This window comes from Aulostomus chinensis, chromosome 19 (assembly GCF_037954235.1).
Source record: "Aulostomus chinensis isolate RoL2024-O1b breed Wild chromosome 19, RoL_Achi_v1.0, whole genome shotgun sequence".
Taxonomy (NCBI): domain Eukaryota; kingdom Metazoa; phylum Chordata; class Actinopteri; order Syngnathiformes; family Aulostomidae; genus Aulostomus; species Aulostomus chinensis.
The window spans coordinates 22391015-22535193 of NC_141338.1; positions in this window are offsets into that span (position 1 = coordinate 22391015).

Consider the following 144179-nt stretch of genomic DNA (forward strand, 5'->3'; position numbering starts at 1 on the left):
AAACACTATTTGTGACCTGTGACACAAAAATGCCATAACTTTTGTTCAAAGTGATTTTTCAGTCAAATTTCAACCTGAAAGCATAGAAAGATGCATAAACTTGAAGTTACAGGTTGATTTCAGTGAGTTTTCATCAAAATACAGGAGTTATGCATGAAGTGTTCATTTTGGCCTTCTCTCGCTGAGAAAACGCTATTTGTGACTTGTGACACAAAAAAGCCATAACTTTTGTTGAAAATGAGTTTTCCGTCAATTTTCAACCTGAAAGCATAGAAAGATGCATAAACTTGAAGTTAAAGGTGGATTTCAGTGAGTTTTCATCAAAATACAGGAGTTCTGCATGAAGTGTTCATTTTGGCCTTCTCTCGCTGAGAAAACACTATTTGTGACCTGTGACACAAAACAGCCATAACTTTTGTTGAAAGTGAGTTTTCAGTCAAGTTTCTACCTGAAAGCATAGAAAGATGCATAAACTTGAAGTTATAGCTTGATTTCAGTGAGTTTTCCTCAAAATACAGGAATTCTGCATGAAGTGTTCATTTTGGCCTTCTCTCGCTGAGAAAACACAATTTGTGACCTGTGACACAAAACAGCCATAACTTTTGTTCAAAGTGAGTTTTCAGTCAAGTTTCAACCTGAAAGCATAGAAAGATGCATAAACTTGAAGTTACAGGTGGATTTCAGTGAGTTTTCATCAAAATACAGGAGTTATGCATGAAGTGTTCATTTTGGCCTTCTCTCGCTGAGAAAACACTATTTGTGACCTGTGACAAAAAAATGCCATAACTTTTGTTGAAAGTGAGTTTTCCGTCAAGTTTCAACCTGAAAGCATAGAAAGATGCATAAACATGAAGTTACAGCTTGATTTCAGTGAGTTTTCATCAAAATACAGGAGTTCTGCATGAAGTGTTCATTTTGGCCTTCTCTTGCTGAGAAAACGATATTTGTGACATGTGACACAAAAATGACATAACTTTTGTTCAAAGTGAGTTTTCAGTCAAGTTTCAACCTGAAAGCATAGAAAGATGCATAAAATTGAAGTTACAGCTTTATTTCAGTGAGTTTTCATCAAAATACAGGAGCTCTGCATGAAGTGTTCATTTTGGCCTTCTCCCGCTGAGAAACCGCTATTTGTGACCTGTGACACAAAAAAGCCATAACTTTTGTTCAAAGTGAGTTTTCAGTCAAGTTTCAACCTGAAAGCATAAAAAGATGCATAAACTTGAAGTTACAGCTTGATTTCAGTGAGTTTTCATCAAAATACAGGAGTTCTGCATGAAGTGTTCATTTTGGCCTTCTCTCGCTGAGAAAACACTATTTGTGACCTGTGACACAAAAATGCCATAACTTTTGTTCAAAGTGATTTTTCAGTCAAATTTCAACCTGAAAGCATAGAAAGATGCATAAACTTGAAGTTACAGGTTGATTTCAGTGAGTTTTCATCAAAATACAGGAGTTCTGCATGAAGTGTTCATTTTGGCCTTCTCTCGCTGAGAAAACGCTATTTGTGACTTGTGACACAAAAAAGCCATAACTTTTGTTGAAAATGAGTTTTCCGTCAATTTTCAACCTGAAAGCATAGAAAGATGCATAAACTTGAAGTTAAAGGTGGATTTCAGTGAGTTTTCATCAAAATACAGGAGTTCTGCATGAAGTGTTCATTTTGGCCTTCTCTCGCTGAGAAAACACTATTTGTGACCTGTGACACAAAACAGCCATAACTTTTGTTGAAAGTGAGTTTTCAGTCAAGTTTCTACCTGAAAGCATAGAAAGATGCATAAACTTGAAGTTATAGCTTGATTTCAGTGAGTTTTCCTCAAAATACAGGAATTCTGCATGAAGTGTTCATTTTGGCCTTCTCTCGCTGAGAAAACACAATTTGTGACCTGTGACACAAAACAGCCATAACTTTTGTTCAAAGTGAGTTTTCAGTCAAGTTTCAACCTGAAAGCATAGAAAGATGCATAAACTTGAAGTTACAGGTGGATTTCAGTGAGTTTTCATCAAAATACAGGAGTTATGCATGAAGTGTTCATTTTGGCCTTCTCTCGCTGAGAAAACACTATTTGTGACCTGTGACAAAAAAATGCCATAACTTTTGTTGAAAGTGAGTTTTCCGTCAAGTTTCAACCTGAAAGCATAGAAAGATGCATAAACATGAAGTTACAGCTTGATTTCAGTGAGTTTTCATCAAAATACAGGAGTTCTGCATGAAGTGTTCATTTTGGCCTTCTCTTGCTGAGAAAACGATATTTGTGACATGTGACACAAAAATGACATAACTTTTGTTCAAAGTGAGTTTTCAGTCAAGTTTCAACCTGAAAGCATAGAAAGATGCATAAAATTGAAGTTACAGCTTGATTTCAGTGAGTTTTCATCAAAATACAGGAGTTCTGCATGAAGTGTTCATTTTGGCCTTCTCTCGCTGAGAAAACGCTATTTGTGACCTGTGACACAAAAATGCCATAACTTTTGTTCAAAGTGAGTTTTCAGTCACGTTTCAACCTGAAAGCATAGAAAGATGCATAAACTTGAAGTTACAGGTGGATTTCAATGAATTTTCATCAAAATACAGGAGTTATGCATGAAGTGTTCATTTTGGCCTTCTCTCGCTGAGAAAACGATATTTGTGACCTGTGACACAAAAATGACATAACTTTTGTTCAAAGTGAGTTTTCAGTCAAGTTTCAACCTGAAAGCATAGAAAGATGCATAAACTTGAAGTTATAGGTGGATTTCAGTGAGTTTTCATCAAAATACAAGAGTTATACATGAAGTGTTCATTTTGGCCTTCTCTCGCTGAGAAAACGCTATTTGTGACCTGTGACACAAAAATGCCATAACTTTTGTTCAAAGTGAGTTTTCAGTCAAGTTTCAACCTGAAAGCATAGAAAGATGCATAAACTTGAAGTTACAGGTGGATTTCAATGAGTTTTCATCAAAATACAGGAGTTCTGCATGAAGTGTTCATTTTGGCCTTCTCTCGCTGAGAAAACACTATTTGTGACCTGTGACATAAAAATGCCATAACTTTTGTTCAAAGTGAGTTTTCAGTCAAATTTCAACCTGAAAGCATAGAAAGATGCATAAACTTGAAGTTACAGCTTGATTTCAGTGAGTTTTCATCAAAATACAGGAGTTCTGCATGAAGTGTTCATTATGGCCTTCTCTCGCTGAGAAAACGCTATTTGTGACCTGTGACACAAAACAGCCATAACTTTTGTTCAAAGTGAGTTTTCAGTCACGTTTCAACCTGAAAGCATAGAAAGATGCATAAACTTGAAGTTACAGCTTGATTTCAGTGAGTTTTCATCAAAATACAGGAGTTCTGCATGAAGTGTTCATTTTGGCCTTCTCTCGCTGAGAAAACGCTATTTGTGACCTGTGACACAAAAATGCCATAACTTTTGTTGAAAGTGATTTTTAAGTCAAGTTTCAACCTGAAAGCATAGAAAGATGCATAAACTTGAAGTTACAGGTGGATTTCAGTGAGTTTTCATCAAAATACAGGAGTTCTGCATGAAGTGTTTATTTTGGCCTTCTCTCGCTGAGAAAACACTTTTTGTGACATGTGACACAAAAATGCCATAACTTTTGTTCAAAGTGAGTTTTCAGTCAAGTTTCAACATGAAAGCATAGAAAGATGCATAAACTTGAAGTTACAGGTGGATTTCAGTGAGTTTTCATCAAAATACAGGAGTTCTGCATGAAGTGTTCATTTTGGCCTTCTCTCGCTGAGAAAACACAATTTGTGACCTGTGACACAAAACAGCCATAACTTTTGTTCAAAGTGAGTTTTCAGTCAAGTTTCAACCTGAAAGCATAGAAAGATGCATAAACTTGAAGTTACAGGTGGATTTCAGTGAGTTTTCATCAAAATACAGGAGTTCTGCATGAAGTGTTCATTTTGGCCTTCTCTCGCTGAGAAAACACTATTTGTGACCTGTGACAAAAAAATGCCATAACTTTTGTTGAAAGTGAGTTTTCCGTCAAGTTTCAACCTGAAAGCATAGAAAGATGCATAAACATGAAGTTACAGCTTGATTTCAGTGAGTTTTCATCAAAATACAGGAGTTCTGCATGAAGTGTTCATTTTGGCCTTCTCTTGCTGAGAAAACGATATTTGTGACATGTGACACAAAAATGACATAACTTTTGTTCAAAGTGAGTTTTCAGTCAAGTTTCAACCTGAAAGCATAGAAAGATGCATAAAATTGAAGTTACAGCTTTATTTCAGTGAGTTTTCATCAAAATACAGGAGCTCTGCATGAAGTGTTCATTTTGGCCTTCTCCCGCTGAGAAACCGCTATTTGTGACCTGTGACACAAAAAAGCCATAACTTTTGTTCAAAGTGAGTTTTCAGTCAAGTTTCAACCTGAAAGCATAAAAAGATGCATAAACTTGAAGTTACAGCTTGATTTCAGTGAGTTTTCATCAAAATACAGGAGTTCTGCATGAAGTGTTCATTTTGGCCTTCTCTCGCTGAGAAAACACTATTTGTGACCTGTGACACAAAAATGCCATAACTTTTGTTCAAAGTGATTTTTCAGTCAAATTTCAACCTGAAAGCATAGAAAGATGCATAAACTTGAAGTTACAGGTTGATTTCAGTGAGTTTTCATCAAAATACGGGAGTTCTGCATGAAGTGTTCATTTTGGCCTTCTCTCGCTGAGAAAACGCTATTTGTGACTTGTGACACAAAAAAGCCATAACTTTTGTTGAAAATGAGTTTTCCGTCAATTTTCAACCTGAAAGCATAGAAAGATGCATAAACTTGAAGTTAAAGGTGGATTTAAGTGAGTTTTCATCAAAATACAGGAGTTCTGCATGAAGTGTTCATTTTGGCCTTCTCTCGCTGAGAAAACACTATTTGTGACCTGTGACACAAAACAGCCATAACTTTTGTTGAAAGTGAGTTTTCAGTCAAGTTTCTACCTGAAAGCATAAAAGATGCATAAACTTGAAGTTATAGCTTGATTTCAGTGAGTTTTCCTCAAAATACAGGAATTCTGCATGAAGTGTTCATTTTGGCCTTCTCTCGCTGAGAAAACACAATTTGTGACCTGTGACACAAAACAGCCATAACTTTTGTTCAAAGTGAGTTTTCAGTCAAGTTTCAACCTGAAAGCATAGAAAGATGCATAAACTTGAAGTTACAGGTGGATTTCAGTGAGTTTTCATCAAAATACAGGAGTTATGCATGAAGTGTTCATTTTGGCCTTCTCTCGCTGAGAAAACACTATTTGTGACCTGTGACAAAAAAATGCCATAACTTTTGTTGAAAGTGAGTTTTCCGTCAAGTTTCAACCTGAAAGCATAGAAAGATGCATAAACATGAAGTTACAGCTTGATTTCAGTGAGTTTTCATCAAAATACAGGAGTTCTGCATGAAGTGTTCATTTTGGCCTTCTCTTGCTGAGAAAACGATATTTGTGACATGTGACACAAAAATGACATAACTTTTGTTCAAAGTGAGTTTTCAGTCAAGTTTCAACCTGAAAGCATAGAAAGATGCATAAAATTGAAGTTACAGCTTGATTTCAGTGAGTTTTCATCAAAATACAGGAGTTCTGCATGAAGTGTTCATTTTGGCCTTCTCTCGCTGAGAAAACGCTATTTGTGACCTGTGACACAAAAATGCCATAACTTTTGTTCAAAGTGAGTTTTCAGTCACGTTTCAACCTGAAAGCATAGAAAGATGCATAAACTTGAAGTTACAGGTGGATTTCAATGAATTTTCATCAAAATACAGGAGTTATGCATGAAGTGTTCATTTTGGCCTTCTCTCGCTGAGAAAACGATATTTGTGACCTGTGACACAAAAATGACATAACTTTTTTTCAAAGTGAGTTTTCAGTCAAGTTTCAACCTGAAAGCATAGAAAGATGCATAAACTTGAAGTTATAGGTGGATTTCAGTGAGTTTTCATCAAAATACAAGAGTTATACATGAAGTGTTCATTTTGGCCTTCTCTCGCTGAGAAAACGCTATTTGTGACCTGTGACACAAAAATGCCATAACTTTTGTTCAAAGTGAGTTTTCAGTCAAGTTTCAACCTGAAAGCATAGAAAGATGCATAAACTTGAAGTTACAGGTGGATTTCAATGAGTTTTCATCAAAATACAGGAGTTCTGCATGAAGTGTTCATTTTGGCCTTCTCTCGCTGAGAAAACACTATTTGTGACCTGTGACATAAAAATGCCATAACTTTTGTTCAAAGTGAGTTTTCAGTCAAATTTCAACCTGAAAGCATAGAAAGATGCATAAACTTGAAGTTACAGCTTGATTTCAGTGAGTTTTCATCAAAATACAGGAGTTCTGCATGAAGTGTTCATTATGGCCTTCTCTCGCTGAGAAAACGCTATTTGTGACCTGTGACACAAAACAGCCATAACTTTTGTTCAAAGTGAGTTTTCAGTCACGTTTCAACCTGAAAGCATAGAAAGATGCATAAACTTGAAGTTACAGCTTGATTTCAGTGAGTTTTCATCAAAATACAGGAGTTCTGCATGAAGTGTTCATTTTGGCCTTCTCTTGCTGAGAAAACGATATTTGTGACATGTGACACAAAAATGACATAACTTTTGTTCAAAGTGAGTTTTCAGTCAAGTTTCAACCTGAAAGCATAGAAAGATGCATAAAATTGAAGTTACAGCTTGATTTCAGTGAGTTTTCATCAAAATACAGGAGTTCTGCATGAAGTGTTCATTTTGGCCTTCTCTTGCTGAGAAAACGATATTTGTGACATGTGACACAAAAATGACATAACTTTTGTTCAAAGTGAGTTTTCAGTCAAGTTTCAACCTGAAAGCATAGAAAGATGCATAAAATTGAAGTTACAGCTTTATTTCAGTGAGTTTTCATCAAAATACAGGAGCTCTGCATGAAGTGTTCATTTTGGCCTTCTCCCGCTGAGAAACCGCTATTTGTGACCTGTGACACAAAAAAGCCATAACTTTTGTTCAAAGTGAGTTTTCAGTCAAGTTTCAACCTGAAAGCATAAAAAGATGCATAAACTTGAAGTTACAGCTTGATTTCAGTGAGTTTTCATCAAAATACAGGAGTTCTGCATGAAGTGTTCATTTTGGCCTTCTCTCGCTGAGAAAACACTATTTGTGACCTGTGACACAAAAATGCCATAACTTTTGTTCAAAGTGATTTTTCAGTCAAATTTCAACCTGAAAGCATAGAAAGATGCATAAACTTGAAGTTACAGGTTGATTTCAGTGAGTTTTCATCAAAATACGGGAGTTCTGCATGAAGTGTTCATTTTGGCCTTCTCTCGCTGAGAAAACGCTATTTGTGACTTGTGACACAAAAAAGCCATAACTTTTGTTGAAAATGAGTTTTCCGTCAATTTTCAACCTGAAAGCATAGAAAGATGCATAAACTTGAAGTTAAAGGTGGATTTAAGTGAGTTTTCATCAAAATACAGGAGTTCTGCATGAAGTGTTCATTTTGGCCTTCTCTCGCTGAGAAAACACTATTTGTGACCTGTGACACAAAACAGCCATAACTTTTGTTGAAAGTGAGTTTTCAGTCAAGTTTCTACCTGAAAGCATAAAAGATGCATAAACTTGAAGTTATAGCTTGATTTCAGTGAGTTTTCCTCAAAATACAGGAATTCTGCATGAAGTGTTCATTTTGGCCTTCTCTCGCTGAGAAAACACAATTTGTGACCTGTGACACAAAACAGCCATAACTTTTGTTCAAAGTGAGTTTTCAGTCAAGTTTCAACCTGAAAGCATAGAAAGATGCATAAACTTGAAGTTACAGGTGGATTTCAGTGAGTTTTCATCAAAATACAGGAGTTATGCATGAAGTGTTCATTTTGGCCTTCTCTCGCTGAGAAAACACTATTTGTGACCTGTGACAAAAAAATGCCATAACTTTTGTTGAAAGTGAGTTTTCCGTCAAGTTTCAACCTGAAAGCATAGAAAGATGCATAAACATGAAGTTACAGCTTGATTTCAGTGAGTTTTCATCAAAATACAGGAGTTCTGCATGAAGTGTTCATTTTGGCCTTCTCTTGCTGAGAAAACGATATTTGTGACTTGTGACACAAAAATGACATAACTTTTGTTCAAAGTGAGTTTTCAGTCAAGTTTCAACCTGAAAGCATAGAAAGATGCATAAAATTGAAGTTACAGCTTGATTTCAGTGAGTTTTCATCAAAATACAGGAGTTCTGCATGAAGTGTTCATTTTGGCCTTCTCTCGCTGAGAAAACGCTATTTGTGACCTGTGACACAAAAATGCCATAACTTTTGTTCAAAGTGAGTTTTCAGTCACGTTTCAACCTGAAAGCATAGAAAGATGCATAAACTTGAAGTTACAGGTGGATTTCAATGAATTTTCATCAAAATACAGGAGTTATGCATGAAGTGTTCATTTTGGCCTTCTCTCGCTGAGAAAACGATATTTGTGACCTGTGACACAAAAATGACATAACTTTTTTTCAAAGTGAGTTTTCAGTCAAGTTTCAACCTGAAAGCATAGAAAGATGCATAAACTTGAAGTTATAGGTGGATTTCAGTGAGTTTTCATCAAAATACAAGAGTTATACATGAAGTGTTCATTTTGGCCTTCTCTCGCTGAGAAAACGCTATTTGTGACCTGTGACACAAAAATGCCATAACTTTTGTTCAAAGTGAGTTTTCAGTCAAGTTTCAACCTGAAAGCATAGAAAGATGCATAAACTTGAAGTTACAGGTGGATTTCAATGAGTTTTCATCAAAATACAGGAGTTCTGCATGAAGTGTTCATTTTGGCCTTCTCTCGCTGAGAAAACACTATTTGTGACCTGTGACATAAAAATGCCATAACTTTTGTTCAAAGTGAGTTTTCAGTCAAATTTCAACCTGAAAGCATAGAAAGATGCATAAACTTGAAGTTACAGCTTGATTTCAGTGAGTTTTCATCAAAATACAGGAGTTCTGCATGAAGTGTTCATTATGGCCTTCTCTCGCTGAGAAAACGCTATTTGTGACCTGTGACACAAAACAGCCATAACTTTTGTTCAAAGTGAGTTTTCAGTCACGTTTCAACCTGAAAGCATAGAAAGATGCATAAACTTGAAGTTACAGCTTGATTTCAGTGAGTTTTCATCAAAATACAGGAGTTCTGCATGAAGTGTTCATTTTGGCCTTCTCTCGCTGAGAAAACGCTATTTGTGACCTGTGACACAAAAATGCCATAACTTTTGTTGAAAGTGATTTTTAAGTCAAGTTTCAACCTGAAAGCATAGAAAGATGCATAAACTTGAAGTTACAGGTGGATTTCAGTGAGTTTTCATCAAAATACAGGAGTTCTGCATGAAGTGTTCATTTTGGCCTTCTCTCGCTGAGAAAACACTTTTTGTGACATGTGACACAAAAATGCCATAACTTTTGTTCAAAGTGAGTTTTCAGTCAAGTTTCAACCTGAAAGCATAGAAAGATGCATAAACTTGAAGTTACAGGTGGATTTCAGTGAGTTTTCATCAAAATACAGGAGTTCTGCATGAAGTGTTCATTTTGGCCTTCTCTCGCTGAGAAAACACTTTTTGTGACCTGTGACGCAAAAATGCCATAACTTTTGTTCAAAGTGAGTTTTCAGTCAAGTTTCAACCTGAAAGCATAGAAAGATGCATAAACTTGAAGTAACAGGTGGATTTCAGTGAGTTTTCATCAAAATACAAGAGTTATGCATTAAGTGTTCATTTTGGCCTTCTCTCGCTGAGAAAACGCTATTTGTGACCTGTGACACAAAAATGCCATAACTTTTGTTCAAAGTGAGTTTTCAGTCACGTTTCAACCTGAAAGCATAGAAAGATGCATAAACTTGAAGTTACAGGTGGATTTCAATGAGTTTTCATCAAAAACAGGAGTTATGCATGAAGTGTTCATTTTGGCCTTCTCTCGCTGAGAAAACACTATTTGTGACCTGTGACACAAAAATGCCATAACTTTTGTTCAAAGTGAGTTTTCAGTCAAGTTTCAACCTGAAAGCATAGAAAGATGCATAAACTTGAAGTTACAGGTGGATTTCAGTGAGTTTTCATCAAAATACAAGAGTTATGCATGAAGTTTTCATTTTGGCCTTCTCTCGCTGAGAAAACGCTATTTGTGACCTGTGACACAAAAATGCCATAACTTTTGTTAAAAGTGAGTTTTCAGTCAAGTTTCAACCTGAAAGCATAGAAAGATGCATAAACTTGAAGTTACAGCTTGATTTCAGTGAGTTTTCATCAAAATAGAGGAGTTCTGCATGAAGTGTTCATTTTGGCCTTCTCTCGCTGAGAAAACACTATTTGTGACCTGTGACACAAAAATGCCATAACTTTTGTTGAAAGTGAGTTTTCAGTCAAGTTTCAACCTGAAAGCATAGAAAGATGCAGAAACTTGAAGTTACAGCTTGATTTCAGTGAGTTTTCATCAAAATACAGGAGTTCTGCATGAAGTGTTCATTTTGGCCTTCTCTTGCTGAGAAAACACTATTTGTGACCTGTGATACAAAAATGCCATAACTTTTGTTCAAAGTGATTTTTAAGTCAAGTTTCAACCTGAAAGCATAGAAAGATGCATAAACTTGAAGTTACAGGTGGATTTCAGTGAGTTTTCATCAAAATACAGGAGTTCTGCATGAAGTGTTCATTTTGGCCTTCTCTCGCTGAGAAAACACTTTTTGTGACCTGTGACACAAAACAGCCATAACTTTTGTTCAAAGTGAGTTTTCAGTCAAGTTTCAACCTGAAAGCATAGAAAGATGCATAAACTTGAAGTTACAGGTGGATTTCAGTGAGTTTTCATCAAAATACAAGAGTTATGCATGAAGTGTTCATTTTGGCCTTCTCTCGCTGAGAAAACGCTATTTGTGACCTGTGACACAAAAATGCCATAACTTTTGTTCAAAGTGAGTTTTCAGTCACGTTTCAACCTGAAAGCATAGAAAGATGCATAAACTTGAAGTTACAGGTGGATTTCAATGAGTTTTCATCAAAATACAGGAGTTATGCATGAAGTGTTCATTTTGGCCTTCTCTCGCTGAGAAAACACTATTTGTGACCTGTGACACAAAAATGCCATAAGTTTTTTTCAAAGTGAGTTTTCAGTCAAGTTTCAACCTGAAAGCATAGAAAGATGCATAAACTTGAAGTTACAGGTGGATTTCAGTGAGTTTTCATCAAAATACAAGAGTTATGCATGAAGTGTTCATTTTGGCCTTCTCTCGCTGAGAAAACGCTATTTGTGACCTGTGACACAAAAATGCCATAACTTTTGTTCAAAGTGAGTTTTCAGTCAAGTTTCAACCTGAAAGCATAGAAAGATTCATAAACTTGAAGTTACAGGTGGATTTCAATGAGTTTTCATCAAAATAGAGGAGTTCTGCATGAAGTGTTCATTTTGGCCTTCTCTCGCTGAGAAAACACTATTTGTGACCTGTGACATAAAAATGCCATAACTTTTGTTCAAAGTGAGTTTTCAGTCAAGTTTCAACCTGAAAGCATAGAAAGATGCATAAACTTGAAGTTACAGCTTGATTCCAGTGAGTTTTCATCAAAATACAGGAGTTCTGCATGAAGTGTTCATTTTGGCCTTCTCTCGCTGAGAAAACGCTATTTGTGACCTGTGACACAAAAATGCCATAACTTTTGTTCAAAGTGAGTTTTCAGTCAAGTTTCAACCTGAAAGCATAGAAAGATGCATAAACTTGAAGTTACAGGTGGATTTCAGTGAGTTTTCATCAAAATACAGGAGTTCTGCATGAAGTGTTCATTTTGGCCTTCTCTCGCTGAGAAAACACTATTTGTGACCTGTGACACAAAACAGCCATAACTTTTGTTCAAAGTGAGTTTTCAGTCAAGTTTCAACCTGAAAGCATAGAAAGATGCATAAACTTGAAGTTACAGGTGGATTTCAGTGAGTTTTCATCAAAATACAAGAGTTATGCATGAAGTGTTCATTTTGGCCTTCTCTCGCTGAGAAAACGCTATTTGTGACCTGTGACACAAAAATGCCATAACTTTTGTTCAAAGTGAGTTTTCAGTCACGTTTCAACCTGAAAGCATAGAAAGATGCATAAACTTGAAGTTACAGGTGGATTTCAATGAGTTTTCATCAAAATACAGGAGTTATGCATGAAGTGTTCATTTTGGCCTTCTCTCGCTGAGAAAACACTATTTGTGACCTGTGACACAAAAATGCCATAAGTTTTTTTCAAAGTGAGTTTTCAGTCAAGTTTCAACCTGAAAGCATAGAAAGATGCATAAACTTGAAGTTACAGGTGGATTTCAGTGAGTTTTCATCAAAATACAAGAGTTATGCATGAAGTGTTCATTTTGGCCTTCTCTCGCTGAGAAAACGCTATTTGTGACCTGTGACACAAAAATGCCATAACTTTTGTTCAAAGTGAGTTTTCAGTCAAGTTTCAACCTGAAAGCATAGAAAGATTCATAAACTTGAAGTTACAGGTGGATTTCAATGAGTTTTCATCAAAATAGAGGAGTTCTGCATGAAGTGTTCATTTTGGCCTTCTCTCGCTGAGAAAACACTATTTGTGACCTGTGACATAAAAATGCCATAACTTTTGTTCAAAGTGAGTTTTCAGTCAAGTTTCAACCTGAAAGCATAGAAAGATGCATAAACTTGAAGTTACAGCTTGATTCCAGTGAGTTTTCATCAAAATACAGGAGTTCTGCATGAAGTGTTCATTTTGGCCTTCTCTCGCTGAGAAAACGCTATTTGTGACCTGTGACACAAAAATGCCATAACTTTTGTTCAAAGTGAGTTTTCAGTCAAGTTTCAACCTGAAAGCATAGAAAGATGCATAAACTTGAAGTTACAGGTGGATTTCAGTGAGTTTTCATCAAAATACAGGAGTTCTGCATGAAGTGTTCATTTTGGCCTTCTCTCGCTGAGAAAACACTATTTGTGACCTGTGACACAAAACAGCCATAACTTTTGTTCAAAGTGAGTTTTCAGTCACGTTTCAACCTGAAAGCATAGAAAGATGCATAAAATTGAAGTTACAGCTTGATTTCAGTGAGTTTTCATCAAAATACAGGAGTTCTGCATGAAGTGTTCATTTTGGCCTTCTCTCGCTGAGAAAACGCTATTTGTGACCTGTGACACAAAAATGCCATAACTTTTGTTGAAAGTGAGTTTTCAGTCAAGTTTCAACCTGAAAGCATAGAAAGATGCATAAACTTTAAGTTACAGCTTGATTTCAGTGAGTTTTCATCAAAATACAGGAGTTCTGCATGAAGTGTTCATTTTGGCCTTCTCTCGCTGAGAAAACACTATTTGTGACCTGTGATACAAAAATGCCATAACTTTTGTTCAAAGTGATTTTTAAGTCAAGTTTCAACCTGAAAGCATAGAAAGATGCATAAACTTGAAGTTACAGGTGGATTTCAGTGAGTTTTCATCAAAATACAGGAGTTCTGCATGAAGTGTTCATTTTGGCCTTCTCTCGCTGAGAAAACACTTTTTGTGACCTGTGACACAAAAATGCCATAACTTTTGTTAAAAGTGAGTTTTCAGTCAAGTTTCAACCTGAAAGCATAGAAAGATGCATAAACTTGAAGTTACAGCTTGATTTCAGTGAGTTTTCATCAAAATAGAGGAGTTCTGCATGAAGTGTTCATTTTGGCCTTCTCTCGCTGAGAAAACACTATTTGTGACCTGTGACACAAAAATGCCATAACTTTTGTTGAAAGTGAGTTTTCAGTCAAGTTTCAACCTGAAAGCATAGAAAGATGCATAAACTTGAAGTTACAGCTTGATTTCAGTGAGTTTTCATCAAAATACAGGAGTTCTGCATGAAGTGTTCATTTTGGCCTTCTCTCGCTGAGAAAACACTATTTGTGACCTGTGATACAAAAATGCCATAACTTTTGTTCAAAGTGATTTTTAAGTCAAGTTTCAACCTGAAAGCATAGAAAGATGCATAAACTTGAAGTTACAGGTGGATTTCAGTGAGTTTTCATCAAAATACAGGAGTTCTGCATGAAGTGTTCATTTTGGCCTTCTCTCGCTGAGAAAACACTTTTTGTGACCTGTGACACAAAACAGCCATAACTTTTGTTCAAAGTGAGTTTTCAGTCAAGTTTCAACCTGAAAGCATAGAAAGATGCATAAACTTGAAGTTACAGGTGGATTTCAGTGAGTTTTCATCAAAATACAAGAGTTAAGCATTAAGTGTTCATTTTGGCCTTCTCTCGCTGAGAAAACGCTATTTGTGACCTGTGACACAAAAATGCCATAACTTTTGTTCAAAGTGAGTTTTCAGTCACGTTTCAACCTGAAAGCATAGAAAGATGCATAAACTTGAAGTTACAGGTGGATTTCAATGAGTTTTCATCAAAATACAGGAGTTATACATGAAGTGTTCATTTTGGCCTTCTCTCGCTGAGAAAACACTATTTGTGACCTGTGACACAAAAATGCCATAACTTTTGTTCAAAGTGAGTTTTCAGTCAAGTTTCAAACTGAAAGCATAGAAAGATGCATAAACTTGAAGTTACAGGTGGATTTCAGTGAGTTTTCATCAAAATACAAGAGTTCTGCATGAAGTGTTCATTTTGGCCTTCTCTCGCTGAGAAAACGCTATTTGTGACCTGTGACACAAAAATGCCATAACTTTTGTTCAAAGTGAGTTTTCAGTCAAGTTTCAACCTGAAAGCATAGAAAGATTCATAAACTTGAAGTTACAGGTGGATTTCAATGAGTTTTCATCAAAATAGAGGAATTCTGCATGAAGTGTTCATTTTGGCCTTCTCTCGCTGAGAAAACACTATTTGTGACCTGTGACATAAAAATGCCATAACTTTTGTTCAAAGTGAGTTTTCAGTCAAGTTTCAACCTGAAAGCATAGAAAGATGCATAAACTTGAAGTTACAGCTTGATTCCAGTGAGTTTTCATCAAAATACAGGAGTTCTGCATGAAGTGTTCATTTTGGCCTTCTCTCGCTGAGAAAACGCTATTTGTGACCTGTGACACAAAAATGCCATAACTTTTGTTCAAAGTGAGTTTTCAGTCAAGTTTCAACCTGAAAGCATAGAAAGATGCATAAACTTGAAGTTACAGGTGGATTTCAGTGAGTTTTCATCAAAATACAGGAGTTCTGCATGAAGTGTTCATTTTGGCCTTCTCTCGCTGAGAAAACACTATTTGTGACCTGTGACACAAAACAGCCATAACTTTTTTTGAAAGTGAGTTTTCAGTCAAGTTTCAACCTGAAAGCATAGAAAGATGCATAAATTTGAAGTTACAGGTGGATGTCAGTGAGTTTTCATCAAAATACAGGAGTTCTGCATGAAGTGTTCATTTTGGCCTTCTCTCGCTGAGAAAACGCTTTTTGTGACCTGTGACACAAAAATGCCATAACTTTTGTTGAAAGTGAGTTTTCAGTCAAGTTTCAACCTGAAAGCATAGAAAAATGCATAAACTTGAAGTTACAGGTGGATTTCAGTGAGTTTTCATCAAAATACAGGAGTTCTGCATGAAGTGTTCATTTTGGCCTTCTCTCGCTGAGAAAACGCTATTTGTGACCTGTGACACAAAAATGCCATAACTTTTGTTCAAAGTGAGTTTTCAGTCAACTTTCAACCTGAAAGCATAGAAAGATGCAAAAACTTGAAGTTACAGGTGGATTTCAATGAGTTTTCATCAAAATAGAGGAGTTCTGCATGAAGTGTTCATTTTGGCCTTCTCTCGCTGAGAAAACACTATTTGTGACCTGTTACATAAAAATGCCATAACTTTTGTTCAAAGTGAGTTTTCAGTCAAGTTTCAACCTGAAAGCATAGAAAGATGCATAAACTTGAAGTTACAGCTTGATTCCAGTGAGTTTTCATCAAAATACAGGATTTCTGCATGAAGTGTTCATTTTTGCCTTCTCTCGCTGAGAAAACACTATTTGTGACCTGTGACACAAAAATGCCATAACTTTTGTTCAAAGTGAGTTTTCAGTCAAGTTTCAACCTGAAAGCATAGAAAGATGCATAAACTTGAAGTTACAGGTGGATTTCAGTGAGTTTTCATCAAAATACAGGAGTTATGCATGAAGTGTTCATTTTGGCCTTCTCTCGCTGAGAAAACACTATTTGTGACCTGTGACACAAAACAGCCATAACTTTTTTTGAAAGTGAGTTTTCAGTCAAGTTTCAAACTGAAAGCATAGAAAGATGCATAAACTTGAAGTTACAGGTGGATTTCAGTGAGTTTTCATCAAAATACAGGAGTTATGCATGAAGTGTTCATTTTGGCCTTCTCTCGCTAAGAAAACGCTATTTGTGACCTGTGACACAAAACAGCCATAACTTTTGTTGAAAGTGAGTTTTCAGTCAAGTTTCAACCTGAAAGCATAGAAAGATGCATAAACTTGAATTCACAGCTTGATTTCAGTGAGTTTTCATCAAAATACAAGAGTTCTGCATGAAGTGTTCATTTTGGCCTTCTCTCGCTGAGAAAACGCTATTTGTGACCTGTGACACAAAACAGCCATAATTTTTGTTGAAAGTGAGTTTTCAGTCAAGTTTCAACCTGAAAGCATAGAAAGATGCATAAACTTGAAGTTACAGGTGGATTTCAGTGAGTTTTCATCAAAATACAGGAGTTCTGCATGAAGTGTTCATTTTGGCCTTCTCTCGCTGAGAAAACACTTTTTGTGACCTGTGACACAAAAATGCCATAACTTTTGTTCAAAGTGAGTTTTCAGTCAAGTTTCAACCTGAAAGCATAGAAAGATGCATAAACTTGAAGTTACAGGGGGATTTCAGTGAGTTTTCATCAAAATACAAGAGTTATGCATGAAGTGTTCATTTTGGCCTTCTCTCGCTGAGAAAACGCTATTTGTGACCTGTGACACAAAAATGCCATAACTTTTGTTGAAAGTGAGTTTTCAGTCAAGTTTCAACCTGAAAGCATAGAAAGATGCATAAACTTGAAGTTACAGCTTGATTTCAGTGAGTTTTCATCAAAATACAGGAGTTCTGCATGAAGTGTTCATTTTGGCCTTCTCTTGCTGAGAAAACGATATTTGTGACATGTGACACAAAAATGCCATAACTTTTGTTCAAAGTGATTTTTAAGTCAAGTTTCAACCTGAAAGCATAGAAAGATGCATAAACTTGAAGTTACAGGTGGATTTCAGTGAGTTTTCATCAAAATACAAGAATTATGCATGAAGTGTTCATTTTGGCCTTCTCTCGCTGAGAAAACGCTATTTGTGACCTGTGACACAAAAATGCCATAACTTTTGTTCAAAGTGAGTTTTCAGTCAAGTTTCAACCTGAAAGCATAGAAAGATGCATAAACTTGAAGTTACAGGTGGATTTCAATGAGTTTTCATCAAAATACAGGAGTTCTGCATGAAGTGTTCATTTTGGCCTTCTCTCGCTGAGAAAACACTATTTGTGACCTGTGACATAAAAATGCCATAACTTTTGTTCAAAGTGAGTTTTCAGTCAAGTTTCAACCTGAAAGCATAGAAAGATGCATAAACTTGAAGTTACAGGTGGATTTCAGTGAGTTTTCATCAAAATACAGGAGTTCTGCATGAAGTGTTCATTTTGGCCTTCTCTCGCTGAGAAAACGCTATTTGTGACCTGTGACACAAAAATGCCATAACTTTTGTTCAAAGTGAGTTTTCAGTCACGTTTCAACCTGAAAGCATAGAAAGATGCATAAAATTGAAGTTACAGCTTGATTTCAGTGAGTTTTCATCAAAATACAGGAGTTCTGCATGAAGTGTTCATTTTGGCCTTTTCTCGCTGAGAAAACGCTATTTGTGACCTGTGACACAAAAATGCCATAACTTTTTTGAAAGTGAGTTTTCAGTCAAGTTTCAACCTGAAAGCATAGAAAGATGCATAAACTTGAAGTTACAGCTTGATTTCAGTGAGTTTTCATCAAAATACAGGAGTTCTGCATGAAGTGTTCATTTTGGCCTTCTCTCGCTGAGAAAACACTATTTGTGACCTGTGATACAAAAATGCCATAACTTTTGTTCAAAGTGATTTTTAAGTCAAGTTTCAACCTGAAAGCATAGAAAGATGCATAAACTTGAAGTTACAGGTGGATTTCAGTGAGTTTTCATCAAAATACAGGAGTTCTGCATGAAGTGTTCATTTTGGCCTTCTCTCGCTGAGAAAACACTTTTTGTGACCTGTGACACAAAAATGCCATAACTTTTGTTAAAAGTGAGTTTTCAGTCACGTTTCAACCTGAAAGCATAGAAAGATGCATAAACTTGAAGTTACAGGTGGATTTCAATGAGTTTTCATCAAAATACAGGAGTTATGCATGAAGTGTTCATTTTGGCCTTCTCTCGCTGAGAAAACACTATTTGTGACCTGTGACACAAAAATGCCATAACTTTTGTTCAAAGTGAGTTTTCAGTCAAGTTTCAACCTGAAAGCATAGAAAGATGCATAAACTTGAAGTTACAGGTGGATTTCAGTGAGTTTTCATCAAAATACAAGAGTTATGCATGAAGTGTTCATTTTGGCCTTCTCTCGTTGAGAAAACACTATTTGTGACCTGTGATACAAAAATGCCATAACGTTTGTTCAAAGTGAGTTTTCAGTCAAGTTTCAACCTGAAAGCATAGAAAGATGCATAAACTTGAAGTTACAGGTGGATTTCAGTGAGTTTTCATCAAAATACAGGAGTTCTGCATGAAGTGTTCATTTTGGCCTTCTCTCGCTCAGAAAACACTATTTGTGACCTGTGACATAAAAATGCCATAACTTTTTTTCAAAGTGAGTTTTCAGTCAAGTTTCAACCTGAAAGCATAGAAAGATGCATAAACTTGAAGTTACAGGTGGATTTCAGTGAGTTTTCATCAAAATACAGGAGTTCTGCATGAAGTGTTCATTTTGGCCTTCTCTCGCTGAGAAAACACTTTTTGTGACCTGTGACACAAAAATGCCATAACTTTTGTTGAAAGTGAGTTTTCAGTCAAGTTTCAACCTGAAAGCATAGAAAGATGCATAAACTTGAAGTTACAGGTGGATTTCAGTGAGTTTTCATCAAAATACAAGAGTTCTGCATGAAGTGTTCATTTTGGCCTTCTCTCGTTGAGAAAACACTATTTGTGACCTGTGATACAAAAATGCCATAACGTTTGTTCAAAGTGAGTTTTCAGTCAAGTTTCAACCTGAAAGCATAGAAAGATGCATAAACTTGAAGTTACAGGTGGATTTCAGTGAGTTTTCATCAAAATACATGAGTTCTGCATGAAGTGTTCATTTTGGCCTTCTCTCGCTGAGAAAACGCTATTTGTGACCTGTGACACAAAAATGCCATAACTTTTGTTCAAAGTGAGTTTTCAGTCAAGTTTCAACCTGAAAGCATAGAAAGATGCATAAACTTGAAGTTACAGGTGGATTTCAATGAGTTTTCATCAAAATACAGGAGTTCTGCATGAAGTGTTCATTTTGGCCTTCTCTCGCTGAGAAAACACTATTTGTGACCTGTGACATAAAAATGCCATAACTTTTGTTCAAAGTGAGTTTTCAGTCAAGTTTCAACCTGAAAGCATAGAAAGATGCATAAACTTGAAGTTACAGGTGGATTTCAGTGAGTTTTCATCAAAATACAGGAGTTCTGCATGAAGTGTTCATTTTGGCCTTCTCTCGCTGAGAAAACACTATTTGTGACCTGTGACACAAAAATGCCATAACTTTTGTTCAACGTGAGTTTTCAGTCAAGTTTCAACCTGAAAGCATAGAAAGATGCATAAACTTGAAGTTACAGGTGGATTTCAGTGAGTTTTCATCAAAATACAGGAGTTCTGCATGAAGTGTTCATTTTGGCCTTCTCTCGCTCAGAAAACACTATTTGTGACCTGTGACATAAAAATGCCATAACTTTTTTCAAAGTGAGTTTTCAGTCAAGTTTCAACCTGAAAGCATAGAAAGATGCATAAACTTGAAGTTACAGGTGGATTTCAGTGAGTTTTCATCAAAATACAGGAGTTCTGCATGAAGTGTTCATTTTGGCCTTCTCTCGCTGAGAAAACACTTTTTGTGACCTGTGACACAAAAATGCCATAACTTTTGTTCAAAGTGAGTTTTCAGTCACGTTTCAACCTGAAAGCACAGAAAGATGCATAAACTTGAAGTTACAGGTGGATTTCAATGAGTTTTCATCAAAATACAGGAGTTCTGCATGAAGTGTTCATTTTGGCCTTCTCTCGCTGAGAAAACACTATTTGTGACCTGTGACATAAAAATGCCATAACTTTTGTTCAAAGTGAGTTTTCAGTCAAGTTTCAACCTGAAAGCATAGAAAGATGCATAAACTTGAAGTTACAGGTGGATTTCAGTGAGTTTTCATCAAAATACAGGAGTTCTGCATGAAGTGTTCATTTTGGCCTTCTCTCGCTGAGAAAACACTATTTGTGACCTGTGACACAAAAATGCCATAACTTTTGTTCAAAGTGAGTTTTCAGTCAAGTTTCAACCTGAAAGCATAGAAAGATGCATAAACTTGAAGTTACAGGTGGATTTCAGTGAGTTTTCATCAAAATACAGGAGTTCTGCATGAAGTGTTCATTTTGGCCTTCTCTCGCTGAGAAAACACTATTTGTGACCTGTGACACAAAACAGCCATAACTTTTCTTAAAAGTGAGTTTTCAGTCAAGTTTCAACCTGAAAGCATAGAAAGATGCATAAACTTGAAGTTACAGGTGGATTTCAGTGAGTTTTCATCAAAATACAGGAGTTCTGCATGAAGTGTTCATTTTGGCCTTCTCTTGCTGAGAAAACGCTATTTGTGACCTGTGACACAAAACAGCCATAACTTTTGTTGAAAGTGAGTTTTCAGTCAAGTTTCAACCTGAAAGCATAGAAAAATGCATAAACTTGAAGTTACAGGTGGATTTCAGTGAGTTTTCATCAAAATACAGGAGTTCTGCATGAAGTGTTCATTTTGGCCTTCTCTCACTGAGAAAACGCTATTTGTGACCTGTGACACAGAACAGCCATAACTTTTGTTGAAAGTGAGTTTTCAGTCAAGTTTCCACCTGAAAGCATAGAAAGATGCATAAACTTGAATTCACAGCTTGATTTCAGTGAGTTTTCATCAAAATACAGGAGTTATGCATGAAGTGTTCATTTTGGCCTTCTCTCGCTGAGAAAACGCTATTTGTGACCTGTGACACAAAACAGCCATAACTTTTGTTGAAAGTTAGTTTTCAGTCAAGTTTCAACCTGAAAGCATAGAAAGATGCATAAAATTGAAGTTACAGCTTGATTTCAGTGAGTTTTCATCAAAATACAGGAGTTCTGCATGAAGTGTTCATTTTGGCCTTCTCTCGCTGAGAAAACGCTATTTGTGACCTGTGAAACAAAAATGCCATAACTTTTGTTCAAAGTGAGTTTTCAGTCAAGTTTCAACCTGAAAGCATAGAAAGATGCATAAACTTGAAGTTACAGGTGGATTTCAGTGAGTTTTCATCAAAATACAAGAGTTATGCATGAAGTGTTCATTTTGGCCTTCTCTCGCTGAGAAAACGCTGTTTGTGACCTGTGACACAAAACAGCCATAACTTTTGTTCAAAGTGAGTTTTCAGTCAAGTTTCAACCTGAAAGCATAGAAAGATGCATAAACTTGAATTCACAGCTTGATTTCAGTGAGTTTTCATCAAAATACAGGAGTTCTGCATGAAGTGTTCATTTTGGCCTTCTCTCGTTGAGAAAACACTATTTGTGACCTGTGATACAAAAATGCCATAACGTTTGTTCAAAGTGAGTTTTCAGTCAAGTTTCAACCTGAAAGCATAGAAAGATGCATAAACTTGAAGTTACAGGTGGATTTCAGTGAGTTTTCATCAAAATACAGGAGTTCCGCATGAAGTGTTCATTTTGGCCTTCTCTCGCTCAGAAAACACTTTTTGTGACCTGTGACATAAAAATGCCATAACTTTGGTTCAAAGTGAGTTTTCAGTCAAGTTTCAACCTGAAAGCATAGAAAGATGCATGAACTTGAAGTTACAGGTGGATTTCAGTGAGTTTTCATCAAAATACAGGAGTTCTGCATGAAGTGTTCATTTTGGCCTTCTCTCGCTGAGAAAACACTTTTTGTGACCTGTGACACAAAAATGCCATAACTTTTGTTCAAAGTGAGTTTTCAGTCAAGTTTCAACCTGAAAGCATAGAAAGATGCATAAACTTGAAGTTACAGGTGGATTTCAGTGAGTTTTCATCAAAATACAAGAGTTATGCATGAAGTGTTCATTTTGGCCTTCTCTCGCTGAGAAAACGCTATTTGTGACCTGTGACACAAAAATGCCATAACTTTTGTTCAAAGTGAGTTTTCAGTCACGTTTCAACCTGAAAGCATAGAAAGATGCATAAACTTGAAGTTACAGGTGGATTTCAATGAGTTTTCATCAAAATACAGGAGTTCTGCATGAAGTGTTCATTTTGGCCTTCTCTCGCTGAGAAAACACTATTTGTGACCTGTGATACAAAAATGCCATAACTTTTGTTCAAAGTGAGTTTTAAGTCAAGTTTCAACCTGAAAGCATAGAAAGATGCATAAACTTGAAGTTACAGCTTGATTTCAGTGAGTTTTCATCAAAAGACAGGAGTTATGCATGAAGTGTTCATTTTGGCCTTCTCTCGCTGAGAAAACGCTATTTGTGACCTGTGACACAAAAGAGCCATAACTATTCTTGAAAGTGAGTTTTCAGTCAAGTTTCAACCTGAAAGCATAGAAAGATGCATAAACTTGAAGTTACAGGTGGATTTCAGTGAGTTTTCATCAAAATACAAGAGTTATGCATGAAGTGTTCATTTTGGCCTTCTCTCGCTGAGAAAACGCTATTTGTGACCTGTGACACAAAACAGCCATAACTTTTGTTGAAAGTGAGTTTTCAGTCAAGTTTCAACCTGAAAGCATAGAAAGATGCATAAACTTGAATTCACAGCTTGATTTCAGTGAGTTTTCATCAAAATACAGGAGTTCTGCATGAAGTGTTCATTTTGGCCTTCTCTCGTTGAGAAAACACTATTTGTAACCTGTGATACAAAAATGCCATAACGTTTGTTGAAAGTGAGTTTTCAGTCAAGTTTCAACCTGAAAGCATAGAAAGATGCATAAACTTGAAGTTACAGGTGGATTTCAGTGAGTTTTCATCAAAATACAGGAGTTCTGCATGAAGTGTTCATTTTGGCCTTCTCTCGCTCAGAAAACACTATTTGTGACCTGTGACATAAAAATGCCATAACTTTTTTTCAAAGTGAGTTTTCAGTCAAGTTTCAATCTGAAAGCATAGAAAGATGCATAAACTTGAAGTTACAGCTTGATTTCAATGAGTTTTCATCAAAAGACAGGAGTTCTGCATGAAGTGTTCATTTTGGCCTTCTCTCGCTGAGAAAACGCTATTTGTGACCTGTGACACAAAACAGCCATAACTTTTGTTGAAAGTGAGTTTTCAGTCAAGTTTCAACCTGAAAGCATAGAAAGATGCATAAACTTGAAGTTACAGCTTGATTTCAGTGAGTTTTCATCAAAATACAGGAGTTCTGCATGAAGTGTTCATTTTGGCCTTCTCTCGCTGAGAAAACACTATTTGTGACCTGTGATACAAAAATGCCATAACTTTTGTTCAAAGTGATTTTTAAGTCAAGTTTCAACCTGAAAGCATAGAAAGATGCATAAACTTGAAGTTACAGCTTGATTTCAGTGAGTTTTCATCAAAATAAAGGAGTTCTGCATGAAGTGTTCATTTTGGCCTTCTCTCGCTAAGAAAACACTCTTTGTGACCTGTGACACAAAAATGCCATAACTTTTGTTCAAAGTGAGTTTTCAGTCACGTTTCAAACTGAAAGCATAGAAAGATGCATAAACTTGAAGTTACAGGTGGATTTCAATGAGTTTTCATCAAAATACAGGAGTTCTGCATGAAGTGTTCATTTTGGCCTTCTCTCGCTGAGAAAACACTATTTGTGACCTGTGATACAAAAATGCCATAACTTTTGTTGAAAGTGAGTTTTCAGTCAAGTTTCAACCTGAAAGCATAGAAAGATGTATAAACTTGAAGTTACAGCTTGATTTCAGTGAGTTTTCATCAAAATATAGGAGTTCTGCATGAAGTGTTCATTTTGGCCTTCTCTCGCTGAGAAAACACTATTTGTGACCTGTGATACAAAAATGCCATAACTTTTGTTCAAAGTGAGTTTTAAGTCAAGTTTCAACCTGAAAGCATAGAAAGATGCATAAACTTGAAGTTACAGCTTGATTTCAGTGAGTTTTCATCAAAATACAGGAGTTCTGCATGAAGTGTTCATTTTGGCCTTCTCTCGCTGAGAAAACGCTATTTGTGACCTGTGACACAAAACAGCCATAACTTTTGTTGAAAGTGAGTTTTCAGTCAAGTTTCAACCTGAAAGCATAGAAAGATGCACAAACTTGAAGTTACAGCTTGATTTCAGTGAGTTTTCATCAAAATACAAGAGTTATGCATGAAGTGTTCATTTTGGCCTTCTCTCGCTGAGAAAACGCTATTTGTGACCTGTGACACAAAACAGCCATAACTTTTGTTGAAAGTGAGTTTTCAGTCAAGTTTCAACCTGAAAGCATAGAAAGATGCATAAACTTGAATTCACAGTTTGATTTCAGTGAGTTTTCATCAAAATACAGGAGTTCTGCATAAAGTGTTCATTTTGGCCTTCTCTTGCTGAGAAAACACTATTTGTGACCTGTGATACAAAAATGCCATAACGTTTGTTCAAAGTGAGTTTTCAGTCAAGTTTCAACCTGAAAGCATAGAAAGATGCATAAACTTGAAGTTACAGGTGGATTTCAGTGAGTTTTCATCAAAATACAGGAGTTATGCATGAAGTGTTCATTTTGGCCTTCTCTCGCTGAGAAAACGCTATTTGTGACCTGTGACACAAAAATGCCATAACTTTGGTTCAAAGTGAGTTTTCAGTCACGTTTCAACCTGAAAGCACAGAAAGATGCATAAACTTGAAGTTACAGGTGGATTTCAATGAGTTTTCATCAAAATACAGGAGTTCTGCATGAAGTGTTCATTTTGGCCTTCTCTCGCTGAGAAAACACTATTTGTGACCTGTGACATAAAAATGCCATAACTTTTGTTCAAAGTGAGTTTTCAGTCAAGTTTCAACCTGAAAGCATAGAAAGATGCATAAACTTGAAGTTACAGGTGGATTTCAGTGAGTTTTCATCAAAATACAGGAGTTCTGCATGAAGTGTTCATTTTGGCCTTCTCTCGCTGAGAAAACACTATTTGTGACCTGTGACACAAAAATGCCATAACTTTTGTTCAAAGTGAGTTTTCAGTCAAGTTTCAACCTGAAAGCATAGAAAGATGTATAAACTTGAAGTTACAGGTGGATTTCAGTGAGTTTTCATCAAAATACAGGAGTTATGCATGAAGTGTTCATTTTGGCCTTCTCTCGCTGAGAAAACACTATTTGTGACCTGTGAAACAAAAATGCCATAACTTTTGTTCAAAGTGAGTTTTAAGTCAAGTTTCAACCTGAAAGCATAGAAAGATGCATAAACTTGAAGTTACAGGTGGATTTCAGTGAGTTTTCATCAAAATACAAGAGTTATGCATGAAGTGTTCATTTTGGCCTTCTCTCGCTGAGAAAACGCTATTTGTGACCTGTGACACAAAACAGCCATAACTTTTGTTGAAAGTGAGTTTTCAGTCAAGTTTCAACCTGAAAGCATAGAAAGATGCATAAACTTGAATTCACAGTTTGATTTCAGTGAGTTTTCATCAAAATACAGGAGTTCTGCATGAAGTGTTCATTTTGGCCTTCTCTCGCTGAGAAAACACTATTTGTGACCTGTGATACAAAAATGCCATAACTTTTGTTGAAAGTGAGTTTTCAGTCAAGTTTCAACCTGAAAGCATAGAAAGATGCATAAACTTGAAGTTACAGCTTGATTTCAGTGAGTTTTCATCAAAATATAGGAGTTCTGCATGAAGTGTTCATTTTGGCCTTCTCTCGCTGAGAAAACACTATTTGTGACCTGTGATACAAAAATGCCATAACTTTTGTTCAAAGTGAGTTTTAAGTCAAGTTTCAACCTGAAAGCATAGAAAGATGCATAAACTTGAAGTTACAGCTTGATTTCAGTGAGTTTTCATCAAAATACAGGAGTTCTGCATGAAGTGTTCATTTTGGCCTTCTCTCGCTGAGAAAACGCTATTTGTGACCTGTGACATAAAAATGCCATAACTTTTGTTGAAAGTGAGTTTTCAGTCAAGTTTCAACCTGAAAGCATAGAAAGATGCATAAACTTGAAGTTACAGGTGGATTTCAGTGAGTTTTCATCAAAATACTGGAGTTCTGCATGAAGTGTTCATTTTGGCCTTCTCTCGCTCAGAAAACACTATTTGTGACCTGTGACATAAAAATGCCATAACTTTTTTCAAAGTGAGTTTTCAGTCAAGTTTCAACCTGAAAGCATAGAAAGATGCATAAACTTGAAGTTACAGGTGGATTTCAGTGAGTTTTCATCAAAATACAAGAGTTATGCATGAAGTGTTCATTTTGGCCTTCTCTCGCTGAGAAAACGCTATTTGTGACCTGTGACACAAAAATGCCATAACTTTGGTTCAAAGTGAGTTTTCAGTCACGTTTCAACCTGAAAGCACAGAAAGATGCATAAACTTGAAGTTACAGGTGGATTTCAGTGAGTTTTCATCAAAATACAAGAGTTATGCATGAAGTGTTCATTTTGGCCTTCTCTCGCTGAGAAAACGCTATTTGTGACCTGTGACACAAAAATGCCATAACTTTTGTTGAAAGTGAGTTTTCAGTCACGTTTCAACCTGAAAGCACAGAAAGATGCATAAACTTGAAGTTACAGGTGGATTTCAATGAGTTTTCATCAAAATACAGGAGTTCTGCATGAAGTGTTCATTTTGGCCTTCTCTCACTGAGAAAACACTATTTGTGACCTGTGACATAAAAATGCCATAACTTTTGTTCAAAGTGAGTTTTCAGTCAAGTTTCAACCTGAAAGCATAGAAAGATGCATAAACTTGAAGTTACAGGTGGATTTCAATGAGTTTTCATCAAAATACAGGAGTTCTGCATGAAGTGTTCATTTTGGCCTTCTCTCGCTGAGAAAACACTATTTGTGACCTGTGACACAAAAATGCCATAACTTTTGTTCAAAGTGAGTTTTCAGTCAAGTTTCAACCTGAAAGCATAGAAAGATGCATAAACTTGAAGTTACAGGTGGATTTCAGTGAGTTTTCATCAAAATACAGGAGTTATGCATGAAGTGTTCATTTTGGCCTTCTCTCGCTGAGAAAACACTATTTGTGACCTGTGAAACAAAAATGCCATAACTTTTGTTCAAAGTGAGTTTTCAGTCAAGTTTCAACCTGAAAGCATAGAAAGATGCATAAACTTGAAGTTACAGGTGGATTTCAGTGAGTTTTCATCAAAATACAAGAGTTATGCATGAAGTGTTCATTTTGGCCTTCTCTCGCTGAGAAAACGCTATTTGTGACCTGTGACACAAAACAGCCATAACTTTTGTTGAAAGTGAGTTTTCAGTCAAGTTTCAACCTGAAAGCATAGAAAGATGCATAAACTTGAATTCACAGTTTGATTTCAGTGAGTTTTCATCAAAATACAGGAGTTCTGCATGAAGTGTTCATTTTGGCCTTCTCTCGCTGAGAAAACACTATTTGTGACCTGTGATACAAAAATGCCATAACGTTTGTTCAAAGTGAGTTTTCAGTCAAGTTTCAACCTGAAAGCATAGAAAGATGCATAAACTTGAAGTTACAGGTGGATTTCAGTGAGTTTTCATCAAAATACAGGAGTTCTGCATGAAGTGTTCATTTTGGCCTTCTCTCGCTCAGAAAACACTATTTGTGACCTGTGACATAAAAATGCCATAACTTTTTTCAAAGTGAGTTTTCAGTCACGTTTCAACCTGAAAGCATAGAAAGATGCATAAACTTGAAGTTACAGGTGGATTTCAGTGAGTTTTCATCAAAATACAGGAGTTCTGCATGAAGTGTTCATTTTGGCCTTCTCTCGCTGAGAAAACACTTTTTGTGACCTGTGACACAAAAATGCCATAACTTTTGTTCAAAGTGAGTTTTCAGTCAAGTTTCAACCTGAAAGCATAGAAAGATGCATAAACTTGAAGTTACAGGTGGATTTCAGTGAGTTTTCATCAAAATACAAGAGTTATGCATGAAGTATTCATTTTGGCCTTCTCTCGCTGAGAAAACGCTATTTGTGACCTGTGACACAAAGATGCCATAACTTTTGTTCAAAGTGAGTTTTCAGTCACGTTTCAACCTGAAAGCACAGAAAGATTCATAAACTTGAAGTTACAGGTGGATTTCAATGAGTTTTCATCAAAATACAGGAGTTCTGCATGAAGTGTTCATTTTGGCCTTCTCTCGCTGAGAAAACACTATTTGTGACCTGTGACATAAAAATGCCATAACTTTTGTTCAAAGTGAGTTTTCAGTCAAGTTTCAACCTGAACGCATAGAAAGATGCATAAACTTGAAGTTACAGGTGGATTTCAGTGAGTTTTCATCAAAATACAGGAGTTCTGCATGAAGTGTTCATTTTGGCCTTCTCTCGCTGAGAAAACACTATTTGTGACCTGTGACACAAAAATGCCATAACTTTTGTTCAAAGTGAGTTTTCAGTCAAGTTTCAACCTGAAAGCATAGAAAGATGCATAAACTTGAAGTTACAGGTGGATTTCAGTGAGTTTTCATCAAAATACAGGAGTTCTGCATGAAGTGTTCATTTTGGCCTTCTCTTGCTGAGAAAACGCTATTTGTGACCTGTGACACAAAACAGCCATAACTTTTGTTGAAAGTGAGTTTTCAGTCAAGTTTCAACCTGAAAGCATAGAAAAATGCATAAACTTGAAGTTACAGGTGGATTTCAGTGAGTTTTCATCAAAATACAGGAGTTCTGCATGAAGTGTTCATTTTGGCCTTCTCTCGCTGAGAAAACGCTATTTGTGACCTGTGACACAGAACAGCCATAACTTTTGTTGAAAGTGAGTTTTCAGTCAAGTTTCCACCTGAAAGCATAGAAAGATGCATAAACTTGAATTCACAGCTTGATTTCAGTGAGTTTTCATCAAAATAGAGGAGTTCTGCATGAAGTGTTCATTTTGGCCTTCTCTCGCTGAGAAAACGCTATTTGTGACCTGTGACACAAAACAGCCATAACTTTTTTTGAAAGTGAGTTTTCAGTCAAGTTTCAACCTGAAAGCATAGAAAGATGCATAAACTTGAATTCACAGCTTGATTTCAGTGAGTTTTCATCAAAATACAGGAGTTCTGCATGAAGTGTTCATTTTGGCCTTCTCTCGTTGAGAAAACACTATTTGTGACCTGTGATACAAAAATGCCATAACGTTTGTTGAAAGTGAGTTTTCAGTCAAGTTTCAACCTGAAAGCATAGAAAGATGCATAAACTTGAAGTTACAGGTGGATTTCAGTGAGTTTTCATCAAAATACAGGAGTTCTGCATGAAGTGTTCATTTTGGCCTTCTCTCGCTCAGAAAACACTATTTGTGACCTGTGACATAAAAATGCCATAACTTTTTTTCAAAGTGAGTTTTCAGTTAAGTTTCAACCTGAAAGCATAGAAAGATGCATAAACTTGAAGTTACAGGTGGATTTCAGTGAGTTTTCATCAAAATACAGGAGTTCTGCATGAAGTGTTCATTTTGGCCTTCTCTCGCTGAGAAAACACTTTTTGTGACCTGTGACACAAAAATGCCATAACTTTTGTTCAAAGTGAGTTTTCAGTCACGTTTCAACCTGAAAGCATAGAAAGATGCATAAACTTGAAGTTACAGGTGGATTTCAATGAGTTTTCATCAAAATACAGGAGTTCTTTATGAAGTGTTCATTTTGGCCTTCTCTCGCTGAGAAAACACTATTTGTGACCTGTGATACAAAAATTCCATAACTTTTGTTCAAAGTGAGTTTTAAGTCAAGTTTCAACCTGAAAGCATAGAAAGATGCATAAACTTGAAGTTACAGCTTGATTTCAGTGAGTTTTCATCAAAAGACAGGAGTTCTGCATGAAGTGTTCATTTTGGCCTTCTCTCGCTGAGAAAACGCTATTTGTGACCTGTGACACAAAAGAGCCATAACTATTGTTGAAAGTGAGTTTTCAGTCAAGTTTCAACCTGAAAGCATAGAAAGATGCATAAACTTGAAGTTACAGGTGGATTTCAGTGAGTTTTCATCAAAATACAAGAGTTATGCATGAAGTGTTCATTTTGGCCTTCTCTCGCTGAGAAAACGCTATTTGTGACCTGTGACACAAAACAGCCATAACTTTTGTTGAAAGTGAGTTTTCAGTCAAGTTTCAACCTGAAAGCATAGAAAGATGCATAAACTTGAATTCACAGCTTGATTTCAGTGAGTTTTCATCAAAATACAGGAGTTCTGCATGAAGTGTTCATTTTGGCCTTCTCTCGTTGAGAAAACACTATTTGTGACCTGTGATACAAAAATGCCATCACGTTTGTTGAAAGTGAGTTTTCAGTCAAGTTTCAACCTGAAAGCATAGAAAGATGCATAAACTTGAAGTTACAGGTGGATTTCAGTGAGTTTTCATCAAAATACAGGAGTTCTGCATGAAGTGTTCATTTTGGCCTTCTCTCGCTCAGAAAACACTATTTGTGACCTGTGACATAAAAATGCCATAACTTTTTTTCAAAGTGAGTTTTCAGTCAAGTTTCAACCTGAAAGCATAGAAAGATGCATAAACTTGAAGTTACAGGTGGATTTCAGTGAGTTTTCATCAAAATACAGGAGTTCTGCATGAAGTGTTCATTTTGGCCTTCTCTCGCTGAGAAAACACTTTTTGTGACCTGTGACACAAAAATGCCATAACTTTTGTTCAAAGTGAGTTTTCAGTCAAGTTTCAACCTGAAAGCATAGAAAGATGCATAAACTTGAAGTTACAGGTGGATTTCAGTGAGTTTTCATCAAAATACAAGAGTTATGCATGAAGTGTTCATTTTGGCCTTCTCTCGCTGAGAAAACGCTATTTGTGACCTGTGACACAAAACAGCCATAACTTTTGTTCAAAGTGAGTTTTCAGTCACGTTTCAACCTGAAAGCATAGAAAGATGCATAAACTTGAAGTTACAGGTGGATTTCAATGAGTTTTCATCAAAATACAGGAGTTCTTTATGAAGTGTTCATTTTGGCCTTCTCTCGCTGAGAAAACACTATTTGTGACCTGTGATACAAAAATGCCATAACTTTTGTTCAAAGTGAGTTTTAAGTCAAGTTTCAACCTGAAAGCATAGAAAGATGCATAAACTTGAAGTTACAGCTTGATTTCAGTGAGTTTTCATCAAAAGACAGGAGTTCTGCATGAAGTGTTCATTTTGGCCTTCTCTCGCTGAGAAAACGCTATTTGTGACCTGTGACACAAAAGAGCCATAACTATTGTTGAAAGTGAGTTTTCAGTCAAGTTTCAACCTGAAAGCATAGAAAGATGCATAAACTTGAAGTTACAGGTGGATTTCAGTGAGTTTTCATCAAAATACAAGAGTTATGCATGAAGTGTTCATTTTGGCCTTCTCTCGCTGAGAAAACGCTATTTGTGACCTGTGACACAAAAATGCCATAACTTTTGTTCAAAGTGAGTTTTCAGTCAAGTTTCAACCTGAAAGCATAGAAAGATGCATAAAATTGAAGTTACAGCTTGATTTCAGTGAGTTTTCATCAAAATCCAAGAGTTATGCATGAAGTGTTCATTTTGGCCTTCTCTCGCTGAGAAAACGCTATTTGTGACCTGTGACAAAAAACAGCCATAACTTTTGTTGAAAGTGAGTTTTCAGTCAAGTTTCAACCTGAAAGCATAGAAAGATGCATAAACTTGAATTCACAGCTTGATTTCAGTGAGTTTTCATCAAAATACAGGAGTTCTGCATGAAGTGTTCATTTTGGCCTTCTCTCGCTGAGAAAACACTATTTGTGTCCTGTGATACAAAAATGCCATAACTTTTGTTCAAAGTGATTTTTAAGTCAAGTTTCAACCTGAAAGCATAGAAAGATGCATAAACTTGAAGTTACAGCTTGATTTCAGGGAGTTTTCATCAAAATAAAGGAGTTCTGCATGAAGTGTTCATTTTGGCCTTCTCTCGCTAAGAAAACACTCTTTGTGACCTGTGATACAAAAATGCCATAACTTTTGTTCAAAGTGAGTTTTCAGTCAAGTTTCAACCTGAAAGCATAGAAAGATGCATAAAATTTAAGTTACAGGTGGATTTCAGTGAGTTTTCATCAAAATACAGGAGTTCTGCATGAAGTGTTCATTTTGGCCTTCTCTCGCTGAGAAAAAACTATTTGTGACCTGTGACATAAAAATGCCATAACTTTTGTTGAAAGTGAGTTTTCAGTCAAGTTTCAACCTGAAAGCATAGAAAGATGCATAAACTTGAAGTTACAGGTGGATTTCAGTGAGTTTTCATCAAAATACAGGAGTTCTGCATGAAGTGTTCATTTTGGCCTTCTCACGCTGAGAAAACACTTTTTGTGACCTGTGACACAAAAATGCCATAACTTTTGTTCAAAGTGAGTTTTCATTCAAGTTTCAACCTGAAAGCATAGAAAGATGCATAAACTTGAAGTTACAGGTGGATTTCAGTGAGTTTTCATCAAAATACAAGAGTTATGCATGAAGTGTTCATTTTGGCCTTCTCTCGCTGAGAAAACACTATTTGTGACCTGTGACACAAAAATGCCATAACTTTTGTTCAAAGTGAGTTTTCAGTCACGTTTCAACCTGAAAGCATAGAAAGATGCATAAACTTGAAGTTACAGGTGGATTTCAATGAGTTTTCGTCAAAATACAGGAGTTCTGCATGAAGTGTTCATTTTGGCCTTCTCTCGCTGAAAAAACACTATTTGTGACCTGTGATACAAAAATGCCATAACTTTTGTTGAAAGTGAGTTTTCAGTCAAGTTTCAACCTGAAAGCATAGAAAGATGCATAAACTTGAAGTTACAGGTGGATTTCAGTGAGTTTTCATCAAAATACAAGAGTTATGCATGAAGTGTTCATTTTGGCCTTCTCTCGCTGAGAAAACGCTATTTGTGACCTGTGACACAAAAATGCCATAACTTTTGTTCAAAGTGAGTTTTCAGTCACGTTTCAACCTGAAAGCATAGAAAGATGCATAAACTTGAAGTTACAGGTGGATTTCAATGAGTTTTCATCAAAATACAGGAGTTCTGCATGAAGTGTTCATTTTGGCCTTCTCTCGCTGAGAAAACACTATTTGTGACCTGTGACATAAAAATGCCATAACTTTTGTTCAAAGTGAGTTTTCAGTCAAGTTTCAACCTGAAAGCATAGAAAGATGCATAAACTTGAAGTTACAGGTGGATTTCAGTGAGTTTTCATCAAAATACAGGAGTTCTGCATGAAGTGTTCATTTTGGCCTTCTCACGCTGAGAAAACACTTTTTGTGACCTGTGACACAAAAATGCCATAACTTTTGTTCAAAGTGAGTTTTCATTCAAGTTTCAACCTGAAAGCATAGAAAGATGCATAAACTTGAAGTTACAGGTGGATTTCAGTGAGTTTTCATCAAAATACAAGAGTTCTGCATGAAGTGTTCATTTTGGCCTTCTCTCGCTGAGAAAACGCTATTTGTGACCTGTGACACAAAAGAGCCATAACTATTGTTGAAAGTGAGTTTTCAGTCAAGTTTGAACCTGAAAGCATAGAAAGATGCATAAACTTGAAGTTACAGGTGGATTTCAGTGAGTTTTCATCAAAATACAAGAGTTATGCATGAAATGTTCATTTTGGCCTTCTCTCGCTGAGAAAACGCTATTTGTGACCTGTGACACAAAAATGCCATAACTTTTGTTCAAAGTGAGTTTTAAGTCAAGTTTCAACCTGAAAGCATAGAAAGATGCATAAAATTGAAGTTACAGCTTGATTTCAGTGAGTTTTCATCAAAATCCAAGAGTTATGCATGAAGTGTTCATTTTGGCCTTCTCTCGCTGAGAAAACGCTATTTGTGACCTGTGACACAAAACAGCCATAACTTTTGTTGAAAGTGAGTTTTCAGTCAAGTTTCAACCTGAAAGCATAGAAAGATGCATAAAATTTAAGTTACAGGTGGATTTCAGTGAGTTTTCATCAAAATACAGGAGTTCTGCATGAAGTGTTCATTTTGGCCTTCTCTCGCTGAGAAAACACTATTTGTGACCTGTGACATAAAAATGCCATAACTTTTGTTCAAAGTGAGTTTTCAGTCAAGTTTCAACCTGAAAGCATAGAAAGATGCATAAACTTGAAGTTACAGGTGGATTTCAGTGAGTTTTCATCAAAATACAGGAGTTCTGCATGAAGTGTTCATTTTGGCCTTCTCACGCTGAGAAAACACTTTTTGTGACCTGTGACACAAAAATGCCATAACTTTTGTTCAAAGTGAGTTTTCATTCAAGTTTCAACCTGAAAGCATAGAAAGATGCATAAACTTGAAGTTACAGGTGGATTTCAGTGAGTTTTCATCAAAATACAAGAGTTATGCATGAAGTGTTCATTTTGGCCTTCTCTCGCTGAGAAAACACTATTTGTGACCTGTGACACAAAAATGCCATAACTTTTGTTCAAAGTGAGTTTTCAGTCAAGTTTCAACCTGAAAGCATAGAAAGATGCATAAACTTGAAGTTACAGGTGGATTTCAATGAGTTTTCATCAAAATACAGGAGTTCTGCATGAAGTGTTCATTTTGGCCTTCTCTCGCTGAGAAAACACTATTTGTGACCTGTGATACAAAAATGCCATAACTTTTGTTGAAAGTGAGTTTTCAGTCAAGTTTCAACCTGAAAGCATAGAAAGATGCATAAACTTGAAGTTACAGCTTGATTTCAGTGAGTTTTCATCAAAATACAGGAGTTCTGCATGAAGTGTTCATTTTGGCCTTCTCTCGCTGAGAAAACACTATTTGTGACCTGTGATACAAAAATGCCATAACTTTTGTTCAAAGTGAGTTTTAAGTCAAGTTTCAACCTGAAAGCATAGAAAGATGCATAAACTTGAAGTTACAGCTTGATTTCAGTGAGTTTTCATCAAAATACAGGAGTTCTGCATGAAGTGTTCATTTTGGCCTTCTCTCGCTGAGAAAACGCTATTTGTGACCTGTGACACAAAACAGCCATAACTTTTGTTGAAAGTGAGTTTTCAGTCAAGTTTCAACCTGAAAGCATAGAAAGATGCACAAACTTGAAGTTACAGGTGGATTTCAGTGAGTTTTCATCAAAATACAGGAGTTCTGCATGAAGTGTTCATTTTGGCCTTCTCTCGCTGAGAAAACACTTTTTGTGACCTGTGATACAAAAATGCCATAACTTTTGTTCAAAGTGATTTTTAAGTAAAGTTTCAACCTGAAAGCATAGAAAGATGCATAAACTTGAAGATACAGCTTGATTTCAGTGAGTTTTCATCAAAATAAAGGAGTTCTGCATGAAGTGTTCATTTTGGCCTTCTCTCGCTGAGAAAACACTCTTTGTGACCTGTGACACAAAAATGCCATAACTTTTGTTAAAAGTGAGTTTTCAGTCAAGTTTCAACCTGAAAGCATAGAAAGATGCATAAACTTGAAGTTACAGGTGGATTTCAGTGAGTTTTCATCAAAATACAGGAGTTCTGCATGAAGTGTTCATTTTGGCCTTCTCTTGCTGAGAAAACACTTTTTGTGACCTGTGACACAAAAATGCCATAACTTTTGTTCAAAGTGAGTTTTCAGTCAAGTTTCAACCTGAAAGCATAGAAAGATGCATAAACTTGAAGTTACAGGTGGATTTCAGTGAGTTTTCATCAAAATACAAGAGTTATGCATGAAGTGTTCATTTTGGCCTTCTCTCGCTGAGAAAGCACTATTTGTGACCTGTGACACAAAACAGCCATAACTTTTTTTGAAAGTGAGTTTTCAGTCAAGTTTCAACCTGAAAGCATAGAAAGATGCATAAACTTGAAGTTACAGGTGGTTTTCAGTGAGTTTTCATCAAAATACAGGAGTTCTGCATGAAGTGTTCATTTTGGCCTTCTCTCTCTGAGAAAACGCTATTTGTGACCTGTGACACAAAACAGCCATAACTTTTGTTGAAAGTGAGTTTTCAGTCAAGTTTCAACCTGAAAGCATAGAAAGATGCATAAACTTGAATTCACAGCTTGATTTCAATGAGTTTTCATCAAAATACAGGAGTTCTGCATGAAGTGTTCATTTTGGCCTTCTCTCGCTGAGAAAACACTCTTTGTGACCTGTGATACAAAAATGAAATAACTTTTTTTGAAAGTGAGTTTTCAGTCAAGTTTCAACCTAAAAGCATCGAAAGATGCATAAACTTGAAGTTACATGTGGATTTCAGTGAGTTTTCATCAAAATACAGGAGTTCTGCATGAAGTGTTCATTTTGGCCTTCTCTCTCTGAGAAAACGCTATTTGTGACCTGTGACACAAAACAGCCATAACTTTTGTTGAAAGTGAGTTTTCAGTCAAGTTTCAACCTGAAAGCATAGAAAGATGCATAAACTTGAATTCACAGCTTGATTTCAGTGAGTTTTCATCAAAATACAGGAGTTCTGCATGAAGTGTTCATTTTGGCCTTCTCTCGCTGAGAAAACACTCTTTGTGACCTGTGATACAAAAATGCAATAACTTTTTTTGAAAGTGAGTTTTCAGTCAAGTTTCAACCTGAAAGCATAGAAAGATGCATAAACTTGAAGTTACATGTGGATTTCAGTGAGTTTTCATCAAAATACAGGAGTTCTGCATGAAGTGTTCATTATGGCCTTCTCTCGCTGAGAAAACACTATTTGTGACCTGTGACACAAAAATGCCATAACTTTTTTTCAAAGTGAGTTTTCAGTCAAGTTTCAACCTGAAAGCATAGAAAGATGCATAAACTTTAAGTTACAGGTGGATTTCAATGAGTTTTCATCAAAATACAGGAGTTCTGCATGAAGTGTTCATTTTGGCCTTCTCTCGCTGAGAAAACGCTATTTGTGACCTGTGACACAAAACAGCCATAACTTTTGTTGAAAGTGAGTTTTCAGTCAAGTTTCAACCTGAAAGCATAGAAAGATGCATAAACTTGAAGTTACAGCTTGATTTCAGTGAATTTTCATCAAAATACAGGAGTTCTGCATGAAGTGTTCATTTTGGCCTTCTCTCGCTGAGAAAACACTATTTGTGACCTGTGATACAAAAATGCCATGACTTTTGTTCAAAGTGATTTTTAAGTCAAGTTTCAACCTGAAAGCATAGAAAGATGCATAAACTTGAAGTTACAGCTTGATTTTAGTGAGTTTTCATCAAAATACAGGAGTTCTGCATGAAGTGTTCATTTTGGCCTTCTCTCGCTGAGAAAACACTCTTTGTGACCTGTGATACAAAATGCCATAACTTTTGTTAAAAGTGAGTTTTCAGTCAAGTTTCAACCTGAAAGCATAGAAAGATGCATAAAATTGAAGTTACAGGTGGATTTCAGTGAGTTTTCATCAAAATACAGGAGTTCTGCATGAAGTGTTCATTTTGGCCTTCTCTCGCTGAGAAAACACTATTTGTGACCTATGACATAAAAATGCCATAACTTTTGTTCAAAGTGAGTTTTCAGTCAAGTTTCAACCTGAAAGCATAGAAAGATGCATAAACTTGAAGTTACAGGTGGATTTCAGTGAGTTTTCATCAAAATACAGGAGTTCTGCATGAAGTGTTCATTTTGGCCTTCTCTCGCTGAGAAAACACTATTTGTTGACCTGTGATACAAAAATGCCATAACTTTTGTTCAAAGTGATTTTTAAGTCAAGTTTCAACCTGAAAGTATAGAAAGATGCATAAACTTGAAGTTACAGCTTGATTTCAGTTAGTTTTCATCAAAATAAAGGAGTTCTGCATGAAGTGTTCATTTTGGCCTTCTCTCGCTGAGAAAACAATCTTTGTGACATGTGAACCAAAAAAGCCATAACTTTTGTTAAAAGTGAGTTTTCAGTCAAGTTTCAACCTGAAAGCATAGAAAGATGCATAAAATTGAAGTTACAGGTGGATTTCAGTGAGTTTTCATCAAAATACAGGAGTTCTGCATGAAGTGTTCATTTTGGCCTTCTCTCGCTGAGAAAACACTTTTTGTGACCTGTGATACAAAAATGCCATAACTTTTGTTCAAAGTGATTTTTAAGTAAAGTTTCAACCTGAAAGCATAGAAAGATGCATAAACTTGAAGATACAGCTTGATTTCAGTGAGTTTTCATCAAAATAAAGGAGTTCTGCATGAAGTGTTCATTTTGGCCTTCTCTCGCTGAGAAAACACTCTTTGTGACCTGTGACACAAAAATGCCATAACTTTTGTTAAAAGTGAGTTTTCAGTCAAGTTTCAACCTGAAAGCATAGAAAGATGCATAAACTTGAAGTTACAGGTGGATTTCAGTGAGTTTTCATCAAAATACAGGAGTTCTGCATGAAGTGTTCATTTTGGCCTTCTCTTGCTGAGAAAACACTTTTTGTGACCTGTGACACAAAAATGCCATAACTTTTGTTCAAAGTGAGTTTTCAGTCAAGTTTCAACCTGAAAGCATAGAAAGATGCATAAACTTGAAGTTACAGGTGGATTTCAGTGAGTTTTCATCAAAATACAAGAGTTATGCATGAAGTGTTCATTTTGGCCTTCTCTCGCTGAGAAAGCACTATTTGTGACCTGTGACACAAAACAGCCATAACTTTTTTTGAAAGTGAGTTTTCAGTCAAGTTTCAACCTGAAAGCATAGAAAGATGCATAAACTTGAAGTTACAGGTGGTTTTCAGTGAGTTTTCATCAAAATACAGGAGTTCTGCATGAAGTGTTCATTTTGGCCTTCTCTCTCTGAGAAAACGCTATTTGTGACCTGTGACACAAAACAGCCATAACTTTTGTTGAAAGTGAGTTTTCAGTCAAGTTTCAACCTGAAAGCATAGAAAGATGCATAAACTTGAATTCACAGCTTGATTTCAGTGAGTTTTCATCAAAATACAGGAGTTCTGCATGAAGTGTTCATTTTGGCCTTCTCTCGCTGAGAAAACACTCTTTGTGACCTGTGATACAAAAATGAAATAACTTTTTTTGAAAGTGAGTTTTCAGTCAAGTTTCAACCTGAAAGCATCGAAAGATGCATAAACTTGAAGTTACATGTGGATTTCAGTGAGTTTTCATCAAAATACAGGAGTTCTGCATGAAGTTTTCATTTTGGCCTTCTCTCTCTGAGAAAACGCTATTTGTGACCTGTGACACAAAACAGCCATAACTTTTGTTGAAAGTGAGTTTTCAGTCAAGTTTCAACCTGAAAGCATAGAAAGATGCATAAACTTGAATTCACAGCTTGATTTCAGTGAGTTTTCATCAAAATACAGGAGTTCTGCATGAAGTGTTCATTTTGGCCTTCTCTCGCTGAGAAAACACTCTTTGTGACCTGTGATACAAAAATGCAATAACTTTTTTTGAAAGTGAGTTTTCAGTCAAGTTTCAACCTGAAAGCATAGAAAGATGCATAAACTTGAAGTTACATGTGGATTTCAGTGAGTTTTCATCAAAATACAGGAGTTCTGCATGAAGTGTTCATTATGGCCTTCTCTCGCTGAGAAAACACTATTTGTGACCTGTGACACAAAAATGCCATAACTTTTTTTCAAAGTGAGTTTTCAGTCAAGTTTCAACCTGAAAGCATAGAAAGATGCATAAACTTGAAGTTACAGGTGGATTTCAATGAGTTTTCATCAAAATACAGGAGTTCTGCATGAAGTGTTCATTTTGGCCTTCTCTCGCTGAGAAAACGCTATTTGTGACCTGTGACACAAAACAGCCATAACTTTTGTTGAAAGTGAGTTTTCAGTCAAGTTTCAACCTGAAAGCATAGAAAGATGCATAAACTTGAAGTTACAGCTTGATTTCAGTGAATTTTCATCAAAATACAGGAGTTCTGCATGAAGTGTTCATTTTGGCCTTCTCTCGCTGAGAAAACACTATTTGTGACCTGTGATACAAAAATGCCATGACTTTTGTTCAAAGTGATTTTTAAGTCAAGTTTCAACCTGAAAGCATAGAAAGATGCATAAACTTGAAGTTACAGCTTGATTTTAGTGAGTTTTCATCAAAATACAGGAGTTATGCATGAAGTGTTCATTTTGGCCTTCTCTCGCTGAGAAAACACTCTTTGTGACCTGTGATACAAAATGCCATAACTTTTGTTAAAAGTGAGTTTTCAGTAAAGTTTCAACCTGAAAGCATAGAAAGATGCATAAAATTGAAGTTACAGGTGGATTTCAGTGAGTTTTCATCAAAATACAAGAGTTCTGCATGAAGTGTTCATTTTGGCCTTCTCTCGCTGAGAAAACACTATTTGTGACCTATGACATAAAAATGCCATAACTTTTGTTCAAAGTGAGTTTTCAGTCAAGTTTCAACCTGAAAGCATAGAAAGATGCATAAACTTGAAGTTACAGGTGGATTTCAGTGAGTTTTCATCAAAATACAGGAGTTCTGCATGAAGTGTTATTTTTGGCCTTCTCTCGCTGAGAAAACACTATTTGTGACCTGTGATACAAAAATGCCATAACTTTTGTTCAAAGTGATTTTTAAGTCAAGTTTCAACCTGAAAGTATAGAAAGATGCATAAACTTGAAGTTACAGCTTGATTTCAGTTAGTTTTCATCAAAATAAAGGAGTTCTGCATGAAGTGTTCATTTTGGCCTTCTCTCGCTGAGAAAACAATCTTTGTGACATGTGAACCAAAAAAGCCATAACTTTTGTTAAAAGTGAGTTTTCAGTCAAGTTTCAACCTGAAAGCATAGAAAGATGCATAAAATTGAAGTTACAGGTGGATTTCAGTGAGTTTTCATCAAAATACAGGAGTTCTGCATGAAGTGTTCATTTTGGCCTTCTCTCGCTGAGAAAACACTATTTGTGACCTGTGACATAAAAATGCCATAACTTTTGTTCAAAGTGAGTTTTCAGTCAAGTTTCAACCTGAAAGCATAGACAGATGCATAAACTTGAAGTTACAGGTGGATTTCAGTGAGTTTTCATCAAAATACAGGAGTTCTGCATGAAGTGTTCATTTTGGCCTTCTCTCGCTGAGAAAACACTTTTTGTGACCTGTGACACAAAAATGCCATAACTTTTTTTGAAAGTGAGTTTTCAGTCAAGTTTCAACCTGAAAGCATAGAAAGATGCATAAACTTGAAGTTACAGGTGGTTTTCAGTGAGTTTTCATCAAAATACAGGAGTTCTGCATGAAGTGTTCATTTTGGCCTTCTCTCTCTGAGAAAACGCTATTTGTGACCTGTGACACAAAACAGCCATAACTTTTGTTGAAAGTGAGTTTTCAGTCAAGTTTCAACCTGAAAGCATAGAAAGATGCATAAACTTGAATTCACAGCTTGATTTCAGTGAGTTTTCATCAAAATACAGGAGTTCTGCATGAAGTGTTCATTTTGGCCTTCTCTCGCTGAGAAAACACTCTTTGTGACCTGTGATACAAAAATGCAATAACTTTTTTTGAAAGTGAGTTTTCAGTCACGTTTCAACCTGAAAGCATAGAAAGATGCATAAACTTGAAGTTACAGGTGGATTTCAATGAGTTTTCATCAAAATACAGGAGTTCTGCATGAAGTGTTCATTTTGGCCTTCTCTCGCTGAGAAAGCACTATTTTTGACCTGTGACACAAAACAGCCAAAACTTTTTTTGAAAGTGAGTTTTCAGTCAAGTTTCAACCTGAAAGCATAGAAAGATGCATAAACTTGAAGTTACAGGTGGTTTTCAGTGAGTTTTCATCAAAATACAGGAGTTCTGCATGAAGTGTTCATTTTGGCCTTCTCTCTCTGAGAAAACGCTATTTGTGACCTGTGACACAAAACAGCCATAACTTTTGTTGAAAGTGAGTTTTCAGTCAAGTTTCAACCTGAAAGCATAGAAAGATGCATAAACTTGAATTCACAGCTTGATTTCAGTGAGTTTTCATCAAAATACAGGAGTTCTGCATGAAGTGTTCATTTTGGCCTTCTCTCGCTGAGAAAACACTCTTTGTGACCTGTGATACAAAAATGCAATAACTTTTTTTGAAAGTGAGTTTTCAGTCAAGTTTCAACCTGAAAGCATAGAAAGATGCATAAACTTTAAGTTACAGGTGGATTTCAGTGAGTTTTCATCAAAATACAGGAGTTCTGCATGAAGTGTTCATTATGGCCTTCTCTCGCTGAGAAAACACTATTTGTGACCTGTGACACAAAAATGCCATAACTTTTTTTCAAAGTGAGTTTTCAGTCAAGTTTCAACCTGAAAGCATAGAAAGATGCATAAACTTGAAGTTACAGGTGGATTTCAATGAGTTTTCATCAAAATACAGGAGTTCTGCATGAAGTGTTCATTTTGGCCTTCTCTCGCTGAGAAAACGCTATTTGTGACCTGTGACACAAAACAGCCATAACTTTTGTTGAAAGTGAGTTTTCAGTCAAGTTTCAACCTGAAAGCATAGAAAGATGCATAAACTTGAAGTTACAGCTTGATTTCAGTGAATTTTCATCAAAATACAGGAGTTCTGCATGAAGTGTTCATTTTGGCCTTCTCTCGCTGAGAAAACACTATTTGTGACCTGTGATACAAAAATGCCATAACTTTTGTTCAAAGTGATTTTTAAGTCAAGTTTCAACCTGAAAGCATAGAAAGATGCATAAACTTGAAGTTACAGCTTGATTTTAGTGAGTTTTCATCAAAATACAGGAGTTATGCATGAAGTGTTCATTTTGGCCTTCTCTTGCTGAGAAAACACTATTTGTGACCTGTGACATAAAAATGCCATAACTTTTGTTCAAAGTGAGTTTTCAGTCAAGTTTCAACCTGAAAGCATAGACAGATGCATAAACTTGAAGTTACAGGTGGATTTCAGTGAGTTTTCATCAAAATACAGGAGTTCTGCATGAAGTGTTCATTTTGGCCTTCTCTCGCTGAGAAAACACTTTTTGTGACCTGTGACACAAAAATGCCATAACTTTTGTTCAAAGTGAGTTTTCAGTCACATTTCAACCTGAAAGCATAGAAAGATGCATAAACTTGAAGTTACAGGTGGATTTCAATGAGTTTTCATCAAAATACAGGAGTTCTGCATGAAGTGTTCATTTTGGCCTTCTCTCGCTGAGAAAGCACTATTTGTGACCTGTGACACAAAACAGCCATAACTTTTTTTGAAAGTGAGTTTTCAGTCAAGTTTCAACCTGAAAGCATAGAAAGATGCATAAACTTGAAGTTACAGGTGGTTTTCAGTGAGTTTTCATCAAAATACAGGAGTTCTGCATGAAGTGTTCATTTTGGCCTTCTCTCTCTGAGAAAACGCTATTTGTGACCTGTGACACAAAACAGCCATAACTTTTGTTGAAAGTGAGTTTTCAGTCAAGTTTCAACCTGAAAGCATAGAAAGATGCATAAATTGAATTCACAGCTTGATTTCAGTGAGTTTTCATCAAAATACAGGAGTTCTGCATGAAGTGTTCATTTTGGCCTTCTCTCGCTGAGAAAACACTCTTTGTGACCTGTGATACAAAAATGCAATAACTTTTTTTGAAAGTGAGTTTTCAGTCACGTTTCAACCTGAAAGCATAGAAAGATGCATAAACTTGAAGTTACAGGTGGATTTCAATGAGTTTTCATCAAAATACAGGAGTTCTGCATGAAGTGTTCATTTTGGCCTTCTCTCGCTGAGAAAGCACTATTTTTGACCTGTGACACAAAACAGCCAAAACTTTTTTTGAAAGTGAGTTTTCAGTCAAGTTTCAACCTGAAAGCATAGAAAGATGCATAAACTTGAAGTTACAGGTGGTTTTCAGTGAGTTTTCATCAAAATACAGGAGTTCTGCATGAAGTGTTCATTTTGGCCTTCTCTCTCTGAGAAAACGCTATTTGTGACCTGTGACACAAAACAGCCATAACTTTTGTTGAAAGTGAGTTTTCAGTCAAGTTTCAACCTGAAAGCATAGAAAGATGCATAAACTTGAATTCACAGCTTGATTTCAGTGAGTTTTCATCAAAATACAGGAGTTCTGCATGAAGTGTTCATTTTGGCCTTCTCTCGCTGAGAAAACACTCTTTGTGACCTGTGATACAAAAATGCAATAACTTTTTTTGAAAGTGAGTTTTCAGTCAAGTTTAAACCTGAAAGCATAGAAAGATGCATAAACTTTAAGTTACATGTGGATTTCAGTGAGTTTTCATCAAAATACAGGAGTTCTGCATGAAGTGTTCATTATGGCCTTCTCTCGCTGAGAAAACACTATTTGTGACCTGTGACACAAAAATGCCATAACTTTTTTTCAAAGTGAGTTTTCAGTCAAGTTTCAACCTGAAAGCATAGAAAGATGCATAAACTTGAAGTTACAGGTGGATTTCAATGAGTTTTCATCAAAATACAGGAGTTCTGCATGAAGTGTTCATTTTGGCCTTCTCTCGCTGAGAAAGCACTATTTGTGACTTGTGACACAAAACAGCCATAACTTTTTTTGAAAGTGAGTTTTCAGTCAAGTTTCAACCTGAAAGCATAGAAAGATGCATAAACTTGAAGTTACAGGTGGTTTTCAGTGAGTTTTCATCAAAATACAGGAGTTCTGCATGAAGTGTTCATTTTGGCCTTCTCTCTCTGAGAAAACGCTATTTGTGACCTGTGACACAAAACAGCCATAACTTTTGTTGAAAGTGAGTTTTCAGTCAAGTTTCAACCTGAAAGCATAGAAAGATGCATAAACTTGAATTCACAGCTTGATTTCAGTGAGTTTTCATCAAAATACAGGAGTTCTGCATGAAGTGTTCATTTTGGCCTTCTCTCGCTGAGAAAACACTCTTTGTGACCTGTGATACAAAAATGCAATAACTTTTTTTGAAAGTGAGTTTTCAGTCACGTTTCAACCTGAAAGCATAGAAAGATGCATAAACTTGAAGTTACAGGTGGATTTCAATGAGTTTTCATCAAAATACAGGAGTTCTGCATGAAGTGTTCATTTTGGCCTTCTCTCGCTGAGAAAGCACTATTTGTGACCTGTGACACAAAACAGCCATAACTTTTTTTGAAAGTGAGTTTTCAGTCAAGTTTCAACCTGAAAGCCTAGAAAGATGCATAAACTTGAAGTTACAGGTGGTTTTCAGTGAGTTTTCATCAAAATACAGGAGTTCTGCATGAAGTGTTCATTTTGGCCTTCTCTCTCTGAGAAAACGCTATTTGTGACCTGTGACACAAAACAGCCATAACTTTATTTGAAAGTGAGTTTTCAGTCAAGTTTCAACCTGAAAGCATAGAAAGATGCATAAACTTGAATTCACAGCTTGATTTCAGTGAGTTTTCATCAAAATACAGGAGTTCTGCATGAAGTGTTCATTTTGGCCTTCTCTCGCTGAGAAAACACTCTTTGTGACCTGTGATACAAAAATGCAATAACTTTTTTTGAAAGTGAGTTTTCAGTCAAGTTTCAACCTGAAAGCATAGAAAGATGCATAAACTTGAAGTTACAGGTGGATTTCAGTGAGTTTTCATCAAAATACAGGAGTTCTGCATGAAGTGTTCATTATGGCCTTCTCTCGCTGAGAAAACACTATTTGTGACCTGTGACACAAAAATGCCATAACTTTTTTTCAAAGTGAGTTTTCAGTCAAGTTTCAACCTGAAAGCATAGAAAGATGCATAAACTTGAAGTTACAGGTGGATTTCAATGAGTTTTCATCAAAATACAGGAGTTCTGCATGAAGTGTTCATTTTGGCCTTCTCTCGCTGAGAAAACGCTATTTGTGACCTGTGACACAAAACAGCCATAACTTTTGTTGAAAGTGAGTTTTCAGTCAAGTTTCAACCTGAAAGCATAGAAAGATGCATAAACTTGAAGTTACAGCTTGATTTCAGTGAATTTTCATCAAAATACAGGAGTTCTGCATGAAGTGTTCATTTTGGCCTTCTCTCGCTGAGAAAACACTATTTGTGACCTGTGATACAAAAATGCCATAACTTTTGTTCAAAGTGATTTTTAAGTCAAGTTTCAACCTGAAAGCATAGAAAGATGCATAAACTTGAAGTTACAGCTTGATTTTAGTGAGTTTTCATCAAAATACAGGAGTTATGCATGAAGTGTTCATTTTGGCCTTCTCTCGCTGAGAAAACACTCTTTGTGACCTGTGATACAAAATGCCATAACTTTTGTTAAAAGTGAGTTTTCAGTCAAGTTTCAACCTGAAAGCATAGAAAGATGCATAAAATTGAAGTTACAGGTGGATTTCAGTGAGTTTTCATCAAAATACAGGAGTTCTGCATGAAGTGTTCATTTTGGCCTTCTCTCGCTGAGAAAACACTATTTGTGACCTATGACATAAAAATGCCATAACTTTTGTTCAAAGTGAGTTTTCAGTCAAGTTTCAACCTGAAAGCATAGAAAGATGCATAAACTTGAAGTTACAGGTGGATTTCAGTGAGTTTTCATCAAAATACAGGAGTTCTGCATGAAGTGTTCATTTTGGCCTTCTCTCGCTGAGAAAACACTATTTGTGACCTGTGATACAAAAATGCCATAACTTTTGTTCAAAGTGATTTTTAAGTCAAGTTTCAACCTGAAAGTATAGAAAGATGCATAAACTTGAAGTTACAGCTTGATTTCAGTTAGTTTTCATCAAAATACAGGAGTTCTGCATGAAGTGTTCATTTTGGCCTTCTCTCGCTGAGAAAACAATCTTTGTGACATGTGATACAAAAATGCCATAACTTTTGTTAAAAGTGAGTTTTCAGTCAAGTTTCAACCTGAAAGCATAGAAAGATGCATAAAATTGAAGTTACAGGTGGATTTCAGTGAGTTTTCATCAAAATACAGGAGTTCTGCATGAAGTGTTCATTTTGGCCTTCTCTCACTTAGAAAACACTATTTGTGACCTGTGACATAAAAATGCCATAACTTTTGTTCAAAGTGAGTTTTCAGTTAAGTTTCAACCTGAAAGCATAGACAGATGCATAAACTTGAAGTTACAGGTGGATTTCAGTGAGTTTTCATCAAAATACAGGAGTTCTGCATGAAGTGTTCATTTTGGCCTTCTCTCGCTGAGAAAACACTTTTTGTGACCTGTGACACAAAAATGCAATAACTTTTGTTCAAAGTGAGTTTTCAGTCACGTTTCAACCTGAAAGCATAGAAAGATGCATAAACTTGAAGTTACAGGTGGATTTCAATGAGTTTTCATCAAAATACAGGAGTTCTGCATGAAGTGTTCATTTTGGCCTTCTCTCGCTGAGAAAACGCTATTTGTGACCTGTGACACAAAACAGCCATAACTTTTGTTGAAAGTGAGTTTTCAGTCAAGTTTCAACCTGAAAGCAGAGAAAGATGCATAAACTTGAATTCACAGCTTGATTTCAGTGAGTTTTCATCAAAATACAGGAGTTCTGCATGAAGTGTTCATTTTGGCCTTCTCTCGCTGAGAAAACACTATTTGTGACCTATGACATAAAAATGCCATCACTTTTGTTCAAAGTGAGTTTTCAGTCAAGTTTCAACCTGAAAGCATAGAAAGATGCATAAACTTGAAGTTACAGGTGGATTTCAGTGAGTTTTCATCAAAATACAGGAGTTCTGCATGAAGTGTTCATTTTGGCCTTCTCTCGCTGAGAAAACACTATTTGTGACCTGTGATACAAAAATGCCATAACTTTTGTTCAAAGTGATTTTTATGTCAAGTTTCAACCTGAAAGTATAGAAAGATGCATAAACTTGAAGTTACAGCTTGATTTCAGTTAGTTTTCATCAAAATAAAGGAGTTCTGCATGAAGTGTTCATTTTGGCCTTCTCTCGCTGAGAAACCAATCTTTGTGACATGTGATACAAAAATGCCATAACTTTTGTTAAAAGTGAGTTTTCAGTCAAGTTTCAACCTGAAAGCATAGAAAGATGCATAAAATTGAAGTTACAGGTGGATTTCAGTGAGTTTTCATCAAAATACAGGAGTTCTGCTTGAAGTGTTCATTTTGGCCTTCTCTCGCTGAGAAAACACTATTTGTGACCTGTGACATAAAAATGCCATAACTTTTGTTCAAAGTGAGTTTTCAGTCAAGTTTCAACCTGAAAGCATAGACAGATGCATAAACTTGAAGTTACAGGTGGATTTCAGTGAGTTTTCATCAAAATACAGGAGTTCTGCATGAAGTGTTCATTTTGGCCTTCTCTCGCTGACAAAACACTATTTGTGACCTGTGACACAAAAATGCCATAACTTTTGTTCAAAGTGAGTTTTAAGTCACGTTTCAACCTGAAAGCATAGAAAGATGCATAAACTTGAAGTTACAGGTGGATTTAAATGAGTTTTCATCAAAATACAGGAGTTATGCATGAAGTGTTCATTTTGGCCTTCTCTCGCTGAGAAAGCACTATTTTTGACCTGTGACACAAAACAGACATAACTTTTGTTCAAAGTGAGTTTTAAGTCAAGTTTCAACCTGAAAGCATAGAAAGATGCATAAAATTGAAGTTACAGCTTGATTTCAGTGAGTTTTCATCAAAATACAGGAGTTCTGCATGAAGTGTTCATTTTGGCCTTCTCTTGCTGAGAAAACGCTATTTGTGACCTGTGACACAAAACAGCCATAACTTTTGTTGAAAGTGAATTTTCAGTCAAGTTTCAACCTGAAAGCATAGAAAGATGCATAAACTTGAAGTTACAGCTTGATTTCAGTGAATTTCCATCAAAATACAGGAGTTCTGCATGAAGTGTTCATTTTGGCCTTCTCTCGCTGAGAAAACAATCTTTGTGACATGTGATACAAAAATGCCATAACTTTTGTTAAAAGTGAGTTTTCAGTCAAGTTTCAACCTGAAAGCATAGAAAGATGCATAAAATTGAAGTTACAGGTGGATTTCAGTGAGTTTTCATCAAAATACAGGAGTTCTGCATGAAGTGTTCATTTTGGCCTTCTCTCGCTGAGAAAACACTATTTGTGACCTGTGAAATAAAAATGCCATAACTTTTGTTCAAAGTGAGTTTTCAGTCAAGTTTCAACCTGAAAGCATAGACAGATGCATAAACTTGAAGTTACAGGTGGATTTCAGTGAGTTTTCATCAAAATACAGGAGTTCTGCATGAAGTGTTCATTTTGGCCTTCTCTCGCTGAGAAAACACTTTTTGTGACCTGTGACACAAAAATGCCATAACTTTTGTTCAAAGTGAGTTTTCAGTCACGTTTCAACCTGAAAGCATAGAAAGATGCATAAACTTGAAGTTACAGGTGGATTTCAATGAGTTTTCATCAAAATACAAGAGTTATGCATGAAGTGTTCATTTTGGCCTTCTCTCGCTGAGAAAACACTATTTGTGACCTATGACATAAAAATGCCATAACTTTTGTTCAAAGTGAGTTTTCAGTCAAGTTTCAACCTGAAAGCATAGAAAGATGCATAAACTTGAAGTTACAGGTGGATTTCAGTGAGTTTTCATCAAAATACAGGAGTTCTGCATGAAGTGTTCATTTTGGCCTTCTCTCGCTGAGAAAACACTATTTGTGACCTGTGATACAAAAATGCCATAACTTTTGTTCAAAGTGATTTTTAAGTCAAGTTTCAACCTGAAAGTATAGAAAGATGCATAAACTTGAAGTTACAGCTTGATTTCAGTTAGTTTTCATCAAAATAAAGGAGTTCTGCATGAAGTGTTCATTTTGGCCTTCTCTCGCTGAGAAAACAATCTTTGTGACATGTGATACAAAAATGCCATAACTTTTGTTAAAAGTGAGTTTTCAGTCAAGTTTCAACCTGAAAGCATAGAAAGATGCATAAAATTGAAGTTACAGGTGGATTTAAGTGAGTTTTCATCAAAATACAGGAGTTCTGCATGAAGTGTTCATTTTGGCCTTCTCTCGCTGAGAAAACACTATTTGTGACCTGTGACATAAAAATGCCATAACTTTTGTTCAAAGTGAGTTTTCAGTCAAGTTTCAACCTGAAAGCATAGACAGATGCATAAACTTGAAGTTACAGGTGGATTTCAGTGAGTTTTCATCAAAATACAGGAGTTCTGCATGAAGTGTTCATTTTGGCCTTCTCTCGCTGAGAAAACACTATTTGTGACCTGTGACACAAAAATGCCATAACTTTTGTTCAAAGTGAGTTTTCAGTCACGTTTCAACCTGAAAGCATAGAAAGATGCATAAACTTGAAGTTACAGGTGGATTTCAATGAGTTTTCATCAAAATACAGGAGTTCTGCATGAAGTGTTCATTTTGGCCTTCTCTCGCTGATAAAACGCTATTTGTGACCTGTGACACAAAACAGCCATAACTTTTGTTCAAAGTGATTTTTAAGTCAAGTTTCAACCTGAAAGCATAGAAAGATGCATAAACTTGAAATTACAGCTTGATTTCAGTGAGTTTTAATCAAAATACAGGAGTTCTGCATGAAGTGTTCATTTAAGCCTTCTCTCGCTGAGAAAACACTATTTGTGACCTGTGATACAAAAATGCCATAACTTTTGTTAAAAGTGAGTTTTCAGTCAAGTTTCAACCTGAAAGCATAGAAAGATGCATAAAATTGAAGTTACAGGTGGATTTCAGTGAGTTTTCATCAAAATACAGGAGTTCTGCATGAAGTGTTCATTTTGGCCTTCTCTCGCTGAGAAAGCACTATTTGTGACCTGTGACATAAAAATGCCATAACTTTTGTTCAAAGTGAGTTTTCAGTCAAGTTTCAACCTGAAAGCATAGAAAGATGCATAAACTTGAAGTTACAGGTGGATTTCAGTGAGTTTTCATCAAAATACAGGAGTTCTGCATGAAGTGTTCATTTTGGCCTTCTCTCGCTGAGAAAACACTCTTTGTGACCTGTGACACAAAAATGCCATAACTTTTGTTGAAAGTGAGTTTTCAGTCAAGTTTCAACCTGAAAGCATAGAAAGATGCATAAACTTGAAGTTACAGGTGGATTTCAGTGAGTTTTCATCAAAATACAGGAGTTCTGCATGAAGTGTTCATTTTGGCCTTCTCTCGCTGAGAAAGCACTATTTGTGACCTGTGACACAAAACAGACATAACTTTTGTTCAAAGTGAGTTTTAAGTCAAGTTTCAACCTGAAAGCATAGAAAGATGCATAAAATTGAAGTTACAGCTTGATTTCAGTGAGTTTTCATCAAAATACACGAGTTCTGCATGAAGTGTTCATTTTGGCCTTCTCTTGCTGAGAAAACGCTATTTGTGACCTGTGACACAAAACAGCCATAACTTTTGTTGAAAGTGAATTTTCAGTCAAGTTTCAACCTGAAAGCATAGAAAGATGCATAAACTTGAAGTTACAGCTTGATTTCAGTGAATTTCCATCAAAATACAGGAGTTCTGCATGAAGTGTTCATTTTGGCCTTCTCTCGCTGAGAAAACAATCTTTGTGACATGTGATACAAAAATGCCATAACTTTTGTTAAAAGTGAGTTTTCAGTCAAGTTTCAACCTGAAAGCATAGAAAGATGCATAAAATTGAAGTTACAGGTGGATTTCAGTGAGTTTTCATCAAAATACAGGAGTTCTGCATGAAGTGTTCATTTTGGCCTTCTCTCGCTGATAAAACACTATTTGTGACCTGTGACACAAAAATGCCATAACTTTTGTTCAAAGTGAGTTTTCAGTCAAGTTTCAACCTGAAAGCATAGAAAGATGCATAAACTTGAAGTTACAGGTGGATTTCAGTGAGTTTTCATCAAAATACAAGAGTTATGCATGAAGTGTTCATTTTGGCCTTCTCTCGCTGAGAAAACGCTATTTGTGACCTGTGACACAAAAATGCCATAACTTTTTTTCAAAGTGAGTTTTCAGTCAAGTTTCAACCTGAAAGCATAGAAAGATGCATAAACTTGAAGTTACAGCTTGATTTTAGTGAGTTTTCATCAAAATACAGGAGTTATGCATGAAGTGTTCATTTTGGCCTTCTCTCGCTGAGAAAACACTCTTTGTGACCTGTAATACAAAATGCCATAACTTTTGTTAAAAGTGAGTTTGCAGTCAAGTTTCAACCTGAAAGCATAGAAAGATGCATAAACTTGAAGTTACAGGTGGATTTCAGTGAGTTTTCATCAAAATACAGGAGTTCTGCATGAAGTGTTCATTTTGGCCTTCTCTCGCTGAGAAAACACTATTTGTGACCTGTGACATAAAAATGCCATAACTTTTGTTCAAAGTGAGTTTTCAGTCAAGTTTCAACCTGAAAGCATAGACAGATGCATAAACTTGAAGTTACAGGTGGATTTCAGTGAGTTTTCATCAAAATACAGGAGTTCTGCATGAAGTGTTCATTTTGGCCTTCTCTCGCTGAGAAAACGCTATTTGTGACCTGTGACACAAAAATGCCATAACTTTTGTTAAAAGTGAGTTTTCAGTCAAGTTTCAACCTGAAAGCATAGAAAGATGCATAAACTTGAAGTTATAGCTTGATTTCAGTGAGTTTTCATCAAAATACAGGAGTTCTGCATGAAGTGTTCATTTTGGCCTTCTCTCGCTGAGAAAACACTATTTGTGACCTGTGATACAAAAATGCCATAACTTTTGTTCAAAGTGATTTTTAAGTCAAGTTTCAACCTGAAAGCATAGAAAGATGCATAAACTTGAAATTACAGCTTGATTTCAGTGAGTTTTAATCAAAATACAGGAGTTCTGCATGAAGTGTTCATTTAAGCCTTCTCTCGCTGAGAAAACACTATTTGTGACCTGTGATACAAAAATGCCATAACTTTTGTTAAAAGTGAGTTTTCAGTCAAGTTTCAACCTGAAAGCATAGAAAGATGCATAAAATTGAAGTTACAGGTGGATTTCAGTGAGTTTTCATCAAAATACAGGAGTTCTGCATGAAGTGTTCATTTTGGCCTTCTCTCGCTGAGAAAGCACTATTTGTGACCTGTGACATAAAAATGCCATAACTTTTGTTCAAAGTGAGTTTTCAGTCAAGTTTCAACCTGAAAGCATAGAAAGATGCATAAACTTGAAGTTACAGGTGGATTTCAGTGAGTTTTCATCAAAATACAGGAGTTCTGCATGAAGTGTTCATTTTGGCCTTCTCTCGCTGAGAAAACACTCTTTGTGACCTGTGACACAAAAATGCCATAACTTTTGTTCAAAGTGAGTTTTCAGTCAAGTTTCAACCTGAAAGCATAGAAAGATGCATAAACTTGAAGTTACAGGTGGATTTCAGTGAGTTTTCATCAAAATACAGGAGTTATGCATGAAGTGTTCATTTTGGCCTTCTCTCGCTGAGAAAGCACTATTTGTGACCTGTGACACAAAACAGACATAACTTTTGTTCAAAGTGAGTTTTAAGTCAAGTTTCAACCTGAAAGCATAGAAAGATGCATAAAATTGAAGTTACAGCTTGATTTCAGTGAGTTTTCATCAAAATACAGGAGTTCTGCATGAAGTGTTCATTTTGGCCTTCTCTTGCTGAGAAAACGCTATTTGTGACCTGTGACACAAAACAGCCATAACTTTTGTTGAAAGTGAATTTTCAGTCAAGTTTCAACCTGAAAGCATAGAAAGATGCATAAACTTGAAGTTACAGCTTGATTTCAGTGAATTTCCATCAAAATACAGGAGTTCTGCATGAAGTGTTCATTTTGGCCTTCTCTCGCTGAGAAAACAATCTTTGTGACATGTGATACAAAAATGCCATAACTTTTGTTAAAAGTGAGTTTTCAGTCAAGTTTCAACCTGAAAGCATAGAAAGATGCATAAAATTGAAGTTACAGGTGGATTTCAGTGAGTTTTCATCAAAATACAGGAGTTCTGCATGAAGTGTTCATTTTGGCCTTCTCTCGCTGAGAAAACACTATTTGTGACCTGTGAAATAAAAATGCCATAACTTTTGTTCAAAGTGAGTTTTCAGTCAAGTTTCAACCTGAAAGCATAGACAGATGCATAAACTTGAAGTTACAGGTGGATTTCAGTGAGTTTTCATCAAAATACAGGAGTTCTGCATGAAGTGTTCATTTTGGCCTTCTCTCGCTGAGAAAACACTTTTTGTGACCTGTGACACAAAAATGCCATAACTTTTGTTCAAAGTGAGTTTTCAGTCACGTTTCAACCTGAAAGCATAGAAAGATGCATAAACTTGAAGTTACAGGTGGATTTCAATGAGTTTTCATCAAAATACAGGAGTTCTGCATGAAGTGTTCATTTTGGCCTTCTCTCGCTGAGAAAACGCTATTTGTGACCTGTGACACAAAACAGCCATAACTATTGTTGAAAGTGAGTTTTCAGTCAAGTTTCAACCTGAAAGCATAGAAAGATGCATAAACTTGAAGTTACAGCTTTATTTCAGTGAGTTTTCATCAAAATACAGGAGTTCTGCATGAAGTGTTCATTTTGGCCTTCTCTCGCTGAGAAAACACTATTTGTGACCTGTGATACAAAAATGCCATAACTTTTGTTCAAAGTGATTTTTAAGTCAAGTTTCAACCTGAAAGCATAGAAAGATGCATAAACTTGAAGTTACAGCTTGATTTTAGTGAGTTTTCATCAAAATACAGGAGTTATGCATGAAGTGTTCATTTTGGCCTTCTCTCGCTGAGAAAACACTCTTTGTGACATGTAATACAAAATGCCATAACTTTTGTTAAAAGTGAGTTTGCAGTCAAGTTTCAACCTGAAAGCATAGAAAGATGCATAAACTTGAATTCACAGCTTGATTTCAGTGAGTTTTCATCAAAATACAGGAGTTCTGCATGAAGTGTTCATTTTGGCCTTCTCTCGCTGAGAAAACGCTATTTGTGACCTGTGACACAAAACAGCCATAACTTTTGTTGAAAGTGAGTTTTCAGTTGAGTTTCAACCTGAAAGCATAGAAAGATGCATAAACTTGAAGTTACAGCTTGATTTCAGTGAGTTTTCATCAAAATACAGGAGTTCTGCATGAAGTGTTCATTTTGGCCTTCTCTCGCTGAGAAAACACTATTTGTGACCTGTGACACAAAAATGCCATAACTTTTGTTAAAAGTGAGTTTTCAGTCAAGTTTCAACCTGAAAGCATAGAAAGATGCATAAACTTGAAGTTACAGGTGGATTTCAGTGAGTTTTCATCAAAATACAGGAGTTCTGCATGAAGTGTTCATTTTGGCCTTCTCTCGCTGATAAAACACTATTTGTGACCTGTGACACAAAAATGCCATAACTTTTGTTCAAAGTGAGTTTTCAGTCAAGTTTCAACCTGAAAGCATAGAAAGATGCATAAACTTGAAGTTACAGGTGGATTTCAGTGAGTTTTCATCAAAATACAAGAGTTATGCATGAAGTGTTCATTTTGGCCTTCTCTCGCTGAGAAAACGCTATTTGTGACCTGTGACACAAAAATGCCATAACTTTTTTTCAAAGTGAGTTTTCAGTCAAGTTTAAACCTGAAAGCATAGAAAGATGCATAAACTTGAAGTTACAGGTGGATTTCAATGAGTTTTCATCAAAATACGGGAGTTCTGCATGAAGTGTTCATTTTGGCCTTCTCTCGCTGAGAAAACACTATTTGTGACCTGTGACACAAAACAGCCATAACTTTTGTTGAAAGTGAGTTTTCAGTCAAGTTTCAACCTAAAAGCATCGAAAGATGCATAAAATTGAAGTTACAGCTTGATTTCAGTGAGTTTTCATCAAAATACAGGAGTTCTGCATGAAGTGTTCATTTTGGCCTTCTCTCGCTGAGAAAACGCTATTTGTGACCTGTGACACAAAACAGCCATAACTTTTGTTGAAAGTGAGTTTTCAGTTGAGTTTCAACCTGAAAGCATAGAAAGATGCATAAACTTGAAGTTACAGCTTGATTTCAGTGAGTTTTCATCAAAATACAGGAGTTCTGCATGAAGTGTTCATTTTGGCCTTCTCTCGCTGAGAAAACACTATTTGTGACCTGTGACACAAAAATGCCATAACTTTTGTTAAAAGTGAGTTTTCAGTCAAGTTTCAACCTGAAAGCATAGAAAGATGCATAAACTTGAAGTTACAGGTGGATTTCAGTGAGTTTTCATCAAAATACAAGAGTTATGCATGAAGTGTTCATTTTTGCCTTCTCTCGCTGAGAAAACGCTATTTGTGACCTGTGATACAAAAATGCCATAACTTTTGTTGAAAGTGAATTTTCAGTCAAGTTTCAACCTGAAAGCATAGAAAGATGCACATACTTGAAGTTACAGGTGGATTTCAATGAGTTTTCATCAAAATACAGGAGTTCTGCATGAAGTGTTCATTTTGGCCTTCTCTCGCTGAGAAAACACTATTTGTGACCTGTGATACAAAAATGCCATAACTTTTGTTCAAAGTGAGTTTTTAGTCAAGTTTCAACCTGAAAGCATAGAAAGATGCATAAACTTGAAGTTACAGCTTGATTTCAGTGAGTTTTCATCAAAATACAGGAGTTCTGCATGAAGTGTTCATTTTGGCCTTCTCTTGCTGAGAAAACACTATTTGTGACCTGTGACATAAAAATGCCATAACTTTTGTTCAAAGTGAGTTTTCAGTCAAGTTTCAACCTGAAAGCATAGAAAGATGCATAAACTTGAAGTTACAGGTGGATTTCAGTGAGTTTTCATCAAAATACAGGAGTTCTGCATGAAGTGTTCATTTTGGCCTTCTCTCGCTGAGAAAACACTATTTGTGACCTGTGAAATAAAAATGCCATAACTTTTGTTCAAAGTGAGTTTTCAGTCAAGTTTCAACCTGAAAGCATAGACAGATGCATAAACTTGAAGTTACAGGTGGATTTCAGTGAGTTTTCATCAAAATACAGGAGTTCTGCATGAAGTGTTCATTTTGGCCTTCTCTCGCTGAGAAAACACTTTTTGTGACCTGTGACACAAAAATGCCATAACTTTTGTTCAAAGTGAGTTTTCAGTCACGTTTCAACCTGAAAGCATAGAAAGATGCATAAACTTGAAGTTACAGGTGGATTTCAATGAGTTTTCATCAAAATACAGGAGTTATGCATGAAGTGTTCATTTTGGCCTTCTCTCGCTGAGAAAACGCTATTTGTGACCTGTGACACAAAACAGCCATAACTATTGTTGAAAGTGAGTTTTCAGTCAAGTTTCAACCTGAAAGCATAGAAAGATGCATAAACTTGAAGTTACAGCTTTATTTCAGTGAGTTTTCATCAAAATACAGGAGTTCTGCATGAAGTGTTCATTTTGGCCTTCTCTCGCTGAGAAAACACTATTTGTGACCTGTGATACAAAAATGCCATAACTTTTGTTCAAAGTGATTTTTAAGTCAAGTTTCAACCTGAAAGCATAGAAAGATGCATAAACTTGAAGTTACAGCTTGATTTTAGTGAGTTTTCATCAAAATACAGGAGTTATGCATGAAGTGTTCATTTTGGCCTTCTCTCGCTGAGAAAACACTCTTTGTGACATGTAATACAAAATGCCATAACTTTTGTTAAAAGTGAGTTTGCAGTCAAGTTTCAACCTGAAAGCATAGAAAGATGCATAAACTTGAATTCACAGCTTGATTTCAGTGAGTTTTCATCAAAATACAGGAGTTCTGCATGAAGTGTTCATTTTGGCCTTCTCTCGCTGAGAAAACGCTATTTGTGACCTGTGACACAAAACAGCCATAACTTTTGTTGAAAGTGAGTTTTCAGTTGAGTTTCAACCTGAAAGCATAGAAAGATGCATAAACTTGAAGTTACAGCTTGATTTCAGTGAGTTTTCATCAAAATACAGGAGTTCTGCATGAAGTGTTCATTTTGGCCTTCTCTCGCTGAGAAAACACTATTTGTGACCTGTGACACAAAAATGCCATAACTTTTGTTAAAAGTGAGTTTTCAGTCAAGTTTCAACCTGAAAGCATAGAAAGATGCATAAACTTGAAGTTACAGGTGGATTTCAGTGAGTTTTCATCAAAATACAGGAGTTCTGCATGAAGTGTTCATTTTGGCCTTCTCTCGCTGATAAAACACTATTTGTGACCTGTGACACAAAAATGCCATAACTTTTGTTCAAAGTGAGTTTTCAGTCAAGTTTCAACCTGAAAGCATAGAAAGATGCATAAACTTGAAGTTACAGGTGGATTTCAGTGAGTTTTCATCAAAATACAAGAGTTATGCATGAAGTGTTCATTTTGGCCTTCTCTCGCTGAGAAAACGCTATTTGTGACCTGTGACACAAAAATGCCATAACTTTTTTTCAAAGTGAGTTTTCAGTCAAGTTTCAACCTGAAAGCATAGAAAGATGCATAAACTTGAAGTTACAGGTGGATTTCAATGAGTTTTCATCAAAATACGGGAGTTCTGCATGAAGTGTTCATTTTGGCCTTCTCTCGCTGAGAAAACACTATTTGTGACCTGTGACACAAAACAGCCATAACTTTTGTTGAAAGTGAGTTTTCAGTCAAGTTTCAACCTAAAAGCATCGAAAGATGCATAAAATTGAAGTTACAGCTTGATTTCAGTGAGTTTTCATCAAAATACAGGAGTTCTGCATGAAGTGTTCATTTTGGCCTTCTCTCGCTGAGAAAACGCTATTTGTGACCTGTGACACAAAACAGCCATAACTTTTGTTGAAAGTGAGTTTTCAGTTGAGTTTCAACCTGAAAGCATAGAAAGATGCATAAACTTGAAGTTACAGCTTGATTTCAGTGAGTTTTCATCAAAATACAGGAGTTCTGCATGAAGTGTTCATTTTGGCCTTCTCTCGCTGAGAAAACACTATTTGTGACCTGTGACACAAAAATGCCATAACTTTTGTTAAAAGTGAGTTTTCAGTCAAGTTTCAACCTGAAAGCATAGAAAGATGCATAAACTTGAAGTTACAGGTGGATTTCAGTGAGTTTTCATCAAAATACAAGAGTTATGCATGAAGTGTTCATTTTTGCCTTCTCTCGCTGAGAAAACGCTATTTGTGACCTGTGATACAAAAATGCCATAACTTTTGTTGAAAGTGAATTTTCAGTCAAGTTTCAACCTGAAAGCATAGAAAGATGCACATACTTGAAGTTACAGGTGGATTTCAATGAGTTTTCATCAAAATACAGGAGTTCTGCATGAAGTGTTCATTTTGGCCTTCTCTCGCTGAGAAAACACTATTTGTGACCTGTGATACAAAAATGCCATAACTTTTGTTCAAAGTGATTTTTAAGTCAAGTTTCAACCTGAAAGCATAGAAAGATGCATAAACTTGAAGTTACAGCTTGATTTTAGTGAGTTTTCATCAAAATACAGGAGTTATGCATGAAGTGTTCATTTTGGCCTTCTCTCGCTGAGAAAACACTCTTTGTGACATGTAATACAAAATGCCATAACTTTTGTTAAAAGTGAGTTTGCAGTCAAGTTTCAACCTGAAAGCATAGAAAGATGCATAAACTTGAATTCACAGCTTGATTTCAGTGAGTTTTCATCAAAATACAGGAGTTCTGCATGAAGTGTTCATTTTGGCCTTCTCTCGCTGAGAAAACGCTATTTGTGACCTGTGACACAAAACAGCCATAACTTTTGTTGAAAGTGAGTTTTCAGTTGAGTTTCAACCTGAAAGCATAGAAAGATGCATAAACTTGAAGTTACAGCTTGATTTCAGTGAGTTTTCATCAAAATACAGGAGTTCTGCATGAAGTGTTCATTTTGGCCTTCTCTCGCTGAGAAAACACTATTTGTGACCTGTGACACAAAAATGCCATAACTTTTGTTAAAAGTGAGTTTTCAGTCAAGTTTCAACCTGAAAGCATAGAAAGATGCATAAACTTGAAGTTACAGGTGGATTTCAGTGAGTTTTCATCAAAATACAGGAGTTCTGCATGAAGTGTTCATTTTGGCCTTCTCTCGCTGATAAAACACTATTTGTGACCTGTGACACAAAAATGCCATAACTTTTGTTCAAAGTGAGTTTTCAGTCAAGTTTCAACCTGAAAGCATAGAAAGATGCATAAACTTGAAGTTACAGGTGGATTTCAGTGAGTTTTCATCAAAATACAAGAGTTATGCATGAAGTGTTCATTTTGGCCTTCTCTCGCTGAGAAAACGCTATTTGTGACCTGTGACACAAAAATGCCATAACTTTTTTTCAAAGTGAGTTTTCAGTCAAGTTTCAACCTGAAAGCATAGAAAGATGCATAAACTTGAAGTTACAGGTGGATTTCAATGAGTTTTCATCAAAATACGGGAGTTCTGCATGAAGTGTTCATTTTGGCCTTCTCTCGCTGAGAAAACACTATTTGTGACCTGTGACACAAAACAGCCATAACTTTTGTTGAAAGTGAGTTTTCAGTCAAGTTTCAACCTAAAAGCATCGAAAGATGCATAAAATTGAAGTTACAGCTTGATTTCAGTGAGTTTTCATCAAAATACAGGAGTTCTGCATGAAGTGTTCATTTTGGCCTTCTCTCGCTGAGAAAACGCTATTTGTGACCTGTGACACAAAACAGCCATAACTTTTGTTGAAAGTGAGTTTTCAGTTGAGTTTCAACCTGAAAGCATAGAAAGATGCATAAACTTGAAGTTACAGCTTGATTTCAGTGAGTTTTCATCAAAATACAGGAGTTCTGCATGAAGTGTTCATTTTGGCCTTCTCTCGCTGAGAAAACACTATTTGTGACCTGTGACACAAAAATGCCATAACTTTTGTTAAAAGTGAGTTTTCAGTCAAGTTTCAACCTGAAAGCATAGAAAGATGCATAAACTTGAAGTTACAGGTGGATTTCAGTGAGTTTTCATCAAAATACAAGAGTTATGCATGAAGTGTTCATTTTTGCCTTCTCTCGCTGAGAAAACGCTATTTGTGACCTGTGATACAAAAATGCCATAACTTTTGTTGAAAGTGAATTTTCAGTCAAGTTTCAACCTGAAAGCATAGAAAGATGCACATACTTGAAGTTACAGGTGGATTTCAATGAGTTTTCATCAAAATACAGGAGTTCTGCATGAAGTGTTCATTTTGGCCTTCTCTCGCTGAGAAAACACTATTTGTGACCTGTGATACAAAAATGCCATAACTTTTGTTCAAAGTGAGTTTTTAGTCAAGTTTCAACCTGAAAGCATAGAAAGATGCATAAACTTGAAGTTACAGCTTGATTTCAGTGAGTTTTCATCAAAATACAGGAGTTCTGCATGAAGTGTTCATTTTGGCCTTCTCTTGCTGAGAAAACACTATTTGTGACCTGTGACATAAAAATGCCATAACTTTTGTTCAAAGTGAGTTTTCAGTCAAGTTTCAACCTGAAAGCATAGAAAGATGCATAAACTTGAAGTTACAGGTGGATTTCAGTGAGTTTTCATCAAAATACAGGAGTTCTGCATGAAGTGTTCATTTTGGCCTTCTCTCGCTGAGAAAACACTATTTGTAACCTGTGACACAAAAATGCCATAACTTTTTTTCAAAGTGAGTTTTCAGTCAAGTTTCAACCTGAAAGCATAGAAAGATGCATAAACTTGAAGTTACTGGTGGATTTCAATGAGTTTTCATCAAAATACGGGAGTTCTGCATGAAGGGTTCATTTTGGCCTTCTCTCGCTGAGAAAACACTATTTGTGACCTGTGATACAAAAATGCCATAACTTTTGTTCAAAGTGATTTTTAAGTCAAGTTTCAACCTGAAAGCATAGAAAGATGCATAAACTTGAAGTTACAGCTTGATTTCAGTGAGTTTTCATCAAAATAAAGGAGTTCTGCATGAAGTGTTCATTTTGGCCTTCTCTCGCTGAGAAAACACTATTTGTGACCTGTGATACAAAAATGCCATAACTTTTGTTCAAAGTGATTTTTAAGTCAAGTTTCAACATGAAAGCATAGAAAGATGCATAAACTTGAAGTTACAGCTTGATTTCAGTGAGTTTTCATCAAAATAAAGGAGTTCTGCATGAAGTGTTCATTTTGGCCTTCTCTCGCTGAGAAAACACTATTTGTGACCTGTGACACAAAAATGCCATAACTTTTGTTAAAAGTGAGTTTTCAGTCAACTTTCAACCTGAAAGCATAGAAAGATGCATAAACTTGAAGTTACAGGTGGATTTCAGTGAGTTTTCATCAAAATACAAGAGTTATGCATGAAGTGTTCATTTTTGCCTTCTCTCGCTGAGAAAACGCTATTTGTGACCTGTGATACAAAAATGCCATAACTTTTGTTGAAAGTGAGTTTTCAGTCAAGTTTCAACCTGAAAGCATAGAAAGATGCACAAACTTGAAGTTACAGGTGGATTTCAATGAGATTTCATCAAAATACAGGAGTTCTGCATGAAGTGTTCATTTTGGCCTTCTCTCGCTGAGAAAACACTATTTGTGACCTGTGATACAAAAATGCCATAACTTTTGTTCAAAGTGAGTTTTAAGTCAAGTTTCAACCTGAAAGCATAGAAAGATGCATAAACTTGAAGTTACAGCTTGATTTCAGTGAGTTTTCATCAAAATAAAGGAGTTCTGCATGAAGTGTTCATTTTGGCCTTCTCTCGCTGAGAAAACACTATTTGTGACCTGTGACACAAAAATGCCATAACTTTTTTCAAAGTGAGTTTTCAGTCAAGTTTCAACCTGAAAGCATAGAAAGATGCATAAACTTGAAGTTACAGCTTGATATCAGTGAGTTTTCATCAAAATACAGGAGTTCTGCATGAAGTGTTCATTTTGGCCTTCTCTCGCTGAGAAAACACTATTTGTGACCTGTGATACAAAAATGCCATAACTTTTGTTCAAAGTGATTTTTAAGTCAAGTTTCATCCTGAAAGCATAGAAAGATGCACAAACTTGAAGTTACAGGTGGATTTCAATGAGTTTTCATCAAAATACAGGAGTTCTGCATGAAGTGTTCATTTTGGCCTTCTCTCGCTGAGAAAACACTATTTGTGACCTGTGATACAAAAATGCCATAACTTTTGTTCAAAGTGATTTTTAAGTCAAGTTTCAACCTGAAAGCATAGTAAGATGCATAAACTTTAAGTTACAGCTTGATTTCAGTGAGTTTTCATCAAAATACAGGAGTTCTGCATGAAGTGTTCATTTTGGCCTTCTCTCGCTGAGAAAACACTATTTGTGACCTGTGACATAAAAATGCCATAACTTTTGTTCAAAGTGAGTTTTCAGTCAAGTTTCAACCTGAAAGCATAGAAAGATGCATAAACTTGAAGTTACAGGTGGATTTCAGTGAGTTTTCATCAAAATACAGGAGTTCTGCATGAAGTGTTCATTTTGGCCTTCTCTCGCTGAGAAAACACTTTTTGTGACCTGTGACACAAAAATGCCATAACTTTTGTTAAAAGTGAGTTTTCAGTCAAGTTTCAACCTGAAAGCATAGAAAGATGCATAAACTTGAAGTTACAGGTGGATTTCAGTGAGTTTTCATCAAAATACAGGAGTTCTGCATGAAGTGTTCATTTTGGCCTTCTCTCGCTGAGAAAACACTATTTGTGACCTGTGACACAAAAATGCCATAACTTTTGTTCAAAGTGAGTTTTCAGTCAAGTTTCAACCTGAAAGCATAGAAAGATGCATAAACTTGAAGTTACAGGTGGATTTCAGTGAGTTTTCATCAAAATACAAGAGTTATGCATGAAGTGTTCATTTTGGCCTTCTCTCGCTGAGAAAACGCTATTTGTGACCTGTGACACAAAAATGCCATAACTTTTTTTCAAAGAGAGTTTTCAGTCAAGTTTCAACCTGAAAGCATAGAAAGATGCATAAACTTGAAGTTACAGGTGGATTTCAATGAGTTTTCATCAAAATACGGGAGTTCTGCATGAAGTGTTCATTTTGGCCTTCTCTCGCTGAGAAAACACTATTTGTGACCTGTGACACAAAACAGCCATAACTTTTGTTGAAAGTGAGTTTTCAGTCAAGTTTCAACCTAAAAGCATCGAAAGATGCATAAACTTGAAGTTACAGCTTGATTTCAGTGAGTTTTCATCAAAATACAGGAGTTCTGCATGAAGTGTTCATTTTGGCCTTCTCTCGCTGAGAAAACGCTATTTGTGACCTGTGACACAAAACAGCCATAACTTTTGTTGAAAGTGAGTTTTCAGTTGAGTTTCAACCTGAAAGCATAGAAAGATGCATAAACTTGAAGTTACAGCTTGATTTCAGTGAGTTTTCATCAAAATACAGGAGTTCTGCATGAAGTGTTCATTTTGGCCTTCTCTCGCTGAGAAAACACTTTGTGACCTGTGACACAAAAATGCCATAACTTTTGTTAAAAGTGAGTTTTCAGTCAAGTTTCAACCTGAAAGCATAGAAAGATGCATAAACTTGAAGTTACAGGTGGATTTCAGTGAGTTTTCATCAAAATACAGGAGTTCTGCATGAAGTGTTCATTTTGGCCTTCTCTCGCTGATAAAACACTATTTGTGACCTGTGACACAAAAATGCCATAACTTTTGTTCAAAGTGAGTTTTCAGTCAAGTTTCAACCTGAAAGCATAGAAAGATGCATAAACTTGAAGTTACAGGTGGATTTCAGTGAGTTTTCATCAAAATACAAGAGTTATGCATGAAGTGTTCATTTTGGCCTTCTCTCGCTGAGAAAACGCTATTTGTGACCTGTGACACAAAAATGCCATAACTTTTTTTCAAAGTGAGTTTTCAGTCAAGTTTCAACCTGAAAGCATAGAAAGATGCATAAACTTGAAGTTACAGGTGGATTTCAATGAGTTTTCATCAAAATACGGGAGTTCTGCATGAAGTGTTCATTTTGGCCTTCTCTCGCTGAGAAAACACTATTTGTGACCTGTGACACAAAACAGCCATAACTTTTGTTGAAAGTGAGTTTTCAGTCAAGTTTCAACCTAAAAGCATCGAAAGATGCATAAAATTGAAGTTACAGCTTGATTTCAGTGAGTTTTCATCAAAATACAGGAGTTCTGCATGAAGTGTTCATTTTGGCCTTCTCTCGCTGAGAAAACGCTATTTGTGACCTGTGACACAAAACAGCCATAACTTTTGTTGAAAGTGAGTTTTCAGTTGAGTTTAAACCTGAAAGCATAGAAAGATGCATAAACTTGAAGATACAGCTTGATTTCAGTGAGTTTTCATCAAAATACAGGAGTTCTGCATGAAGTGTTCATTTTGGCCTTCTCTCGCTGAGAAAACACTATTTGTGACCTGTGACACAAAAATGCCATAACTTTTGTTAAAAGTGAGTTTTCAGTCAAGTTTCAACCTGAAAGCATAGAAAGATGCATAAACTTGAAGTTACAGGTGGATTTCAGTGAGTTTTCATCAAAATACAAGAGTTATGCATGAAGTGTTCATTTTTGCCTTCTCTCGCTGAGAAAACGCTATTTGTGACCTGTGATACAAAAATGCCATAACTTTTGTTGAAAGTGAATTTTCAGTCAAGTTTCAACCTGAAAGCATAGAAAGATGCACAAACTTGAAGTTACAGGTGGATTTCAATGAGTTTTCATCAAAATACAGGAGTTCTGCATGAAGTGTTCATTTTGGCCTTCTCTCGCTGAGAAAACACTATTTGTGACCTGTGATACAAAAATGCCATAACTTTTGTTCAAAGTGAGTTTTTAGTCAAGTTTCAACCTGAAAGCATAGAAAGATGCATAAACTTGAAGTTACAGCTTGATTTCAGTGAGTTTTCATCAAAATACAGGAGTTCTGCATGAAGTGTTCATTTTGGCCTTCTCTTGCTGAGAAAACACTATTTGTGACCTGTGACATAAAAATGCCATAACTTTTGTTCAAAGTGAGTTTTCAGTCAAGTTTCAACCTGAAAGCATAGAAAGATGCATAAACTTGAAGTTACAGGTGGATTTCAGTGAGTTTTCATCAAAATACAGGAGTTCTGCATGAAGTGTTCATTTTGGCCTTCTCTCGCTGAGAAAACACTATTTGTAACCTGTGACACAAAAATGCCATAACTTTTTTTCAAAGTGAGTTTTCAGTCAAGTTTCAACCTGAAAGCATAGAAAGATGCATAAACTTGAAGTTACAGGTGGATTTCAATGAGTTTTCATCAAAATACGGGAGTTCTGCATGAAGTGTTCATTTTGGCCTTCTCTCGCTGAGAAAACACTATTTGTGACCTGTGATACAAAAATGCCATAACTTTTGTTCAAAGTGATTTTTAAGTCAAGTTTCAACCTGAAAGCATAGAAAGATGCATAAACTTGAAGTTACAGCTTGATTTCAGTGAGTTTTCATCAAAATAAAGGAGTTCTGCATGAAGTGTTCATTTTGGCCTTCTCTCGCTGAGAAAACACTATTTGTGACCTGTGATACAAAAATGCCATAACTTTTGTTCAAAGTGATTTTTAAGTCAAGTTTCAACATGAAAGCATAGAAAGATGCATAAACTTGAAGTTACAGCTTGATTTCAGTGAGTTTTCATCAAAATAAAGGAGTTCTGCATGAAGTGTTCATTTGGTCTTCTCTCGCTGAGAAAACACTATTTGTGACCTGTGACACAAAAATGCCATAACTTTTGTTAAAAGTGAGTTTTCAGTCAACTTTCAACCTGAAAGCATAGAAAGATGCATAAACTTGAAGTTACAGGTGGATTTCAGTGAGTTTTCATCAAAATACAAGAGTTATGCATGAAGTGTTCATTTTTGCCTTCTCTCGCTGAGAAAACGCTATTTGTGACCTGTGATACAAAAATGCCATAACTTTTGTTGAAAGTGAGTTTTCAGTCAAGTTTCAACCTGAAAGCATAGAAAGATGCACAAACTTGAAGTTACAGGTGGATTTCAATGAGATTTCATCAAAATACAGGAGTTCTGCATGAAGTGTTCATTTTGGCCTTCTCTCGCTGAGAAAACACTATTTGTGACCTGTGATACAAAAATGCCATAACTTTTGTTCAAAGTGAGTTTTAAGTCAAGTTTCAACCTGAAAGCATAGAAAGATGCAAAAACTTGAAGTTACAGCTTGATTTCAGTGAGTTTTCATCAAAATACAGGAGTTCTGCATGAAGTGTTCATTTTGGCCATCTCTTGCTGAGAAAACACTATTTGTGACCTGTGACATAAAAATGCATAACTTTTGTTCAAAGTGAGTTTTCAGTCAAGTTTCAACCTGAAAGCATAGAAAGATGCATCAACTTGAAGTTACAGCTTGATTTCAGTGAGTTTTCATGAAAATACAGGAGTTCTGCATGAAGTGTTCATTTTGGCCTTCTCTAGCTGAGAAAACACTATTTGTGACCTGTGATAAAAAAATGCCATAACTTTTGTTGAAAGTGAGTTTTCAGTCAAGTTTCAACCTGAAAGCATAGAAAGATGCATAAACTTGAAGTTACAGCTTGATTTCAGTGAGTTTTCATCAAAATAAAGGAGTTCTGCATGAAGTGTTCATTTTGGCCTTCTCTCGCTGAGAAAACACTATTTGTGACCAGTGATACAAAAATGCCATAACTTTTGTTCAAAGTGATTTTTAAGTCAAGTTTCAACCTGAAAGCATAGAAAGATGCATAAACTTGAAGTTACAGCTTGATTTCAGTGAGTTTTCATCAAAATAAAGGAGTTCTGCATGAAGTGTTCATTTTGGCCTTCTCTCGCTGAGAAAACACTATTTGTGACCTGTGATACAAAAATGCCATAACTTTTGTTAAAAGTGAGTTTTCAGTCAAGTTTCAACCTGAAAGCATAGAAAGATGCATAAACTTGAAGTTACAGGTGGATTTCAGTGAGTTTTCATCAAAATACAAGAGTTATGCATGAAGTGTTCATTTTTGCCTTCTCTCGCTGAGAAAACGCTATTTGTGACCTGTGATACAAAAATGCCATAACTTTTGTTGAAAGTGAGTTTTCAGTCAAGTTTCAACCTGAAAGCATAGAAAGATGCATAAACTTGAAGTTACAGCTTGATTTCAGTGAGTTTTCATCAAAATACAGGAGTTCTGCATGAAGTGTTCATTTTGGCCTTCTCTCGCTGAGAAAACACTATTTGTGACCTGTGACACAAAAATGCCATAACTTTTGTTCAAAGTGATTTTTAAGTCAAGTTTCAACCTGAAAGCATAGAAAGATGCATAAACTTGAAGTTACAGCTTGATTTCAGTGAGTTTTCATCAAAATAAAGGAGTTCTGCATGAAGTTTTCATTTTGGCCTTCTCTCGCTGAGAAAACACTATTTGTGACCTGTGATACAAAAATGCCATAACTTTTGTTCAAAGTGAGTTTTCAGTCAAGTTTCAACCTGAAAGCATAGAAAGATGCATAAACTTGAAGTTACAGGTGGATTTCAGTGAGTTTTCATCAAAATACAAGAGTTATGCATGAAGTGTTCATTTTGGCCTTCTCTCGCTGAGAAACCGCTATTTGTGACCTGTGATACAAAAATGCCATAACTTTTGTTCAAAGTGAGTTTTCAGTCAAGTTTCAACCTGAAAGCATAGAAAGATGCATAAACTTGAAGTTACAGCTTGATTTCAATGAGTTTTCATCAAAATACGGGAGTTCTGCATGAAGTGTTCATTTTGGCCTTCTCTCGCTGAGAAAACACTATTTGTGACCTGTGACACAAAACAGCCATAACTTTTGTTGAAAGTGAGTTTTCAGTCAAGTTTCAACCTAAAAGCATCGAAAGATGCATAAACTTGAAGTTACAGCTGGATTTCAGTGAGTTTTCATCAAAATACAGGAGTTCTGCATGAAGTGTTCATTTTGGCCTTCTCTCGCTGAGAAAACGCTATTTGTGACCTGTGACACAAAACAGCCATAACTTTTGTTCAAAGTGATTTTTAAGTCAAGTTTCATCCTGAAAGCATAGAAAGATGCACAAACTTGAAGTTACAGGTGGATTTCAATGAGTTTTCATCAAAATACAGGAGTTCTGCATGAAGTGTTCATTTTGGCCTTCTCTCGCTGAGAAAACACTATTTGTGACCTGTGATACAAAAATGCCATAACTTTTGTTCAAAGTGATTTTTAAGTCAAGTTTCAACCTGAAAGCATAGTAAGATGCATAAACTTGAAGTTACAGCTTGATTTCAGTGAGTTTTCATCAAAATACAGGAGTTCTGCATGAAGTGTTCATTTTGGCCTTCTCTCGCTGAGAAAACACTATTTGTGACCTGTGACATAAAAATGCCATAACTTTTGTTCAAAGTGAGTTTTAAGTCAAGTTTCAACCTGAAAGCATAGAAAGATGCATAAACTTGAAGTTACAGCTTGATTTCAGTGAGTTTTCATCAAAATACAGGAGTTCTGCATGAAGTGTTCATTTTGGCCATCTCTTGCTGAGAAAACACTATTTGTGACCTGTGACACAAAAATGCCATAACTTTTGTTCAAAGTGAGTTTTCAGTCAAGTTTCAACCTGAAAGCATAGAAAGATGCATGAACTTGAAGTTACAGCTTGATTTCAGTGAGTTTTCATCAAAATACAGGAGTTCTGCATGAAGTGTTCATTTTGGCCTTCTCTCGCTGAGAAAACGCTATTTGTGACCTGTGACACAAAACAGCCATAACTTTTGTTCAAAGTGAGTTTTCAGTCAAGTTTCAACCTGAAAGCATAGAAAGATGCATAAACTTGAAGTTACAGGTGGATTTCAGTGAGTTTTCATCAAAATACAGGAGTTCTGCATGAAGTGTTCATTTTGGCCTTCTCTCGCTGAGAAAACACTTTTTGTGACCTGTGACACAAAAATGCCATAACTTTTGTTAAAAGTGAGTTTTCAGTCAAGTTTCAACCTGAAAGCATAGAAAGATGCATAAACTTGAAGTTACAGGTGGATTTCAGTGAGTTTTCATCAAAATACAGGAGTTCTGCATGAAGTGTTCATTTTGGCCTTCTCTCGCTGAGAAAACACTATTTGTGACCTGTGACACAAAAATGCCATAACTTTTGTTCAAAGTGAGTTTTCAGTCAAGTTTCAACCTGAAAGCATAGAAAGATGCATAAACTTGAAGTTACAGGTGGATTTCAGTGAGTTTTCATCAAAATACAAGAGTTATGCATGAAGTGTTCATTTTGGCCTTCTCTCGCTGAGAAAACGCTATTTGTGACCTGTGACACAAAAATGCCATAACTTTTTTTCAAAGTGAGTTTTCAGTCAAGTTTCAACCTGAAAGCATAGAAAGATGCATAAACTTGAAGTTACAGGTGGATTTCAATGAGTTTTCATCAAAATACGGGAGTTCTGCATGAAGTGTTCATTTTGGCCTTCTCTCGCTGAGAAAACACTATTTGTGACCTGTGACACAAAACAGCCATAACTTTTGTTGAAAGTGAGTTTTCAGTCAAGTTTCAACCTAAAAGCATCGAAAGATGCATAAACTTGAAGTTACAGCTTGATTTCAGTGAGTTTTCATCAAAATACAGGAGTTCTGCATGAAGTGTTCATTTTGGCCTTCTCTCGCTGAGAAAACGCTATTTGTGACCTGTGACACAAAACAGCCATAACTTTTGTTGAAAGTGAGTTTTCAGTTGAGTTTCAACCTGAAAGCATAGAAAGATGCATAAACTTGAAGTTACAGCTTGATTTCAGTGAGTTTTCATCAAAATACAGGAGTTCTGCATGAAGTGTTCATTTTGGCCTTCTCTCGCTGAGAAAACACTATTTGTGACCTGTGACACAAAAATGCCATAACTTTTGTTAAAAGTGAGTTTTCAGTCAAGTTTCAACCTGAAAGCATAGAAAGATGCATAAACTTGAAGTTACAGGTGGATTTCAGTGAGTTTTCATCAAAATACAGGAGTTCTGCATGAAGTGTTCATTTTGGCCTTCTCTCGCTGAGAAAACACTATTTGTGACCTGTGACACAAAAATGCCATAACTTTTGTTCAAAGTGAGTTTTCAGTCAAGTTTCAACCTGAAAGCATAGAAAGATGCATAAACTTGAAGTTACAGCTTGATTTCAGTGAGTTTTCATCAAAATACAGGAGTTCTGCATGAAGTGTTCATTTTGGCCTTCTCTCGCTGAGAAAACACTATTTGTGACCTGTGATACAAAAATGCCATAACTTTTGTTCAAAGTGATTTTTAAGTCAAGTTTCAACCTGAAAGCATAGAAAGATGCATAAACTTGAAGTTACAGGTGGATTTCAGTGAGTTTTCATCAAAATACAGGAGTTCTGCATGAAGTGTTCATTTTGGCCTTCTCTCGCTGAGAAAACACTATTTGTGACCTGTGACACAAAAATGCCATAACTTTTGTTCAAAGTGAGTTTTCAGTCAAGTTTCAACCTGAAAGCATAGAAAGATGCATGAACTTGAAGTTACAGGTGGATTTCAGTGAGTTTTCATCAAAATACAGGAGTTCTGCATGAAGTGTTCATTTTGGCCTTCTCTCGCTGAGAAAACGCTATTTGTGACCTGTGACACAAAAATGCCATAACTTTTTTTCAAAGTGAGTTTTCAGTCAAGTTTCAACCTGAAAGCATAGAAAGATGCATAAACTTGAAGTTACAGGTGGATTTCAATGAGTTTTCATCAAAATACGGGAGTTCTTTATGAAGTGTTCATTTTGGCCTTCTCTCGCTGAGAAAACGCTATTTGTGACCTGTGACACAAAACAGCCATAACTTTTGTTGAAAGTGAGTTTTCAGTCAAGTTTCAACCTGAAAGCATAGAAAGATGCATAAACTTGAAGTTACAGCTTGATTTCAGTGAGTTTTCATCAAAATACAGGAGTTCTGCATGAAGTGTTCATTTTGGCCTTCTCTCGCTGAGAAAACACTATTTGTGACCTGTGATACAAAAATGCCATAACTTTTGTTCAAAGTGATTTTTAAGTCAAGTTTCAACATGAAAGCATAGAAAGATGCATAAACTTGAAGTTACAGCTTGATTTCAGTGAGTTTTCATCAAAATAAAGGAGTTCTGCATGAAGTGTTCATTTTGGCCTTCTCTCGCTGAGAAAACACTATTTGTGACCTGTGACACAAAAATGCCATAACTTTTGTTAAAAGTGAGTTTTCAGTCAAGTTTCAACCTGAAAGCATAGAAAGATGCATAAACTTGAAGTTACAGGTGGATTTCAGTGAGTTTTCATCAAAATACAAGAGTTATGCATGAAGTGTTCATTTTTGCCTTCTCTCGCTGAGAAAACGCTATTTGTGACCTGTGATACAAAAATGCCATAACTTTTGTTGAAAGTGAATTTTCAGTCAAGTTTCAACCTGAAAGCATAGAAAGATGCACAAACTTGAAGTTACAGGTGGATTTCAATGAGTTTTCATCAAAATACAGGAGTTCTGCATGAAGTGTTCATTTTGGCCTTCTCTCGCTGAGAAAACACTATTTGTGACCTGTGATACAAAAATGCCATAACTTTTGTTCAAAGTTAGTTTTAAGTCAAGTTTCAACCTGAAAGCATAGAAAGATGCATAAACTTGAAGTTACAGCTTGATTTCAGTGAGTTTTCATCAAAATACAGGAGTTCTGCATGAAGTGTTCATTTTGGCCTTCTCTTGCTGAGAAAACACTATTTGTGACCTGTGACATAAAAATGCCATAACTTTTGTTCAAAGTGAGTTTTCAGTCAAGTTTCAACCTGAAAGCATAGAAAGATGCATAAACTTGAAGTTACAGGTGGATTTCAGTGAGTTTTCATCAAAATACAGGAGTTCTGCATGAAGTGTTCATTTTGGCCTTCTCTCGCTGAGAAAACACTATTTGTAACCTGTGATACAAAAATGCCATAACTTTTTTTCAAAGTGAGTTTTCAGTCAAGTTTCAACCTGAAAGCATAGAAAGATGCATAAACTTGAAGTTACAGGTGGATTTCAGTGAGTTTTCATCAAAATACAGGAGTTCTGCATGAAGTGTTCATTTTGGCCTTCTCTCGCTGAGAAAACACTATTTGTGACCTGTGATACAAAAATGCCATAACTTTTGTTCAAAATGATTTTTAAGTCAAGTTTCAACCTGAAAGCATAGAAAGATGCATAAACTTGAAGTTACAGCTTGATTTCAGTGAGTTTTCATCAAAATAAAGGAGTTCTGCATGAAGTGTTCATTTTGGCCTTCTCTCGCTGAGAAAACACTATTTGTGACCTGTGATACAAAAATGCCATAACTTTTGTTCAAAGTGATTTTTAAGTCAAGTTTCAACATGAAAGCATAGAAAGATGCATAAACTTGAAGTTACAGCTTGATTTCAGTGAGTTTTCATCAAAATAAAGGAGTTCTGCATGAAGTGTTCATTTTGGCCTTCTCTCGCTGAGAAAACACTATTTGTGACCTGTGACACAAAAATGCCATAACTTTTGTTAAAAGTGAGTTTTCAGTCAAGTTTCAACCTGAAAGCATAGAAAGATGCATAAACTTGAAGTTACAGGTAGATTTCAGTGAGTTTTCATCAAAATACAAGAGTTATGCATGAAGTGTTCATTTTTGCCTTCTCTCTCTGAGAAAACGCTATTTGTGACCTGTGATACAAAAATGCCATAACTTTTGTTCAAAGTGAGTTTTCAGTCAAGTTTCAACCTGAAAGCATAGAAAGATGCATAAACTTGAAGTTACAGGTGGATTTCAGTGAGTTTTCATCAAAATACAGGAGTTCTGCATGAAGTGTTCATTTTGGCCTTCTCTCGCTGAGAAAACACTATTTGTAACCTGTGACACAAAAATGCCATAACTTTTTTTCAAAGTGAGTTTTCAGTCAAGTTTCAACCTGAAAGCATAGAAAGATGCATAAACTTGAAGTTACAGGTGGATTTCAATGAGTTTTCATCAAAATACGGGAGTTCTGCATGAAGTGTTCATTTTGGCCTTCTCTCGCTGTGAAAACACTATTTGTGACCTGTGATACAAAAATGCCATAACTTTTGTTCAAAGTGATTTTTAAGTCAAGTTTCAACCTGAAAGCATAGAAAGATGCATAAACTTGAAGTTACAGCTTGATTTCAGTGAGTTTTCATCAAAATAAAGGAGTTCTGCATGAAGTGTTCATTTTGGCCTTCTCTCGCTGAGAAAACACTATTTGTGACCTGTGATACAAAAATGCCATAACTTTTGTTCAAAGTGATTTTTAAGTCAAGTTTCAACATGGAAGCATAGAAAGATGCATAAACTTGAAGTTACAGCTTGATTTCAGTGAGTTTTCATCAAAATAAAGGAGTTCTGCATGAAGTGTTCATTTTGGCCTTCTCTCGCTGAGAAAACACTATTTGTGACCTGTGACACAAAAATGCCATAACTTTTGTTAAAAGTGAGTTTTCAGTCAACTTTCAACCTGAAAGCATAGAAAGATGCATAAACTTGAAGTTACAGGTGGATTTCAGTGAGTTTTCATCAAAATACAAGAGTTATGCATGAAGTGTTCATTTTTGCCTTCTCTCGCTGAGAAAACGCTATTTGTGACCTGTGATACAAAAATGCCATAACTTTTGTTGAAAGTGAGTTTTCAGTCAAGTTTCAACCTGAAAGCATAGAAAGATGCACAAACTTGAAGTTACAGGTGGATTTCAATGAGATTTCATCAAAATACAGGAGTTCTGCATGAAGTGTTCATTTTGGCCTTCTCTCGCTGAGAAAACACTATTTGTGACCTGTGATACAAAAATGCCATAACTTTTGTTCAAAGTGAGTTTTAAGTCAAGTTTCAACCTGAAAGCATAGAAAGATGCATAAACTTGAAGTTACAGCTTGATTTCAGTGAGTTTTCATCAAAATACAGGAGTTCTGCATGAAGTGTTCATTTTGGCCATCTCTTGCTGAGAAAACACTATTTGTGACCTGTGACATAAAAATGCCATAACTTTTGTTCAAAGTGAGTTTTCAGTCAAGTTTCAACCTGAAAGCATAGAAAGATGCATCAACTTGAAGTTACAGCTTGATTTCAGTGAGTTTTCATGAAAATACAGGAGTTCTGCATGAAGTGTTCATTTTGGCCTTCTCTAGCTGAGAAAACACTATTTGTGACCTGTGATACAAAAATGCCATAACTTTTGTTGAAAGTGAGTTTTCAGTCAAGTTTCAACCTGAAAGCATAGAAAGATGCATAAACTTGAAGTTACAGCTTGATTTCAGTGAGTTTTCATCAAAATAAAGGAGTTCTGCATGAAGTGTTCATTTTGGCCTTCTCTCGCTGAGAAAACACTATTTGTGACCAGTGATACAAAAATGCCATAACTTTTGTTGAAAGTGATTTTTAAGTCAAGTTTCAACCTGAAAGCATAGAAAGATGCATAAACTTGAAGTTACAGCTTGATTTCAGTGAGTTTTCATCAAAATAAAGGAGTTCTGCATGAAGTGTTCATTTTGGCCTTCTCTCGCTGAGAAAACACTATTTGTGACCTGTGATACAAAAATGCCATAACTTTTGTTAAAAGTGAGTTTTCAGTCAAGTTTCAACCTGAAAGCATAGAAAGATGCATAAACTTGAAGTTACAGGTGGATTTCAGTGAGTTTTCATCAAAATACAAGAGTTATGCATGAAGTGTTCATTTTTGCCTTCTCTCGCTGAGAAAACGCTATTTGTGACCTGTGATACAAAAATGCCATAACTTTTGTTGAAAGTGAGTTTTCAGTCAAGTTTCAACCTGAAAGCATAGAAAGATGCATAAACTTGAAGTTACAGCTTGATTTCAGTGAGTTTTCATCAAAATACAGGAGTTCTGCATGAAGTGTTCATTTTGGCCTTCTCTCGCTGAGAAAACACTATTTGTGACCTGTGACACAAAAATGCCATAACTTTTGTTCAAAGTGATTTTTAAGTCAAGTTTCAACCTGAAAGCATAGAAAGATGCATAAACTTGAAGTTACAGCTTGATTTCAGTGAGTTTTCATCAAAATAAAGGAGTTCTGCATGAAGTTTTCATTTTGGCCTTCTCTCGCTGAGAAAACACTATTTGTGACCTGTGATACAAAAATGCCATAACTTTTGTTCAAAGTGAGTTTTCAGTCAAGTTTCAACCTGAAAGCATAGAAAGATGCATAAACTTGAAGTTACAGGTGGATTTCAGTGAGTTTTCATCAAAATACAAGAGTTATGCATGAAGTGTTCATTTTGGCCTTCTCTCGCTGAGAAACCGCTATTTGTGACCTGTGATACAAAAATGCCATAACTTTTGTTCAAAGTGAGTTTTCAGTCAAGTTTCAACCTGAAAGCATAGAAAGATGCACAAACTTGAAGTTACAGGTGGATTTCAATGAGTTTTCATCAAAATACAGGAGTTCTGCATGAAGTGTTCATTTTGGCCTTCTCTCGCTGAGAAAACACTATTTGTGACCTGTGACACAAAAATGCCATAACTTTTGTTCAAAGTGATTTTTAAGTCAAGTTTCAACCTGAAAGCATAGAAAGATGCATAAACTTGAAGTTACAGCTTGATTTCAGTGAGTTTTCATCAAAATAAAGGAGTTCTGCATGAAGTGTTCATTTTGGCCTTCTCTCGCTGAGAAAACGCTATTTGTGACCTGTGATACAAAAATGCCATAACTTTTGTTGAAAGTGAGTTTTCAGTGAAGTTTCAACCTGAAAGCATAGAAAGATGCATAAACTTGAAGTTACAGCTTGATTTCAGTGAGTTTTCATCAAAATACAGGAGTTCTGCATGAAGTGTTCATTTTGGCCTTCTCTCGCTGAGAAAACACTATTTGTGACCTGTGACATAAAAATGCCATAACTTTTGTTCAAAGTGAGTTTTCAGTCAAGTTTCAACCTGAAAGCATAGAAAGATGCATAAACTTGAAGTTACAGGTGGATTTCAGTGAGTTTTCATCAAAATACAGGAGTTCTGCATGAAGTGTTCATTTTGGCCTTCTCTCGCTGAGAAAACACTATTTGTGACCTGTGACACAAAAATGCCATAACTTTTGTTCAAAGTGAGTTTTCAGTCAAGTTTCAACCTGAAAGCATAGAAAGATGCATAAACTTGAAGTTACAGGTGGATTTCAGTGAGTTTTCATCAAAATACAGGAGTTCTGCATGAAGTGTTCATTTTGGCCTTCTCTCGCTGAGAAAACACTATTTGTGACCTGTGACACAAAAATGCCATAACTTTTGTTCAAAGTGAGTTTTCAGTCAAGTTTCAACCTGAAAGCATAGAAAGATGCATGAACTTGAAGTTACAGGTGGATTTCAGTGAGTTTTCATCAAAATACAAGAGTTATGCATGAAGTGTTCATTTTGGCCTTCTCTCGCTGAGAAAACGCTATTTGTGACCTGTGACACAAAAATGCCATAACTTTTGTTCAAAGTGAGTTTTCAGTCAAGTTTCAACCTGAAAGCATAGAAAGATGCATAAACTTGAAGTTACAGGTGGATTTCAATGAGTTTTCATCAAAATACGGGAGTTCTGCATGAAGTGTTCATTTTGGCCTTCTCTCGCTGAGAAAACGCTTTTTGTGACCTGTGACACAAAACAGCCATAACTTTTGTTGAAAGTGAGTTTTCAGTCAAGTTTCAACCTGAAAGCATAGAAATATGCATAAACTTGAAGTTACAGCTTGATTTCAGTGAGTTTTCATCAAAATACAGGAGTTCTGCATGAAGTGTTCATTTTGGCCTTCTCTCGCTGAGAAAACACTATTTGTGACCTGTGATACAAAAATGCCATAACTTTTGTTCAAAGTGATTTTTAAGTCAAGTTTCAACCTGAAAGCATAGAAAGATGCATAAACTTTAAGTTACAGCTTGATTTCAGTGAGTTTTCATCAAAATAAAGGAGTTCTGCATGAAGTGTTCATTTTGGCCTTCTCTCGCTGAGAAAACACTATTTGTGACCTGTGATACAAAAATGCCATAACTTTTTTTCAAAGTGAGTTTTCAGTCAAGTTTCAACCTGAAAGCATAGAAAGATGCATAAACTTGAAGTTACAGGTGGATTTCAGTGAGTTTTCATCAAAATACAAGAGTTATGCATGAAGTGTTCATTTTTGCCTTCTCTCGCTGAGAAAACGCTATTTGTGACCTGTGATACAAAAATGCCATAACTTTTGTTGAAAGTGAGTTTTCAGTCAAGTTTCAACCTGAAAGCATAGAAAGATGCATAAACTTGAAGTTACAGCTTGATTTCAGTGAGTTTTCATCAAAATACAGGAGTTCTGCATGAAGTGTTCATTTTGGCCTTCTCTCGCTGAGAAAACACTATTTGTGACCTGTGATACAAAAATGCCATAACTTTTGTTCAAAGTGATTTTTAAGTCAAGTTTCAACCTGAAAGCATAGAAAGATGCATAAACTTGAAGTTACAGCTTGATTTCAGTGAGTTTTCATCAAAATAAAGGAGTTCTGCATGAAGTGTTCATTTTGGCCTTCTCTCGCTGAGAAAACACTATTTGTGACCTGTGATACAAAAATGCCACAACTTTTGTTCAAAGTGAGTTTTAAGTCAAGTTTCAACCTGAAAGCATAGAAAGATGCATAAACTTGAAGTTACAGCTTGATTTCAGTGAGTTTTCATCAAAATACAGGAGTTCTGCATGAAGTGTTCATTTTGGCCTTCTCTTGCTGAGAAAACACTATTTGTGACCTGTGACATAAAAATGCCATAACTTTAGTTCAAAGTGAGTTTTCAGTCAAGTTTCAACCTGAAAGCATAGAAAGATGCATAAACTTGAAGTTACAGGTGGATTTCAGTGAGTTTTCATTTAAATACAGGAGTTCTGCATGAAGTGTTCATTTTGGCCTTCTCTCGCTGAGAAAACACAATTTGTGACCTGTGACACAAAACAGCCATAACTTTTGTTGAATGTGAGTTTTCAGTCAAGTTTCAACCTGAAAGCATAGAAAGATGCATAAACTTGAAGTTACAGGTGGATTTCAGTGAGTTTTCATCAAAATACAGGAGTTATGCATGAAGTGTTCATTTTGGCCTTCTCTCGCTGAGAAAACACTATTTGTGACCTGTGACACAAAAATGCCATAACTTTTGTTCAAAGTGAGTTTTCAGTCAAGTTTCAACCTGAAAGCATAGAAAGATGCATAAACTTGAAGTTACAGGTGGATTTCAGTGAGTTTTCATCAAAATACAGGAGTTCTGCATGAAGTGTTCATTTTGGCCTTCTCTCGCTGAGAAAACACTATTTGTGACCTGTGACACAAAAATGCCATAACTTTTGTTCAAAGTGAGTTTTCAGTCAAGTTTCAACCTGAAAGCATAGAAAGATGCATGAACTTGAAGTTACAGGTGGATTTCAGTGAGTTTTCATCAAAATACAAGAGTTATGCATGAAGTGTTCATTTTGGCCTTCTCTCGCTGAGAAAACGCTATTTGTGACCTGTGACACAAAAATGCCATAACTTTTGTTCAAAGTGAGTTTTCAGTCAAGTTTCAACCTGAAAGCATAGAAAGATGCATAAACTTGAAGTTACAGGTGGATTTCAATGAGTTTTCATCAAAATACGGGAGTTCTGCATGAAATGTTCATTTTGGCCTTCTCTCGCTGAGAAAACGCTTTTTGTGACCTGTGACACAAAACAGCCATAACTTTTGTTGAAAGTGAGTTTTCAGTCAAGTTTCAACCTGAAAGCATAGAAATATGCATAAACTTGAAGTTACAGCTTGATTTCAGTGAGTTTTCATCAAAATACAGGAGTTCTGCATGAAGTGTTCATTTTGGCCTTCTCTCGCTGAGAAAACACTATTTGTGACCTGTGATACAAAAATGCCATAACTTTTGTTCAAAGTGATTTTTAAGTCAAGTTTCAACCTGAAAGCATAGAAAGATGCATAAACTTGAAGTTACAGCTTGATTTCAGTGAGTTTTCATCAAAATAAAGGAGTTCTGCATGAAGTGTTCATTTTGGCCTTCTCTCGCTGAGAAAACACTATTTGTGACCTGTGATACAAAAATGCCATAACTTTTTTTCAAAGTGAGTTTTCAGTCAAGTTTCAACCTGAAAGCATAGAAAGATGCATAAACTTGAAGTTACAGGTGGATTTCAGTGAGTTTTCATCAAAATACAAGAGTTATGCATGAAGTGTTCATTTTTGCCTTCTCTCGCTGAGAAAACGCTATTTGTGACCTGTGATACAAAAATGCCATAACTTTTGTTGAAAGTGAGTTTTCAGTCAAGTTTCAACCTGAAAGCATAGAAAGATGCATAAACTTGAAGTTACAGCTTGATTTCAGTGAGTTTTCATCAAAATACAGGAGTTCTGCATGAAGTGTTCATTTTGGCCTTCTCTCGCTGAGAAAACACTATTTGTGACCTGTGATACAAAAATGCCATAACTTTTGTTCAAAGTGATTTTTAAGTCAAGTTTCAACCTGAAAGCATAGAAAGATGCATAAACTTGAAGTTACAGCTTGATTTCAGTGAGTTTTCATCAAAATAAAGGAGTTCTGCATGAAGTGTTCATTTTGGCCTTCTCTCGCTGAGAAAACACTATTTGTGACCTGTGATACAAAAATGCCACAACTTTTGTTCAAAGTGAGTTTTAAGTCAAGTTTCAACCTGAAAGCATAGAAAGATGCATAAACTTGAAGTTACAGCTTGATTTCAGTGAGTTTTCATCAAAATACAGGAGTTCTGCATGAAGTGTTCATTTTGGCCTTCTCTTGCTGAGAAAACACTATTTGTGACCTGTGACATAAAAATGCCATAACTTTAGTTCAAAGTGAGTTTTCAGTCAAGTTTCAACCTGAAAGCATAGAAAGATGCATAAACTTGAAGTTACAGGTGGATTTCAGTGAGTTTTCATTTAAATACAGGAGTTCTGCATGAAGTGTTCATTTTGGCCTTCTCTCGCTGAGAAAACACAATTTGTGACCTGTGACACAAAACAGCCATAACTTTTGTTGAATGTGAGTTTTCAGTCAAGTTTCAACCTGAAAGCATAGAAAGATGCATAAACTTTAAGTTACAGGTGGATTTCAGTGAGTTTTCATCAAAATACAGGAGTTATGCATGAAGTGTTCATTTTGGCCTTCTCTCGCGAAGAAAACGCTATTTGTGACCTGTGACACAAAAATGCCATAACTTTTGTTCAAAGTGAGTTTTCAGTCAAGTTTCAACCTGAAAGCATAGAAAGATGCATAAACTTGAAGTTACAGGTGGATTTCAGTGAGTTTTCATCAAAATACAGGAGTTCTGCATGAAGTGTTCATTTTGGCCTTCTCTCGCGAAGAAAACGCTGTTTGTGACCTGTGACACAAAAATGCCATAACTTTTGTTCAAAGTGAGTTTTCAGTCAAGTTTCAACCTGAAAGCATAGAAAGATGCATAAACTTGAAGTTACAGGTGGATTTCAGTGAGTTTTCATCAAAATACAAGAGTTCTGCATGAAGTGTTCATTTTGGCCTTCTCTCGCTGAGAAAACGCTATTTGTGACCGGTGACACAAAAATGCCATAACTTTTGTTCAAAGTGAGTTTTCAGTCACGTTTCAACCTGAAAGCATAGAAAGATGCATAAACTTGAAGTTACAGGTGGATTTCAGTGAGTTTTCATCAAAATACAGGAGTTCTGCATGAAGTGTTCATTTTGGCCTTCTCTCGCTGAGAAACCGCTATTTGTGACCTGTGACAAAAAAATGCCATAACTTTTGTTCAAAGGGAGTTTTCAGTCAACTTTCAACCTGAAAGCATAGAAAGATGCATAAACTTGAAGTTAAAGGTGGATTTCAGTGAGTTTTTATCAAAATACAGGAGTTCTGCATGAAGTGTTCATTTTTGCCTTCTCTCGCTGAGAAAACGCTATTTGTGACCTGTGACACAAAAATGCCATAACTTTTGTTCAAAGTGAGTTTTCAATCAAGTTTCAACCTGAAAGCATAGAAAGATGCATAAACTTGAAGTTACAGGTGGATTTCAGTGAGTTTTCATCAAAATACAGGAGTTCTGCATGAAGTGTTCATTTTGGCCTTCTCTTGCTGAGAAAACGCTATTTGTGACCGGTGACACAAAAATGCCATAACTTTTGTTCAAAGTGAGTTTTCAGTCAAGTTTCAACCTGAAAGCATAGAAAGATGCATAAACTTGAAGTTACAGGTGGATTTCAGTGAGTTTTCATCAAAATACAAGAGTTATGCATGAAGTGTTCATTTTGGCCTTCTCTCGCTGAGAAAACGCTATTTGTGACCGGTGACACAAAAATGCCATAACTTTTGTTCAAAGTGAGTTTTCAGTCACGTTTCAACCTGAAAGCATAGAAAGATGCATAAACTTGAAGTTACAGGTGGATTTTAGTGAGTTTTCATCAAAATACAGGAGTTCTGCATGAAGTGTTCATTTTGGCCTTCTCTCGCTGAGAAACCGCTATTTGTGACCTGTGACACAAAAATGCCATAACTTTTGTTCAAAGGGAGTTTTCAGTCAACTTTCAACCTGAAAGCATAGAAAGATGCATAAACTTGAAGTTACAGCTTGATTTAAGTGAGTTTTCATCAAAATACAGGAGTTCTGCATGAAGTGTTCATTTTGGCCTTCTCTCGCTGAGAAAACGCTATTTGTGACCTGTGACACAAAAATGCCATAACTTTTGTTCAAAGTGAGTTTTCAATCAAGTTTCAACCTGAAAGCATAGAAAGATGCATAAACTTGAAGTTACAGGTGGATTTCAGTGAGTTTTCATCAAAATACAGGAGTTCTGCATGAAGTGTTCATTTTGGCCTTCTCTCGCTGAGAAAACGCTATTTGTGACCTGTGACAAGAAAATGCCATAACTTTTGTTCAAAGTGAGTTTTCAGTCAAGTTTTAACCTGAAAGCATAGAAAGATGCATAAACTTGAAGTTACAGCTTGATTTCAGTGAGTTTTCATCAAAATACAGGAGTTCTGCATGAAGTGTTCATTTTGGCCTTCTCTCGCTGAGAAAACACTATTTGTGACCTGTGATACAAAAATGCCATAACTTTTGTTCTAAGTGAGTTTTCAGTCAAGTTTCAACCTGAAAGCATAGAAAGATGCATAAACTTGAAGTTACAGCTTGATTTCAGTGAGTTTTCATCAAAATACAGGAGTTCTGCATGAATTGTTCATTTTGGCCTTCTCTCGCTGAGAAAACACTATTTGTGACCTGTGATACAAAAATGCCATAACTTTTGTTCAAAGTGATTTTTAAGTCAAGTTTCAACCTGAAAGCATAGAAAGATGCATAAACTTGAAGTTACAGGTGGATTTCAGTGAGTTTTCATCAAAATACAGGAGTTCTGCATGAAGTGTTCATTTTGGCCTTCTCTCGCTGAGAAAACACTATTTGTGACCTGTGATACAAAAATGCCATAACTTTTGTTCAAAGTGAGTTTTCAGTCAAGTTTCAACCTGAAAGCATAGAAAGATGCATAAACTTGAAGTTACAGCTTGATTTCAGTGAGTTTTCATCAAAATACAGGAGTTCTGCATGAAGTGTTCATTTTGGCCTTCTCTCGCTGAGAAAACGCTATTTGTGACCTGTGACACAAAAATGCCATAACTTTTGTTCAAAGTGAGTTTTCAGTCAAGTTTCAACCTGAAAGCATAGAAAGATGCATAAACTTGAAGTTACAGGTGGATTTCAATGAGTTTTCATCAAAATACAGGAGTTCTGCATGAAGTGTTCATTTTGGCCTTCTCTCGCTGAGAAAACACTATTTGTGACCTGTGATACAAAAATGCCATAACTTTTGTTCAAAGTGAGTTTTAAGTCAAGTTTCAACCTGAAAGCATAGAAAGATGCATAAACTTGAAGTTACAGCTTGATTTCAGTGAGTTTTCATCAAAATACAGGAGTTCTGCATGAAGTGTTCATTTTGGCCTTCTCTCGCTGAGAAAACGCTATTTGTGACTTGTGACACAAAACAGCCATAACTTTTGTTGAAAGTGAGTTTTCAGTCAAGTTTCAACCTGAAAGCATAGAAAGATGCATAAACTTGAAGTTACAGCTTGATTTCAGTGAGTTTTCATCAAAATACAGGAGTTCTGCATGAAGTGTTCATTTTGGCCTTCTCTCGCTGAGAAAACACTATTTGTGACCTGTGATACAAAAATGCCATAACTTTTGTTCAAAGTGAGTTTTAAGTCAAGTTTCAACCTGAAAGCATAGAAAGATGCATCAACTTGAAGTTAGAGCTTGATTTCAGTGAGTTTTCATGAAAATACAGGAGTTCTGCATGAAGTGTTCATTTTGGCCTTCTCTCGCTGAGAAAACGCTATTTGTGACCTGTGACACAAAACAGCCATAACTTTTTTTGAAAGTGAGTTTTCAGTTGAGTTTCAACCTGAAAGCATAGAAAGATGCATAAACTTGAAGTTACAGCTTTATTTCAGTGAGTTTTCATCAAAATACAGGAGTTCTGCATGAAGTGTTCATTTTGGCCTTCTCTCGCTGAGAAAACACTATTTGTGACCTGTGATACAAAAATGCCATAACTTTTGTTCAAAGTGATTTTTAAGTCAAGTTTCAACCTGAAAGCATAGAAAGATGCATAAACTTGAAGTTACAGCTTGATTTCAGTGAGTTTTCATCAAAATAAAGGAGTTCTGCATGAAGTGTTCATTTTGGCCTTCTCTCGCTGAGAAAACACTATTTGTGACTTGTGACACAAAAATGCCATAACTTTTGTTCAAAGTGAGTTTTCAGTCAAGTTTCAACCTGAAAGCATAGAAAGATGCATAAACTTGAAGTTACAGCTTGATATCAGTGAGTTTTCATCAAAATACAGGAGTTCTGCATGAAGTGTTCATTTTGGCCTTCTCTCGCTGAGAAAACACTATTTGTGACCTGTGATACAAAAATGCCATAACTTTTGTTCAAAGTGAGTTTTAAGTCAAGTTTCAACCTGAAAGCATAGAAAGATGCATAAACTTGAAGTTACAGCTTGATTTCAGTGAGTTTTCATGAAAATAAAGGAGTTCTGCATGAAGTGTTCATTTTGGCCTTCTCTCGCTGAGAAAACGCTATTTGTGACCTGTGATACAAAACAGCCATAACTTTTGTTGAAAGTGAGTTTTCAGTCAAGTTTCAACCTGAAAGCAAAAAAAGATGCATAAACTTGAAGTTACAGCTTGATTTCTGTGAGTTTTCATCAAAATACAGGAGTTCTGCATGAAGTGTTCATTTTGGCCTTCTCTCGCTGAGAAAACACTATTTGTGACCTGTGATACAAAAATGCCATAACTTTTGTTCAAAGTGAGTTTTAAGTCAAGTTTCAACCTGAAAGCATAGAAAGATGCATCAACTTGAAGTTACAGCTTGATTTCAGTGAGTTTTCATGAAAATACAGGAGTTCTGCATGAAGTGTTCATTTTGGCCTTCTCTCGCTGAGAAAACGCTATTTGTGACCTGTGACACAAAACAGCCATAACTTTTGTTGAAAGTGAGTTTTCAGTTGAGTTTCAACCTGAAAGCATAGAAAGATGCATAAACTTGAAGTTACAGCTTTATTTCAGTGAGTTTTCATCAAAATACAGGAGTTCTGCATGAAGTGTTCATTTTGGCCTTCTCTCGCTGAGAAAACACTATTTGTGACCTGTGATACAAAAATGCCATAACTTTTGTTCAAAGTGATTTTTAAGTCAAGTTTCAACCTGAAAGCATAGAAAGATGCATGAACTTGAAGTTACAGCTTGATTTCAGTGAGTTTTCATCAAAATACAGGAGTTCTGCATGAAGTGTTCATTTTGGCCTTCTCTCGCTGAGAAAACGCTATTTGTGACCTGTGACACAAAAATGCCATAACTTTTGTTCAAAGTGAGTTTTCAGTCAAGTTTCAACCTGAAAGCATAGAAAGATGCATAAACTTGAAGTTACAGGTGGATTTCAATGAGTTTTCATCAAAATACAGGAGTTCTGAATGAAGTGTTCATTTTGGCCTTCTCTCGCTGAGAAAACACTATTTGTGACCTGTGATACAAAAATGCCATAACTTTTGTTCAAAGTGAGTTTTCAGTCAAGTTTCAACCTGAAAGCATAGAAAGATGCATAAACTTGAAGTTACAGCTTGATTTCAGTGAGTTTTCATCAAAATACAGGAGTTCTGCATGAAGTGTTCATTTTGGCCTTCTCTCGCTGAGAAAACGCTATTTGTGACTTGTGACACAAAACAGCCATAACTTTTGTTGAAAGTGAGTTTTCAGTCAAGTTTCAACCTGAAAGCATAGAAAGATGCATAAACTTGAAGTTACAGCTTGATTTCAGTGAGTTTTCATCAAAATACAGGAGTTCTGCATGAAGTGTTCATTTTGGCCTTCTCTCGCTGAGAAAACACTATTTGTGACCTGTGATACAAAAATGCCATAACTTTTGTTCAAAGTGAGTTTTAAGTCAAGTTTCAACCTGAAAGCATAGAAAGATGCATCAACTTGAAGTTACAGCTTGATTTCAGTGAGTTTTCATGAAAATACAGGAGTTCTGCATGAAGTGTTCATTTTGGCCTTCTCTCGCTGAGAAAACGCTATTTGTGACCTGTGACACAAAACAGCCATAACTTTTTTTGAAAGTGAGTTTTCAGTTGAGTTTCAACCTGAAAGCATAGAAAGATGCATAAACTTGAAGTTACAGCTTTATTTCAGTGAGTTTTCATCAAAATACAGGAGTTCTGCATGAAGTGTTCATTTTGGCCTTCTCTCGCTGAGAAAACACTATTTGTGACCTGTGATACAAAAATGCCATAACTTTTGTTCAAAGTGATTTTTAAGTCAAGTTTCAACCTGAAAGCATAGAAAGATGCATAAACTTGAAGTTACAGCTTGATTTCAGTGAGTTTTCATCAAAATAAAGGAGTTCTGCATGAAGTGTTCATTTTGGCCTTCTCTCGCTGAGAAAACACTATTTGTGACCTGTGATACAAAAATGCCATAACTTTTGTTCAAAGTGAGTTTTAAGTCAAGTTTCAACCTGAAAGCATAGAAAGATGCATCAACTTGAAGTTACAGCTTGATTTCAGTGAGTTTTCATGAAAATAAAGGAGTTCTGCATGAAGTGTTCATTTTGGCCTTCTCTCGCTGAGAAAACGCTATTTGTGACCTGTGACACAAAACAGCCATAACTTTTGTTGAAAGTGAGTTTTCAGTTGAGTTTCAACCTGAAAGCATAGAAAGATGCATAAACTTGAAGTTACAGCTTGATTTCAGTGAGTTTTCATGAAAATAAAGGAGTTCTGCATGAAGTGTTCATTTTGGCCTTCTCTCGCTGAGAAAACGCTATTTGTGACCTGTGACACAAAACAGCCATAACTTTTGTTGAAAGTGAGTTTTCAGTCAAGTTTCAACCTGAAAGCAAAAAAAGATGCATAAACTTGAAGTTACAGCTTGATTTCTGTGAGTTTTCATCAAAATACAGGAGTTCTGCATGAAGTGTTCATTTTGGCCTTCTCTCGCTGAGAAAACACTATTTGTGACCTGTGATACAAAAATGCCATAACTTTTGTTGAAAGTGAGTTTTCAGTCAAGTTTCAACCTGAAAGCATAGAAAGATGCATAAACTTGAAGTTACAGCTTGATTTCAGTGAGTTTTCATCAAAATAAAGGAGTTCTGCATGAAGTGTTCATTTTGGCCTTCTCTCGCTGAGAAAACACTATTTGTGACCTGTGATACAAAAATGCCATAACTTTTGTTCAAAGTGAGTTTTAAGTCAAGTTTCAACCTGAAAGCATAGAAAGATGCATAAACTTGAAGTTACAGCTTGATTTCAGTGAGTTTTCATGAAAATACAGGAGTTCTGCATGAAGTGTTCATTTTGGCCTTCTCTCGCTGAGAAAACGCTATTTGTGACCTGTGACACAAAACAGCCATAACTTTTGTTGAAAGTGAGTTTTCAGTCAAGTTTCAACCTGAAAGCATAGAAAGATGCATAAACTTGAAGTTACAGCTTGATTTCAGTGAGTTTTCATCAAAATACAGGAGTTCTGCATGAAGTGTTCATTTTGGCCTTCTCTCGCTGAGAAAACACTATTTGTGACCTGTGATACAAAAATGCCATAACTTTTGTTCAAAGTGATTTTTAAGTCAAGTTTCAACCTGAAAGAATAGAAAGATGCATAAACTTGAAGTTACAGCTTGATTTCAGTGAGTTTTCATCAAAATAAAGGAGTTCTGCATGAAGTGTTCATTTTGGCCTTCTCTCGCTGAGAAAACACTATTTGTGACCTGTGACACAAAAATGCCATAACTTTTGTTCAAAGTGAGTTTTCAGTCAAGTTTCAACCTGAAAGCATAGAAAGATGCATAAACTTGAAGTTACAGCTTGATATCAGTGAGTTTTCATCAAAATACAGGAGTTCTGCATGAAGTGTTCATTTTGGCCTTCTCTCGCTGAGAAAACACTATTTGTGACCTGTGATACAAAAATGCCATAACTTTTGTTCAAAGTGAGTTTTAAGTCAAGTTTCAACCTGAAAGCATAGAAAGATGCATAAACTTGAAGTTACAGCTTGATTTCAGTGAGTTTTCATGAAAATAAAGGAGTTCTGCATGAAGTGTTCATTTTGGCCTTCTCTCGCTGAGAAAACGCTATTTGTGACCTGTGATACAAAACAGCCATAACTTTTGTTGAAAGTGAGTTTTCAGTCAAGTTTCAACCTGAAAGCAAAAAAAGATGCATAAACTTGAAGTTACAGCTTGATTTCTGTGAGTTTTCATCAAAATACAGGAGTTCTGCATGAAGTGTTCATTTTGGCCTTCTCTCGCTGAGAAAACGCTATTTGTGACCTGTGACACAAAACAGCCATAACTTTTGTTGAAAGTGAGTTTTCAGTTGAGTTTCAACCTGAAAGCATAGAAAGATGCATAAACTTGAAGTTACAGCTTGATTTCAGTGAGTTTTCATGAAAATAAAGGAGTTCTGCATGAAGTGTTCATTTTGGCCTTCTCTCGCTGAGAAAACGCTATTTGTGACCTGTGAAACAAAACAGCCATAACTTTTGTTGAAAGTGAGTTTTCAGTCAAGTTTCAACCTGAAAGCAAAAAAAGATGCATAAACTTGAAGTTACAGCTTGATTTCTGTGAGTTTTCATCAAAATACAGGAGTTCTGCATGAAGTGTTCATTTTGGCCTTCTCTCGCTGAGAAAACACTATTTGTGACCTGTGATACAAAAATGCCATAACTTTTGTTCAAAGTGATTTTTAAGTCAAATTTCAACATGAAAGCATAGAAAGATGCATAAACTTGAAGTTACAGCTTGATTTCAGTGAGTTTTCATCAAAATAAAGGAGTTCTGCATGAAGTGTTCATTTTGGCCTTCTCTCGCTGAGAAAACACTATTTGTGACCTGTGATACAAAAATGCCATAACTTTTGTTCAAAGTGAGTTTTAAGTCAAGTTTCAACCTGAAAGCATAGAAAGATGCATAAACTTGAAGTTACAGCTTGATTTCAGTGAGTTTTCATGAAAATACAGGAGTTCTGCATGAAGTGTTCATTTTGGCCTTCTCTCGCTGAGAAAACGCTATTTGTGACCTGTGACACAAAACAGCCATAACTTTTGTTCAAAGTGAGTTTTCAGTCAAGTTTCAACCTGAAAGCATAGAAAGATGCATAAACTTGAAGTTACAGCTTGATTTCAGTGAGTTTTCATCAAAATACAGGAGTTCTGCATGAAGTGTTCATTTTGGCCTTCTCTCGCTGAGAAAACACTATTTGTGACCTGTGATACAAAAATGCCATAACTTTTGTTCAAAGTGATTTTTAAGTCAAGTTTCAACCTGAAAGCATAGAAAGATGCATAAACTTGAAGTTACAGCTTGATTTCAGTGAGTTTTCATCAAAATAAAGGAGTTCTGCATGAAGTGTTCATTTTGGCCTTCTCTCGCTGAGAAAACACTATTTGTGACCTGTGACACAAAAATGCCATAACTTTTGTTCAAAGTGAGTTTTCAGTCAAGTTTCAACCTGAAAGCATAGAAAGATGCATAAACTTGAAGTTACAGCTTGATATCAGTGAGTTTTCATCAAAATACAGGAGTTCTGCATGAAGTGTTCATTTTGGCCTTCTCTCGCTGAGAAAACACTATTTGTGACCTGTGATACAAAAATGCCATAACTTTTGTTCAAAGTGAGTTTTAAGTCAAGTTTCAACCTGAAAGCATAGAAAGATGCATAAACTTGAAGTTACAGCTTGATTTCAGTGAGTTTTCATGAAAATAAAGGAGTTCTGCATGAAGTGTTCATTTTGGCCTTCTCTCGCTGAGAAAACGCTATTTGTGACCTGTGATACAAAACAGCCATAACTTTTGTTGAAAGTGAGTTTTCAGTCAAGTTTCAACCTGAAAGCAAAAAAAGATGCATAAACTTGAAGTTACAGCTTGATTTCTGTGAGTTTTCATCAAAATACAGGAGTTCTGCATGAAGTGTTCATTTTGGCCTTCTCTCGCTGAGAAAACACTATTTGTGACCTGTGATACAAAAATGCCATAACTTTTGTTCAAAGTGAGTTTTAAGTCAAGTTTCAACCTGAAAGCATAGAAAGATGCATCAACTTGAAGTTACAGCTTGATTTCAGTGAGTTTTCATGAAAATACAGGAGTTCTGCATGAAGTGTTCATTTTGGCCTTCTCTCGCTGAGAAAACGCTATTTGTGACCTGTGACACAAAACAGCCATAACTTTTGTTGAAAGTGAGTTTTCAGTTGAGTTTCAACCTGAAAGCATAGAAAGATGCATAAACTTGAAGTTACAGCTTTATTTCAGTGAGTTTTCATCAAAATACAGGAGTTCTGCATGAAGTGTTCATTTTGGCCTTCTCTCGCTGAGAAAACACTATTTGTGACCTGTGATACAAAAATGCCATAACTTTTGTTCAAAGTGATTTTTAAGTCAAGTTTCAACCTGAAAGCATAGAAAGATGCATGAACTTGAAGTTACAGCTTGATTTCAGTGAGTTTTCATCAAAATACAGGAGTTCTGCATGAAGTGTTCATTTTGGCCTTCTCTCGCTGAGAAAACGCTATTTGTGACCTGTGACACAAAAATGCCATAACTTTTGTTCAAAGTGAGTTTTCAGTCAAGTTTCAACCTGAAAGCATAGAAAGATGCATAAACTTGAAGTTACAGGTGGATTTCAATGAGTTTTCATCAAAATACAGGAGTTCTGAATGAAGTGTTCATTTTGGCCTTCTCTCGCTGAGAAAACACTATTTGTGACCTGTGATACAAAAATGCCATAACTTTTGTTCAAAGTGAGTTTTCAGTCAAGTTTCAACCTGAAAGCATAGAAAGATGCATAAACTTGAAGTTACAGCTTGATTTCAGTGAGTTTTCATCAAAATACAGGAGTTCTGCATGAAGTGTTCATTTTGGCCTTCTCTCGCTGAGAAAACGCTATTTGTGACTTGTGACACAAAACAGCCATAACTTTTGTTGAAAGTGAGTTTTCAGTCAAGTTTCAACCTGAAAGCATAGAAAGATGCATAAACTTGAAGTTACAGCTTGATTTCAGTGAGTTTTCATCAAAATACAGGAGTTCTGCATGAAGTGTTCATTTTGGCCTTCTCTCGCTGAGAAAACACTATTTGTGACCTGTGATACAAAAATGCCATAACTTTTGTTCAAAGTGAGTTTTAAGTCAAGTTTCAACCTGAAAGCATAGAAAGATGCATCAACTTGAAGTTACAGCTTGATTTCAGTGAGTTTTCATGAAAATACAGGAGTTCTGCATGAAGTGTTCATTTTGGCCTTCTCTCGCTGAGAAAACGCTATTTGTGACCTGTGACACAAAACAGCCATAACTTTTTTTGAAAGTGAGTTTTCAGTTGAGTTTCAACCTGAAAGCATAGAAAGATGCATAAACTTGAAGTTACAGCTTGATTTCAGTGAGTTTTCATCAAAATACAGGAGTTCTGCATGAAGTGTTCATTTTGGCCTTCTCTCGCTGAGAAAACACTATTTGTGACCTGTGATACAAAAATGCCATAACTTTTGTTCAAAGTGATTTTTAAGTCAAGTTTCAACCTGAAAGCATAGAAAGATGCATAAACTTGAAGTTACAGCTTGATTTCAGTGAGTTTTCATCAAAATAAAGGAGTTCTGCATGAAGTGTTCATTTTGGCCTTCTCTCGCTGAGAAAACACTATTTGTGACCTGTGACACAAAAATGCCATAACTTTTGTTCAAAGTGAGTTTTCAGTCAAGTTTCAACCTGAAAGCATAGAAAGATGCATAAACTTGAAGTTACAGCTTGATATCAGTGAGTTTTCATCAAAATACAGGAGTTCTGCATGAAGTGTTCATTTTGGCCTTCTCTCGCTGAGAAAACACTATTTGTGACCTGTGATACAAAAATGCCATAACTTTTGTTCAAAGTGAGTTTTAAGTCAAGTTTCAACCTGAAAGCATAGAAAGATGCATAAACTTGAAGTTACAGCTTGATTTCAGTGAGTTTTCATGAAAATAAAGGAGTTCTGCATGAAGTGTTCATTTTGGCCTTCTCTCGCTGAGAAAACGCTATTTGTGACCTGTGACACAAAACAGCCATAACTTTTGTTGAAAGTGAGTTTTCAGTCAAGTTTCAACCTGAAAGCAAAAAAAGATGCATAAACTTGAAGTTACAGCTTGATTTCTGTGAGTTTTCATCAAAATACAGGAGTTCTGCATGAAGTGTTCATTTTGGCCTTCTCTCGCTGAGAAAACACTATTTGTGACCTGTGATACAAAAATGCCATAACTTTTGTTCAAAGTGATTTTTAAGTCAAATTTCAACCTGAAAGCATAGAAAGATGCATAAACTTGAAGTTACAGCTTGATTTCAGTGAGTTTTCATCAAAATAAAGGAGTTCTGCATGAAGTGTTCATTTTGGCCTTCTCTCGCTGAGAAAACACTATTTGTGACCTGTGATACAAAAATGCCATAACTTTTGTTCAAAGTGAGTTTTAAGTCAAGTTTCAACCTGAAAGCATAGAAAGATGCATAAACTTGAAGTTACAGCTTGATTTCAGTGAGTTTTCATGAAAATACAGGAGTTCTGCATGAAGTGTTCATTTTGGCCTTCTCTCGCTGAGAAAACGCTATTTGTGACCTGTGACACAAAACAGCCATAACTTTTGTTGAAAGTGAGTTTTCAGTCAAGTTTCAACCTGAAAGCATAGAAAGATGCATAAACTTGAAGTTACAGCTTGATTTCAGTGAGTTTTCATCAAAATACAGGAGTTCTGCATGAAGTGTTCATTTTGGCCTTCTCTCGCTGAGAAAACACTATTTGTGACCTGTGATACAAAAATGCCATAACTTTTGTTCAAAGTGAGTTTTCAGTCAAGTTTCAACCTGAAAGCATAGAAAGATGCATCAAATTGAAGTTATAGGTGGATTTCAGTGAGTTTTCATCAAAATACAGGAGTTCTGCATGAAGTTTTCATTTTGGCCTTCTCTCGCTGAGAAAACACTATTTGTGACCTGTGACATAAAAATGCCATAACTTTTGTTCAAAGTGAGTTTTCAGTCAAGTTTTAACCTGAAAGCATAGAAAGATGCATAAACTTGAAGTTACAGCTTGATTTCAGTGAGTTTTCATCAAAATACAGGAGTTCTGCATGAAGTGTTCATTTTGGCCTTCTCTCGCTGAGAAAACACTATATGTGACCTGTGACACAAAAATGCCATAACTTTTGTTCAAAGTGAGTTTTCAGTCAAGTTTCAACCTGAAAGCATAGAAAGATGCATAAACTTGAAGTTACAGGTGGAGTTCAATGAGTTTTCATCAAAATACAGGAGTTCTGCATGAAGTGTTCATTTTGGCCTTCTCTCGCTGAGAAAACGCTATTTGTGACCTGTGACACAAAAATGCCATAACTTTTGTTCAAAGTGAGTTTTCAGTCAAGTTTCAACCTGAAAGCATAGAAAGATGCATAAACTTGAAGTTACAGGTGGAGTTCAATGAGTTTTCATCAAAATACAGGAGTTCTGCATAAAGTGTTCATTTTGGCCTTCTCTCGCTGAGAAAACACTATTTGTGACCTGTGATACAAAAATGCCATAACTTTTGTTCAAAGTGAGTTTTCAGTCAAGTTTCAACCTGAAAGCATAGAAAGATGCATAAACTTGAAGTTACAGCTTGATATCAGTGAGTTTTCATCAAAATACAGGAGTTATGCATGAAGTGTTCATTTTGGCCTTCTCTCGCTGAGAAAGCACTATTTGTGACCTGTGACACAAAACAGCCATAACTTTTTTTGAAGTGAGTTTTCAGTCAAGTTTCAAACTGAAAGCAAAAAAAGATGCATAAACTTGAAGTTACAGCTTGATTTCTGTGAGTTTTCATCAAAATACAGGAGTTCTGCATGAAGTGTTCATTTTGGCCTTCTCTCGCTGAGAAAACACTATTTGTGACCTGTGATACAAAAATGCCATAACTTTTGTTCAAAGTGATTTTTAAGTCAAATTTCAAACTGAAAGCATAGAAAGATGCATAAACTTGAAGTTACAGCTTGATTTCAGTGAGTTTTCATCAAAATAAAGGAGTTCTGCATGAAGTGTTCATTTTGGCCTTCTCTCGCTGAGAAAACACTATTTGTGACCTGTGATACAAAAATGCCATAACTTTTGTTCAAAGTGAGTTTTAAGTCAAGTTTCAACCTGAAAGCATTGAAAGATGCATAAACTTGAAGTTAAAGCTTGATTTCAGTGAGTTTTCATGAAAATACAGGAGTTCTGCATGAAGTGTTCATTTTGGCCTTCTCTCGCTGAGAAAACGCTATTTGTGACCTGTGACACAAAACAGCCATAACTTTTGTTGAAAGTGAGTTTTCAGTCAAGTTTCAACCTGAAAGCATAGAAAGATGCATAAACTTGAAGTTACAGCTTGATTTCAGTGAGTTTTCATCAAAATACAGGAGTTCTGCATGAAGTGTTCATTTTGGCCTTCTCTCGCTGAGAAAACACTATTTGTGACCTGTGATACAAAAATGCCATAACTTTTGTTCAAAGTGAGTTGTCAGTCAAGTTTCAACCTGAAAGCATAGAAAGATGCATCAAATTGAAGTTATAGGTGGATTTCAGTGAGTTTTCATCAAAATACAGGAGTTCTGCATGAAGTTTTCATTTTGGCCTTCTCTCGCTGAGAAAACACTATTTGTGACCTGTGACATAAAAATGCCATAACTTTTGATCAAAGTGAGTTTTCAGTCAAGTTTTAACCTGAAAGCATAGAAAGATGCATAAACTTGAAGTTACAGCTTGATTTCAGTGAGTTTTCATCAAAATACAGGAGTTCTGCATGAAGTGTTCATTTTGGCCTTCTCTCGCTGAGAAAACACTATTTGTGACCTGTGACACAAAAATGCCATAACTTTTGTTCAAAGTGAGTTTTCAGTCAAGTTTCAACCTGAAAGCATAGAAAGATGCATAAACTTGAAGTTACAGGTGGAGTTCAATGAGTTTTCATCAAAATACAGGAGTTCTGCATGAAGTGTTCATTTTGGCCTTCTCTCGCTGAGAAAACACTATTTGTGACCTGTGATACAAAAATGCCATAACTTTTGTTCAAAGTGAGTTTTCAGTCAAGTTTCAACCTGAAAGCATAGAAAGATGCATAAACTTGAAGTTACAGGTGGAGTTCAATGAGTTTTCATCAAAATACAGGAGTTCTGCATGAAGTGTTCATTTTGGCCTTCTCTCGCTGAGAAAACACTATTTGTGACCTGTGACACAAAAATGCCATAACTTTTGTTCAAAGTGAGTTTTCAGTCAAGTTTCAACCTGAAAGCATAGAAAGATGCATAAACTTGAAGTTACAAGTGGATTTCAGTGAGTTTTCATCAAAATACAGGAGTTATGCATGAAGTGTTCATTTTGGCCTTCTCTCGCTGAGAAAGCACTATTTGTGACCTGTGACATAAAACAGCCAAAACTTTTTTTGAAGTGAGTTTTCAGTCAAGTTTCAACCTGAAAGCATAGAATGATGCATAAACTTGAATTTACAGGTGGATTTCAGTGAGTTTTCATCAAAATACAGGAGTTCTGCATGAAGTGTTCATTTTGGCCTTCTCTTGCTGAGAAAACGCTATTTGTGACCTGTGACACAAAACAGCCATAACTTTTGTTGAAAGTGAGTTTTCAGTCAAGTTTCAACCTGAAAGCATAGAAAGATGCATAAACTTGAATTCACAGCTTGATTTCAGTGAGTTTTCATCAAAATACAGGAGTTCTGCATGAAGTGTTCATTTTGGCCTTCTCTCGCTGAGAAAACACTATTTGTGACCTGTGATATAAAAATGCCATAACTTTTGTTCAAAGTGAGTTTTCAGTCAAGTTTCAACCTGAAAGCATAGAAAGATGCATAAACTTGAAGTTACAGGTGGATTTCAGTGAGTTTTTATCAAAATACAGGAGTTCTGCATGAAGTGTTCATTTTGGCCTTCTCTCGCTGAGAAAACACTATTTGTGACCTGTGACACAAAAATGCCATAACTTTTGTTCAAAGTGAGTTTTCAGTCAAGTTTCAACCTGAAAGCATAGAAAGATGCATAAACTTGAAGTTACAGCTTGATATCAGTGAGTTTTCATCAAAATACAGGAGTTCTGCATGAAGTGTTCATTTTGGCCTTCTCTCGCTGAGAAAACACTATTTGTGACCTGTGATACAAAAATGCCATAACTTTTGTTCAAAGTGAGTTTTCAGTCAAGTTTCAATCTGAAAGCATAGAAAGATGCATAAACTTGAAGTTACAGCTTGATTTCAGTGAGTTTTCATGAAAATAAAGGAGTTCTGCATGAAGTGTTCATTTTGGCCTTCTCTCGCTGAGAAAACGCTATTTGTGACCTGTGACACAAAACAGCCATAACTTTTGTTGAAAGTGAGTTTTCAGTCAAGTTTCAACCTGAAAGCATAGAAAGATGCATAAACTTGAAGTTACAGCTTGATTTCAGTGAGTTTTCATCAAAATACAGGAGTTCTGCATGAAGTGTTCATTTCGGCCTTCTCTCGCTGAGAAAACACTATTTGTGACCTGTGATACAAAAATGCCATAACTTTTGTTCAAAGTGAGTTTTAAGTCAAGTTTCAACCTGAAAGCATAGAAAGATGCATCAACTTGAAGTTACAGCTTGATTTCAGTGAGTTTTCATGAAAATACAGGAGTTCTGCATGAAGTGTTCATTTTGGCCTTCTCTCGCTGAGAAAACGCTATTTGTGACCTGTGACACAAAACAGCCATAACTTTTGTTGAAAGTGAGTTTTCAGTCAAGTTTCAACCTGAAAGCATAGAAAGATGCATAAACTTGAAGTTACAGCTTGATTTCAGTGAGTTTTCATCAAAATACAGGAGTTCTGCATGAAGTGTTCATTTTGGCCTTCTCTCGCTGAGAAAACACAATTTGTGACCTGTGATACAAAAATGCCATAACTTTTGTTCAAAGTGAGTTTTAAGTCAAGTTTCAACCTGAAAGCATAGAAAGATGCAAAAACTTGAAGTTACAGCTTGATTTCAGTGAGTTTTCATCAAAATACAGGAGTTCTGCATGAAGTTTTCATTTTGGCCTTCTCTCGCTGAGAAAACACTATTTGTGACCTGTGACATAAAAATGCCATAACTTTTGTTCAAAGTGAGTTTTCAGTCAAGTTTTAACCTGAAAGCATAGAAAGATGCATAAACTTGAAGTTACAGCTTGATTTCAGTGAGTTTTCATCAAAATACAGGAGTTCTGCATGAAGTGTTCATTTTGGCCTTCTCTCGCTGAGAAAACACTATTTGTGACCTGTGACACAAAAATGCCATAACTTTTGTTCAAAGTGAGTTTTCAGTCAAGTTTCAACCTGAATGCATAGAAAGATGCATAAACTTGAAGTTACAGGTGGAGTTCAATGAGTTTTCATCAAAATACAGGAGTTCTGCATGAAGTGTTCATTTTGGCCTTCTCTCGCTGAGAAAGCACTATTTGTGACCTGTGACATAAAACAGCCATAACTTTTTTTGAAGTGAGTTTTCAGTCAAGTTTCAACCTGAAAGCATAGAATGATGCATAAACTTGAATTTACAGGTGGATTTCAGTGAGTTTTCATCAAAATACAGGAGTTCTGCATGAAGTGTTCATTTTGGCCTTCTCTTGCTGAGAAAACGCTATTTGTGACCTGTGACACAAAACAGCCATAACTTTTGTTGAAAGTGAGTTTTCAGTCAAGTTTCAACCTGAAAGCATAGAAAGATGCATAAACTTGAATTCACAGCTTGATTTCAGTGAGTTTTCATCAAAATACAGGAGTTCTGCATGAAGTGTTCATTTTGGCCTTCTCTCGCTGAGAAAACACTATTTGTGACCTGTGACATAAAAATGCCATAACTTTTGTTCAAAGTGAGTTTTCAGTCAAGTTTCAACCTGAAAGCATAGAAAGATGCATAAACTTGAAGTTACAGGTGGATTTCAGTGAGTTTTTATCAAAATACAGGAGTTCTGCATGAAGTGTTCATTTTGGCCTTCTCTCGCTGAGAAAACACTTTTTGTGACCTGTGACACAAAAATGCCATAACTTTTGTTCAAAGTGAGTTTTCAGTCAAGTTTCAACCTGAAAGCATAGAAAGATGCATAAACTTGAAGTTACAGCTTGATATCAGTGAGTTTTCATCAAAATACAGGAGTTCTGCATGAAGTGTTCATTTTGGCCTTCTCTCGCTGAGAAAACACTATTTGTGACCTGTGATACAAAAATGCCATAACTTTTGTTCAAAGTGAGTTTTCAGTCAAGTTTCAATCTGAAAGCATAGAAAGATGCATAAACTTGAAGTTACAGCTTGATTTCAGTGAGTTTTCATGAAAATAAAGGAGTTCTGCATGAAGTGTTCATTTTGGCCTTCTCTCGCTGAGAAAACGCTATTTGTGACCTGTGACACAAAACAGCCATAACTTTTGTTGAAAGTGAGTTTTCAGTCAAGTTTCAACCTGAAAGCATAGAAAGATGCATAAACTTGAAGTTACAGCTTGATTTCAGTGAGTTTTCATCAAAATACAGGAGTTCTGCATGAAGTGTTCATTTCGGCCTTCTCTCGCTGAGAAAACACTATTTGTGACCTGTGATACAAAAATGCCATAACTTTTGTTCAAAGTGAGTTTTAAGTCAAGTTTCAACCTGAAAGCATAGAAAGATGCATAAACTTGAAGTTACAGCTTGATTTCAGTGAGTTTTCATGAAAATACAGGAGTTCTGCATGAAGTGTTCATTTTGGCCTTCTCTCGCTGAGAAAACGCTATTTGTGACCTGTGACACAAAACAGCCATAACTTTTGTTGAAAGTGAGTTTTCAGTCAAGTTTCAACCTGAAAGCATAGAAAGATGCATAAACTTGAAGTTACAGCTTGATTTCAGTGAGTTTTCATCAAAATACAGGAGTTCTGCATGAAGTGTTCATTTTGGCCTTCTCTCGCTGAGAAAACACAATTTGTGACCTGTGATACAAAAATGCCATAACTTTTGTTCAAAGTGAGTTTTAAGTCAAGTTTCAACCTGAAAGCATAGAAAGATGCAAAAACTTGAAGTTACAGCTTGATTTCAGTGAGTTTTCATCAAAATACAGGAGTTCTGCATGAAGTTTTCATTTTGGCCTTCTCTCGCTGAGAAAACACTATTTGTGACCTGTGACATAAAAATGCCATAACTTTTGTTCAAAGTGAGTTTTCAGTCAAGTTTTAACCTGAAAGCATAGAAAGATGCATAAACTTGAAGTTACAGCTTGATTTCAGTGAGTTTTCATCAAAATACAGGAGTTCTGCATGAAGTGTTCATTTTGGCCTTCTCTCGCTGAGAAAACACTATTTGTGACCTGTGACACAAAAATGCCATAACTTTTGTTCAAAGTGAGTTTTCAGTCAAGTTTCAACCTGAATGCATAGAAAGATGCATAAACTTGAAGTTACAGGTGGAGTTCAATGAGTTTTCATCAAAATACAGGAGTTCTGCATGAAGTGTTCATTTTGGCCTTCTCTCGCTGAGAAAGCACTATTTGTGACCTGTGACATAAAACAGCCATAACTTTTTTTGAAGTGAGTTTTCAGTCAAGTTTCAACCTGAAAGCATAGAATGATGCATAAACTTGAATTTACAGGTGGATTTCAGTGAGTTTTCATCAAAATACAGGAGTTCTGCATGAAGTGTTCATTTTGGCCTTCTCTTGCTGAGAAAACGCTATTTGTGACCTGTGACACAAAACAGCCATAACTTTTGTTGAAAGTGAGTTTTCAGTCAAGTTTCAACCTGAAAGCATAGAAAGATGCATAAACTTGAATTCACAGCTTGATTTCAGTGAGTTTTCATCAAAATACAGGAGTTCTGCATGAAGTGTTCATTTTGGCCTTCTCTCGCTGAGAAAACACTATTTGTGACCTGTGACATAAAAATGCCATAACTTTTGTTCAAAGTGAGTTTTCAGTCAAGTTTCAACCTGAAAGCATAGAAAGATGCATAAACTTGAAGTTACAGGTGGATTTCAGTGAGTTTTTATCAAAATACAGGAGTTCTGCATGAAGTGTTCATTTTGACCTTCTCTCGCTGAGAAAACACTTTTTGTGACCTGTGACACAAAAATGCCATAACTTTTGTTCAAAGTGAGTTTTCAGTCAAGTTTCAACCTGAAAGCATAGAAAGATGCATAAACTTGAAGTTACAGCTTGATATCAGTGAGTTTTCATCAAAATACAGGAGTTCTGCATGAAGTGTTCATTTTGGCCTTCTCTCGCTGAGAAAACACTATTTGTGACCTGTGATACAAAAATGCCATAACTTTTGTTCAAAGTGAGTTTTCAGTCAAGTTTCAATCTGAAAGCATAGAAAGATGCATAAACTTGAAGTTACAGCTAGATTTCAGTGAGTTTTCATGAAAATAAAGGAGTTCTGCATGAAGTGTTCATTTTGGCCTTCTCTCGCTGAGAAAACGCTATTTGTGACCTGTGACACAAAACAGCCATAACTTTTGTTGAAAGTGAGTTTTCAGTCAAGTTTCAACCTGAAAGCAAAAAAAGATGCATAAACTTGAAGTTACAGCTTGATTTCTGTGAGTTTTCATCAAAATACAGGAGTTCTGCATGAAGTGTTCATTTTGGCCTTCTCTCGCTGAGAAAACACTATTTGTGACCTGTGATACAAAAATGCCATAACTTTTGTTCAAAGTGATTTTTAAGTCAAATTTCAACCTGAAAGCATAGAAAGATGCATAAACTTGAAGTTACAGCTTGATTTCAGTGAGTTTTCATCAAAATACAGGAGTTCTGCATGAAGTGTTCATTTCGGCCTTCTCTCGCTGAGAAAACACTATTTGTGACCTGTGATACAAAAATGCCATAACTTTTGTTCAAAGTGAGTTTTAAGTCAAGTTTCAACCTGAAAGCATAGAAAGATGCATAAACTTGAAGTTACAGCTTGATTTCAGTGAGTTTTCATGAAAATACAGGAGTTCTGCATGAAGTGTTCATTTTGGCCTTCTCTCGCTGAGAAAACGCTATTTGTGACCTGTGACACAAAACAGCCATAACTTTTGTTGAAAGTGAGTTTTCAGTCAAGTTTCAACCTGAAAGCATAGAAAGATGCATAAACTTGAAGTTACAGCTTGATTTCAGTGAGTTTTCATCAAAATACAGGAGTTCTGCATGAAGTGTTCATTTTGGCCTTCTCTCGCTGAGAAAACACAATTTGTGACCTGTGATACAAAAATGCCATAACTTTTGTTCAAAGTGAGTTTTAAGTCAAGTTTCAACCTGAAAGCATAGAAAGATGCAAAAACTTGAAGTTACAGCTTGATTTCAGTGAGTTTTCATCAAAATACAGGAGTTCTGCATGAAGTTTTCATTTTGGCCTTCTCTCGCTGAGAAAACACTATTTGTGACCTGTGACATAAAAATGCCATAACTTTTGTTCAAAGTGAGTTTTCAGTCAAGTTTTAACCTGAAAGCATAGAAAGATGCATAAACTTGAAGTTACAGCTTGATTTCAGTGAGTTTTCATCAAAATACAGGAGTTCTGCATGAAGTGTTCATTTTGGCCTTCTCTCGCTGAGAAAACACTATTTGTGACCTGTGACACAAAAATGCCATAACTTTTGTTCAAAGTGAGTTTTCAGTCAAGTTTCAACCTGAATGCATAGAAAGATGCATAAACTTGAAGTTACAGGTGGAGTTCAATGAGTTTTCATCAAAATACAGGAGTTCTGCATGAAGTGTTCATTTTGGCCTTCTCTCGCTGAGAAAACACTATTTGTGACCTGTGATACAAAAATGCCATAACTTTTGTTCAAAGTGAGTTTTCAGTCAAGTTTCAACCTGAAAGCATAGAAAGATGCATAAACTTGAAGTTACAGGTGGAGTTCAATGAGTTTTCATCAAAATACAGGAGTTCTGCATGAAGTGTTCATTTTGGCCTTCTCTCGCTGAGAAAACACTATTTGTGACCTGTGACACAAAAATGCCATAACTTTTGTTCAAAGTGAGTTTTCAGTCAAGTTTCAACCTGAAAGCATAGAAAGATGCATAAACTTGAAGTTACAGGTGGAGTTCAATGAGTTTTCATCAAAATACAGGAGTTCTGCATAAAGTGTTCATTTTGGCCTTCTCTCGCTGAGAAAACACTATTTGTGACCTGTGATACAAAAATGCCATAACTTTTGTTCAAAGTGAGTTTTAAGTCAAGTTTCAACCTGAAAGCATAGAAAGATGCATAAACTTGAAGTTACAGCTTGATTTCAGTGAGTTTTCATCAAAATACAGGAGTTCTGCATGAAGTGTTCATTTTGGCCTTCTCTCGCTGAGAAAACACTATTTGTGACCTGTGACACAAAAATGCCATAACTTTTGTTCAAAGTGAGTTTTCAGTCAAGTTTCAACCTGAAAGTATAGAAAGATGCATAAACTTGAAGTTACAAGTGGATTTCAGTGAGTTTTCATCAAAATACAGGAGTTCTGCATGAAGTGTTCATTTCGGCCTTCTCTCGCTGAGAAAACACTATTTGTGACCTGTGACACAAAACAGCCATAACTTTTGTTGAAAGTGAGTTTTCAGTCAAGTTTCAACCTGAAAGCATAGAAAGATGCATAAACTTGAAGTTACAGCTTGATTTCAGTGAGTTTTCATCAAAATACAGGAGTTCTGCATGAAGTGTTCATTTTGGCCTTCTCTCGCTGAGAAAACACTATTTGTGACCTGTGATACAAAAATGCCATAACTTTTGTTCAAAGTGAGTTTTCAGTCAAGTTTCAACCTGAAAGCATAGAAAGATGCATAAACTTGAAGTTACAGGTGGAGTTCAATGAGTTTTCATCAAAATACAGGAGTTCTGCATGAAGTGTTCATTTTGGCCTTCTCTCGCTGAGAAAACACTATTTGTGACCTGTGATACAAAAATGCCATAACTTTTGTTCAAAGTGAGTTTTCAGTCAAGTTTCAACCTGAAAGCATAGAAAGATGCATAAACTTGAAGTTACAGGTGGAGTTCAATGAGTTTTCATCAAAATACAGGAGTTCTGCATGAAGTGTTCATTTTGGCCTTCTCTCGCTGAGAAAACACTATTTGTGACCTGTGACACAAAAATGCCATAACTTTTGTTCAAAGTGAGTTTTCAGTCAAGTTTCAACCTGAAAGCATAGAAAGATGCATAAACTTGAAGTTACAGCTTGATTTCAGTGAGTTTTCATCAAAATACAGGAGTTCTGCATGAAGTGTTCATTTTGGCCTTCTCTCGCTGAGAAAACACTATTTGTGACCTGTGACACAAAAATGCCATAACTTTTGTTCAAAGTGAGTTTTCAGTCAAGTTTCAACCTGAAAGCATAGAAAGATGCATAAACTTGAAGTTACAAGTGGATTTCAGTGAGTTTTCATCAAAATACAGGAGTTATGCATGAAGTGTTCATTTTGGCCTTCTCTCGCTGAGAAAGCACTATTTGTGACCTGTGACATAAAACAGCCAAAACTTTTTTTGAAGTGAGTTTTCAGTCAAGTTTCAACCTGAAATCATAGAATGATGCATAAACTTGAATTTACAGGTGGATTTCAGTGAGTTTTCATCAAAATACAGGAGTTCTGCATGAAGTGTTCATTTTGGCCTTCTCTTGCTGAGAAAACGCTATTTGTGACCTGTGACACAAAACAGCCATAACTTTTGTTGAAAGTGAGTTTTCAGTCAAGTTTCAACCTGAAAGCATAGAAAGATGCATAAACTTGAATTCACAGCTTGATTTCAGTGAGTTTTCATCAAAATACAGGAGTTCTGCATGAAGTGTTCATTTTGGCCTTCTCTCGCTGAGAAAACACTATTTGTGACCTGTGACATAAAAATGCCATAACTTTTGTTCAAAGTGAGTTTTCAGTCAAGTTTCAACCTGAAAGCATAGAAAGATGCATAAACTTGAAGTTACAGGTGGATTTCAGTGAGTTTTTATCAAAATACAGGAGTTCTGCATGAAGTGTTCATTTTGGCCTTCTCTCGCTGAGAAAACACTATTTGTGACCTGTGACACAAAAATGCCATAACTTTTGTTCAAAGTGAGTTTTCAGTCAAGTTTCAACCTGAAAGCATAGAAAGATGCATAAACTTGAAGTTACAGCTTGATATCAGTGAGTTTTCATCAAAATACAGGAGTTCTGCATGAAGTGTTCATTTTGGCCTTCTCTCGCTGAGAAAACACTATTTGTGACCTGTGATACAAAAATGCCATAACTTTTGTTCAAAGTGAGTTTTCAGTCAAGTTTCAATCTGAAAGCATAGAAAGATGCATAAACTTGAAGTTACAGCTTGATTTCAGTGAGTTTGCATGAAAATAAAGGAGTTCTGCATGAAGTGTTCATTTTGGCCTTCTCTCGCTGAGAAAACGCTATTTGTGACCTGTGACACAAAACAGCCATAACTTTTGTTGAAAGTGAGTTTTCAGTCAAGTTTCAACCTGAAAGCAAAAAAAGATGCATAAACTTGAAGTTACAGCTTGATTTCTGTGAGTTTTCATCAAAATACAGGAGTTCTGCATGAAGTTTTCATTTCGGCCTTCTCTCGCTGAGAAAACACTATTTGTGACCTGTGATACAAAAATGCCATAACTTTTGTTCAAAGTGAGTTTTAAGTCAAGTTTCAACCTGAAAGCATAGAAAGATGCATAAACTTGAAGTTACAGCTTGATTTCAGTGAGTTTTCATGAAAATACAGGAGTTCTGCATGAAGTGTTCATTTTGGCCTTCTCTCGCTGAGAAAACGCTATTTGTGACCTGTGACACAAAACAGCCATAACTTTTGTTGAAAGTGAGTTTTCAGTCAAGTTTCAACCTGAAAGCATAGAAAGATGCATAAACTTGAAGTTACAGCTTGATTTCAGTGAGTTTTCATCAAAATACAGGAGTTCTGCATGAAGTGTTCATTTTGGCCTTCTCTCGCTGAGAAAACACAATTTGTGACCTGTGATACAAAAATGCCATAACTTTTGTTCAAAGTGAGTTTTAAGTCAAGTTTCAACCTGAAAGCATAGAAAGATGCAAAAACTTGAAGTTACAGCTTGATTTCAGTGAGTTTTCATCAAAATACAGGAGTTCTGCATGAAGTTTTCATTTTGGCCTTCTCTCGCTGAGAAAACACTATTTGTGACCTGTGACATAAAAATGCCATAACTTTTGTTCAAAGTGAGTTTTCAGTCAAGTTTTAACCTGAAAGCATAGAAAGATGCATAAACTTGAAGTTACAGCTTGATTTCAGTGAGTTTTCATCAAAATACAGGAGTTCTGCATGAAGTGTTCATTTTGGCCTTCTCTCGCTGAGAAAACACTATTTGTGACCTGTGACACAAAAATGCCATAACTTTTGTTCAAAGTGAGTTTTCAGTCAAGTTTCAACCTGAATGCATAGAAAGATGCATAAACTTGAAGTTACAGGTGGAGTTCAATGAGTTTTCATCAAAATACAGGAGTTCTGCATGAAGTGTTCATTTTGGCCTTCTCTCGCTGAGAAAGCACTATTTGTGACCTGTGACATAAAACAGCCATAACTTTTTTTGAAGTGAGTTTTCAGTCAAGTTTCAACCTGAAAGCATAGAATGATGCATAAACTTGAATTTACAGGTGGATTTCAGTGAGTTTTCATCAAAATACAGGAGTTCTGCATGAAGTGTTCATTTTGGCCTTCTCTTGCTGAGAAAACGCTATTTGTGACCTGTGACACAAAACAGCCATAACTTTTGTTGAAAGTGAGTTTTCAGTCAAGTTTCAACCTGAAAGCATAGAAAGATGCATAAACTTGAATTCACAGCTTGATTTCAGTGAGTTTTCATCAAAATACAGGAGTTCTGCATGAAGTGTTCATTTTGGCCTTCTCTCGCTGAGAAAACACTATTTGTGACCTGTGACATAAAAATGCCATAACTTTTGTTCAAAGTGAGTTTTCAGTCAAGTTTCAACCTGAAAGCATAGAAAGATGCATAAACTTGAAGTTACAGGTGGATTTCAGTGAGTTTTTATCAAAATACAGGAGTTCTGCATGAAGTGTTCATTTTGGCCTTCTCTCGCTGAGAAAACACTATTTGTGACCTGTGACACAAAAATGCCATAACTTTTGTTCAAAGTGAGTTTTCAGTCAAGTTTCAACCTGAAAGCATAGAAAGATGCATAAACTTGAAGTTACAGCTTGATATCAGTGAGTTTTCATCAAAATACAGGAGTTCTGCATGAAGTGTTCATTTTGGCCTTCTCTCGCTGAGAAAACACTATTTGTGACCTGTGATACAAAAATGCCATAACTTTTGTTCAAAGTGAGTTTTCAGTCAAGTTTCAATCTGAAAGCATAGAAAGATGCATAAACTTGAAGTTACAGCTTGATTTCAGTGAGTTTTCATGAAAATAAAGGAGTTCTGCATGAAGTGTTCATTTTGGCCTTCTCTCGCTGAGAAAACGCTATTTGTGACCTGTGACACAAAACAGCCATAACTTTTGTTGAAAGTGAGTTTTCAGTCAAGTTTCAACCTGAAAGCAAAAAAAGATGCATAAACTTGAAGTTACAGCTTGATTTCTGTGAGTTTTCATCAAAATACAGGAGTTCTGCATGAAGTTTTCATTTTGGCCTTCTCTCGCTGAGAAAACACTATTTGTGACCTGTGATACAAAAATGCCATAACTTTTGTTCAAAGTGATTTTTAAGTCAAATTTCAACCTGAAAGCATAGAAAGATGCATAAACTTGAAGTTACAGCTTGATTTCAGTGAGTTTTCATCAAAATACAGGAGTTCTGCATGAAGTGTTCATTTCGGCCTTCTCTCGCTGAGAAAACACTATTTGTGACCTGTGATACAAAAATGCCATAACTTTTGTTCAAAGTGAGTTTTCAGTCAAGTTTCAACCTGAAAGCATAGAAAGATGCATAAACTTGAAGTTACAGCTTGATTTCAGTGAGTTTTCATGAAAATACAGGAGTTCTGCATGAAGTGTTCATTTTGGCCTTCTCTCGCTGAGAAAACGCTATTTGTGACCTGTGACACAAAACAGCCATAACTTTTGTTGAAAGTGAGTTTTCAGTCAAGTTTCAACCTGAAAGCGTAGAAAGATGCATAAACTTGAAGTTACAGCTTGATTTCAGTGAGTTTTCATCAAAATACAGGAGTTCTGCATGAAGTGTTCATTTTGGCCTTCTCTCGCTGAGAAAACACAATTTGTGACCTGTGATACAAAAATGCCATAACTTTTGTTCAAAGTGAGTTTTAAGTCAAGTTTCAACCTGAAAGCATAGAAAGATGCAAAAACTTGAAGTTACAGCTTGATTTCAGTGAGTTTTCATCAAAATACAGGAGTTCTGCATGAAGTTTTCATTTTGGCCTTCTCTCGCTGAGAAAACACTATTTGTGACCTGTGACATAAAAATGCCATAACTTTTGTTCAAAGTGAGTTTTCAGTCAAGTTTTAACCTGAAAGCATAGAAAGATGCATAAACTTGAAGTTACAGCTTGATTTCAGTGAGTTTTCATCAAAATACAGGAGTTCTGCATGAAGTGTTCATTTTGGCCTTCTCTCGCTGAGAAAACACTATTTGTGACCTGTGACACAAAAATGCCATAACTTTTGTTCAAAGTGAGTTTTCAGTCAAGTTTCAACCTGAATGCATAGAAAGATGCATAAACTTGAAGTTACAGGTGGAGTTCAATGAGTTTTCATCAAAATACAGGAGTTCTGCATGAAGTGTTCATTTTGGCCTTCTCTCGCTGAGAAAACACTATTTGTGACCTGTGATACAAAAATGCCATAACTTTTGTTCAAAGTGAGTTTTCAGTCAAGTTTCAACCTGAAAGCATAGAAAGATGCATAAACTTGAAGTTACAGGTGGAGTTCAATGAGTTTTCATCAAAATACAGGAGTTCTGCATGAAGTGTTCATTTTGGCCTTCTCTCGCTGAGAAAACACTATTTGTGACCTGTGACACAAAAATGCCATAACTTTTGTTCAAAGTGAGTTTTCAGTCAAGTTTCAACCTGAAAGCATAGAAAGATGCATAAACTTGAAGGTACAGGTGGAGTTCAATGAGTTTTCATCAAAATACAGGAGTTCTGCATAAAGTGTTCATTTTGGCCTTCTCTCGCTGAGAAAACACTATTTGTGACCTGTGATACAAAAATGCCATAACTTTTGTTCAAAGTGAGTTTTAAGTCAAGTTTCAACCTGAAAGCATAGAAAGATGCATAAACTTGAAGTTACAGCTTGATTTCAGTGAGTTTTCATCAAAATACAGGAGTTCTGCATGAAGTGTTCATTTTGGCCTTCTCTCGCTGAGAAAACACTATTTGTGACCTGTGACACAAAAATGCCATAACTTTTGTTCAAAGTGAGTTTTCAGTCAAGTTTCAACCTGAAAGTATAGAAAGATGCATAAACTTGAAGTTACAAGTGGATTTCAGTGAGTTTTCATCAAAATACAGGAGTTATGCATGAAGTGTTCATTTTGGCCTTCTCTCGCTGAGAAAGAACTATTTGTGACCTGTGACACAAAACAGCCATAACTTTTTTTGAAGTGAGTTTTCAGTCAAGTTTCAACCTGAAAGCATAGAATGATGCATAAACTTGAATTTACAGGTGGATTTCAGTGAGTTTTCATCAAAATACAGGAGTTCTGCATGAAGTGTTCATTTTGGCCTTCTCTTGCTGAGAAAACGCTATTTGTGACCTGTGACACAAAACAGCCATAACTTTTGTTGAAAGTGAGTTTTCAGTCAAGTTTCAACCTGAAAGCATAGAAAGATGCAAAAACTTGAATTCACAGCTTGATTTCAGTGAGTTTTCATCAAAATACAGGAGTTCTGCATGAAGTGTTCATTTTGGCCTTCTCTCGCTGAGAAAACACTATTTGTGACCTGTGACATAAAAATGCCATAACTTTTGTTCAAAGTGAGTTTTCAGTCAAGTTTCAACCTGAAAGCATAGAAAGATGCATAAACTTGAAGTTACAGGTGGATTTCAGTGAGTTTTTATCAAAATACAGGAGTTCTGCATGAAGTGTTCATTTTGGCCTTCTCTCGCTGAGAAAACACTATTTGTGACCTGTGATACAAAAATGCCATAACTTTTGTTCAAAGTGAGTTTTCAGTCAAGTTTCAACCTGAAAGCATAGAAAGATGCATAAACTTGAAGTTACAGGTGGAGTTCAATGAGTTTTCATCAAAATACAGGAGTTCTGCATGAAGTGTTCATTTTGGCCTTCTCTCGCTGAGAAAACACTATTTGTGACCTGTGATACAAAAATGCCATAACTTTTGTTCAAAGTGAGTTTTCAGTCAAGTTTCAACCTGAAAGCATAGAAAGATGCATAAACTTGAAGTTACAGGTGGAGTTCAATGAGTTTTCATCAAAATACAGGAGTTCTGCATGAAGTGTTCATTTTGGCCTTCTCTCGCTGAGAAAACACTATTTGTGACCTGTGACACAAAAATGCCATAACTTTTGTTCAAAGTGAGTTTTCAGTCAAGTTTCAACCTGAAAGCATAGAAAGATGCATAAACTTGAAGTTACAAGTGGATTTCAGTGAGTTTTCATCAAAATACAGGAGTTATGCATGAAGTGTTCATTTTGGCCTTCTCTCGCTGAGAAAGCACTATTTGTGACCTGTGACATAAAACAGCCATAACTTTTTTTGAAGTGAGTTTTCAGTCAAGTTTCAACCTGAAAGCATAGAATGATGCATAAACTTGAATTTACAGGTGGATTTCAGTGAGTTTTCATCAAAATACAGGAGTTCTGCATGAAGTGTTCATTTTGGCCTTCTCTTGCTGAGAAAACGCTATTTGTGACCTGTGACACAAAACAGCCATAACTTTTGTTGAAAGTGAGTTTTCAGTCAAGTTTCAACCTGAAAGCATAGAAAGATGCATAAACTTGAATTCACAGCTTGATTTCAGTGAGTTTTCATCAAAATACAGGAGTTCTGCATGAAGTGTTCATTTTGGCCTTCTCTCGCTGAGAAAACACTATTTGTGACCTGTGACATAAAAATGCCATAACTTTTGTTCAAAGTGAGTTTTCAGTCAAGTTTCAACCTGAAAGCATAGAAAGATGCATAAACTTGAAGTTACAGGTGGATTTCAGTGAGTTTTTATCAAAATACAGGAGTTCTGCATGAAGTGTTCATTTTGGCCTTCTCTCGCTGAGAAAACACTATTTGTGACCTGTGACACAAAAATGCCATAACTTTTGTTCAAAGTGAGTTTTCAGTCAAGTTTCAACCTGAAAGCATAGAAAGATGCATAAACTTGAAGTTACAGCTTGATATCAGTGAGTTTTCATCAAAATACAGGAGTTCTGCATGAAGTGTTCATTTTGGCCTTCTCTCGCTGAGAAAACACTATTTGTGACCTGTGATACAAAAATGCCATAACTTTTGTTCAAAGTGAGTTTTCAGTCAAGTTTCAATCTGAAAGCATAGAAAGATGCATAAACTTGAAGTTACAGCTTGATTTCAGTGAGTTTTCATGAAAATAAAGGAGTTCTGCATGAAGTGTTCATTTTGGCCTTCTCTCGCTGAGAAAACGCTATTTGTGACCTGTGACACAAAACAGCCATCACTTTTGTTGAAAGTGAGTTTTCAGTCAAGTTTCAACCTGAAAGCAAAAAAAGATGCATAAACTTGAAGTTACAGCTTGATTTCTGTGAGTTTTCATCAAAATACAGGAGTTCTGCATGAAGTTTTCATTTCGGCCTTCTCTCGCTGAGAAAACACTATTTGTGACCTGTGATACAAAAATGCCATAACTTTTGTTCAAAGTGAGTTTTAAGTCAAGTTTCAACCTGAAAGCATAGAAAGATGCATAAACTTGAAGTTACAGCTTGATTTCAGTGAGTTTTCATGAAAATACAGGAGTTCTGCATGAAGTGTTCATTTTGGCCTTCTCTCGCTGAGAAAACGCTATTTGTGACCTGTGACACAAAACAGCCATAACTTTTGTTGAAAGTGAGTTTTCAGTCAAGTTTCAACCTGAAAGCATAGAAAGATGCATAAACTTGAAGTTACAGCTTGATTTCAGTGAGTTTTCATCAAAATACAGGAGTTCTGCATGAAGTGTTCATTTTGGCCTTCTCTCGCTGAGAAAACACAATTTGTGACCTGTGATACAAAAATGCCATAACTTTTGTTCAAAGTGAGTTTTAAGTCAAGTTTCAACCTGAAAGCATAGAAAGATGCAAAAACTTGAAGTTACAGCTTGATTTCAGTGAGTTTTCATCAAAATACAGGAGTTCTGCATGAAGTTTTCATTTTGGCCTTCTCTCGCTGAGAAAACACTATTTGTGACCTGTGACATAAAAATGCCATAACTTTTGTTCAAAGTGAGTTTTCAGTCAAGTTTTAACCTGAAAGCATAGAAAGATGCATAAACTTGAAGTTACAGCTTGATTTCAGTGAGTTTTCATCAAAATACAGGAGTTCTGCATGAAGTGTTCATTTTGGCCTTCTCTCGCTGAGAAAACACTATTTGTGACCTGTGACACAAAAATGCCATAACTTTTGTTCAAAGTGAGTTTTCAGTCAAGTTTCAACCTGAATGCATAGAAAGATGCATAAACTTGAAGTTACAGGTGGAGTTCAATGAGTTTTCATCAAAATACAGGAGTTCTGCATGAAGTGTTCATTTTGGCCTTCTCTCGCTGAGAAAGCACTATTTGTGACCTGTGACATAAAACAGCCATAACTTTTTTTGAAGTGAGTTTTCAGTCAAGTTTCAACCTGAAAGCATAGAATGATGCATAAACTTGAATTTACAGGTGGATTTCAGTGAGTTTTCATCAAAATACAGGAGTTCTGCATGAAGTGTTCATTTTGGCCTTCTCTTGCTGAGAAAACGCTATTTGTGACCTGTGACACAAAACAGCCATAACTTTTGTTGAAAGTGAGTTTTCAGTCAAGTTTCAACCTGAAAGCATAGAAAGATGCATAAACTTGAATTCACAGCTTGATTTCAGTGAGTTTTCATCAAAATACAGGAGTTCTGCATGAAGTGTTCATTTTGGCCTTCTCTCGCTGAGAAAACACTATTTGTGACCTGTGACATAAAAATGCCATAACTTTTGTTCAAAGTGAGTTTTCAGTCAAGTTTCAACCTGAAAGCATAGAAAGATGCATAAACTTGAAGTTACAGGTGGATTTCAGTGAGTTTTTATCAAAATACAGGAGTTCTGCATGAAGTGTTCATTTTGGCCTTCTCTCGCTGAGAAAACACTATTTGTGACCTGTGACACAAAAATGCCATAACTTTTGTTCAAAGTGAGTTTTCAGTCAAGTTTCAACCTGAAAGCATAGAAAGATGCATAAACTTGAAGTTACAGCTTGATATCAGTGAGTTTTCATCAAAATACAGGAGTTCTGCATGAAGTGTTCATTTTGGCCTTCTCTCGCTGAGAAAACACTATTTGTGACCTGTGATACAAAAATGCCATAACTTTTGTTCAAAGTGAGTTTTCAGTCAAGTTTCAATCTGAAAGCATAGAAAGATGCATAAACTTGAAGTTACAGCTTGATTTCAGTGAGTTTTCATGAAAATAAAGGAGTTCTGCATGAAGTGTTCATTTTGGCCTTCTCTCGCTGAGAAAACGCTATTTGTGACCTGTGACACAAAACAGCCATAACTTTTGTTGAAAGTGAGTTTTCAGTCAAGTTTCAACCTGAAAGCAAAAAAAGATGCATAAACTTGAAGTTACAGCTTGATTTCTGTGAGTTTTCATCAAAATACAGGAGTTCTGCATGAAGTTTTCATTTTGGCCTTCTCTCGCTGAGAAAACACTATTTGTGACCTGTGATACAAAAATGCCATAACTTTTGTTCAAAGTGATTTTTAAGTCAAATTTCAACCTGAAAGCATAGAAAGATGCATAAACTTGAAGTTACAGCTTGATTTCAGTGAGTTTTCATCAAAATACAGGAGTTCTGCATGAAGTGTTCATTTCGGCCTTCTCTCGCTGAGAAAACACTATTTGTGACCTGTGATACAAAAATGCCATAACTTTTGTTCAAAGTGAGTTTTAAGTCAAGTTTCAACCTGAAAGCATAGAAAGATGCATAAACTTGAAGTTACAGCTTGATTTCAGTGAGTTTTCATGAAAATACAGGAGTTCTGCATGAAGTGTTCATTTTGGCCTTCTCTCGCTGAGAAAACGCTATTTGTGACCTGTGACACAAAACAGCCATAACTTTTGTTGAAAGTGAGTTTTCAGTCAAGTTTCAACCTGAAAGCATAGAAAGATGCATAAAATTGAAGTTACAGCTTGATTTCAGTGAGTTTTCATCAAAATACAGGAGTTCTGCATGAAGTGTTCATTTTGGCCTTCTCTCGCTGAGAAAACACAATTTGTGACCTGTGATACAAAAATGCCATAACTTTTGTTCAAAGTGAGTTTTAAGTCAAGTTTCAACCTGAAAGCATAGAAAGATGCAAAAACTTGAAGTTACAGCTTGATTTCAGTGAGTTTTCATCAAAATACAGGAGTTCTGCATGAAGTTTTCATTTTGGCCTTCTCTCGCTGAGAAAACACTATTTGTGACCTGTGACATAAAAATGCCATAACTTTTGTTCAAAGTGAGTTTTCAGTCAAGTTTTAACCTGAAAGCATAGAAAGATGCATAAACTTGAAGTTACAGCTTGATTTCAGTGAGTTTTCATCAAAATACAGGAGTTCTGCATGAAGTGTTCATTTTGGCCTTCTCTCGCTGAGAAAACACTATTTGTGACCTGTGACACAAAAATGCCATAACTTTTGTTCAAAGTGAGTTTTCAGTCAAGTTTCAACCTGAATGCATAGAAAGATGCATAAACTTGAAGTTACAGGTGGAGTTCAATGAGTTTTCATCAAAATACAGGAGTTCTGCATGAAGTGTTCATTTTGGCCTTCTCTCGCTGAGAAAACACTATTTGTGACCTGTGATACAAAAATGCCATAACTTTTGTTCAAAGTGAGTTTTCAGTCAAGTTTCAACCTGAAAGCATAGAAAGATGCATAAACTTGAAGTTACAGGTGGAGTTCAATGAGTTTTCATCAAAATACAGGAGTTCTGCATAAAGTGTTCATTTTGGCCTTCTCTCGCTGAGAAAACACTATTTGTGACCTGTGATACAAAAATGCCATAACTTTTGTTCAAAGTGAGTTTTAAGTCAAGTTTCAACCTGAAAGCATAGAAAGATGCATAAACTTGAAGTTACAGCTTGATTTCAGTGAGTTTTCATCAAAATACAGGAGTTCTGCATGAAGTGTTCATTTTGGCCTTCTCTCGCTGAGAAAACACTATTTGTGACCTGTGACACAAAAATGCCATAACTTTTGTTCAAAGTGAGTTTTCAGTCAAGTTTCAACCTGAAAGTATAGAAAGATGCATAAACTTGAAGTTACAAGTGGATTTCAGTGAGTTTTCATCAAAATACAGGAGTTATGCATGAAGTGTTCATTTTGGCCTTCTCTCGCTGAGAAAGAACTATTTGTGACCTGTGACACAAAACAGCCATAACTTTTTTTGAAGTGAGTTTTCAGTCAAGTTTCAACCTGAAAGCATAGAATGATGCATAAACTTGAATTTACAGGTGGATTTCAGTGAGTTTTCATCAAAATACAGGAGTTCTGCATGAAGTGTTCATTTTGGCCTTCTCTTGCTGAGAAAACGCTATTTGTGACCTGTGACACAAAACAGCCATAACTTTTGTTGAAAGTGAGTTTTCAGTCAAGTTTCAACCTGAAAGCATAGAAAGATGCATAAACTTGAATTCACAGCTTGATTTCAGTGAGTTTTCATCAAAATACAGGAGTTCTGCATGAAGTGTTCATTTTGGCCTTCTCTCGCTGAGAAAACACTATTTGTGACCTGTGACATAAAAATGCCATAACTTTTGTTCAAAGTGAGTTTTCAGTCAAGTTTCAACCTGAAAGCATAGAAAGATGCATAAACTTGAAGTTACAGGTGGATTTCAGTGAGTTTTTATCAAAATACAGGAGTTCTGCATGAAGTGTTCATTTTGGCCTTCTCTCGCTGAGAAAACACTATTTGTGACCTGTGACACAAAAATGCCATAACTTTTGTTCAAAGTGAGTTTTCAGTCAAGTTTCAACCTGAAAGCATAGAAAGATGCATAAACTTGAAGTTACAGCTTGATATCAGTGAGTTTTCATCAAAATACAGGAGTTCTGCATGAAGTGTTCATTTTGGCCTTCTCTCGCTGAGAAAACACTATTTGTGACCTGTGATACAAAAATGCCATAACTTTTGTTCAAAGTGAGTTTTCAGTCAAGTTTCAACCTGAAAGCATAGAAAGATGCATAAACTTGAAGTTACAGCTTGATATCAGTGAGTTTTCATCAAAATACAGGAGTTCTGCATGAAGTGTTCATTTTGGCCTTCTCTCGCTGAGAAAACACTATTTGTGACCTGTGATACAAAAATGCCATAACTTTTGTTCAAAGTGAGTTTTCAGTCAAGTTTCAATCTGAAAGCATAGAAAGATGCATAAACTTGAAGTTACAGCTTGATTTCAGTGAGTTTTCATGAAAATAAAGGAGTTCTGCATGAAGTGTTCATTTTGGCCTTCTCTCGCTGAGAAAACGCTATTTGTGACCTGTGAAACAAAACAGCCATAACTTTTGTTGAAAGTGAGTTTTCAGTCAAGTTTCAACCTGAAAGCAAAAAAAGATGCATAAACTTGAAGTTACAGCTTGATTTCTGTGAGTTTTCATCAAAATACAGGAGTTCTGCATGAAGTGTTCATTTTGGCCTTCTCTCGCTGAGAAAACGCTATTTGTGACCTGTGACACAAAACAGCCATAACTTTTTTGAAAGTGAGTTTTAAGTCAAGTTTCAACCTGAAAGCATAGAAAGATGCATAAACTTGAAGTTCCAGGTGGATTTCAGTGAGTTTTCATCAAAATACAGGAGTTCTGCATGAAGTGTTCATTATGGCCTTCTCTCGCTGAGAAAACACTATTTGTGACCTGTGACACAAAAATGCCATAACTTTTGTTCAAAGTGACTTTTCAGTCAAGTTTCAACCTGAAAGCATAGAAAGATGCATAAACTTGAAGTTACAGCTTGATTTCAGTGAGTTTTCATCAAAATACAGGAGTTCTGCATGAAGTGTTCATTTTGGCCTTCTCTCGCTGAGAAAACACTATTTGTGACCTGTGACACAAAAATGCCATAACTTTTGTTCAAAGTGAGTTTTCAGTCAAGTTTCAACCTGAAAGCATAGAAAGATGCATAAACTTGAAGTTACAAGTGGATTTCAGTGAGTTTTCATCAAAATACAGGAGTTCTGCATGAAGTGTTCATTTTGGCCTTCTCTCGCTGAGAAAGCACTATTTGTGACCTGTGACACAAAACAGCCATAACTTTTTTTGTAGTGAGTTTTCAGTCAAGTTTCAACCTGAAAGCATAGAATGATGCATAAACTTGAAGTTACAGGTGGATTTCAGTGAGTTTTCATCAAAATACAGGAGTTCTGCATGAAGTGTTCATTTTGGCCTTCTCTTGCTGAGAAAACGCTATTTGTGACCTGTGACACAAAACAGCCATAACTTTTGTTCAAAGTGAGTTTTCAGTCAAGTTTCAACCTGAAAGCATAGAAAGATGCATAAACTTGAATTCACAGCTTGATTTCAGTGAGTTTTCATCAAAATACAGGAGTTCTGCATGAAGTGTTCATTTTGGCCTTCTCTCGCTGAGAAAACGCTATTTGTGACCTGTGACACAAAACAGCCATAACTTTTGTTCAAAGTGAGTTTTCAGTCAAGTTTCAACCTGAAAGCATAGAAAGATGCATAAACTTGAATTCACAGCTTGATTTCAGTGAGTTTTCATCAAAATACAGGAGTTCTGCATGAAGTGTTCATTTTGGCCTTCTCTCGCTGAGAAAACACTATTTGTGACCTGTGATACAAAAATGCAATAACTTTTGTTCAAAGTGAGTTTTCAGTCAAGTTTCAACCTGAAAGCATAGAAAGATGCATAAACTTGAAGTTACAGGTGGATTTCAGTGAGTTTTCATCAAAATACAGGAGTTCTGCATGAAGTGTTCATTTTGGCCTTCTCTCGCTGAGAAAACACTATTTGTGACCTGTGACACAAAAATGCCATAACTTTTTTGAAAGTGAGTTTTCAGTCAAGTTTCAACCTGAAAGCATAGAAAGATGCATAAACTTGAAGTTACAGGTGGATTTCAGTGAGTTTTCATCAAAATACAGGAGTTATGCATGAAGTGTTCATTTTGGCCTTCTCTCGCTGAGAAAGCACTATTTGTGACCTGTGACACAAAACAGCCATAACTTTTTTTGAAAGTGAGTTTTCAATCAAGTTTCAACCTGAAAGCATAGAAAGATGCATAAACTTGAAGTTACAGGTGGATTTCAGTGAGTTTTCATCAAAATACAGGAGTTCTGCATGAAGTGTTCATTTTGGCCTTCTCTCGCTGAGAAAACGCTATTTGTGACCTGTGACACAAAACAGCCATAACTTTTGTTGAAAGTGAGTTTTCAGTCAAGTTTCAACCTGAAAGCATAGAAAGATGCATAAACTTGAAGTTACAGCTTGATTTCAGTGAGTTTTCATCAAAATACAGGAGTTCTGCATGAAGTGTTCATTTTGGCCTTCTCTCGCTGAGAAAACACTATTAGTGACCTGTGACACAAAAATGCCATAACTTTTGTTCAAAGTGAGTTTTAAGTCAAGTTTCAACCTGAAAGCATCGAAAGATGCATAAACTTGAAGTTACAGCTTGATTTCAGTGAGTTTTCATCAAAATACAGGAGTTCTGCATGAAGTTTTCATTTTGGCCTTCTCTCGCTGAGAAAACATTATTTGTGACCTGTGACATAAAAATGCCATAACTTTTGTTCAAAGTGAGTTTTCAGTCAAGTTTTAACCTGAAAGCATAGAAAGATGCATAAACTTGAAGTTACAGGTGGATTTCAGTGAGTTTTCATCAAAATACAGGAGTTCTGCATGAAGTGTTCATTTTGGCCTTCTCTTGCTGAGAAAACGCTATTTGTGACCTGTGACACAAAACAGCCATAACTTTTGTTGAAAGTGAGTTTTCAGTCAAGTTTCAACCTGAAAGCATAGAAAGATGCATAAACTTGAAGTTACAGCTTGATTTCAGTGAGTTTTCATCAAAATACAGGAGTTCTGCATGAAGTGTTCATTTTGGCCTTCTCTCGCTGAGAAAACACTATTAGTGACCTGTGACACAAAAATGCCATAACTTTTGTTCAAAGTGAGTTTTAAGTCAAGTTTCAACCTGAAAGCATCGAAAGATGCATAAACTTGAAGTTACAGCTTGATTTCAGTGAGTTTTCATCAAAATACAGGAGTTATGCATGAAGTTTTCATTTTGGCCTTCTCTCGCTGAGAAAACATTATTTGTGACCTGTGACATAAAAATGCCATAACTTTTGTTCAAAGTGAGTTTTCAGTCAAGTTTTAACCTGAAAGCATAGAAAGATGCATAAACTTGAAGTTACAGGTGGATTTCAGTGAGTTTTCATCAAAATACAGGAGTTCTGCATGAAGTGTTCATTTTGGCCTTCTCTTGCTGAGAAAACGCTATTTGTGACCTGTGACACAAAACAGCCATAACTTTTGTTGAAAGTGAGTTTTCAGTCAAGTTTCAACCTGAAAGCATAGAAAGATGCATAAACTTGAAGTTACAGCTTGATTTCAGTGAGTTTTCATCAAAATACAGGAGTTCTGCATGAAGTGTTCATTTTGGCCTTCTCTCGCTGAGAAAACACTATTAGTGACCTGTGACACAAAAATGCCATAACTTTTGTTCAAAGTGAGTTTTAAGTCAAGTTTCAACCTGAAAGCATCGAAAGATGCATAAACTTGAAGTTACAGCTTGATTTCAGTGAGTTTTCATCAAAATACAGGAGTTCTGCATGAAGTTTTCATTTTGGCCTTCTCTCGCTGAGAAAACATTATTTGTGACCTGTGACATAAAAATGCCATAACTTTTGTTCAAAGTGAGTTTTCAGTCAAGTTTTAACCTGAAAGCATAGAAAGATGCATAAACTTGAAGTTACAGCTTGATTTCAGTGAGTTTTCATCAAAATACAGGAGTTCTGCATGAAGTGTTCATTTTGGCCTTCTGTCGCTGAGAAAACACTATTTGTGACCTGTGACACAAAAATGCCATAACTTTTGTTCAAAGTGAGTTTTCAGTCAAGTTTCAACCTGAAAGCATAGAAAGATGCATAAACTTGAAGTTACAGGTGGATTTCAGTGAGTTTTCATCAAAATACAGGAGTTCTGCATGAAGTGTTCATTATGGCCTTCTCTCGCTGAGAAAACACTATTTGTGACCTGTGACACAAAAATGCCATAACTTTTTTGAAAGTGAGTTTTCAGTCAAGTTTCAACCTGAAAGCATAGAAAGATGCATAAACTTGAAGTTACAGGTGGATTTCGGTGAGTTTTCATCAAAATACAGGAGTTCTGCATGAAGAGTTAATTAAGGCCTTCTCTCGCTGAGAAAACACTATTTGTGACCTGTGACACAAAAATGCCATAACTTTTGTTCAAAGTGAGTTTTCAGTCAAGTTTCAACCTGAAAGCATAGAAAGATGCATAAACTTGAAGTTACAGGTGGATTCCAGTGAGTTTTCATCAAAATACAGGAGTTATGCATGAAGTGTTCATTTTGGCCTTCTCTCGCTGAGAAAGCACTATTTGTGACCTGTGACACAAAACAGCCATAACTTTTTTTGAAAGTGAGTTTTCAATCAAGTTTCAACCTGAAAGCATAGAAAGATGCATAAACTTGAAGTTACAGGTGGATTTCAGTGAGTTTTCATCAAAATACAGGAGTTCTGCATGAAGTGTTCATTTTGGCCTTCTCTCGCTGAGAAAACGCTATTTGTGACCTGTGACACAAAACAGCCATAACTTTTTTGAAAGTGAGTTTTCAGTCAAGTTTCAACCTGAAAGCATAGAAAGATGCATAAACTTGAAGTTACAGGTGGATTTCAGTGAGTTTTCATCAAAATACAGGAGTTCTGCATGAAGTGTTCATTATGGCCTTCTCTCGCTGAGAAAACACTATTTGTGACCTGTGACACAAAAATGCCATAACTTTTGTTCAAAGTGACTTTTCAGTCAAGTTTCAACCTGAAAGCATAGAAAGATGCATAAACTTGAAGTTACAGCTTGATTTCAGTGAGTTTTCATCAAAATACAGGAGTTCTGCATGAAGTGTTCATTTTGGCCTTCTCTCGCTGAGAAAACACTATTTGTGACCTGTGACACAAAAATGCCATAACTTTTGTTCAAAGTGAGTTTTCAGTCAAGTATCAACCTGAAAGCATAGAAAGATGCATAAACTTGAAGTTACAAGTGGATTTCAGTGAGTTTTCATCAAAATACAGGAGTTATGCATGAAGTGTTCATTTTGGCCTTCTCTCGCTGAGAAAGCACTATTTGTGACCTGTGACACAAAACAGCCATAACTTTTTTTGTAGTGAGTTTTCAGTCAAGTTTCAACCTGAAAGCATAGAATGATGCATAAACTTGAATTTACAGGTGGATTTCAGTGAGTTTTCATCAAAATACAGGAGTTCTGCATGAAGTGTTCATTTTGGCCTTCTCTTGCTGAGAAAACGCTATTTGTGACCTGTGACACAAAACAGCCATAACTTTTGTTCAAAGTGAGTTTTCAGTCAAGTTTCAACCTGAAAGCATAGAAAGATGCATAAACTTGAATTCACAGCTTGATTTCAGTGAGTTTTCATCAAAATACAGGAGTTCTGCATGAAGTGTTCATTTTGGCCTTCTCTCGCTGAGAAAACACTATTTGTGACCTGTGATACAAAAATGCAATAACTTTTGTTCAAAGTGAGTTTTCAGTCAAGTTTCAACCTGAAAGCATAGAAAGATGCATAAACTTGAAGTTACAGGTGGATTTCAGTGAGTTTTCATCAAAATACAGGAGTTCTGCATGAAGTGTTCATTTTGGCCTTCTCTCGCTGAGAAAACACTATTTGTGACCTGTGACACAAAAATGCCATAACTTTTTTGAAAGTGAGTTTTCAGTCAAGTTTCAACCTGAAAGCATAGAAAGATGCATAAACTTGAAGTCACAGGTGGATTTCAGTGAGTTTTCATCAAAATACAGGAGTTCTGCATGAAGAGTTCATTAAGGCCTTCTCTCGCTGAGAAAACACTATTTGTGACCTGTGACACAAAAATGCCATAACTTTTATTCAAAGTGGGTTTTCAGTCAAGTTTCAACCTGAAAGCATAGAAAGATGCATAAACTTGAAGTTACAGGTGGATTTCAGTGAGTTTTCATCAAAATACAGGAGTTATGCATGAAGTGTTCATTTTGGCCTTCTCTCGCTGAGAAAGCACTATTTGTGACCTGTGACACAAAACAGCCATAACTTTTTTTGAAAGTGAGTTTTCAATCAAGTTTCAACCTGAAAGCATAGAAAGATGCATAAACTTGAAGTTACAGGTGGATTTCAGTGAGTTTTCATCAAAATACAGGAGTTCTGCATGAAGTGTTCATTTTGGCCTTCTCTCGCTGAGAAAACGCTATTTGTGACCTGTGACACAAAAATGCCATAACTTTTTTGAAAGTGAGTTTTCAGTCAAGTTTCAACCTGAAAGCATAGAAAGATGCATAAACTTGAAGTTACAGGTGGATTTCAGTGAGTTTTCATCAAAATACAGGAGTTCTGCATGAAGTGTTCATTATGGCCTTCTCTCGCTGAGAAAACACTATTTGTGACCTGTGACACAAAAATGCCATAACTTTTGTTCAAAGTGAGTTTTCAGTCAAGTTTCAACCTGAAAGCATAGAAAGATGCATAAACTTGAAATTAAAGGTGGATTTCAGTGAGTTTTCATCAAAATACAAGAGTTCTGCATGAAGTGTTCATTTTTGCCTTCTCTCGCTGAGAAAACGCTATTTGTGACCTGTGACACAAAAATGCCATAACTTTTGTTCAAAGTGAGTTTTCAGTCAAGTTTCAACCTGAAAGCATAGAAAGATGCATAAACTTGAAGTTACAGGTGGATTTCAATGAGTTTTCATCAAAATACAGGAGTTCTGCATGAAGTGTTCATTTTGGCCTTCTCTCGCTGAGAAAACACTATTTGTGACCTGTGATACAAAAATGCCATAACTTTTGTTCAAATTGAGTTTTAAGTCAAGTTTCAACCTGAAAGCATAGAAAGATGCATAAACTTGAAGTTACAGCTTGATTTCAGTGAGTTTTCATGAAAATACAGGAGTTCTGCATGAAGTGTTCATTTTGGCCTTCTCTCGCTGAGAAAACGCTATTTGTGACCTGTGACACAAAACAGCCATAACTTTTGTTGAAAGTGAGTTTTCAGTCAAGTTTCAACCTGAAAGCATAGAAAGATGCATAAACTTGAAGTTACAGCTTGATTTCAGTGAGTTTTCATCAAAATACAGGAGTTCTGCATGAAGTGTTCATTTTGGCCTTCTCTCGCTGAGAAAACACTATTTGTGACCTGTGATACAAAAATGCAATAACTTTTGTTCAAAGTGAGTTTTCAGTCAAGTTTCAACCTGAAAGCATAGAAAGATGCATAAACTTGAAGTTACAGGTGGATTTCAGTGAGTTTTCATCAAAATACAGGAGTTCTGCATGAAGTGTTCATTATGGCCTTCTCTCGCTGAGAAAACACTATTTGTGACCTGTGACACAAAAATGCCATAACTTTTTTGAAAGTGAGTTTTCAGTCAAGTTTCAACCTGAAAGCATAGAAAGATGCATAAACTTGAAGTTACAGGTGGATTTCAGTGAGTTTTCATCAAAATACAGGAGTTCTGCATGAAGAGTTCATTAAGGCCTTCTCTCGCTGAGAAAACACTATTTGTGACCTGTGACACAAAAATGCCATAACTTTTGTTCAAAGTGAGTTTTCAGTCAAGTTTCAACCTGAAAGCATAGAAAGATGCATAAACTTGAAGTTACAGGTGGATTTCAGTGAGTTTTCATCAAAATACAGGAGTTATGCATGAAGTGTTCATTTTGGCCTTCTCTCGCTGAGAAAGCACTATTTGTGACCTGTGACACAAAACAGCCATAACTTTTTTTGAAAGTGAGTTTTCAATCAAGTTTCAACCTGAAAGCATAGAAAGATGCATAAACTTGAAGTTACAGGTGGATTTCAGTGAGTTTTCATCAAAATACAGGAGTTCTGCATGAAGTGTTCATTTTGGCCTTCTCTCGCTGAGAAAACGCTATTTGTGACCTGTGACACAAAAATGCCATAACTTTTGTTCAAAGTGAGTTTTCAGTCAAGTTTCAACCTGAAAGCATAGAAAGATGCATAAACTTGAAGTTACAGGTGGATTTCAATGAGTTTTCATCAAAATACAGGAGTTCTGCATGAAGTGTTCATTTTGGCCTTCTCTCGCTGAGAAAACACTATTTGTGACCTGTGATACAAAAATGCCATAACTTTTGTTCAAAGTGAGTTTTAAGTCAAGTTTCAACCTGAAAGCATAGAAAGATGCATAAACTTGAAGTTACAGCTTGATTTCAGTGAGTTTTCATGAAAATACAGGAGTTCTGCATGAAGTGTTCATTTTGGCCTTCTCTCGCTGAGAAAACGCTATTTGTGACCTGTGACACAAAACAGCCATAACTTTTGTTCAAAGTGATTTTTAAGTCAAGTTTCAACCTGAAAGCATAGAAAGATGCATAAACTTGAAGTTACAGCTTGATTTCAGTGAGTTTTCATCAAAATACAGGAGTTCTGCATGAAGTGTTCATTTTGGCCTTCTCTCGCTGAGAAAACGCTATTTGTGACCTGTGACACAAAACAGCCATAACTTTTTTGAAAGTGAGTTTTCAGTCAAGTTTCAACCTGAAAGCATAGAAAGATGCATAAACTTGAATTCACAGCTTGATTTCAGTGAATTTTCATCAAAATACAGGAGTTCTGCATGAAGTGTTCATTTTGGCCTTCTCTCGCTGAGAAAACACTATTTGTGACCTGTGACATAAAAATGCCATAACTTTTGTTCAAAGTGAGTTTTCAGTTAAGTTTTAACCTGAAAGCATAGAAAGATGCATAAACTTGAAGTTACAGCTTGATTTCAGTGAGTTTTCATCAAAATACAGGAGTTATGCATGAAGTGTTCATTTTGGCCTTCTCTCGCTGAGAAAGCACTATTTGTGACCTGTGACACAAAACAGCCATAACTTTTTTTGTAGTGAGTTTTCAGTCAAGTTTCAACCTGAAAGCATAGAAAGATGCATAAACTTGAATTCATAGCTTGATTTCAGTGAGTTTTCATCAAAATACAGGAGTTCTGCATGAAGTGTTCATTTTGGCCTTCTCTCGCTGAGAAAACACTATTTGTGACCTGTGACACAAAAATGCCATAACTTTTGTTCAAAGTGAGTTTTCAGTCAAGTTTCAACCTGAAAGCATAGAAAGATGCATAAACTTGAAGTTACAGGTGGATTTCAATGAGTTTTCATCAAAATACAGGAGTTCTGCATGAAGTGTTCATTTTGGCCTTCTCTCGCTGAGAAAACACTATTTGTGACCTGTGATACAAAAATGCCATAATTTTTGTTCAAAGTGAGTTTTAAGTCAAGTTTCAACCTGAAAGCATAGAAAGATGCATAAACTTGAAGTTACAGCTTGATTTCAGTGAGTTTTCATGAAAATACAGGAGTTCTGCATGAAGTGTTCATTTTGGCCTTCTCTCGCTGAGAAAACGCTATTTGTGACCTGTGACACAAAACAGCCATAACTTTTGTTCAAAGTGATTTTTAAGTCAAGTTTCAACCTGAAAGCATAGAAAGATGCATAAACTTGAAGTTACAGCTTGATTTCAGTGAGTTTTCATGAAAATACAGGAGTTCTGCATGAAGTGTTCATTTTGGCCTTCTCTCGCTGAGAAAACGCTATTTGTGACCAGTGACACAAAACAGCCATAACTTTTTTGAAAGTGAGTTTTCAGTCAAGTTTCAACCTGAAAGCATAGAAAGATGCATAAACTTGAAGTTACAGGTGGATTTCAGTGAGTTTTCATCAAAATACAGGAGTTCTGCATGAAGTGTTCATTATGGCCTTCTCTCGCTGAGAAAACACTATTTGTGACCTGTGACACAAAAATGCCATAACTTTTGTTCAAAGTGAGTTTTCAGTCAAGTTTCAACCTGAAAGCATAGAAAGATGCATAAACTTGAAATTAAAGGTGGATTTCAGTGAGTTTTCATCAAAATACAAGAGTTCTGCATGAAGTGTTCATTTTTGCCTTCTCTCGCTGAGAAAACGCTATTTGTGACCTGTGACACAAAAATGCCATAACTTTTGTTCAAAGTGAGTTTTCAGTCAAGTTTCAACCTGAAAGCATAGAAAGATGCATAAACTTGAAGTTACAGGTGGATTTCAATGAGTTTTCATCAAAATACAGGAGTTCTGCATGAAGTGTTCATTTTGGCCTTCTCTCGCTGAGAAAACACTATTTGTGACCTGTGATACAAAAATGCCATAACTTTTGTTCAAATTGAGTTTTAAGTCAAGTTTCAACCTGAAAGCATAGAAAGATGCATAAACTTGAAGTTACAGCTTGATTTCAGTGAGTTTTCATGAAAATACAGGAGTTCTGCATGAAGTGTTCATTTTGGCCTTCTCTCGCTGAGAAAACGCTATTTGTGACCTGTGACACAAAACAGCCATAACTTTTGTTGAAAGTGAGTTTTCAGTCAAGTTTCAACCTGAAAGCATAGAAAGATGCATAAACTTGAAGTTACAGCTTGATTTCAGTGAGTTTTCATCAAAATACAGGAGTTCTGCATGAAGTGTTCATTTTGGCCTTCTCTCGCTGAGAAAACACTATTTGTGACCTGTGATACAAAAATGCAATAACTTTTGTTCAAAGTGAGTTTTCAGTCAAGTTTCAACCTGAAAGCATAGAAAGATGCATAAACTTGAAGTTACAGGTGGATTTCAGTGAGTTTTCATCAAAATACAGGAGTTCTGCATGAAGTGTTCATTATGGCCTTCTCTCGCTGAGAAAACACTATTTGTGACCTGTGACACAAAAATGCCATAACTTTTTTGAAAGTGAGTTTTCAGTCAAGTTTCAACCTGAAAGCATAGAAAGATGCATAAACTTGAAGTTACAGGTGGATTTCAGTGAGTTTTCATCAAAATACAGGAGTTCTGCATGAAGAGTTCATTAAGGCCTTCTCTCGCTGAGAAAACACTATTTGTGACCTGTGACACAAAAATGCCATAACTTTTGTTCAAAGTGAGTTTTCAGTCAAGTTTCAACCTGAAAGCATAGAAAGATGCATAAACTTGAAGTTACAGGTGGATTTCAGTGAGTTTTCATCAAAATACAGGAGTTATGCATGAAGTGTTCATTTTGGCCTTCTCTCGCTGAGAAAGCACTATTTGTGACCTGTGACACAAAACAGCCATAACTTTTTTTGAAAGTGAGTTTTCAATCAAGTTTCAACCTGAAAGCATAGAAAGATGCATAAACTTGAAGTTACAGGTGGATTTCAGTGAGTTTTCATCAAAATACAGGAGTTCTGCATGAAGTGTTCATTTTGGCCTTCTCTCGCTGAGAAAACGCTATTTGTGACCTGTGACACAAAAATGCCATAACTTTTGTTCAAAGTGAGTTTTCAGTCAAGTTTCAACCTGAAAGCATAGAAAGATGCATAAACTTGAAGTTACAGGTGGATTTCAATGAGTTTTCATCAAAATACAGGAGTTCTGCATGAAGTGTTCATTTTGGCCTTCTCTCGCTGAGAAAACACTATTTGTGACCTGTGATACAAAAATGCCATAACTTTTGTTCAAAGTGAGTTTTAAGTCAAGTTTCAACCTGAAAGCATAGAAAGATGCATAAACTTGAAGTTACAGCTTGATTTCAGTGAGTTTTCATGAAAATACAGGAGTTCTGCATGAAGTGTTCATTTTGGCCTTCTCTCGCTGAGAAAACGCTATTTGTGACCTGTGACACAAAACAGCCATAACTTTTGTTCAAAGTGATTTTTAAGTCAAGTTTCAACCTGAAAGCATAGAAAGATGCATAAACTTGAAGTTACAGCTTGATTTCAGTGAGTTTTCATGAAAATACAGGAGTTCTGCATGAAGTGTTCATTTTGGCCTTCTCTCGCTGAGAAAACGCTATTTGTGACCTGTGACACAAAACAGCCATAACTTTTTTGAAAGTGAGTTTTCAGTCAAGTTTCAACCTGAAAGCATAGAAAGATGCATAAACTTGAATTCACAGCTTGATTTCAGTGAATTTTCATCAAAATACAGGAGTTCTGCATGAAGTGTTCATTTTGGCCTTCTCTCGCTGAGAAAACACTATTTGTGACCTGTGACATAAAAATGCCATAACTTTTGTTCAAAGTGAGTTTTCAGTTAAGTTTTAACCTGAAAGCATAGAAAGATGCATAAACTTGAAGTTACAGCTTGATTTCAGTGAGTTTTCATCAAAATACAGGAGTTATGCATGAAGTGTTCATTTTGGCCTTCTCTCGCTGAGAAAGCACTATTTGTGACCTGTGACACAAAACAGCCATAACTTTTTTTGTAGTGAGTTTTCAGTCAAGTTTCAACCTGAAAGCATAGAAAGATGCATAAACTTGAATTCATAGCTTGATTTCAGTGAGTTTTCATCAAAATACAGGAGTTCTGCATGAAGTGTTCATTTTGGCCTTCTCTCGCTGAGAAAACACTATTTGTGACCTGTGACACAAAAATGCCATAACTTTTGTTCAAAGTGAGTTTTCAGTCAAGTTTCAACCTGAAAGCATAGAAAGATGCATAAACTTGAAGTTACAGGTGGATTTCAATGAGTTTTCATCAAAATACAGGAGTTCTGCATGAAGTGTTCATTTTGGCCTTCTCTCGCTGAGAAAACACTATTTGTGACCTGTGATACAAAAATGCCATAATTTTTGTTCAAAGTGAGTTTTAAGTCAAGTTTCAACCTGAAAGCATAGAAAGATGCATAAACTTGAAGTTACAGCTTGATTTCAGTGAGTTTTCATGAAAATACAGGAGTTCTGCATGAAGTGTTCATTTTGGCCTTCTCTCGCTGAGAAAACGCTATTTGTGACCTGTGACACAAAACAGCCATAACTTTTGTTCAAAGTGATTTTTAAGTCAAGTTTCAACCTGAAAGCATAGAAAGATGCATAAACTTGAAGTTACAGCTTGATTTCAGTGAGTTTTCATGAAAATACAGGAGTTCTGCATGAAGTGTTCATTTTGGCCTTCTCTCGCTGAGAAAACGCTATTTGTGACCAGTGACACAAAACAGCCATAACTTTTTTGAAAGTGAGTTTTCAGTCAAGTTTCAACCTGAAAGCATAGAAAGATGCATAAACTTGAATTCACAGCTTGATTTCAGTGAATTTTCATCAAAATACAGGAGTTCTGCATGAAGTGTTCATTTTGGCCTTCTCTCGCTGAGAAAACACTATTTGTGACCTGTGACATAAAAATGCCATAACTTTTGTTGAAAGTGAGTTTTCAGTTAAGTTTTAACCTGAAAGCATAGAAAGATGCATAAACTTGAAGTTACAGCTTGATTTCAGTGAGTTTTCATCAAAATACAGGAGTTATGCATGAAGTGTTCATTTTGGCCTTCTCTCGCTGAGAAAGCACTATTTGTGACCTGTGACACAAAACAGCCATAACTTTTTTTGTAGTGAGTTTTCAGTCAAGTTTCAACCTGAAAGCATAGAATGATGCATAAACTTGAATTTACAGGTGGATTTCAGTGAGTTTTCATCAAAATACAGGAGTTCTGCATGAAGTGTTCATTTTGGCCTTCTCTTGCTGAGAAAACGCTATTTGTGACCTGTGACACAAAACAGCCATAACTTTTGTTCAAAGTGAGTTTTCAGTCAAGTTTCAACCTGAAAGCATAGAAAGATGCATAAACTTGAATTCACAGCTTGATTTCAGTGAGTTTTCATCAAAATACAGGAGTTCTGCATGAAGTGTTCATTTTGGCCTTCTCTCGCTGAGAAAACACTATTTGTGACCTGTGATACAAAAATGCAATAACTTTTGTTCAAAGTGAGTTTTCAGTCAAGTTTCAACCTGAAAGCATAGAAAGATACATAAACTTGAAGTTACAGGTGGATTTCAGTGAGTTTTCATCAAAATACAGGAGTTCTGCATGAAGTGTTCATTATGGCCTTCTCTCGCTGAGAAAACACTATTTGTGACCTGTGACACAAAAATGCCATAACTTTTTTGAAAGTGAGTTTTCAGTCAAGTTTCAACCTGAAAGCATAGAAAGATGCATAAACTTGAAGTTACAGGTGGATTTCAGTGAGTTTTCATCAAAATACAGGAGTTATGCATGAAGTGTTCATTTTGGCCTTCTCTCGCTGAGAAAGCACTATTTGTGACCTGTGACACAAAACAGCCATAACTTTTTTTGAAAGTGAGTTTTCAATCAAGTTTCAACCTGAAAGCATAGAAAGATGCATAAACTTGAAGTTACAGGTGGATTTCAGTGAGTTTTCATCAAAATACAGGAGTTCTGCATGAAGTGTTCATTTTGGCCTTCTCTCGCTGAGAAAACGCTATTTGTGACCTGTGACACAAAAATGCCATAACTTTTTTGAAAGTGAGTTTTCAGTCAAGTTTCAACCTGAAAGCATGGAAAGATGCATAAACTTGAAGTTACAGGTGGATTTCAGTGAGTTTTCATCAAAATACAGCAGTTCTGCATGAAGTGTTCATTATGGCCTTCTCTCGCTGAGAAAACACTATTTGTGACCTGTGACACAAAAATGCCATAACTTTTGTTCAAAGTGAGTTTTCAGTCAAGTTTCAACCTGAAAGCATAGAAAGATGCATAAACTTGAAGTTACAGGTGGATTTCAGTGAGTTTTCATCAAAATACAAGAGTTCTGCATGAAGTGTTCATTTTTGCCTTCTCTCGCTGAGAAAACGCTATTTGTGACCTGTGACACAAAAATGCCATAACTTTTGTTCAAAGTGAGTTTTCAGTCAAGTTTCAACCTGAAAGCATAGAAAGATGCATAAACTTGAAGTTACAGGTGGATTTCAATGAGTTTTCATCAAAATACAGGAGTTCTGCATGAAGTGTTCATTTTGGCCTTCTCTCGCTGAGAAAACACTATTTGTGACCTGTGATACAAAAATGCCATAACTTTTGTTCAAAGTGAGTTTTAAGTCAAGTTTCAACCTGAAAGCATAGAAAGATGCATAAACTTGAAGTTACAGCTTGATTTCAGTGAGTTTTCATGAAAATACAGGAGTTCTGCATGAAGTGTTCATTTTGGCCTTCTCTCGCTGAGAAAACGCTATTTGTGACCTGTGACACAAAACAGCCATAACTTTTGTTGAAAGTGAGTTTTCAGTCAAGTTTCAACCTGAAAGCATAGAAAGATGCATAAACTTGAAGTTACAGGTGGATTTCAGTGAGTTTTCATCAAAATACAGGAGTTCTGCATGAAGTGTTCATTATGGCCTTCTCTCGCTGAGAAAACACTATTTGTGACCTGTGACACAAAAATGCCATAACTTTTTTGAAAGTGAGTTTTCAGTCAAGTTTCAACCTGAAAGCATAGAAAGATGCATAAACTTGAAGTTACAGGTGGATTTCAGTGAGTTTTCATCAAAATACAGGAGTTCTGCATGAAGAGTTCATTAAGGCCTTCTCTCGCTGAGAAAACACTATTTGTGACCTGTGACACAAAAATGCCATAACTTTTGTTCAAAGTGAGTTTTCAGTCAAGTTTCAACCTGAAAGCATAGAAAGATGCATAAACTTGATGTTACAGGTGGATTTCAGTGAGTTTTCATCAAAATACAGGAGTTATGCATGAAGTGTTCATTTTGGCCTTCTCTCGCTGAGAAAGCACTATTTGTGACCTGTGACACAAAACAGCCATAACTTTTTTTGAAAGTGAGTTTTCAGTCAAGTTTCAACCTGAAAGCATAGAAAGATGCATAAACTTGAAGTTACAGGTGGATTTCAGTGAGTTTTCATCAAAATACAGGAGTTCTGCATGAAGTGTTCATTTTGGCCTTCTCTCGCTGAGAAAACGCTATTTGTGACCTGTGACACAAAACAGCCATAACTTTTTTGAAAGTGAGTTTTCAGTCAAGTTTCAACCTGAAAGCATAGAAAGATGCATAAACTTGAAGTTACAGGTGGATTTCAGTGAGTTTTCATCAAAATACAGGAGTTCTGCATGAAGTGTTCATTATGGCCTTCTCTCGCTGAGAAAACACTATTTGTGACCTGTGACACAAAAATGCCATAACTTTTGTTCAAAGTGAGTTTTCAGTCAAGTTTCAACCTGAAAGCATAGAAAGATGCATAAACTTGAAGTTACAGGTGGATTTCAGTGAGTTTTGATCAAAATACAAGAGTTATGCATGAAGTGTTCATTTTTGCCTTCTCTTGCTGAGAAAACACTATTTGTGACCTGTGATACAAAAATGCCATAACTTTTGTTCAAAGTGAGTTTTAAGTCAAGTTTCAACCTGAAAGCATAGAAAGATGCATAAACTTGAAGTTACAGCTTGATTTCAGTGAGTTTTCATCAAAATACAGGAGTTCTGCATGAAGTGTTCATTTTGGCCTTCTCTCGCTGAGAAAACACTATTTGTGACCTGTGACACAAAAATGCCATAACTTTTGTTCAAAGTGAGTTTTCAGTCAAGTTTCAACCTGAAAGCATAGAAAGATGCATAAACTTGAAGTTACAGGTGGATTTCAGTGAGTTTTCATCAAAATACAGGAGTTATGCATGAAGTGTTCATTTTGGCCTTCTCTCGCTGAGAAAGCACTATTTGTGACCTGTGACACAAAACAGCCATAACTTTTGTTCAAAGTGAGTTTTCAGTCAAGTTTCAACCTGAAAGCATAGAATGATGCATAAACTTGAATTTACAGGTGGATTTCAGTGAGTTTTCATCAAAATACAGGAGTTCTGCATGAAGTGTTCATTTTGGCCTTCTCTTGCTGAGAAAACGCTATTTGTGACCTGTGACACAAAACAGCCATAACTTTTGTTGAAAGTGAGTTTTCAGTCAAGTTTCAACCTGAAAGCATAGAAAGATGCATAAACTTGAATTCACAGCTTGATTTCAGTGAGTTTTCATCAAAATACAGGAGTTCTGCATGAAGTGTTCATTTTGGCCTTCTCTCGCTGAGAAAACGCTATTTGTGACCTGTGATACAAAAATGCAATAACTTTTGTTCAAAGTGAGTTTTCAGTCAAGTTTCAACCTGAAAGCATAGAAAGATGCATAAACTTGAAGTTACAGGTGGATTTCAGTGAGTTTTCATCAAAATACAGGAGTTCTGCATGAAGTGTTCATTATGGCCTTCTCTCGCTGAGAAAACACTATTTGTGACCTGTGACACAAAAATGCCATAACTTTTTTGAAAGTGAGTTTTCAGTCAAGTTTCAACCTGAAAGCATAGAAAGATGCATAAACTTGAAGTTACAGGTGGATTTCAGTGAGTTTTCATCAAAATACAGGAGTTCTGCATGAAGTGTTCATTATGGCCTTCTCTCGCTGAGAAAACACTATTTGTGACCTGTGACACAAAAATGCCATAACTTTTGTTCAAAGTGAGTTTTCAGTCAAGTTTCAACCTGAAAGCATAGAAAGATGCATAAACTTGAAGTTACAGGTGGATTTCAGTGAGTTTTCATCAAAATACAGGAGTTATGCATGAAGTGTTCATTTTGGCCTTCTCTCGCTGAGAAAGCACTATTTGTGACCTGTGACACAAAACAGCCATAACTTTTTTTGAAAGTGAGTTTTCAGTCAAGTTTCAACCTGAAAGCATAGAAAGATGCATAAACTTGAAGTTACAGGTGGATTTCAGTGAGTTTTCATCAAAATACAGGAGTTCTGCATGAAGTGTTCATTTTGGCCTTCTCTCGCTGAGAAAACGCTATTTGTGACCTGTGACACAAAACAGCCATAACTTTTTTGAAAGTGAGTTTTCAGTCAAGTTTCAACCTGAAAGCATAGAAAGATGCATAAACTTAATTTCACAGCTTGATTTCAGTGAGTTTTCATCAAAATACAGGAGTTCTGCATGAAGTGTTCATTTTGGCCTTCTCTCGCTGAGAAAACACTATTTGTGACCTGTGATACAAAAATGCAAGAACTTTTGTTCAAAGTGAGTTTTCAGTCAAGTTTCAACCTGAATGCATAGAAAGATGCATAAACTTGAAGTTACAGGTGGATTTCAGTGAGTTTTCATCAAAATACAGGAGTTCTGCATGAAGTGTTCATTATGGCCTTCTCTCGCTGAGAAAACGCTATTTGTGACCTGTGACACAAAAATGCCATAACTTTTGTTCAAAGTGAGTTTTCAGTCAAGTTTCAACCTGAAAGCATAGAAAGATGCATAAACTTGAAGTTACAGGTGGATTTCAGTGAGTTTTCATCAAAATACAAGAGTTCTGCATGAAGTGTTCATTTTTGCCTTCTCTCGCTGAGAAAACGCTATTTGTGACCTGTGACACAAAAATGCCATAACTTTTGTTCAAAGTGAGTTTTCAGTCAAGTTTCAACCTGAAAGCATAGAAAGATGCATAAACTTGAAGTTACAGGTGGATTTCAGTGAGTTTTCATCAAAATACAAGAGTTCTGCATGAAGTGTTCATTTTGGCCTTCTCTCGCTGAGAAAACACTATTTGTGACCTGTGATACAAAAATGCCATAACTTTTGTTCAAAGTGAGTTTTAAGTAAAGTTTCAACCTGAAAGCATAGAAAGATGCATAAATTTGAAGTTACAGCTTGATTTCAGTGAGTTTTCATAAAAATACAGGAGTTCTGCATGAAGTGTTCATTAAGGCCTTCTCTCGCTGAGAAAACACTATTTGTGACCTGTGATACAAAAATGCCATAACTTTTGTTCAAAGTGATTTTTAAGTCAAGTTTCAACCTGAAAGCATAGAAAGATGCATAAACTTGAATTCACAGCTTGATTTCAGTGAGTTTTCATCAAAATAAAGGAGTTCTGAATGAAGTGTTCATTTTGGCCTTCTCTCGCTGAGAAAACACTCTTTGTGACATGTGATACAAAAATGCCATAACTTTTGTTAAAAGTGAGTTTTCAGTAAAGTTTCAACCTGAAAGCATAGAAAGATGCATAAACTTGAAGTTACAGGTGGATTTCAGTGAGTTTTCATCAAAATACAGGAGTTCTGCATGAAGTGTTCATTTTGGCTTTCTCTCGCTGAGAAAACACTATTTTTGACCTGTGACATAAAAATGCCATAACTTTTGTTCAAAGTGAGTTTTCAGTCAAGTTTCAACCTGAAAGCATAGAAAGATGCATAAACTTGAAGTTACAGGTGGATTTCAGTGAGTTTTCATCAAAATACAGGAGTTCTGCATGAAGTGTTCATTTTGGCCTTCTCTCGCTGAGAAAACGCTATTTGTGACCTGTGACACAAAAATGCCATAACTTTTGTTCAAAGTGAGTTTTCAGTCAAGTTTCAACCTGAAAGCATAGAAAGATGCATAAACTTGAAGTTACAGGTGGATTTCAATGAGTTTTCATCAAAATACAGGAGTTCTGCATGAAGTGTTCATTTTGGCCTTCTCTCGCTGAGAAAACACTATTTTTAACCTGTGATACAAAAATGCCATAACTTTTGTTCAAAGTGAGTTTTCAGTCAAGTTTCAACCTGAAAGCATAGAAAGATGCATATAATTGAAGTTTCAGGTGGATTTCAGTGAGTTTTCATCAAAACACAGGAGTTCTGCATGAAGTGTTCGTTTTGGCCTTCTCTCGCTGAGAAAACACTATTTGTGACCTGTGACATAAAAATGCCATAACTTTTGTTCAAAGTGAGTTTTCAGTCAAGTTTCAACCTGAAAGCATAGAAAGATGCATAAACTTGAAGTTACAGGTGGATTTCAGTGAGTTTTCATCAAAATACAGGAGTTCTGCATGAAGTGTTCATTTTGGCCTTCTCTCGCTGAGAAAACGCTATTTGTGACCTGTGACACAAAACAGCCATAACTTTTTTGAAAGTGAGTTTTCAGTCAAGTTTCAACCTGAAAGCATAGAAAGATGCATAAACTTGAAGTTACAGGTGGATTTCAGTGAGTTTTCATCAAAATACAGGAGTTCTGCATGAAGTGTTCATTTTGGCCTTCTCTCGCTGAGAAAACACTATTTGTGACCTGTGATACAAAAATGCAATAACTTTTGTTCAAAGTGAGTTTTCAGTCAAGTTTCAACCTGAATGCATAGAAAGATGCATAAACTTGAAGTTACAGGTGGATTTCAGTGAGTTTTCATCAAAATACAGGAGTTCTGCATGAAGTGTTCATTATGGCCTTCTCTCGCTGAGAAAACGCTATTTGTGACCTGTGACACAAAAATGCCATAACTTTTGTTCAAAGTGAGTTTTCAGTCAAGTTTCAACCTGAAAGCATAGAAAGATGCATAAACTTGAAGTTACAGGTGGATTTCTGTGAGTTTTCATCAAAATACAAGAGTTCTGCATGAAGTGTTCATTTTGGCCTTCTCTCGCTGAGAAAACGCTATTTGTGACCTGTGACACAAAAATGCCATAACTTTTGTTCAAAGTGAGTTTTCAGTCAAGTTTCAACCTGAAAGCATAGAAAGATGCATAAACTTGAAGTTACAGGTGGATTTCAGTGAGTTTTCATCAAAATACAAGAGTTCTGCATGAAGTGTTCATTTTGGCCTTCTCTCGCTGAGAAAACACTATTTGTGACCTGTGATACAAAAATGCCATAACTTTTGTTCAAAGTGAGTTTTAAGTCAAGTTTCAACCTGAAAGCATAGAAAGATGCATAAATTTGAAGTTACAGCTTGATTTCAGTGAGTTTTCATCAAAATACAGGAGTTCTGCATGAAGTGTTCATTTTGGCCTTCTCTCGCTGAGAAAACACTATTTGTGACCTGTGATACAAAAATGCCATAACTTTTGTTCAAAGTGATTTTTAAGTCAAGTTTCAACCTGAAAGCATAGAAAGATGCATAAACTTGAAGTTACAGCTTGATTTCAGTGAGTTTTCATCAAAATAAAGGAGTTCTGAATGAAGTGTTCATTTTGGCCTTCTCTCGCTGAGAAAACACTCTTTGTGACATGTGATACAAAAATGCCATAACTTTTGTTAAAAGTGAGTTTTCAGTCAAGTTTCAACCTGAAAGCATAGAAAGATGCATAAACTTGAAGTTACAGGTGGATTTCAGTGAGTTTTCATCAAAATACAGGAGTTCTGCATGAAGTGTTCATTTTGGCTTTCTCTCGCTGAGAAAACACTATTTGTGACCTGTGACATAAAAATGCCATAACTTTTGTTCAAAGTGAGTTTTCAGTCAAGTTTCAACCTGAAAGCATAGAAAGATGCATAAACTTGAAGTTACAGGTGGATTTCAGTGAGTTTTCATCAAAATACAGGAGTTCTGCATGAAGTGTTCATTTTGGCCTTCTCTCGCTGAGAAAACGCTATTTGTGACCTGTGACACAAAAATGCCATAACTTTTGTTCAAAGTGAGTTTTCAGTCAAGTTTCAACCTGAAAGCATAGAAAGATGCATAAACTTGATGTTACAGGTGGATTTAAATGAGTTTTCATCAAAATACAGGAGTTCTGCATGAAGTGTTCATTTTGGCCTTCTCTCGCTGAGAAAACACTATTTGTGACCTGTGATACAAAAATGCCATAACTTTTGTTCAAAGTGAGTTTTCAGTCAAGTTTCAACCTGAAAGCATAGAAAGATGCATATAATTGAAGTTTCAGGTGGATTTCAGTGAGTTTTCATCAAAATACAGGAGTTCTGCATGAAGTGTTCGTTTTGGCCTTCTCTCGCTGAGAAAACACTATTTGTGACCTGTGACATAAAAATGCCATAACTTTTGTTCAAAGTGAGTTTTCAGTCAAGTTTCAACCTGAAAGCATAGAAAGATGCATAAACTTGAAGTTACAGGTGGATTTCAATGAGTTTTCATCAAAATACAGGAGTTCTGCATGAAGTGTTCATTTTGGCCTTCTCTCGCTGAGAAAAAACTATTTGTGACCTGTGATACAAAAATGCCATAACTTTTGTTCAAAGTGAGTTTTAAGTCAAGTTTCAACCTGAAAGCATAGAAAGATGCATAAAATTGAAGTTACAGGTGGATTTCAGTGAGTTTTCATCAAAATACAGGAGTTCTGCATGAAGTGTTCATTTTGGCCTTCTCTCGCTGAGAAAACGCTATTTGTGACCTGTGACACAAAACAGCCATAACTTTTTTTGAAAGTGAGTTTTCAGTCAAGTTTCAACCTGAAAGCATAGAAAGATGCATAAACTTGAAGTTACAGGTGGATTTCAGTGAGTTTTCATCAAAATACAGGAGTTCTGCATGAAGTGTTCATTTTGGCCTTCTCTCGCTGAGAAAACGCTATTTGTGACCTGTGATACAAAAATGCCATAACTTTTGTTGAAAGTGAGTTTTCAGTAAAGTTTCAACCTGAAAGCATAGAAAGATGCATAAAATTGAAGTTACAGGTGGATTTCAGTGAGTTTTCATCAAAATACAGGAGTTCTGCATGAAGTGTTCATTTTGGCCTTCTCTCGCTGAGAAAACACTATTTGTGACCTGTGACATAAAAATGCCATAACTTTTGTTCAAAGTGAGTTTTCAGTCAAGTTTCAACCTGAAAGCATAGAAAGATGCATAAACTTGAAGTTACAGGTGGATTTCAGTGAGTTTTCATCAAAATACAGGAGTTCTGCATGAAGTGTTCATTTAGCCTTCTCTCGCTGAGAAAACGCTATTTGTGACCTGTGACACAAAACAGCCATAACTTTTGTTGAAAGTGAGTTTTCAGTCAAGTTTCAACCTGAAAGCATAGAAAGATGCATAAACTTGAAGTTACAGGTGGATTTAAGTGAGTTTTCATCAAAATACAGGAGTTCTGCATGAAGTGTTCATTTTGGCCTTCTCTCGCTGAGAAAACGCTATTTGTGACCTGTGACACAAAAATGCCATAACTTTTGTTCAAAGTGAGTTTTCAGTCAAGTTTCAACCTGAAAGCATAGAAAGATGCATAAACTTGATGTTACAGGTGGATTTCAATGAGTTTTCATCAAAATACAGGAGTTCTGCATGAAGTGTTCATTTTGGCCTTCTCTCGCTGAGAAAACACTATTTGTGACCTGTGATACAAAAATGCCATAACTTTTGTTCAAAGTGAGTTTTCAGTCAAGTTTCAACCTGAAAGCATAGAAAGATGCATATAATTGAAGTTTCAGGTGGATTTCAGTGAGTTTTCATCAAAATACAGGAGTTCTGCATGAAGTGTTCGTTTTGGCCTTCTCTCGCTGAGAAAACACTATTTGTGACCTGTGACATAAAAATGCCATAACTTTTGTTCAAAGTGAGTTTTCAGTCAAGTTTCAACCTGAAAGCATAGAAAGATGCATAAACTTGAAGTTACAGGTGGATTTCAGTGAGTTTTCATCAAAATACAGGAGTTCTGCATGAAGTGTTCATTTTGGCCTTCTCTCGCTGAGAAAACACTTTTTGTGACCTGTGACACAAAAATGCCATAACTTTTGTTCAAAGTGAGTTTTCAGTCAAGTTTCAACCTGAAAGCATAGAAAGATGCATAAACTTGAAGTTACAGGTGGATTTCAGTGAGTTTTCATCAAAATACAAGAGTTATGCATGAAGTGTTCATTTTGGCCATCTCTCGCTGAGAAAACGCTATTTGTGACCTGTGACACAACACAGCCATAACTTTTGTTCAAAGTGAGTTTTCAGTCACGTTTCAACCTGAAAGCATAGAAAGATGCATAAACTTGAATTCACAGCTTGATTTCAGTGAGTTTTCATCAAAATACAAGAGTTCTGCATGAAGTGTTCATTTTGGCCTTCTCTCGCTGAGAAAACACTATTTGTGACCTGTGATACAAAAATGCAATAACTTTTGTTCAAAGTGAGTTTTCAGTCAAGTTTCAACCTGAAAGCATAGAAAGATGCATAAACTTGAAGTTACAGGTGGATTTCAGTGAGTTTTCATCAAAATACAGGAGTTCTGCATGAAGTGTTCATTTTGGCCTTCTCTCGCTGAGAAAACACTATTTGTGACCTGTGACACAAAAATGCCATAACTTTTGTTCAAAGTGAGTTTTCAGTCAAGTTTCAACCTGAAAGCATAGAAAGATGCATAAACTTGAAGTTACAGGTGGATTTCAGTGAGTTTTCATCAAAATACAAGAGTTATGCATGAAGTGTTCATTTTGGCCTTTTCTCGCTGAGAAAACGCTATTTGTGACCTGTGACACAAAAATGCCATAACTTTTGTTCAAAGTGAGTTTTCAGTCAAGTTTCAACCTGAAAGCATAGAAAGATGCATAAACTTGAAGTAACAGGTGGATTTCAATGAGTTTTCATCAAAATACAGGAGTTCTGCATGAAGTGTTCATTTTGGCCTTCTCTCGCTGAGAAAATCTATTTGTGACCTGTGATACAAAAATGCCATAACTTTTGTTCAAAGTGAGTTTTAAGTCAAGTTTCAACCTGAAAGCATAGAAAGATGCATAAAATTGAAGTTACAGGTGGATTTCAGTGAGTTTTCATCAAAATACAGGAGTTCTGCATGAAGTGTTCATTTTGGCCTTCTCTCGCTGAGAAAACGCTATTTGTGACCTGTGACACAAAACAGCCATAACTTTTTTTGAAAGTGAGTTTTCAGTCAAGTTTCAACCTGAAAGCATAGAAAGATGCATAAACTTGAAGTTACAGGTGGATTTCAGTGAGTTTTCATCAAAATACAGGAGTTCTGCATGAAGTGTTCATTTTGGCCTTCTCTCGCTGAGAAAACACTATTTGTGACCTGTGATACAAAAATGCCATAACTTTTGTTGAAAGTGAGTTTTCAGTAAAGTTTCAACCTGAAAGCATAGAAAGATGCATAAAATTGAAGTTACAGGTGGATTTCAGTGAGTTTTCATCAAAATACAGGAGTTCTGCATGAAGTGTTCATTTTGGCCTTCTCTCGCTGAGAAAACACTATTTGTGACCTGTGACATAAAAATGCCATAACTTTTGTTCAAAGTGAGTTTTCAGTCAAGTTTCAACCTGAAAGCATAGAAAGATGCATAAACTTGAAGTTACAGGTGGATTTCAGTGAGTTTTCATCAAAATACAGGAGTTCTGCATGAAGTGTTCATTTTGGCCTTCTCTCGCTGAGAAAACGCTATTTGTGACCTGTGACACAAAACAGCCATAACTTTTGTTGAAAGTGAGTTTTCAGTCAAGTTTCAACCTGAAAGCATAGAAAGATGCATAAACTTGAAGTTACAGGTGGATTTCAGTGAGTTTTCATCAAAATACAGGAGTTCTGCATGAAGTGTTCATTTTGGCCTTTTCTCGCTGAGAAAACGCTATTTGTGACCTGTGACACAAAAATGCCATAACTTTTGTTCAAAGTGAGTTTTCAGTCAAGTTTCAACCTGAAAGCATAGAAAGATGCATAAACTTGAATTCACAGCTTGATTTCAGTGAGTTTTCATCAAAATACAAGAGTTCTGCATGAAGTGTTCATTTTGGCCTTCTCTCGCTGAGAAAACACTATTTGTGACCTGTGATACAAAAATGCCATAACTTTTGTTCAAAGTGAGTTTTCAGTCAAGTTTCAACCTGAAAGCATAGAAAGATGCATCAACTTGAAGTTACAGGTGGATTTCAGTGAGTTTTCATCAAAATACAGGAGTTCTGCATGAAGTGTTCATTTTGGCCTTCTCTCGCTGAGAAAACGCTATTTGTGACCTGTGACACAAAACAGCCATAACTTTTGTTGAAAGTGAGTTTTCAGTCAAGTTTCAACCTGAAAGCATAGAAAGATGCATAAACTTGAAGTTACAGGTGGATTTCAGTGAGTTTTCATCAAAATACAGGAGTTCTGCATGAAGTGTTCATTTTGGCCTTTTCTCGCTGAGAAAACGCTATTTGTGACCTGTGACACAAAAATGCCATAACTTTTGTTCAAAGTGAGTTTTCAGTCAAGTTTCAACCTGAAAGCATAGAAAGATGCATAAACTTGAAGTTACAGGTGGATTTCAATGAGTTTTCATCAAAATACAGGAGTTCTGCATGAAGTGTTCATTTTGGCCTTCTCTCGCTGAGAAAAAACTATTTGTGACCTGTGATACAAAAATGCCATAACTTTTGTTCAAAGTGAGTTTTAAGTCAAGTTTCAACCTGAAAGCATAGAAAGATGCATAAAATTGAAGTTACAGGTGGATTTCAGTGAGTTTTCATCAAAATACAGGAGTTCTGCATGAAGTGTTCATTTTGGCCTTCTCTCGCTGAGAAAACGCTATTTGTGACCTGTGACACAACACAGCCATAACTTTTGTTCAAAGTGAGTTTTCAGTCAAGTTTCAACCTGAAAGCATAGAAAGATGCATAAACTTGAATTCACAGCTTGATTTCAGTGAGTTTTCATCAAAATACAAGAGTTCTGCATGAAGTGTTCATTTTGGCCTTCTCTCGCTGAGAAAACACTATTTGTGACCTGTGATACAAAAATGCAATAACTTTTGTTCAAAGTGAGTTTTCAGTCAAGTTTCAACCTGAAAGCATAGAAAGATGCATAAACTTGAAGTTACAGGTGGATTTCAGTGAGTTTTCATCAAAATACAGGAGTTCTGCATGAAGTGTTCATTTTGGCCTTCTCTCGCTGAGAAAACACTATTTGTGACCTGTGACACAAAAATGCCATAACTTTTGTTCAAAGTGAGTTTTCAGTCAAGTTTCAACCTGAAAGCATAGAAAGATGCATAAACTTGAAGTTACAGGTGGATTTCAGTGAGTTTTCATCAAAATACAAGAGTTATGCATGAAGTGTTCATTTTGGCCTTTTCTCGCTGAGAAAACGCTATTTGTGACCTGTGACACAAAAATGCCATAACTTTTGTTCAAAGTGAGTTTTCAGTCAAGTTTCAACCTGAAAGCATAGAAAGATGCATAAACTTGAAGTAACAGGTGGATTTCAATGAGTTTTCATCAAAATACAGGAGTTCTGCATGAAGTGTTCATTTTGGCCTTCTCTCGCTGAGAAAATCTATTTGTGACCTGTGATACAAAAATGCCATAACTTTTGTTCAAAGTGAGTTTTAAGTCAAGTTTCAACCTGAAAGCATAGAAAGATGCATAAAATTGAAGTTACAGGTGGATTTCAGTGAGTTTTCATCAAAATACAGGAGTTCTGCATGAAGTGTTCATTTTGGCCTTCTCTCGCTGAGAAAACGCTATTTGTGACCTGTGACACAAAACAGCCATAACTTTTTTTGAAAGTGAGTTTTCAGTCAAGTTTCAACCTGAAAGCATAGAAAGATGCATAAACTTGAAGTTACAGGTGGATTTCAGTGAGTTTTCATCAAAATACAGGAGTTCTGCATGAAGTGTTCATTTTGGCCTTCTCTCGCTGAGAAAACGCTATTTGTGACCTGTGATACAAAAATGCCATAACTTTTGTTGAAAGTGAGTTTTCAGTAAAGTTTCAAACTGAAAGCATAGAAAGATGCATAAAATTGAAGTTACAGGTGGATTTCAGTGAGTTTTCATCAAAATACAGGAGTTCTGCATGAAGTGTTCATTTTGGCCTTCTCTCGCTGAGAAAACACTATTTGTGACCTGTGACATAAAAATGCCATAACTTTTGTTCAAAGTGAGTTTTCAGTCAAGTTTCAACCTGAAAGCATAGAAAGATGCATAAACTTGAAGTTACAGGTGGATTTCAGTGAGTTTTCATCAAAATACAGGAGTTCTGCATGAAGTGTTCATTTTGGCCTTCTCTCGCTGAGAAAACGCTATTTGTGACCTGTGACACAAAACAGCCATAACTTTTGTTGAAAGTGAGTTTTCAGTCAAGTTTCAACCTGAAAGCATAGAAAGATGCATAAACTTGAAGTTACAGGTGGATTTCAGTGAGTTTTCATCAAAATACAGGAGTTCTGCATGAAGTGTTCATTTTGGCCTTTTCTCGCTGAGAAAACGCTATTTGTGACCTGTGACACAAAAATGCCATAACTTTTGTTCAAAGTGAGTTTTCAGTCAAGTTTCAACCTGAAAGCATAGAAAGATGCATAAACTTGAATTCACAGCTTGATTTCAGTGAGTTTTCATCAAAATACAAGAGTTCTGCATGAAGTGTTCATTTTGGCCTTCTCTCGCTGAGAAAACACTATTTGTGACCTGTGATACAAAAATGCCATAACTTTTGTTCAAAGTGAGTTTTCAGTCAAGTTTCAACCTGAAAGCATAGAAAGATGCATCAACTTGAAGTTACAGGTGGATTTCAGTGAGTTTTCATCAAAATACAGGAGTTCTGCATGAAGTGTTCATTTTGGCCTTCTCTCGCTGAGAAAACGCTATTTGTGACCTGTGACACAAAACAGCCATAACTTTTGTTGAAAGTGAGTTTTCAGTCAAGTTTCAACCTGAAAGCATAGAAAGATGCATAAACTTGAAGTTACAGGTGGATTTCAGTGAGTTTTCATCAAAATACAGGAGTTCTGCATGAAGTGTTCATTTTGGCCTTTTCTCGCTGAGAAAACGCTATTTGTGACCTGTGACACAAAAATGCCATAACTTTTGTTCAAAGTGAGTTTTCAGTCAAGTTTCAACCTGAAAGCATAGAAAGATGCATAAACTTGAAGTTACAGGTGGATTTCAATGAGTTTTCATCAAAATACAGGAGTTCTGCATGAAGTGTTCATTTTGGCCTTCTCTCGCTGAGAAAAAACTATTTGTGACCTGTGATACAAAAATGCCATAACTTTTGTTCAAAGTGAGTTTTAAGTCAAGTTTCAACCTGAAAGCATAGAAAGATGCATAAAATTGAAGTTACAGGTGGATTTCAGTGAGTTTTCATCAAAATACAGGAGTTCTGCATGAAGTGTTCATTTTGGCCTTCTCTCGCTGAGAAAACGCTATTTGTGACCTGTGACACAAAACAGCCATAACTTTTGTTGAAAGTGAGTTT